This window comes from Cetorhinus maximus, chromosome 28 (assembly GCF_964194155.1).
Source record: "Cetorhinus maximus chromosome 28, sCetMax3.hap1.1, whole genome shotgun sequence".
Lineage (NCBI taxonomy): Eukaryota > Metazoa > Chordata > Chondrichthyes > Lamniformes > Cetorhinidae > Cetorhinus > Cetorhinus maximus.
The window spans coordinates 3,065,025-3,209,203 of record NC_135906.1 but is presented as its reverse complement, the minus strand read 5'-3'; the positions used below and the strand labels follow the sequence as shown (position 1 = coordinate 3,209,203).

Below are 144,179 nucleotides of genomic sequence, written 5' to 3'. Positions count from 1 at the left end.
GAGTTTAAATGTCCCAAAGTTTCTTTGGAAGCTACGGAGAGAAGGTAAGTGAGTAATAGGGGTGGGTGGGCAAGGGGGTAGGATGTGTGAGGTAAATGGGTAAGGGGATAGTGTGTCAGGTCGGTAAGGTGGAAGCTGGGTAGGTTGGCAGGTGGGTGAGGTGGGTAGTTTGGCAGGTGGGTAAGCGGGTAGCTGGGGCAAAGGCTAGTCAGGTTGAGTCGGGGGAATAGGGTACATCGGCGGAGTCGGGTGGAGCAGCTAGTCAGGTCGAGTTGGGGGTGTCGGGAGGTCAATGGGGAGTCAGGGGTCAGGGGGTAGTTGGGGGTCACGAGGCAGCCAGGTGGGGGGGGACTTTGTGAGTGATTGGTCGGTCAGCTGTGCAGTTACCCAGGAGTTAGACTAGGTTTTCATTGGTCTAACATTTCCTGGGTATCTATTCAGTTAAGTACGTGGGAACTGTTTGAAGTTGGAGACTTTTGCGGAGGGTCCCAGTGAGCAGGTGAATTGCCCATCAGATGTTCAAACTTCCCTGGCAGTTCCCGCAGAGTCAGTGCGTTGGGACTTCCGATAATGTCCCATGGCGCATCTTCCGGGGTACATCCATCTGGACTCCGACTATCCGGAGATCAGAAGCTCTCTGCTGAGGAATTCAGAGCTGGAGATCGCCTGTGAAATCAACCTAAAAACTGAAAGATGCCTCACAGTGTTGGACAAGGAGTTAAATACACCGCAGTGTTTATTAAAAGTTCATCTCATGGGGTTTGTTACTGAGCCCCCAGAGCAGGACAGGCCCAGGCTCCAGATTATACTGTGTTAGCTGAAGTCTCCTGGTGTGATAGCGAGCCACACGGAGCAGGATGGGCCCTGGCTCCATCCCGGGCCTGTGCTGAGTGAGCTGATCCCCCTGTGTGTGATACTGAGTCACACATGGAGCAGGATGGGCCCTGGCTCCATCCCGGGCCTGTGTTGAGTGAGCTGATCCCGTGCCAGAGATCACCCAATACCCTCCCCTACGTCCTGTCACCATGTGGAAATCCCCCAATTCCCAGTCCCCTGTCACCTTGGCAACAGGCCTCTCCCCTAATGCTTTTTCACCATGGGAACAGGCCCCATCCTCAGTCTCTCATCACTATTGGCCGCAGGCTCTACCCTCACTTCACTGTCACTGTGGGAAACAGGACCCACCCCCATTCCCTATCACCATGGGGAACAGGACATGGCCCCTGCTGGAAATGTGAAATAAAATGAGAAGGTGCTTGAAGCTCTCAGTGATTCAGTTTTTCTGATCAATGAATGAGTCGAACAATTTGGGTGAAGGGATATTTCAGCATATCCTTCAGATGTTCTCTAAACTTAGTCTGGGTCACGGCATAAATACAAGTGTTTGTGCAGCAACTCAGGAGCTGCAGCATGAAGCCCAGTTCCAGCACAACTTCATCAATCCAAACAGAACCATATCCCAAATCCCACATCCGGTACCACACGGAATAAACCATTAACGTCGTCCATAACAGGATGAAATTTGCCGAGATAACAAACAGTAAAATGATGGATTTCCTTCGACTCTCCATCTCTGGGTCTCTGGGACTCTCCCCACTGCTGTCAGCCCGGAGTCTCCTGCGGGCTCTGCTGCTCACTAAAATGTGTCTGACAGTGAAAACGTTGAGCAGCAAAATCAGAACAAATGGGACCGCTGGGTTTAGAATATTATGGAGGAACTCGATTGATCCCCAGACTTGAGAATACTGAATACCCCCTGTTACATCACAAAACCAGGGGACATTCAACAGCAAATATTCACCTATGAACATAAAATACCAGAAAATGTTCTTTAAACAGCTCAGCACAGTCACTGTTCCCACAACCACAGTCGCTGTTTTCTCAGTGCAATATTTACTTTTCAGCTTCTGGCCACAAATGGCCACAAATCGGTCAATGGTGAAAGTGACAGTGAACCAGACAGAACAGTCAGTGGCTGCATAAAGGAAAACAGCGTGTATGTTACACACGGGAATGGAAAACAGGAACTGGAACTGCTCCACATAAACAATTGGTATGTGTCTTAATATCAGGTCCAGGATAATGACCAGTAGATCTGCCACTGCCATGGCCACCAGGTAGCAAGTAACACATTTGGAGAGACCGCACTTTTGCTGAGACAGTATTCGAATCGCCATTAAGTTAACTGTGAAGAAGGAAAATAAAGTGGGGTAAAATACATCAGGTTGAGAACAAAGTTACTAGCTTGATTGAGAACTTATTAAGGTTTTAACATTTGTTATTGAATTCAGTCATATATTGAAACGAGGCCCAAACAATCCTCATCCACCACCACTCTCCTCTGTCTGGCTGAACTTGTTCTCTCACTGAATAACTTTTCCTTTAACTTGTCTCACTTCCTCCAACTAAAAGGTATGGCTATGGGAGCGGAGCAGAGGCAGGTCAGGAACCAGGATCAGCATAAATAGATACTTGGGCTCAGAGCACAGCCTTTCCTGCCTGAGAGCGGAGCAGAGGCAAGTCTGGAACCAGGAGAATTTCAGCTTCTGTAGAAGCTGAGTGGTAAAAGCAACTGTGACATCGCATGAAACCAGTAAGCTGATTGGCTGGTAAGAGCTTGGTGTAAGGGTTAGTGTGTTAAAAGCCAGCTTAGAATGCAGGAGTTAAAGTAGGTCTTGTAAATAACAAGAAGTAAAACTTTAAAATAAAAAATATATATACAGCAAAATAAGTAAAATAAAATAGCTAAAATAAAATAATTAAAATAAATACTTAAAACACATTCCCGTGTAATTAAGGAATGTGTAACTTTTAGTTGTAATTGTGGGTGATGCTAGCCTTTAATAAACACAGTACTGTACTATACGTGGGAAATATTCCAAATTAATTAAGAAAATAATTGTTTTAAATGAGTAATTTAGAATAAATTATGAAATAAATACCGTAGTAAATGCTTCATACAAAGTTTAAGGTATGTCAGCGCAGCTCGGCCATGTGGAATGTACATCCTGTGGGATGTGGGAAGTCGTGCAGGCACAGAGTGGACTCAATGATCATATCTGCAGGAAGCGTCACTAGTGGCAGAAAGTTGAGCTCTGATTTGCGGAGCTTGAGTGGCTGCTGGAGTCACTGCAGTACATCCACAAGGCCGAGGATTACGTGGATAGCACTTTTAGAGAGGTAGTCACACAGCAGGTTCGAAGAACACAGAGAGGGAATGGGTGACCGGCAGAGTATCTAGGAGAAGCAGGCAGGTAGTGCAGGAATCTGCTGAGGCTACCTCACTCTCTAACTGCTTTTCCATTTTGGATACTGGTGAGCGAGATGGTTCCTCGGAGGACGATATCAAGAGCCAAGTTCATGGCACCACAGGTGGCTCAGCTGCACAGGAGGGGAGGAGGAAGGGCGGGAGTGCTAAAGTAGTAGGGGATTCCATAGTTAGAGGAGCAAACAGGCATTTCTGTGGCCATAGACATGACTCCAGGATGGTACATTGCCTCTCTGGTGCCAGGGTCAAGGATGTCACAGGGCAGCTGCAGAACATGCTTTTGGGGGAGGGTGAACAGCCAGAGGTTGTGGTCCCCATTGGTACCAATGATATAGGTAGGAAAAGGGATGAGGTCCTGAAACCAGATTTTAGGGAGTTAAGAAAATAATTAAAAAGCAGGACCTCAAGAACAGTAATGACAGGATTATTCCCAGTGCCACGTACCAACGAGCACAAGAATAGGAAGATCGAGCAGTTCAACACGTGGCTGGAGAAATGGAGGAGAAGGGAGGGCTTTAGATTTCTGAGGCATTGGGTCAGGTTCTGGGGGAGGTGGGACCTGTACAAGCTGGACGATCTACACCTGAATAGGACTGAGACGAATGTCCTCGCGGGGAGCTTTGCTAGTGCTATTGGGGAGGGTTTAAACTAGATTGGTATGGGGATGGGACCCTGAGGGGAAATTCAGAGTGGAGAGGAGAAAAACTGGCAGTGGGGAGTAGGGAAGCATCAACTGATACCAAGGATATATCAGCCAGTTGTATCAAGGTTAATAGAACCCTGGAGAGTTTGTTAGAACTAGAGTAGGCAACAGCAAGTCATTAGATGGGGCCAGAATGAGGGGGAGAGGATAAAAAGCCTAAATCAGGGCTAATGTGCATGTGTGTGAAAGCACGGAGTGTGGTTAATAAGATTGGTGAACTGCAGGCACAGGTTAACAAATGGAATTATGATACTATTGTTATAACAGAGACCTGGCTCAAAGAAAGGCAGGACTGGGTTAAATATTCCTGGTACAAGGTGTTCAGGAGAGACAGGAAAGGAAGAAAATGTGGTGGTGGGGGTTAGGGTGGCAGTGGGAAGTGGCAATTCTGGTTAAAGATGGCATTACAGGATTGGAGAGAGAAGATGTTCCAGAGCGGTCAAGGACAGAATCTCTCTGGCTGGAGGTAAGGAATGAAACAGGTGCAGTAACATTGATTATATACGACACAGACCACAAACTAGTGGAAGGGATATGGGGAAACAAATTTGCAAAGAAATTATGGAGAGGTGCAAGAGTTATAGAGTAATCAGAATGGGAGACTTCAATTATCCGAATATGGACTGGGATAGGAATAGTACAAAGGGAAAAGTAGGCAAGAGTTCCTGGAATGTGTTCAAGATAATTTTCTGCATCTGTATGTTTCCAGTCCAACTAGAGGACATGTACTTTTGGACCTGGTTCTGGGGAATGAGTTGGCCCAAGTGGATCAAATATCAGTGGGAGAGCCTCTAGGGGACAGTGACCATTGTATCATAAGGTTTAGGTTAATCATGGAAAAGGACAGGGAACAATCCAGAGCGGGGATAATTAATTGTGGGAAAGCCAAGTTCGGTGGGATGAGAAGGCATCTGAGATGAGTGAGTGGGAATCAAATGTTGGCAGAAAAGACGGTGGCCGACAATGGGCCACCTTTAAAGAAAAAGTATTGCAGCAAATGTCAAGGGATATTCCCTGAAGGGGAAAGGTAGGACAAATAAATCCAGAGAACCATGGATGATGAGAGAGATAGAAGATGAAAAGGAGAAAGTGCGCACACAACAGATGTCAGGTCGAAAATACAATGTAAAATCCGCCTCAAAATAGCAGGACCGGGGGGAAATGTAAAAACCAATAAGAAAAGCAAAGAGAGAGCATGAAAAGAGGCCGGCAGCGAACAGAAAAGGAAATCCCAAGGTCTTCTACAAGCATGTAAATAATAAAAGGGTGGTAAAAGAAAGAGTAGGGTTGATTAGGGTCAAAAAAGGGACTTGCATATGGAGGCTGGAGAAAGAGTGCAGGTGTTGTCCGAGTACTCTGCATCTGTCTCTACAAAGGAAGAGGATCCTACCCAGGCCAAGGTGAGAGAGGAGGTAACTGGTACACTAGAAAAACTTACAATCAAGAGGAAGGAGGTGTTGGAAAGACTACCTTTACTTAAAATAGATAAGGTACCAGAACCGGATGAGATGCATCCAAGAGTACAGAGAGAAGTGAGTGGAAATTGCAGAGGAAATAATGATAATCTTCCAGTCTTCCTTAGACACAGGGGATGTGCCACACAACTGGAGAATTGCAAATGTTACACCCTTGTTCAAAAAGGGGTGCAAGGATAAAGCCGGCAACTACAGAGCAGTCAGAATGACCTCAGTGGTAGGGAAACTTCTGGAAACTACAGTATGGGGTAAAATCAATAGTCACTTAGACAAGTACATGATATTGAGGGAAAGCCAGCATGGATTCATTGAGGGAAAATCATGTTTAACTAACTTGCTAGAATTTTTTGAGGAAGTAACAGAGAAGGTTGATAAGGGAAACACTGTTGATGTGGTGTATATGGATTTTTAAAAAAGGCTTTTGATACAGTGCCACACAACAGACTTGTGAGAAAAATTCTAGGTCATGGAATAAAAGGGAAAGTAGGCACTTGGATAAGAAATTGGCTGAGTGACGGGAAACAGAGAGTAGTGTTAAATGGTGGTTTTTCTGATTGTGAAAGGTTTGTAGTGAAGTCTCCCAGGATCAGAGTTGGGACACTTGTCCTTCATGATATATATTAAGGACCTAGACTGTGGTGTGCAGGGCATGATTTCCAAATTTGCAGATGATACGAAGATTGGAAATGTTGTCAACTGTGATGGGGATAGTCTTGAACTTCAAAAGGACATAGACATGTTGGTGGATTGGGCAGACAAGTGGCAGATGAAGTTCAATGCAGAGAAGAGAGAAGTGGCAGGAAAAAGATGGAGAGCACCTAAAGGAGCTGCAGGAACAGAGGGACCTCGGTGTATGCGTACATAGGTCATTGAAGATGGCAGGGCATGTTGAGAAAGCAGTTAATAAAGCATATAGTATCTTGGGCTTTATTAATAGGGACATTGAGTACAGGTGATCATGCTGAACTTGCATAAGACACTAGTTAGGCCTCATCTGGAGTACTGGGTCCAATTCTGGACACCATACTTGAGGAAGGATGTAAAAGCATTGGAAAGAGTACAAAGGAGATTAATGAGAATGATTCCAGGGATGAACAACTGCAGCTATGAGGATAGACTGGAGTGGTTGGGACACTTTTCCTTGGAAGAAAGAGGGCTGAGAGGAGACTTGATAGAGGTATTCAAGATCCTGAGGGATATGGACAGGGTAAATAGTGAGAAACCTTTCCCACTCAAGAAAACATCAAGACCCAAAGGGCACAGATTCAAAATAATGGGCAAGAGGAGTAGAAGTGATGTGAGGAAAATTTTTTTCACCCAGAGGGTGGTGGAGGCAGGTTCGATCAAGGTATTCAAAAGGCAATTGGATTGCTAACGGAAAAGAGAGAATGTACAAGGTTATGGGGATAATGCAGGGGAGAGGGAAGAGGTAGAATGTTCTTTCAGAGAGCCAGTGCAGACTTGATGGGCCGAATGTCCTCCTTCTACACTGTAAAGATACTGTGATACTGTGGGTACCCGCATGGGCCCCAGTTATGCCTGTCTTTTTGTGGGATATGTGGAACGTTCCTTGTTCCAGTCCTACTCAGGCCCCCTCCCACATCACTATTTTCGATGCATTGATGACTGTATCGGTGTCGGTTTGTACTCTCATCGGTACCTGGAAAATTTATCGATTTTGCATCCAATTTCCACCCCTCTCTCACCTTCACATGGTCCATTCTGACACTTCCCTTCCCTTCCTTGACACGGCCCTCAACCATGTCCGACCCCTCTCCCACACCTCTGCCCTCACCGCTTCCTCTCCCTCCCAGAACCATGATCGTGTCCCCTTTGTCCTCACTTTTCACTCCACCAGCCTCCGCATTCAAAGGATCATCCTCCACCATTACCGCCAACTCCAACATGATGCCAACACAAAACATATCTTCCCCTCACCCACCCCCCCTACCAGCATTCCGTAGGGACCGTTCCCTCCCTACACTCTGATCCACTCCTCCATCCCCTTCCCACGGCACCTTCCCATGCAATCACAGAAGGTGCAACACCTGCCCTTTTACCTCCTCCCTCCTCACCGTCCAAGGGCCTAAACACTCCTTTCAGGTGAAACAGTGCTTCACTTGCACCTCCTTCAATTTGGTCGACTGCATTCGCTGCTGCTAACGCGGTCTCCTCTACATTGGGGACACCAAACGCAGACTGGGTGACCGCTTTGCGGAACACCTTCGGCCTGTCCACAAGCATCGGACAGAGTCAGCATGGATTTACGAAAGGGAAATCATGCTTGACAAATCTACTGGAATTTTTCGAGGATGTAACTAGCAGAGCTGATGAGGGGAAGCCAGTGGATGTGGTTTATTTGGGCTTTCAGAAGGCTTTCGACAAAGTCCCACATAAGAGATTAGCGTGAAAAATGAAAGCGCGTGGGATTGGGGGTAGTGCATTGAGATGGATCGAAAACTGGTTGGCAGAAACAAAGAGTAAGAATAAACGGGTCTTTTTCCGAATGGCAGGCAGTGACTAGTGGGATACCGCAGGGATCGGTGCTGGGACCCCAGCTATTCACTATATATATTAATGATTTAGATGAGGGAATTAAATGTAATATCTCCAAATTTGCAGATGACACAAAGCTGGGTGGGAGGGTGAGCTGTGAGGAGGATGCAGAGATGCTTCAGTGTGATTTGGACAAGCTGAGTGAGTGGGCAGATACATGGCAGATGCAGTATCATGTGGATGAATGAGAGGATATCCACTTTGGTAGCAAAAACAGGAAGGAAGATTATTACCTGAATGGTGATAAATTGACTGGAGGATGAGGAGCATGATGGACGCTGGGCTATTGGAGGACTGGTGGAGAGGAGGTTGTTCGAGTGGGAGAATCAGATCCTCTTTCCCTCCCCCTACCCGGATTTTAACCTAGCGACAGATTTAAAGATAAATCTGTTGAATGAGTTAATAAATTTTATTTATTCTGAGAGGGGAATGTGCAACGAGACCTGGGTGTTCTTGTACACCAGTCGCTGAAGGTAAGCATGCAGGTGCAGCAGGCGGTAAAGAAGGCAAATGGTATGTTGGCCTTCATAGTGAGAGGATTCGAATACAGGAGCAGGGATGTCTTGCTGCAATTATACTGGGCCTCTGTGAGACCATACCCGGAATATTGTGTGCAGTTTTGGTCTCCTTATCTGTGGAAGGATGTTCTTGCTATAGAGGGAGTGCAGTGAAAGATTACCAGATTGATTCCTGGGATGGCGGGACTGACATATGAGGAGAGATTGAGTTGATTAAGATTATATTCGCTGGGGTTCAGAAGCATGAGGGAGGATCTCATAGAAACCTATAAAATTCTAACAGGGCTAGATATGGTGGATGCAGGAAGGATGTTCCCGATGGTGGGGGAGTCCGGAACCAGGGGTCACAGTCTGAGGATACGGGGTGGACCATTTAGGACTGAGGCGAGGAGAAATTTCTTCACCCAGAGAGTGGTGAGCCTGTGAAATTTGCTACTACAGAAAGTAGTTCAGGCCAAAATATTGTATGTTTTCAAGAAGGAGTTAGATCTATCTCTTGGGGAGAAAGGGATCAAAGCATATGGGGAGAAAGCGGGAGCAGGGTTGGATGATCAGCCATGATCATAATGAATGGTGGGGCAGGCTCGAAGGGCCGAATGGCCTACTCCTGCTCCTATTTTCAATGTTTCTATGACCCAGACCTTCCTGTCGCTTGCCATTTCAACACACCATCCAGCTCTCATGCCCACATGTCTCTCCTTAGCCTGCTGCAATGTTCCAGTAAAGCTCAACGCAAACTGGAGGAAAATCACCTCATCTTCTGATTAGGCACTTTACAGCCTTCCGGACTGAACATTGAGTTCAACAACTTCAGACCATAAACTCTCTCAACCATCTCTAATCCTTTATTAATCCCACTTTCTTTATTTCAATTTTAAGATAAATTTTTCTTCTTATTTATTTTCATTTTTATTTTTATTTATTTATTTATATTTATTCATTGATTTTTAAAATCCTTTTCCCCCCACCCCTGCTCCCACAGGGCTTTCTGTCACTTGTTTCTATGTTGTGCTTTCACAGAGCGCTGACCCTTGTTCTGCTATTAACACATTCTGCCGCTATCAGCACCTCCTTTAGTCCTCACAAAAAAAGCAGCTCTGAAGAAGAGTCACACGGACTCGAAACGTTAACTCTGCTCCTTGCTCCACAGGCGCTGCCGGGTCTGCGGAGCTTTTCCAGCAGTTTTTGTTTTTATTTCAGATTTCCAGCATCTGCAGCATTTTGCTGTCATTTCATTGAAATGATTGTACCTGAAAGAACAAATGTTCTTTCAAAGGGAAGGTCTATGATATGATGGAAGGGAGGACAGATTAAATGCTAAAAGGATGATACTGAAATTGTTGATGATGTCAGTGTTGATCCAAATGCTCCTCTCCAGCCTTTCAATGTCTGGCTAAAATAATTAAAATTCCCCAAGTGCCCCCGGTAATGATGTAGATCCATGGACCGGAAACATTAGCTCTGTTTCTCGCTCCATAGATTCTTCCAGCCATGCTGACTATTTCAACAACAATAACATCTTTACACAGCACTTTCAGTGTATTAAAACATTCCAAGACTCTTAACAGGAGCATTATAAAACAAAAGGTGACACTGGAGCCACACAAGGAGTCCACAGCATTAAGCTTTGTCTGAGTGCAGCGAGTTTAAGTGTTTAGCTCCGGGAATTTGGGAAGTGAAAGAATTTTAAGGATTGATTCCTTTCTAAAATCTAGTTGAGTTTGCATATTATGTTTAACTTAAGTGTAACAGAAAATTGTAGTTTCTTTCAGTGTTAGTCATTTATTCTTTCATGGGATGTGGGCATCACTGGCTGGACCACCATTTATTGCCCTTCCCTAATTGTCCTTGAGAAGGTGGTGTTGAGCTGCCTTCTTGAACCGCTGCAGTCCATGTGGTGTAGCTTCACCCACTGTACTACAAGGAAGGGAGTTCCAGGATTTTGACCCAGCAATAGTGAAGGAACAGCAATATAGTTCCAAATCAGAATTGTGTGTAGCTTAGAGGGGAACTTGAAGATGGTGGTGTTTCTATGCATCTACTGCCCTTGTCCGTCAAGGTGTTAGTGACTGTGGGTTTGGAAGGTGCTGTCGAAGCAGCCTTGGTGAGTTTGTGCAGTGCATCCTGTAGATGGTACACACTGCGGGCACTGTGCGTTGGTGGTGGGGGGAGTGGATGTTGATGGTGGTGAATGGGGTGCCAATCAAGCCGGCTGCTTTGTCCTGGATGGTGTCCAGCTTCTTGAGTGTTGTTGGAGCTGCACTCACCTCGGGAAGTGCAGAGTATTCCATCACACGCCGCACTTGTGCTTTGTGGATGGTACAGGCTTTGGGGAATCAGGTGGTGAGTTACTCACTGCAGAATTCCGAGCCCCTGACCTGTTCTTGTAGCCACAGTATGTTTTTGGCTGGTCCTGTTCAATTTCTAGTCAATGGTCAGCCGCCCATGGGGTGGAATTTTCCATGCCCGCTGGCATTGGGCGTGATCGGTGGCATGAGCGGACAATATGGCCACGATGGCGGGAAACCAGTTCTCGATTGTCCGCTCAGCCTGCCGACAGCGGCCGTGTTTCCCGCCATCGGACATCGGGAACCTCATTGTCATACATCAGCCCATCATTTTCCGGCTAAGCCGCCGGAATCACCCTCCCCCCAACACCTCTCCCGCTGGATTGTGCGTCCAGGTCGGTGGGAAAGCACGCCGACGTGTTTCACAACAGCACAGAAACAACCTGCACTTGGCAGCTGCACTTTGAGGGGAATTCGGAGTTGAATACCTCGTATTAGGGAAACCTGTATGAAGTGACCATTCCTCTGAAATTCAGACAGTTCAGGCACAGCCACATTGATATGATTGGGGTCGGGCTCCGAGCTTATCTGCCCACTCAAGCAACGCAGAGGCATCAAAGAGCCACCAAGTTCTCCAGAGCTCCCCCCAGCACAGACTGCACATTCAGGAGCACTTTAGTGGACTGCAGAGCAGTTGGACTGCACACGTTGTACAATCTCCTCGCTAAAGCTGGCCATGGAGCAGTCACTGCTGGAGGTGTTCACAGCCTCTTGCAATGTAAACATCCCGGTTTGGACCAGCCTCCCCCATGGTTCAAGCTAACAGGGCAGCCATGCAGCGCACTAATCTCTGGCCATCCAAGTGGGGATCAGCTCTCTCCGGGAAATGTTAAGGGGCCGTCACACTTAACCAGGACAGGTTCTTAGTACACCCATGCTAACCAGGTGTCTCTCTCTTTAACCCAGCAGGATCATGGAGCCTGGTGAACTAGCTGTATGCCTGATGGCCTACAGAGAGCGAAGACGACGGAGGAGATAGTGACTGAGGCTCCTGGCTGCGCAGAGGAGGGGACCAGCAACCTCAGGAAGAAGTGGGGCTGTGGCTCCCGCACACGCAGCCCAAGAGCCAGAGCGAGCCCTGGCTGGTTGGCGCCTAGTGACACCCAGGGTCTATAGACGCCGCCTTTCATTCCTGCAGATGACCATGAACCAGTATCTCCACAGACTGTGCATGTCTAGGGAACTGGTTGGTCACATCTGCCAGCTACTGCAGGATTTGGCACCACAGGGACATGGAGGGCACCCACTGCCAGTGGCCATGAAAGTGACCACAGCGCTCAATTTCAACGCCAGTGGCTCCTTTAAGAGCTGCACAGGTGACCTCTGTGGGACATCACAAGCCTCCACCCATAAATGCATCCATGAGGTCACGGATGCCATCTTCTTGAGGGCACACAACTTTGTGCATTTTTCCCGGGACCAGGATAGTCAGGATGCAAGAGCGATTGGATTTGCCCAGACCTCGGGTTTCCCACTGGTGCAGGATGCGATCGACTGCACTCGTGGTGCTCAGATCTCCGTCACAACACACGGTGGACTATATCAACCGCAAGGGGTTCCATTCGCTGAATGTGCAGCTGGTGTGCGACCACCAGAAACACATCCTGCAGTTGTGTGCTCAGTTTCCAGGGAGTGTGCATGATGCCTACATCCTCAGTCGGTCACAGATCCCTGGAGTCTTCCAGGATCCACAGAGGCTGCAGGGATGGCTCCTCGGGGACAAGGGCTCCCCACAGAGTCCGTGTCTGATGATGCCGAGCGGCAGCCTCAGACTGCAGCAGAGCAACGGTATAATGAGGCTCATGCTGCAGCTCGCAACTTGCTGGAGGTAACCATCGGGATGCTGAAGATGAGGCTCCTGTGCCTGGACCGGTCTGGTGGAGCCCTGCAATGCAGTCCACAGAGGGTGTCACACATCGTCATCGTTTGCTGTGCCATTTACAACCTGGCGCTCCAACAGGGAGCCGAGCTGGATGAGGAGGAGCTGGAGGAGCTGCAGATCTCCTCCGATGAGGAGGACGCCGAAGGGGATGAGGCTGAGGAGGTCCTCGGAAGCAACAATGACGGGGATGAGGACCTCGCACAGGCTAGACGAGGCAGGCACGCTCGGGAGGCCCTCATAGTTGCTAGATTTGTGGAGGATGATGACGACATGCAGTGAGGAGACACCATAGTCCCTCACATCGCATTTGTGAACGTTTGACTCCCATCTGGCTTATGGCAGAATGTGAGAATGCTCCTGTCATGGAGACGCAGGGGAGGCCCTAATGGTCACTCAATTGCAGCAAGATGATGATGACCATGCACTGCGCACACTCCATAAATCTTCACACAGCCTCTGAGAATGTCTGACTCCTGTCTGGCCGAGGGCAGCTCACTTGTTCTCTGTGATCAGGGTCATATCATAGAGACGCAGCCATAAAAGTGTTAAAGTATCTGATCCTTTATCCACCTTCAGCACCAGTTGCTGTTGCTGTCCATCCTGCGGCCAGAGCGGGCATAGAGGACATCCTGGCAGGTCTCTACGGCATCCAAAATGTTCTCGAGGAACGTGTGACTGAATCTGGGGCTGCAGTCCTCTTTAGTTTCAGGGCCATGTCTTCCATACAGCAGTGGTGGTCTGGATGAACTGAGATATGCGCTTGTGGCTGGACTTTAAACATGGCGCCTGGCGAGATGCAGCGGCTGGGTGGTGGCAGGTGGGTGAATGGGAGCCCGTTCGCCATGGAAACGGCGGGTTTCCCAGGAATGCAGAAATAATGTGCCGGGTTTGGGATGATACAGTGTGAAAACCCGACATCGAGGCCCACGGGTAAAACATCATTTTACCCACCCGCTACCGCACTTAGTGCCAACCTGGGAAAATTCCACCCATGATGTTGATAGACAGGGGGGAGGGGGTGCAATGATGGTAATGCCATTGAATATCAAGGGGGGATGGTTAGATTCGCTCTTGGTGAAGATGGTGGGCATTTGTGTGCCCCTCAAGCCTGCTCTACCATTCAATAAGGTCATGACTGATCTGATTGTAACCTCAACCCCACATTCCTTCCTACCCCTGATAACCTTTCACCCCTTGTTAATCAAGAATCCAGCTAGCTCTGCCTTAAAAATATTCAGACTCTTCTTCCACCGCCTTTTGAAGAAGAGCGTTCCAAAGACTCCCTACCCTCTGACAGAAAAACATTCTCCTCATCTCTATCTTAAATGAGCGACCTCTTATTTTTAAACAGTGACTCCTAGTTCTAGATTCTCCCACATGAGGAAACACCATCTCCACATCCACCCTGACTAGACCCATCAGGGTCTTAAAGGTTTCAAGCAAATCGCCTCTTACTCTTCGAAATTCCAACCTTTCCTCATAAGACAACCCACCCATCCCCAGTATTAATCTAGTAAACCTTCTCAGAACTGCTTCTAATGCATTTACATCTTTCTTTGGATAAGGAGACCAGTACTGTACACAATGCTCCAGATGTGGTCCCTCCAATGCCCTGTACAACTGATGCATAACCTCCCTACTTTAGTGATCAATTTCCCTCACAATAAATGATAACATAGTATTAGCTTTCCTAATTACCTGCTGTACCTGCACACTAACCTTTTGTGATCCATGTGCTAGGACACCTAGATCCCTCTGAATCTCAGAGCTCTGCAATCTCTCACCATTTAGTTAATAAGCTTCCTTTTTATTCTTCCTGCCAAAATGAACAATTTCACATTTGCTCACATTCTAGCCCATTCGCCAGATCTTTTCCCACCCACATAACCGATCTATGTCTCTTTGTAGCCTCATGTCCTCTTCATAATTTACATTCTTACCTATCTTTGTGTCATCTGTAAATTTAGCAACCATTCCTTTGGTCCTTTCATCCAAGTCATTTATATAAATTGTAAAAAGTTGAGGCCCGGCACTGATCGCTGGCACACCACTCGTCATATCCTGCCAACCACAAAAAGACCCATTTATGCCTACTCTCTGCTTCCTGTTAGTCAGCCAATCTTCTATCCATGTCAAAATGTTAGCCCCTACACCGTGAGCTTTTATTTTCCACAATAACATTTGATGTGGCACTTTATCAAATGCCTTCTGGAAATCTAAGTAAAGTTCATCCACTGGCTACCCTTTCTTCACAGCATATGTGACTCCTCCAAAGTGCTCCAATAAATTGGTGAAACATGATTTCCCTTTTACAAAATCATGTTGACTCTGCCTGATTGCCTTGATTTTTTTCTAAGTGCCCTGCTGTAACATCTCTAATAATAGCTTCTAACATTTTCCCTATGACAGATGTTAACTGGCCTGTAGTTTCCTGCCTTCTGTCTCCCTCCCTTTTTGAATAAGATAAATAAATAACCTTTGTTATTTTCCAATCTAATGGAACCTTCCCCAAATCTTGGGAATTTTGGAAAATTAAAACCAATCTATCAATTATCTCACTAGCCACTTCGTTTAAGACCTTAGGCTGAAGTCCATCTGGACACGTGGACTTGTCATCCTGCATCCCAACAATTTGCTTAATATCACTTCCCTGGTGATTGTAATTTTCCCGAGTTCCTCCCTCCCTTCCATTTCCTGATTCACAGCTATTTCTGGGATGTTACTTGTTTCATCTATAGTGAAGACCGAAGCAAAATGCCTGTTTAATTAATCCACCATCCATTATTTTCCATTAGCAATTCCTCAGATGCACTTTCTATAGGACCAATGCTCACTTTGTTAACTCTTTTCTTATTTAAATCCATATTGAAGCTCTTACTATCTGTCTTTATGTTACTAGCTAGCTTACTCTCATACTCAAATTTTTCCATCCTTATTAATCTTTTTGTCATTCTTTGCTGTTCTTTATATTCTTTCCAATCTTCAAGCTGCCACCCATCTTTGCGTAATTATATGCTTTTTCTTTAAGTTTGATACTGTCTTTAACTTTATTAATTAACCACGGATGGTGGGCCCTCCCTTTGGAATTTTTCTTTCTCATTGGAATGTATATATTCTGTATATTCTGAAATATCCCTTTAAATGTCTGCCACTGAACATCTATTGACCTATCCCTTAACCTCATTTTCCAGCTCATTAACTAGCTCTGCTTTCATGGCCTAATAATTGCCTTTATTTAAGTTTAAAATATTAGTCTTGGACGTACTCATTTCTCCCTCAATATGGATGTAAAATTCAATCATATTATGATCACTGTTACCCAGGGGGTGCCTTCACTAAGAGGTTATCAATTAATCCTATCTCATTGCTCAATACCAGGTCTAGTATAGCCTGTTCTCTGGTTAGTTCCAGAATGTGCTGTTCTAAGAAACTATCCCGAGAACATTCTATGAACTCCTCATCTATGATACCTTTGCCCATTTGACTTTTCCTGTCTATGTGTAGATTAAAATCCCCCATGATTATTGCCGTACCTTTCTGACAAGCTCCCATTATCTCTTCCTTTATACTCTGTCCTACTGTGTGGGGGGCCTGCAAACCACTCCCACAAGTAACTTCTCGCGTTTATCATTCCTCTTCTCAATCCAAACTGCATCAACATCCTGGTTTCCTGAATTTAGGTCATCCCTCTCTAATGTGCTAATATCATCGTTAATTAACAGATCCACCCCTCTAGCTTTTCCTAACTTCCTGTCCTTCCTAAATGTCACACACTGTTAAATATTCAGATCCCAATCTTACATCATCCTGTAGCCATGTTTCTGTAATTGCTATCAGATCGTACTTATTTGTTTCTATTTACGCTATCAGTTCATCCGTTTTGTTTTGAATGCTACGTGCATTTAGATACAGAGACTTTAGTTTTGTCCATTTATTATTTTTGTAGTGTATAGCTGATTTACTCTCAGAGTGCACTCTTTGTCCCTTTCTGTCATGGATGGTTTATCATTTCCCACATTAATAGCTTTCCCTCTTGTCTTATCTCTACTCTTTGCTTTACCACATTTTCCCAGATTTGATGCTTTGACCCCACTATTCAGTTTAAACCGTCTCTACTTCCATAGTTATGCAGCTCGTGAGGATACCAGCCCCAGCACAGTTCAGTTGTTGACCGTCCCAATGGTACAGATCACACTTTCCCCAATACTGATGCCAGTGCCCCACAAACCGGAACCCACTTCTCACACACCAGTCTTTGTCCCACATATTCATTTCTCTCATCTTACCTGTCCTAGGCCAATTTGCATGTGATTAGGTAATAATCCAGCGTGTAATAGAGTTGATCTTTCAGACAATTTTCTTTGTGGACACAGTTAACTTTATTTATAAGACAGCAGCAACTACTTACAGATGTGTATCAAACTCCATAACTAAAGAAGAACTCTCTACTAGAGGTTCCCCATGCTGCTCACACATTGGTTTACACAGGTCATGTGATCTTACAAAACAGGATTATTCTTAAAGCTGCAGTCCTATGTTTATCCAAACTATAATTGCTACATTCCTCCCCCTTTAACATTTCTGTACATTTTGCATTTACAAGGATATTTATCTCATGAACTTAGAATACTTACACAGGTCATGAAATTACAAGTTCAGTCTTTCAGGTGGTTTTCTGATCCATAGCTTCACGACTTCAATTCTTTTGCAGGGAACACATTCTCTGGAACTGCATTAACATCAGATACCTCATTAGGCACATGCAGTTCAGTGTCTTCCACTCTAACAGAGGCATTGGTCATGTCTGTCCTTGGTTGAGCGACTTCAACAGGAACCACTGGTTCAGTAATGGTTACATGTGGAACATTTTTTTTTGGGGTATCTCTCTTTTTCTTAAATGATCCACATGTTTACTGCTGATCCGGCCTTCCACTTCCACATGGTACAATAATGGCCCAGTGACGGAGCTCACTCTACCAGCTATCCACTTCAGTCCTCGACCGAAAGTCCTTACATATACTGCTTCTCCAACAGTAAATTGTAGCTCACGATTATGCAAATCATGAGTCTCTTTTTGGATCCCTTGACTTGTCTCCACCCTCCCCTCCAAAATTGGGAAGTATCAGGCTTAATCTTGTTCGAAGACAACGCCTCATCAGTAATTCTCAGGGGTTGCTCCTGTTGTAGTGGGGGGGGGTGGGGGGGGTTGTTCTGTCGTGAAATAGGAAATGAGCAAGTCTAGTTTCCAGTGATTCACTTTAACTTTTTCATTCCCACTTTAAAAGTTTGTACTGCCCTTTCTGCCAGTCCGTTAGATGACGGATGGTCCAGTGCAGTCTTCACGTGGTTGATATCATTGATGTTGATAAATCATTGAAATTCAGCGCTCATAAACGTAGTACCATTATCTCAGACAATTACCTCTGGCAGTCCATGGTTGGCGAAGTTCTGGCGTTGGTGATTTTACCTCATAAACCATAGAACCATAGAACACTACAGCACAGAAAACAGGCCATTCGGCCCTTCTAGTTTGTGCCAAAATACTATTCCGCTAGTCCCATTGACCTGCACCTAGTCCATAACCCTCTAGACCTCTCCCATCCATGTATCTATCTAATTTATTCTTAAAACTTAAGAGTGAGCCCGCATTTACCACATCAGATGGTAGCTCGTTCCACACTCTCACCACTCTCTGAATGAAGAAGTTCCCCCTAATGTTCCCCCTCAACCTTTCCTCTTTCACCCAAAAGCCATGTCCTCTCATGTTTATTTCTCCTAATCTAAGTGGAAAGAGCCTACTCGCATTTACTCTGTCTATACCCCTCACAATTTTGTAAACTTCTATCAAATCTCCCCTCATTCTTCTACGCTCCAAGGAATAAAGTCCTAACCTGTTTAATCTCTCCCTGTAACTCAACTCCTTAAGACCCGGCAACATCCTAGTAAATCTTCTCTGCACTCTCTCAATCTTACTGATATCCTTCCTGTAGTTAGGTGACCAGAACTGCACACAATAATCCAAAGTTGGCCTCACCAATGTCTTATACAACCTCACCATCCCAACTCCTATACTCAATACTTTGATTTATGAAGGCCAGTATGCCAAAAGCTTTCTTTACAACCTTGTCTACCTGTGACGCCACTTTCAGGGAATTATGTATCTGAACTCCCAGATCCCTTTGTTCCTCCGCACTCCTCAGTGCCCTACCATTTACTGTGTATGTCCTACCTTGGTTTGACCTTCCAAAATGTAACACCTCACACTTTTCCGCATTAAATTCCATCTGCCATTTTCTGGCCCATTTTTCCAATTGGTCCAGATCTCTCTGCAAGCTTTGAAAGCCTTCCTCGCTGTCCACAACTCCTCCAATCTTAGTGTCATCAGCAAACTTGCTGATCCAATTCACCACATTATCATCCAGATCATTGATATAGACAACAAACAACAATGGTCCCAGTACAGATCCCTGAGGCACACCACTAGTCACAGACCTCCAGTCTGAGAAGCAATCATCCACTACCACTCTCTGTCTTCTCCCACACAGCCAATTTCAAATCCAGTTTACAACCTCTCCATGGATACCAAGTGTCTGAACCTTCTGAACTAACCTCCCATGTGGGACCTTGTCAAAGGACTTACTAAAGTCCATGTAGACAACATCCACAGCCTTTCCTTCATCTACTTTCTTGGTCACCTCCTCGAAAAACTCTACAAGGTTCGTTAAACACGACCTACCACGCACAAAGCCATGCTGACTATTCTTAATCAGCCCTTGGCTGTCCAAATAATTATATATCCGATTTCTCAGAACACCTTCCAATAATTTACCTACTACTGACGTCAGGCTCACTGGCCTGTAATTACCTGGTTTACTTTTGGAGCATTTTTTAAACAACGGAATAACATGAGCTACCCTCCAATCCTCCGGCACCTCACCCGTGGCTAAGGACATTTTAAATATTTCTGCCAGGGCCCCTGCAATTTCTACACTAGTCTCCCTCAAGGTCCGAGGGAATATCATGACAGGCCCGGGGGATTTATCTACCTTTATTCGCTGCAAAGCAGCAAGCATCTCCTCCTCTTTAATCTCTAAATGTTCCATGAAACTACTGCTTATTTCCCTTCCTTCCTTATACACTATGCCAGTTTCCTGAGTAAAGACTGATGCAAAAAAACTGTTTAAGATCTCCCCCATCTCGTGAGGCTCCACACATAGACGACCACTCTGATCTTCAAGGGGACCAATTGTGTCCCTTACTATCTTTTTACTCTTAATATACTTGTAGAAACCCTTAGGGTTTACCTTCATATTATCTGCCAAAGCAACCTTATGTCTTCTTTTTGCCTTCCTGATTTTCTTTTTTAGTATTTTCTAACATTTTCTATACTCTACAAGTACTCATTTGCTTCTTGTTGCCTATACCTGCTATACACCTCTCTCTTCTTCTTAACCAGATCGCCAATATACCTTGAAAACCAAGGTTCCCTATGCCTGTTAACTTTGCCTTTAATCCTGACAGGAACATGCAAACTCTGCACTCTCAAAATTTTGCCTTTGAATGCCTTCCACTTATTGAACACATCCTTGCCACAAAACAACTTATGCCAATCCACTCTTCCCAGACCCTTTCTCATTTACACAAAATTGGCCTTTCTTCAATTTAGAATCTCAACTCGAGGACCAGACCTATCCTTATCCATAATTAGCTTAAAACTAATGACATTGTGGTCACTGGACCCAAAATGTTCGCCTACACATACTTCTGTCACCTGACCTGTCTGGTTCCCTAATAGGAGATCAAGTATTGCATTCTCTCTCGTTGGTACCTCTACATATTGATTTAGAAAACTGTCCTGAACACATTTGACAAACTCCAAGCCATCCAGCCCTTTTACAGTATGGGAGTCCCAGTCAATATGTGGAAAGTTAAAATCTCCTACTATCACAACTTTCTGTTTCTTACATCGGTCTGCTATCTCTCTACAGATTTGCTCCTCTAATTCTCTCTGACTATTGGGCGGTCTATAATACAACCCTATTAGTGTGGTCACACCTTTCCCATTCCTCAGCTCCACCCATATGGCCTCTGTAGATGAGCCCTCCGGGCTGTCCTGCTTATGCACAGCTGTGATATTTTCCCTGACTAGTAATGCCACTCCTCCCCCTTTCATCCCTCCCCCTCTATCACGCCTGAAACAACGGAACCCCGGAACATTGAGCTGCCAGTCCTGCACCACCTGAAACCAAGTCTCACTAATAGCAATAATGTTGTAATCCCACGTGCCAATCCACGCCCTAAGCTCATCTGCCTTTCCGACAATACGTCTAAGTGCTTGGAATGAAAGATGATTCCGAGGCAAGGACCAACGTAATCTCTGTGCAATTGCACCCAAGGTCTACCAGGACACTCCCATGGGTGTAATGGGACTGCCACTGGTAACTCTTGCAGCTGTTGATATTGCACACAGTGTTTTACCCCCCGTCCAATATCACCGTCCATCCCCGGCCACCAAAGATAACTTTGCGCTATCGTCTTCATACGTGAGATTCCTGGATGGGCATGTGTCGCTCTACTAAGAGTGGTTCGCTTCCTTGTGAAGGAACTACCACTCGTACACCCCATAATAGAATACCATCTTGACTGCTCATCTCGTATCTTCGGTTGCAAAATGGCTTCAATTCATCAGAGACTGATTTCTGGGACCAGCCATGTAACACTTAGTCTCTCACTCGAGACAGGACTGGATCACAATTCGTCCAGTTTCTTATCTGCCTGGCACAGACTGGCGAGGAATCTCGGAAATTCATCACTAATATGAGTGCTTGAGGAATTGGGATGTGGTCATTGTTCTCTTGTAAAGGAAGGCGACTTAGGGCATCGGCATTTGCTATATGAATCCCTGGTCTATGTACAAATGTTATTCATATGCTTCCAAAATTAGGGCCCATCATTGTATATTCGTGCTGAAGCTATGGGTGATATAGCCTTTTCCTCACTAAAGACCCAAAAGTGGTTTGTGGTCTAATACGATCGTGAAATGTCGCCTGTGCACGTATTGGTGGAATTTTTTACGCCAAAAATAATGAACACACTTTCCTCTTGGAGCTGAGAATATCCTTTTTCAGCTGTGATAAGTGTCCTGGATACATAGCCTAATGGCCTCTCGGTGCTCTCATCCATTTTGTGAGACAGGACCGCTCCCAATCCATAGGGGGACCCGTCACAGGTTAGCACCAATTCCTTTGTCTGGTCATAATGCACTAACAAATTTGAAGAGTATAAGAGCTGTTTTACTTTCACAAAGGCTTCTTCTTGGGGTGACTCCCAAAACCAACCCTGTTTTTTTCCTAGCAGAGAATGTAGAGGGGCTAGAACTGTGGAATAATTTGGTAGAAATCGCCCATAATGATTTACCATCCCTGAAAATGATTTAAGTTCAGAGATGTTCTTAGGTGCAGGTGCCTCTCTTATTGCTTTACCTTTCTCCACAACAGGGTGTAACCCTTGGGCATCTACCCAAAGGCCCAAATAAATGACTTTGTTTGCCTGAAAAGTGCATTTTTCCTTCTTCAGGAACACTCCTGCTTCCATAAATCGTTCCCAAACTTCCTCCAGGTTCGCCAAGTGTTCCTTTTCTGTGAACCCAGTTATCAGTACATTGTCCAGGTAGACCATTACTTGAGGTAGGCCCTGTAGTAAGCTCTCAATTGTCCTTTGGAAAATGGCACAGGCCGAGGAGACACCGAAGGGCAGGCATGTATGTTGATACCCTTTGTGGGTATTTATGGTCACAAATTCCCGGGAGGCATCTTCCAACTCCAGTTGCTGATATGCATGACTCATGTCAAGCTTTATATACGTTGTACTTCCTGCTATAGGTCTTCAATCTTGGGAATGGGGTACCTGTCCAGTTTGGCTGCTCCGTTGATTGTTAGTTTATAGTCCCCGCAGATCCGGATGGTCTGGTTTGGTTTAAGGACAGGAACCTTGGGTGCTGCCCACTCTGAGAACTGGACCAATCTTATGATACCCAGCCACTCTAGCCGGTTGAACACAGCATCAAACTTCTCTCTCAGGGCGTATGGCACCAGTCTTGCTTTCAAGAAGCGAGGGGTTGCTTCTGGGCCCACATAAATCCTGGCCTGTAGGCCTTGGATTTTTCCCAGTTCATCCTTGAAGACAGTGTCATATTCTATTAGCAGCTCGAGTGGTCTCCCTGCTCGTAACTGGAAGATTTCGGACCAGTTTAATTTAATCTCTTTCAACCAATCACACCCTAGAAGGCTTGGTCCTTCACCTCCTACCACCATCACTGGTAGCTGTGCCGATTGGTGTCTAGAATGAACAGTTGCTCTAGTGATACCTATTACCTGGATTTCTTCATCTGCATATGTTTTCAACTTGGCAGATGTTTGTTCCAAATTTAATTGTTGATCACCTTTATTTAAATATCTGAAAGTGTGTTCTCCTATAACAGTGGGAGAAATACCTGTGTCTCCTTCCATTTTTAATTGTTTACCATTCATTTGCACTGTGACAATAATTGGCTCTGTCTTTCCAACTTTCATGTTGAATAATGAATAAATGTCAGAATTGGTTCTTTCCGGCTCTTCTACACTACAGACTTCATTGAACTTCGATTGTTGTTTGGAGGCCTGTTTAAATCTCACTTTGCAATGTTTCAATATGTGTCCACTCCTGTGACAAAAATAACACTCTACTTTCTTAAATTGCCAATCGCTAGAAGAATGATTGTTTCCATGTCGATACAAATTCGTTTTTGATTTTGTTGCTGAGCGATTTCCTCGCATTTTTTGGTTTGCAGGGGCTGTTTCCCACTTCATAGCAGAGTTCCGGCTTTTCACGCCACTTTCTGCTGACTGTTCCCGCCCAACTAGGAGGACAGCACTATTTTGTGCCCCTTGAATTGCTTGTGAATCCCTTCCGGAGATTTCCATCACCAGCGCTATTTCTAACGCTTTCTTAAAATCAAGATCCACTTCAGCCAGCAATCTTCACTGAATAGCATCCTCCTGCACGCCACATACCAAACGATCTCTGAGCATGTCATTCAGGGTTTCACCCAATTCACAATATTCCGTTAGTTGTTTTAATTTCACCATGTAGATAGCAATGGACTCTCCTGGGACTCCATTCCATCAATTAAACCGGAATCTCTGCATTGTGACTGAGGGCTTGGGTTGAAAATGTCCCTGAATGAGGTCTATTAATTGAATGAAAGTCTATGAATCCAGGGCACTGGGGGCCTTCATGCTTCAAATTAAACTGTAGGTCTTGCCTCCACAAATACTCAAGAGAATCGCTCTTCTCCTTCCCACCTCTGTGATTTTGTTGGCTTGAAAGTAGAACGCAAGTTGATCTATATATTGAGAATAATCGTTTGTGATTGGTTCAAAGGGTTGGTTCTGCCAAACTGTGGCATTTCAGATCAGAATATCTTCTTTTCTTTTTAATGAACTTAGATACCGACAATCTCTGGGCAAGTTACAGCAGCGCATCTGATGTTTCCTCATCGCCAGTTTGTTATAGAGTTGATCTTCCAGACAACTTTTCTGAGTGGACACAGTGAACTTTATTTACAAGACAGCAGCAGCAACTTACATATGTGCATCATACTCCATAACTAAAGAAGAACTCTCCCCTAGAGGTTCCCTGCGCTGCTGAGATGTTGATTTACACAAATCATGTGATCTTACAACGCAGGATCATTCTTAAAGCCACAGTCCTAAGTTTATCTAAACTATAATTACCACAGAGAGATTATTACCTTTAAGGTTCTGCTTCTTAGTCTGGTGACTAGTTCCTCATACTGACTATGCAGAGCCTCCTTCCTCATCCTGCCTTTTTCTTGGTACCCACATGGACCACGACCACTGGAACCACCACACCCACTGCAAGTTCCTCTCCAACCCTGAGCAGATGCCAGAACCCTGGCACCGGGCAGGCAACACAACCATCTGCACTCTCGCTCTTTGCTACAGAGAACAGTGTCAATCCCTCTCACTACTCTGTCCCCTACTACCACTATGTTCACTTTTGCTCCCCCAATTTGAATGGCTTCCTGTACTACGGTGCTGTGGTCTGTTTGCTCATTCACACTGCTGTCTCTGCTCTCATCCAAACAAGCTGAGTGAACCTCAAACCTGTTAAATAATTGCTGAGGCTCACACTCCTGCACTCCTGCCCTCTGGGTCCCCTTATCTTCCTCACTCGCAGTCATACCCTCCTGTCCCTGGCCACTGACCAAATCAGAAGACCCTGTCTTAAGAGGTGTGATTGCCTCCTGGTATAAAGCATCCAGGTAACTTTCCCCCTCCCTGATGTGCCGCAGTGTCTGCAGTTCAGCCTCCAGCTCAATGACTCAGAGCCAAAGCTCCTCAAGCTACAAACACTTACTGCAGACGTGTTTGACCTGGATCACAATGTTATCCAGGAGCTCCCACATGCTGCAGCCTCGACACATCACCTGCCCTGCCATCCTTAACGTGTTTTAAATAATTACTCAATTATATTAATCATTTACCTATGTCGTTTCCTTGTATATTTTATTAACTTTACCACAAATTTGTGTACCTTTTAAAGCCTGAGGGATAGAATGGAGCTTATTCACTAGGCGGATACTCACCAAATTGCTCACTCCTTTCCCTGGACTGGAGCAAGAACCAATTCCTATGGGGTGAGAAAGATAAAAAGAGGAAATAAACACCTCCTTCCCTGCTTCACTGAACTTCCCCTCTCACCAATCTCCAAGTCTCCACTCAGTTAGCTCAGCTGAACTACGTTTGCCTTGGCTGCACTAAAGAATCCTGAATCCATTGTAGACTGAACTGCGGCTTCAGTAACCAGGTTCAGGCACTTAGCTAGTTAACTACTCAGCTCCTACAGCTGAGAGTGAGTTTACCTTGTCTAAATTGCCAGAATGGAAGAACTCAGCCTGCCTGCACAGTACTTTCCAGTTACTGCTAATTACAGACTAGATTAGCTTTTAAAAACAAAATTTAAGAGTAAAAATTAACACTTTAACACCCCCGCACGTCCAACCACCAAATTCCAAGTCTTCACTCAGTTATCTCAGCTGCACTCCACTTGCCTTTGTTTGTAATTTGTTAATTAGGTAGTTAGTCAGAACTAGTTTCCTAGCCATAAGTGGCTGAATCAGCTGACTAGGATTTTAACTGGTATAAATACAGGAGGTTTAACAGACCCATGAAGTAAGTAGTACAAAGGTGAAACTTTGTCTGAATGGAGTGAGGCTGAGAGCTGAACTCTGGGAAGTGAGGGAGGAGGTGCTTTCTGGTCTTGTACAAGAATAGAGTGGTCCAAGAGAAGGAGCTGGAGACAGTGAAACCATGTCAATGTATTTGCCCACTCACTCAAGCTGTCTAAGTCCACATCCTGGGAGTGGCTGGCTGTGCAGTTTACAATATTCTAAGAATCAAGGCTTCTGGAACACTGTTGATGCTGGAGAGACAAAATTCACCACCAAGAGAGAAAGCGAAGGAAAGAAACTGATTTTATAAAGAGGTTTGGATAAACACTTGAAGGGAATGATATGCAGGAACATGGGAAATTAACAGGGAATGAAACTAAATGGAGGGGAAAAGGCATGGGGAGGTTTGAACATAGGAATGGGAATATTAAAATTGAGGAGTTACAAGACCAGGAATCAGTGGAGGTCAGTGAGCACAGGGATGATTAGTGAATGGGATTCGGTGTGAGGTAGGACATGGGAAGCAGAGTTTGGGATGAGCAGTAGTTTATATGGGGTCAGAAATCAGCTCTGGGTCGAATAGAAATCAAAGGTTGCATCAGCCTGGTTCAGCCTCAGACATTGGTCAGGGAAGTGGATGCAGTTCATGGATATGGAATGGAGTTTATAGTGGGGACTGATGACACTGACTTCAGTCTTCCCAAGAGTTTAATGAGAAAGAATAAGAAAATGAATCATGGTTTACAGAATTATCAGGGACACCAACTGCAACACAAGTGAAAGAAAATTACAAAACCAAGAATGCAGTTAGCAATGGGGTATAGAGTTAATAACTGATTATAGAGAATCACCAGCAGCAACAGCAGCAAAGAGGGCAGAGTAAATGATGGGAACAGTAATACAGTTAAACATGGTGGACAGAGTTAATAGAGAGACTTACCAGAGACACCAACAACAGCCAGGATGGGATAGTAAAAGTACTGAACGATGTAAAGTGAATATTTGATCTGAATTTTTAACGATAGATGATCATAATATGTGGAAAGAAAGTAAAAATCCCAGGAGAAACTCCTGTCCATTGTTGTAACATTCCAGTCGATTGTACTCAGATTCCAATCCATTGTTGTAACATTCCAATCCATTGTTCTCAGATTCTGATCCATCCTCTTCCCCTTCTCTGGAGCCGCTGATCCCTGTCAGTGTTGGTGGTGAGGTTCCCGCTGACATTATGGGATAACACATTGAAAGGATTCCCTTTTAACAGAAGAGGGAAACCCTCCAGTGACACAATTAGGATCCATGGAGAGTGACATTAATTACAGTCACTGAACAAACAAGTTCAGTTAATCCCTTCCAATCCAACACTTTTTATACCACAATAAAGTAGAACATTTACCCGGTCTGGATGTGATTTGTGAGGGTAACTGAGGGAAGGAATGGTGGAAATAGTGGACACACTGACCCTAACCTTCCAATCCTCCTTGGATATGGCGGTGGTGCCAGAGAACTGGAGGGTTGTAAATGTTCCATCCGGTTTAAAAAAGGAGAGGGGGATAAACCCTGTAACTACAAACCAGCCAGTCTCTCATCAGTGAAACATTGGGGGAAACTTCTAACTTCTAAAATCTGTAACAACTTAAAATGTGGTTTGGAAAACATGAGTTAATAAATGAGCAGCAGCAAAGGTATGTTCATGGGAAATCGTGTCTGACCAACTTGGAGTTCTTTGAGGAAGTAATGGAGAGGGTTGATGAGCTCAGCCTGGTTCATGTTATGTATATGGACTTTCAATTGTCACATGTTAGGAAGGTGAAACCCATAGATTAAAGGGGCAGTGACATTGTGGATATGACACTGGCTATGGGACAGAAGCAGACAGAAGTGGTCAACGGTGACAATTCAGGATGGAGGGGAGTACACAGAGATGTTCCCCACGAGTCAGTATTAGGACCACTGCTCCTTCTGATACAGTTAAATGACCTGGACATATATAAAGGATAGAATTTTGTTGTTTATAGATAACAGGAATACAGAATGTAAACAGTGAGGAGAATTGGAATAGGCTTTAGGAGGACATAGATTGGTGAAATGGAGAGAGAATTTGTGGTGTCCAATGATTCAATTGTTATGCGTTTGATTATGTCTGTCTGTTGACTGATCAGTGCTCATGGTGCTTGATTAATTAAGCCTGAGTGTGGACTCAGAGAAAAGTAAATAAAGCTGGAGAAAGTGCTGGAAGCTGGAGCAGACATTTAAAACACTGCGAATAAAATCTGTTAGACACGTAGAAAATCAACATCAATGTGAGATATAAAATATAAAACATACCTGAGAAATGAAATTTAATGCAGAGCAATGTGAATGATTCATGTCGGAGGAAGAATGAGGACAGATGATATAAATAAAATCAGGTGATTTTAAATGAGGTGCAGGGACAGTGGAGAACATGTACACAAATCCTCGAAGGCTTTTACTCTCGATGGGTGTGAATTTCCAGCCCCATCCACCACCGGGATCGTCTGCTCCCATCGAAAGTCAATGGGCTTTTGTTTGGGCCACCAAATCTCCCGCAGCAGGTCCCACCATGGCGTGGCTGGAAAATCCTGGCCTCTGTCTCTGTCTAAACCAAATATCCTGCAGGGATTTTTAACAATTTGATCAACTTCTCCTGTCACCTTCAAAGATTTGTGCATTCCAGATTGGAACAACTCACTGGATAAAAATGTTCTCTTTCTCTCCCCTCTGGTTCTTTTGACAAATATTTGAAATCTTGTAACTGAGTGTTTTTCCAGTGGAAACAGTTTCTCCTCACTCTGTCAATACTCCACATTAATTTGAACACATCCATTCAATCTCCCCTTGACTTTATCTGCTCTAAGGAGAACAATCCCAGCTTCTATGATCTCTCCATATAACTGAAATCCTCATCCCTGGTACCATTCCAGTAAATCTCTGCTGCACTCCCTCCAAGACCCTCACATCCTTTCTCATATGAAACACCCAGAATTCGACACAATTCCTTTTATCCAGTGAGTTGTTCCAATCTAGAATGCACTGTCTGAAGACATGCTGGAAACAGATTCAATAGTAAGTTTCAAAAGGGAACAGGATAAATACTGATAGGGGGGATTTGCAGGGTTATAGGGAAAGAGCAGGCAGGAGAGACAAAGCAAAATCGCTCTTTCAAAGATGGTACAGACATAATGGAGCAAATGAATTCCATTCAGGCTGTATGATTATCCGAACCTGTGATTACAGAATCCAGTGAGTCCACACCTCGTGTACAATTGACATTCAGCTGTTAACTAGTGCACCATCCAGATTCCATCACTTACTGATCAAAATACAAGGCTATGACTGTGACATACGCTACAAACTGGCTTGTTCCATGCTCACATCTGATCCAAAACTGCAGATATTTCCTTAGATCTGCAAGTGGATTTCATCGAAATGGAAATTGAAGACATCTTTCATATCGACCGGCTGAATTTCGGGAAGAATAGATGCCAGCAACTGCAACAAGAGATGTCCAACGTTCCTGTATTGCAACAGTTATGGAAGACCGTGATTGGAGGGTGGCCAGAGTCCTTCCAGGATGTTCTAGAGGCTCTAAGACTATTTTGGCCTCACAGAGATGAGCTTGGGATTCCCCAAGGGCCAGAAAGTCCTTGTTCTCTTAGACCTGACATCCTCCAGCAATTGCACCAAGTGTATATGTGGATAGATTGAACCAGGAAACAGGCTGGAGAACAGTATAGTGATCAGGTATGAATCTAGACATCGAATGATAAGAACGTAAGAAACAGGAACAGGAGTAGGCCATTCGGCCCCTCGAGCCTGCTCCACCATTCAATAAGATCATGGCTGATCTTCTTGTGTTTCGATTTCCACATTCCCATCTACTCCCGATAACCTTTGATTCCCTAGCCTAACAAGAATCTATCTACCCCTGCCTTAAAAATATTCAATGACCCCAACTCCACCACCTTCTGAGGCAGAGTCCCAAAGTCGCACAACCCTCTGAGAGAAAAATGTTCTCCTCATCTCCATCCTAAAAAGGTGACCCCTAAATTTAAAACAGTGCCCCCTAGTTCTGGACTCTCCCACAAGAGGAAACATCCTTTCCACGTCTACCTTGTCAAGGCTGTTCAGGATCTTGTATAATTCAATCAAATCACCCCCCTCACTCTTCTAAACTCCAGTGGAAACAAGCCCAGCCTGTCCAACCTTTCCTTAAAAGACAACCCACTCATTCCAGGTATCAACCTAGTAAACCTCCTGTCAACTGCCTCCAATGCATTTACATCCTTCCTTAAATCAGGAGACCAAAACTGTGCAGAGCATTCGAGGTGCAGTCTCACCAATGCCCTATATAACTGAAGCAAAACATTCTTACTTTTATATTCAGTTCACCTTGTAATAATGGATAGCATTCCATTAGCCTTCTTAATTACTTGCAGTACCTGTACACTAAGTTTTTGTGGCTCATGTACAAGAACATCTAGATCCCTCTGCACCTCAGAATTATGCAGCCATTTTCCATTTAAGTCATACTCTGCTTTTTTGTTCTTCCTGCCAAAGTGAACAACTTCACACATCCCACATTAAACTCCATTTGCCAGATCTTTGCCCACTCACTCAACCTTTCTATATCCATCAAGAACCTCCTTATGCCTTCTTCACAAAATACTTTCCTACCTATCTTTGCGTCATCTGCAAATTGAGCTACCAGCCTTCACTCCCCTCATCTAAGTCATTGATGTAAATTGTAAAAAGTTGAGGCCTCAGCACAGACCCCTGTGGGTCTCCACTTGTTCACATCCTGCCAGAGGGAATGTGAGGCGTGCCAAGTCAACATGCCCTGACATCAGAAGAATCATTATTACCTCACAAGGTACCCACACATCCAATAAACATTTGATGGTCCAGAACCTGAGTATTGCTGAAAAAAAGAGACAGTTTTTGTCAAAGCTTTTCATCTTGCACTCGTCAGGACAATTTGCAAGAATGGCAATATAAGGGAAAAAACAAATTTATACTGTGTGAGTAGAGAGTGCTGATTGGTTAGCAAGTAGACTCTGATGGTAGAGATGCTGCCATGGAGAATGCACCAGGTGATGGTGACTTACAGTTAACTGCTAAGAATTGTTTGAAATGTAAACCAGGCAGCTTGACTCTGATTGATCAAGACATTGCCCTGAGGAATGAACGAGTGAATGGCTGTCACTTATTTTGTTCAGTTAAACAGGCGCAATGTGCGTACATGTTCTTTCTGTCTGCAATGAACAGGGCCCTGTGAATAAATATATGTAGCTTCCAGTACACACAAATGGGCCACACTGTGAGGCTGCCTGACAATCTTAAAATCTTAAATTGATCATCAGCATAATTCTTAGCACACTGCTGATTGTTTAGCAAATGTTCTCCAATCGCGAATCATATCTAATGTTGCACATTATGTTTTATGGGCTGGTTGGATCCAGCCTGTACCTTGCCCATTGTGAACAGTGGATGGGACATGATGTTGATATGATCCGCCAGGTTTTGGGACATACGGCCTACATACCTAGCATCACACTGGCACTGAAACTCATATACCACATTACTCACTTGTGTGATAGGCAAAATGTCTTTTTGGCTTGATGGCAGCATCTTGTTAGTGGCCAATAGCACTCGTGTTGCTATTGCATTGTAGCAGTGTGAAACAACTAGTTTCACCTGCTGCTCAAATTTTGAGATACCTTGCCCTTCTAGAGTAGTGTGAGGTAGATTGGGCACTTTTCACAGCCAAAGGAGACAGTCTTAGGCCCGTTCTTGAGTTTGCGTGATATACAGTGCGAAATAATCTGATCAGGGTAGCCATTATCCTGCAGGATGCCTTTGATGAGCCCTATTTAAGCATCAAGCTTGCATGATGAGCAAATGGCTTGGGCCCTATTTTAAACTTCAAACAGTGCATGGCAGTTAAATGTCAATCACCATCAACTGGTGCATTCTCCATGGCAATGCCTCAACCAATCAGAGTCCACTTGACCAGCAATAAACACTCTGTTCTCATACAGTATAAATTTGTTGTTTCCCTTTCATTGCCATTCTTGCAAATTGACCTGACGAGAGCAAGACAAAAGAGTCTCTTTTTTCATCGATACATCCAATAATTAGAATTTTAACCGATCTCTTCAGCATCCATGGGGTGATTTCTTGGTTGTGATGATTTCGCCAAATATTCATCAGTTCCATGATACATCCAGCGCAGCCACTGCCAACGCATTGGGTGGAATTTTATGCCGGCAGCATTTTACAGTCACGCCAAAGCTAAGGGACTTTTGAAAGGCTCCCGGCATTTTACAGCCCCACCCAGGCCATGACAGGGCTGTAAAATTCTGCCCATTGAGTTCAATCTTCAGCCTATTTGAGGCACCGTAAGAAGTGGTTTCGGACAACGGAGCCCAATATTCTGGAAAACCATTCAAGGTGATGTGTGAAAAAGTGGGGAGTTGACATATTACCTCATCACCCACACTACCCCAGGCCCAATAACGTGGCCGAATGGATGGTCTGCACTGTAAAGTCTTTAATTATAAAATGTTGATCGAATCTTCCAGCACAGGAAGAGGCCATTCTGCCCACTGTACTTTTCAGGCTCTTTGAAAGAGGGACCCAATTCATCCCATCCCCTCACTCCTTCCCTGTAGCCCTGCACATTTTTCCTTTTTCAATAAATATCCATGTCCTATTTGAAACTGAATTATTAAGTGATATTGAATCTTCTTCCATCCCCCTTTCAGACAATCATCATAACTCCCTGTGAAAAAAAAAAATTTCTCCCCATCTTCCCCCCGGCATTTTTGACAATTGTTTTAAATGGAGTTGAAAGTTGTATTGGTGACTTCCTGATTCTGGTTGTGGACCTTGCCTGATGTTTGGGGAAGGACCGTACAGATTAACAATGACAAAAGGCCAATTACTGACCTACAGCTGGAGACTGAAAGGTCACCTTTAATGGTCAGAATCACAATGTCAGACCACAGAGCAAGATAGGATCAAACAGCACAGGAGGAAGTCATTTGGCCCATTGTGTCTGCGATGGCTCTTTACAACAATGAGCTGCAGTTCCACTACTTTAGAATGAATCAATATAAAAATATCCGTATAATTCAGGAGACTGGAGGACCCTCTCTAGCCAATAAAAAATCAAAGCAGCAAGTTTGTACAAAGTGACCTGTAAAAACCCCACTGGACAGAGCTTTGTAATATAAACTCGGTTTCTAATTGTTGGCTTGTATGCAATGCTGAAAAATTTTATTCACTTAAAGAATGTAAAACGTTAATTTTATTGGATAGTGTTATGATTCCCATAGAGACTGGTAACTTTAAAAAAAGATATGAACTTCCCAGTAAACAACACAAAGAATCACATGACAAGATTTCATATTTGAAAACCTTTGCTGTAACAAAACACCAAAATCAACCCAGACTAAACACTGCTTAATAGGAAACTAATACTCCAAACTAGAGAAAAGGTATTCTCCATTAACATCTTAACAGAGCCAAAAACACCACACCACATTTAGACATTACATGGATCTCTCAGCAAAAACGTAGTCTTGTTTTTCAAAGCCCAAATCCTTCCTGGTTTTAACAAGATATTTCTCACTGCCCAAGATTTCATTGAAGTCACGTAGCGAGGTCTCCAGGCAGAATTCACAGGAGGTCACATCCCCCTCTCCAAATTAATCTATTTTATCTTGAATTAAAGGAGGAAGTTTAAAACATAACTATCTTCTAAAGTCCACCATTTACACAAACAGACATGTATGGTAAGCACTTACCCAATTTCTCAACATGCACTTTGAGCAGTTGTGACTCCTCTCTGGGAATGTTAATCAGTAAAATATGATTATATATGTGAACAGAACTGCAGTGAATACACATTGAGCAGGGTGATGCCGCACAGACTGTTTCACCACTCCTCCAACTACCTTCCACATGATCCATCCAGCACCGGTGTCCAGTGTCAGGAGTGTGTGATATCTGCAACATGCAGTGCTGCCAAACCCCTCGGCTTCCCTGTGAACCCACAGCCTCTACCACCGAGAAGACAAAGGCTTCAAGTGTAGTGGAGAAACTACATAAACATCCTTCCCTGGAACATACACGGCATCTTGACATGTGGGGAATCGTCTTTAGTCAGTGTATAACAGTCGTGTGTGGATGACTGCCTTCAACACAGCACTCATGGTTGAAGTGCACCTGATAAACTCCATCTGATCTTTGAGTCTGATCATTGATGAACAAGAAATGCTACAAGGAGCATCTCAATCCACAACCCTTGGTGTATTACAGCCTTATCTGAAGGTCTGGAGAAGGAAACAGCCTTTCACTGCCGGACATGCATGGGCACACCCTGGCTCCTGATGGTGTCAATGAGAGCTGGATTTCAGAATGCAGTCTTCAGTGCCAATGGTAAGGACCGCGTTCACTCTGTTAACATTCTCACTGAGGGTGCAAAAACAGACCCAAGCATTGTTTGCAATAGATATGTGTGTTTACAACTTGTGTAATTGTGATGTTAGTGTGAGGTCATCCATTTTGGAATTGAAAAAATAAATTCCAAAATGTTCTAAATGGTTAGAAACCAGGAACTGGAGAGGAACAAAGTGGTTTGAGATTCCAAGGACACAAATTATTAAAAGCTGGTGGTCAGGTAAAGGTAGCAATAAAAAAACAATGAGTGGAATGTTGACCCTTACCTCAAGGAAGCTGGATTGTAAAAGGAATGAATTTCTGCTTCAGTTGTATTGAACCTTGGTCAAACCCCATCTGGATATTATATTCAGTTCTGGGCACCCAGCTCAGGAAGTGCCGGGTAGATTCACCAGAATGAAAACGGTGCTTCGAGGGTTAAATTATGAGGAGAGGTTGTATAAGCCTGGCTTGTATTCCATTGAGTTTAGAAGATTGAGCAATGATCAGATTGAGGTGTTTAGAATGTTAAAAGGATTGAAGAGGTCGATACAGAGAAACTATTTCCTCTGTTGGGGGAATGAAGAATGAGGGAACATATTGAGCTCAGTCATTTAGGAGGGAAATCAAGAAATAACTTTTCACACAAAGAAACCGGGAATTTACCCCCAAAAGGCTGTGGATGCTGGAACAACTGCAGATAACAAGACTGAGATTGAGGGATTTTTGGTGAGGAATGATTTCAAGGGATCTGGAGCTAAGGTGGGTAAATGGTGGTGAGGGATCAATCATCTGTGATCTAACTGAATGGTGGGAGGGAAAACCACCTCCTCTTGTTCCAATGTTCCTAATCTTTATCAGTCCCTCCTCAGACAGGGGAAGCATTGCAGCAGAACGATGGTTAAACTTTGGTTTTCTATTAGTCAGGATTCATCAATTGACGTTAAATGTGTCTCGATCACCCTTATCTCCTGAGGTTTTGTGGATAAGCACAGACATTAAAAACAAAATGAGGAAAAAGTTCAGATTTTCAAGCGGAAAAGGCTTCGGACACCGATTTCCTTTACTTTCAATTTAGTATACGGTATTCACTGCTCCCGATGTGGTCTCCTCTACATTGGGGAGTTCAAATGCAGACTGGGTGACTGCTTTGCGGACACCTCCGTTCAGTCCACAAGTATCACCCTGAGCTTCCTGTTGCTGGTCATTTCAATTCTCCACCTTGCTCTCACTCTGACCTTTCTGTCCTTGACCTGCTACAGTTTTCCAATGAAGCTCAACACAAGCTCGAGGAACAGCACGTCATCTTTCGACTGGACACTCGACAGCCTTCTGGACTCAGCACTGAGGCTAACACTTTTAGATCAGACCCTCTGTCTTCATTTTGTTTTTTTTGCTGGTTTGATTGGGTCTCGTTTTTTTCTTTATTCCTTCATGTTACATTCAGACGGTTGCTATGCAGCCATTCACACCTCATCTGGACACATCTTCTGTTTCTTTCCTTTCCCAATTACCACTGCCTTTGGCTTTTGTTCCATGAAACCTTTTATCCTTTAATCTCTCCTGCCCTACTCCCTATTACACACCTTCCCTCCTGTTCTTCCACACCTCTCCCCGACCACTTGCTCAAAACCTATGACATTTCGAAACTTCCTGGGATTTATTACAAGTTGTTGTTGTTGTTGTAGCAGTGTGAGAGTCTCCATTTCCCATCACTCCATTTATCAGTCTGCACGCCAAGCTCCCTGGGTCAGTGTGGGCAGTGCCCACCAGTCATCCTCATGGATCAATGAACAAAACCACGTGAGATGATTGGATTAATGGTGCCTTCAACATGAGAACTTGTGGAGCTGAATTCAGTCAGGTGACACCAGAGCAACTCAGAGTGATTCCTATTGGTCCAAATAAAACCGGCCCTCCTGGTAATAAACCCATGAGTTCTGTCATTGGTGGAGCTTGTAGAGGTTGGGGCTGGTTAATTGGTTCAACGTTGCTGCTTCTGGTCTCATTGGTGTCAGGTGAGTGCAGCTTGTGTGTATAAAAGTGCTGCTCGGTGGCTGAAGGGGTGGTTGAGTTGTTTGGTATCATGGGGGATTTTGTAGTGAGGGCTTTGTTCCCAGTGCTGGTGCTAGTTGGAGCTGTTTGTGGCTCTGATACTTGGCAACAGTTTCTAGGCCAGAGTCAAAGCCACCCCTGTGCCTCAGACAGTCTCTCCTCCTGGGCCTCCCTTTGGTTCCCATTTCCGTGTGTCTGAGGGTGGAAGTTTGTCTCCTCTGCAGACTGTGATGGTGCAGTGTGGAGAGGACAAGCTGCTGCTCTGGGTCCAGCTGGATTTATTTGGAACCTGGCACCTGATCAAAGCTGCTGACCTGACCCCAGGGACAGCAGGTTGTTGGCCAACCAGGATCTACTCTCAGAACCACACTGTCCTCTTTGACTATGGATTCCATGAGTGTGGCAGCAGGTTGCAGGTAATGGGAATCCTCAGCTCTTGCTCTAAGTTTGGGCTGTTGGTTATTCCCCACTCTTCATTCCAACACTGGGTGAGATGTCAATGATATTGAGGAGATAGCTGTCTCCTGCTTTATAAAACTACAAATTAGCTTTCTAGTCTGTATTGTACTTTGATTTAACTGGTCCTTGAGTCTTTCCAACCTATGACATCAGCCCCATTGGTTTTGAACCTTCTCTTTGGATCCTCCAAGCTTTTCCTTTTGTTGTTTTGAGGATTTTCATCTCTATTCCCCTCACTCAGATCAATTCAACTGGAGACTTCAGTTTCAGTCCAGTTTAATCCAATTTGATTGTCTCTTAAATGAAGAAAATGGAATAAGAATTAAGTCCTCTTTGACTAAAGAGTAACTCCACACTTCCCAGTTTCCCTGCCATTGGAATAAATGGGGCCCTGGCTTCAAACTGTTCTATTTCCATGCACCATGTTATTGTCCACTTGTGGCTACTTTTACTGTTAACTGAAGCTGTCCTTTTGTTGAGAGACTTCCTGATTAATGGACCCTGATCTTGTGCGCATGATCTCTCTCCTTCGATAAGGGCTGAGGTTACAAAGCAACAAATAACCATATGAGGCCATACGGCCCCTTGAGCCTGTTCCCCAATCTCCCCACAACAAATTCTTTGATGCCCCAAAGTAAATCCATCTGTCTAAAATATACTCAATAACTGAGCATTCACAGCTCTCTGGGGCAGTGAAGTCACAAAATGCATGACCTACAGGATGTTCTGGCAGTGTTACATGTGGGACTGAGCACACTACTGCCGACAGTGATTTAAGGCCCATGATCCAGAACCAGGGTCGGTTTGCTGCTGAACACAAATGTGGGTAGACCAAGCTGTACCTGTGAAAATAATTCTAGTTAATGAAGACTTAGTTAAGCTACAGGAGACAATGGAGACTTCTTCAAAACACAGCATTCTTTGAACACCCTCAAACTGGGATAGAATTCCTAAGATTCTTTCCTTGATGAATGAAGAAATTCCATGGTACGTTAATCCTAAATGACTGGCGCCTGACCTGAACTGACAGCCCCTAATAGTAAACTCTCCAGTGATGGGGTAGCAGTCTCTTCACACTGACCCTGTCAATCCCCCTCAGAATTGTTTTCAGGGGATGGGATGACTTCATTGTTAACCCCTGTGTAGAACATTCTCATTTCAGATCAGTTCTTCATTCCTTCACCTGATTCTTTCAGATGATTGGAGATTTCCTCATCTACACCACCCACAAGGACTCCACCCCGAGATACAGCTTCATTGACCACAATGGGTAAGGAGCTCTCTGCTTTCTCCAGCTGGTCCCATCTCAATGGCTTCACTTGATTCACTTCCTGTCCCTTTTTAATCTTTCTTCAGTTGCCTCCTGGACAGCAAAGCTGAGGACTCCTTTTCAACCTTTGTGTTGCCAAGAGACGAGCGGGAGCTGTACAAGCTCCGGTTTGACCTGGATGCGTTCCGTTTCCTTGGAGATGACCGTTCCTTGGTAAGAGGAAGCTGATCATTGGGGTCTCCATGTTGGGAGGGAGTCACTGAATCATGACTTGTGTTGAATGTGTCCCTCAGATTTTCATCACCTGTCACCTGAAAGTTGCTCCATTGGATCAGAGGGATTCCAGGAACAAAGCTTGTACTTTCCAGAAGGTGCAGAATGTGTAAGTTCCCTCTCTCCCCATCAGGGACGTTGTGTGGGGATGTGATGCACAACCTGGTTGATGGGCTCTTTCTCTTGTTTAGCTGGACCCCATTTGGAGGAATCAAGCATTGACATTTGTGCCTGTTGCCATGTGGGTAACTGTGGTGCCACAAGGGAGTTGTGGTTTGGTCCCAGAGGAAGGAGAGATCTTGAACCTGAAGCTGGTGGGACATTGATCCTCTAGATGTTGGACGTCCCCCTTTCCCCTCTCTAACTGGAATGTTTGATGTTGCAGAGAGTGAAGCTGAATTGAAGTGGGAGGGTGAGGCCTCACCTGGAGCCCTGCTCATTCTGGATACTGATGTGACCAAGCTGGCAACAGAGTCCCTGAATGAGGCTGAGCGAAGGATGCAGGAGAGGTCTCCAGGTGGTGAGTTGGCCGACTGCTGGTTTCCATTTCCCCCTCAGTGTTTCCTTCACTAACCATTGGTTTCTCATTGCTTTGTAGGTGTGGAGTCTGAGGTGGTCCTGATCGTGGCCCTGACTGTGACAGCTGTCTCCCTGATCTCTGCTTCATTCTGGAGGTTATTAGCTATGAGGAGAGGTTGGAGAAACTCGGATTGTTCTCACTAGAGCGACGGAGATTGAGGGGCGACTTGATAGAAGTTTACAAAATTATGAATGGCATGGACAGAGTAGATAGTCAGAAGCTTTTTCCCAGGGTGGAAGAGTCAATTACTTGGGGACATAGATTTAAGGTGAGAGGAGAAAACTATAGAGATGTGCGGGGCAAGTTTTTTTACACAGGGTAGTGAGCGTCTGGAAGTCGCTGCCAGAGGAGGTGGTGGAAGCAGGTACGATAGTGGTGTTTAAGAGGCAGCTTGACAACTACATGAATAGGATGGGAATAGAGGAATATGGACCCCGGAAGTGCAAAATGTTTTAGTTGACGGGCAATATGATCGACGCAGGCTTGGAGGGCCGAAGGGCCTGTTCCTGTACTGTACTTTTCTTTGTTCATTGCTGGCCTTGCTCCTGTACAGGAAACACAAGCAAACTCAGGTCAAACAGTGATCAAATGATCAATAAAGCTGAGACTCCTTCTACCTTGTGTCAGGGAGCTGAATGGTCTATGCATTCTACTTGTTAGTTAAATATCTCCATGGACATAATGACTGGTGTTAGTCTATCCAAGCACAGAACTAGGCCTCCTGAATGATGGGTTTACTGAAGGTTGAGAGAGGCAGGAATTGCTCATTTTTTTTCTGGGTGCTTCAGACCCCAGGCTTGGTATCTATAGCCACCCAGTGTTGGGGAGGGGGTGTGAGCAGGTCTGGCATGTGGGGGAGGGGATGTGAGCAGATCTGGGACCTCCTTGTGGACCTGTTCCTGAGCCTGGCTGGTGTGGGTGTTTACTCAGGCTGCCTCACTCTCATCCATGGTGATGTTCACCACCTGGAGAGGGGGCTCACTGTATTGGAGTGTTTGAGGTTTGCTGTCATCAGTGGTGCCAGAAGGACCGAGTGGATGATCCATCTCAGCCTCCTCCTGAGGTCTCCAGCATCAGATGCCAGTCTTCAGCCGAGTTGGTTCACTCCTCATGATTAAAGAAATGGCTGAAGGCCCTGGATCTGCATCTGCACTGGCCCTTACAATATTCCAGCAATAGTACTGAAGGCTTGTGCTCCAGAACTTGCCGTTCCCCTGTTCAAGCTGTTCCAGTGCGGCTACAACACTGGCATCACCCAGCAAAGTGGAAAATTGCCCATATGTGACCTGTCCACACAAAAAGCAGGACAAATCCAACCCAGCCAATTCCTGCCCCATCAGTCGACTCTCGATCATCAGCAAAGTGATGGAAGGGGTTGTCACAAGTGCTGCTTGATAGCACTGTCGCTGCTCACTAACACTCAGTTTGGGTTCTGCCAGGGCCACTCTGCTCCTGACCTCATCACAGCCTTGGTCCTCAGGGCAGTGTCCAAACCCCAAACATCTTCAGCTGCTTCATCAAAGACCTTCCCTTCATCATAAGGTCAAAAATGGGGATGTTCACTGATGATTGCACAATATTCAGCTTCATTCAGGACTCCTCAGATACTGAAGCAGCCCATGTCCAAATGCAGCAAAACCTGGACAATATCCAGGCTTGGGCTGACAAGTGGCAAGTAACATTCGTGCCACATGAGTACCAGGCAATGAACACTTCCCACCAGAGAGAATCTAACCACCTCCCTTTGAAATTCAATGGCATTACCACCACTGAATTCCCCACTATCAACATCCTGTGGGTTACCATTGACCTGAAACTGAACTGGGCGAGCCACATAAATACTGTGGCTAAAAGGGCAGGTCAGAAGGCATGAAACCCGCAGTGAGTATTTCCCCTCCTGATTCCATTAAGCCTGTCCACCATCTACAAGTCAGGAGTGTGATGGAATAATCTCCCCTTGACTAGACAAGTACAGCTCCAACAACACTCGAGAAGCTTGACACCATCCAGGGCAAAGCAGCCCACTTGACTGGCACCCCATGCTCAATCATTCGCTCCCTCCATCACCAATACACAGTGCACAAGATGCTCTGCAGAAACTCACCAAGGCTCCTAGAACAGCACCTTCAAAATCCACAAGCACTACCATCTAGAAGGACAAGGGCAGCAGATAAATAGGATCACAACCAACTGGATGTTCCCTGCTAAGCCACTCACCATCTGACTTGGAAATATATCGCCGTTCCTTCACTGTTGCTGGGTCCAAATCCTGGAACTCCCTCCCTAACAGCAGTGTGGGTGTACCTACACCACAGGGACAGCAGTGGTTCAAGAGGGTAGCTCACCACCACCTTCAAAAGGGCAATGAGGGACGGGCCATAAACGCTGGCTGAGCCAGTGATGCCCAAACCTCATGAATGAAGAAAGTATTTTGTATCTGCTTTCATGGTAGACGACACGAACAACATCCCAATAATAGTGGAAGGTCAAGGGGCTACAGGGAGCAGGGATCTTAAAACAACCACTATCACGAAAGAAAGAGTAATGGGAATACTAATGGGACTTAAAGCTAACAATTCCCCTGGACCTGATGGCCTGCATTCTAGGGTCCTATAAGAAGTGGCTGCAGAGAGAGTTTATGCATGGGCTGTCATCTTACAAAATTCCACAGGTTCTGGAGATGTAATGAAGTCAGGAGCTGAGAGTCCCTGGCGAAATCCATACTGGGCATCAATGAGCAGGTTATTGCTCAGCAAGTGCTGCTTGATAGCACTGTTGATGACTCCTTCCATTGCTTTACTGATGATCGAGAGTAGACTGATGGGGCGGTAATTGGCTGGGTTGGATTGCCCTGCTTTTTGCGTACAGGACATACACGGGCAATTTTCCACATAGCCGGGTAGATGCCAGTGTTGAGCTGTACTGGAACAGCTTGGCTAGGGGTATGGCAAGTTCAGGAGCACAAGTCTTCAGTACTATTGCTGAAATATTGTCAGGGCCCATAGCCTTTGCAGTATCCAGGGTCTTCATCTGTTTCATGATATCACGTGGAGTGAATCGAATTGGCTGGAGATGGGCATCTGTGATGCTGGGGACTTCCGGAGGAGGCTGAGGTGGATCATCCACTCAGCACTTGTGGCTGAAAGTTGTTGCAAATGCTTCAGCCTTATCTTTTTCACTGATGTGCTGGGCTCCCCCATCATTGAGGATGGGGATATTTATGGAGCTGCCTCCTCCAGTGAGTTGTTTAATTGTCCACCACCATTCACAACTAGATGTGGCAGGACTGCAGAGCTTAGATCTCATCCGTTGGTTGTGGGATTGCTTAGCTCTGTCTATCACTTGTTGCTGATGCTGGTTGGTACGCAAATAGTCCTGTGTTATAGCTTTACCAAGTTGACACCTCATTTTTAGGTATACCTGGTGTTGCTCCTGGCATGCCCTCCTGCACTCTTCATTGAACCAGGGTCAATCGCCTGGCTTGGTGATGATGGTAGAGTGGGGGATATGCAGGGCCATGAGGTTACAGGTTGTGTTCGAGTACAATTCTGCAGCTTCTGATGGCGCTCAGCGCCTTATGGAAGCCCAGTCTTGATTTGTTAGATCTGTTTGAAATCTATCCCATTTAGCACAGTGGTAGCGCCCCACAACACGATGGAGGGTATCCTAAATGTGAAGGCAGGACTTGGTCTCCACAATGATTTGTGCAATGGTCACTCCTACCGATACTATCATGGACAGATGCATCTGCGACAGGCAGATGGGTGAGGATGAGGTCAAGTATTTTTTTTTCCCCTTATAGGTTCCCTCACCACCTGCCGTAGATCCAGTCTAGCAGCTATGGCATTTAGGATTCAGCCAGAGGTGGTGCTAATGAGCCACTCTTGGTGATGGACATTAAGGTCCCCCACCCAGAGTACATTCTGTGCCCTTGCCACCCTCGGTGCTCCCTCCATTTGGTGTTCGGTATGGAGCAGCACTGATTCTTCAGCCGAGGGAGGAGGGAACGTGGTAATCAGAAGGAGGTTTCCTTCATGTTTGACCTGATACCATGAGACTTCATGGGGTCAAGAGTCGACACTCCCTCCCGACTGTATACCACAGTGCCGCAACTTCTGCTGGGATGATGATGATGGTGGTGTCCGGGACCTAATCTGTAAGGTATGATTCCATTGCTTCACTAGCCCCCAGATGTTAGTTAGGAGGACTTTGCAGTGTTGACAAGGCTGAGTTTGCCGTTGTCATTTCCGGTGCCTAGGGGAATGCTGGGTGGTCCTTCCGGTTTCATTCCTTTGTTTGGAGCTTTGTTGTGGTTTGATACAACTGAGTCGCATGGAAGAGTCAACCACATTGTGCTCTGGAGTCACATGTTGGCCAGACCAGGTAAGGATAGCAGATCAGACGGGTTTTGACAACAATTGACAATGGCACCATGGTCATCGTTAGACTTTTAATTCCACATTTTTCATTGAATTCGAATTCCACCACCAACCATGGCAGGATTCAAACCCTGGTCCCCAGTGCATTACCCTGGGTCTCTGGGTTACTCGTCCAGTGACAATTCCACTACACCATCGCCTCCCCTCAACACTGAAACCCATTGTTAAGGAAGCAGGAGCAGAAAATTGAGAAAATCAGAATACAAACGGCAGATTAGTTTTGTGAAAAGGAAATTGTGTTGGACAAGTTCATGTGAGTTGTTTGAGGATGTAACAAGCAGGGTGGATAAAGGGGAACCAGTAGATGTAGTGTATTTGGATTTCCAAAAGATATTTGATAAGATGCCATATAAAAGGTTATTATCCAAGGCAAAAGTTCCTGATGTTGGGAGTAATATATTTGCATGGATAGAGGTTTGGGTAACTAAAGGAAAGAGAGTCAGGAGAATTAGCTCATTTTCAAATTGGCTAACAGTCACTAGAGGAGTGTCCCAGGGACCCGTGCTGGAATCTCAACTACTTACAATCCATATGAGCGACTTGGATGAAGGGACCGAGTGTATTATTGACAAATTTGCATCCAATACAAGGATAGGTGGGAAAGCAAATTGCCAGGACACACAGATCAGGATTTTCCAGCACCATCTGTCACCAGGATCTTCCGGTCCCGCCAAATGTTAATGGAACTTTGGCTGACCTGCCCCATCCCCTGTGATGGGCACTGCCACATGGGGCTGGAAAATCCCGGCAAAGGGATATCGATGGGTTAAGGGAGTCGGCCAATATTTCAGAGATGGATAAAAATGTGGGAAAACGTGAGGTTACCCACTTTGGCAGGAAGAACAGAAGAGCAGAATATTATTGAAATGCAGAGAGACTGCAGAATGCTGCAGTACAGAGGGAACTGGGTGTCCCTCATACATGAAACTCCAAAAGTTAGCATGCAAGTCCAGCCAGGAATTAGGAAGGCAAGTTGAATGCTGGGCTTCATTACAAGGGGGACAGAGTGTAAAAGTGGATTTCTTACCAGGAGGGCCGATTTCAATCCTATTAACATTCTAAACACCTCAATCTGATCATTGCTCAATCTTCTAAACTCAATGGAATACAAGCCAGGCTTATACAACCTCTCCTCATAATTTAACCCTCGAAGCACCGTTTTTATTCTGGTGAATCTACCCGGCACTTCCTGTGCTGGGTGCCCAGAACTGAATATAATATCCAGATGGGGTTTGACCAAGGTTCAATACAACTGAAGCAGAAATTCATTCCTTTTACAATCCAGCTTCCTTGAGGTAAGTGTCAACATTCCACTCATCGTTTTTTTATTGCTACCTTTACCTGACCACCAGCTTTTAATGATTTGTGTCCTTGGAATCTCAAACCACTTTGTTGAGAGTCCCGATGTCACCGCGCGCCATCGCGATATTTAGCTGGGCGGGCGCGCGATGAAGTGTGACGTTCGCCTGCCATTAATTAAAGGGCTTGTTAAGGCCCTTAACTCGGCAATCGACGCTGATTTTGAGGTGCCCGTGTGATCTTCGGCTCGGTGCACGGGCACAACGGGCAGGCGGGTAAGTGAATTTTTAATGAAACTCATCCACGGGCGGGATATGTGGGCTCAGTGGGGTTGTCAGTGTTTTATGTGAAACATTTATTGCAGCAAGTTTTTTAAACTTGCCTGTGTGACCTGTAGCAGCTCAGAACGAATTCCAGCAGCTTTCTCTGTACTTTGATGCTTCAGCTCAGCACTCTCCAGTCAGGAACCTTTATCGGGCCTGCAGCTTTCCAGAGGCCTCCATTCAGCCTGGGTATGGGTTCTGACATCTCCACTGGAGGCAGCTCCTCTGAGGAGGAAGGGAGGGATAGAATAAGGAGGAGGCCAGGAGTGGACAATCAGCCTCCAGGGGAGCCACCTTTGGGAGGCCAGGCACAGGCACAAGGGGCGCAGGGCTAAGAGGGAGTCCAAGGTGGAAGGGGCCGCAGAAGACGCCACTATCCCACTGCCAGGATATACAGGCAGCGAAGCAGCTACCTCAATATGACTGAGGTGCAGTGCTGAAGGAGGCTCCGACTGTCAAAGGAAACAGTCAACAGCATCTGTCAGATGCTTGGCCCTGTGATCTCCCCTAACTGTGTGGGTGGACACCCCATGCCAGCGGTGCTGAAGGTCAAAGTTGCCCTCCAATTCTATGCCTCAGGCTCCTTCCAGGGCTCAGTGGGTGATCTTTGTGGTGTCTCCCAATCAGCTGTCCACACTTATGTCAAGCAGGTTACACTCTGTTATGCTCTGTTCAGATGGGCATTGACCTCCAGTCACTTCCGCTGTGACCAGGCAAGTCAGACACAGCTAACCAGAGGCTTCGCGGCCATTGCTGGCTTCCCCCGCGTCCAGGGTGCTATAGACTGTACACATGTGGCCATCAAGGCGCCAGCAGGTGAGCCCGGTGCCTTTGTCAACAGGAAGGGCTTCCACTCCATGAACGTGCAGATACTGTATGATCACAGGATGCTGATTCTGAAAGTCTGTGCAAGGTGCCCAGGCAGCTCCCACGACGCCTACACCCTCAGACACTCCCAGGTGCTGGGGCTCTTCAGTGCTCTGACTCGGCTGGATGGATGGCTGCTGGGTGACAAGGGCTATCCCCTCAGAAGGTGACTCATGACGCCTCTCTGCTAGCCAAGAACAGAAGCTGAGCAGCGCTACAATAGGAGCCACGCCTCCACAAGGGCTGTGGCGGAGAGAGCCATCGGTCTTCTCAAGATGCGCTTCCGATGCCTGGACCGCTCAGGGGCCACACTCCAGTACCCCCCCAGATCGTGTCTTGGTGATAGTGGTTGCATGCTGCACTCTCCCCAATCTTGCACTGGAAAGGGGGGATGCAGTGGACGATGAAGACCTTGATGCAGTGTATGAGGCTGCACACGATGAATCCAGCAGTGCCTCAGAGGATGAGGAAGCAAAGGGCAATGATGAGGGGCAGCACGCCAACCCGCTACTACACCAAGGAGGCAGGGACACCCGGGAGACTTTAATCCAACGAACCTTCAGCTAGCTCCGCACAAATGGATCTGCAGGACCAGAATTGCCTGGCGCATCCATAAGCGGCACTTAGGTGCTACATCTTCCACCTCATCAGCTGCAACGAAGGGCTTCCTACATAAACATCAATGTCCACTCAAATACTCATGATATGTCTGTGAAACATACAAATACAGCACAAAGAAGCCTCCCTCAGCCATGGTAACACATGTGGACTTTATTTCCATCCATCAGATGGTGCCACAAAAATCAAAACAAAATGTTGCTCCAACATTGAAAAATAGAAATTCCCTAATCTCGGGCCAACACAAAAGCACCAGTGACAAAACCGTGGTGGGCCTAACGTGCCTTATGCTTGCGTTTGTGGGTGCTACGTCTTGGTGCTGCCCCATCGCTCGGAGTGGCTTGTGAGACAGCCTGCTGACTCTGCTGTCCTGTTGGCCTCGATGACCTTGGCGGACGTCATCTGGCCCGTGGAGCCTGTGCTGGCACAGCCTGGGAGGGAGTGGCCAGTTCCACAGCTGGCACCTCCCCAGTTGTCGCAGCCTCAATGGATGCAACGGTCACTGGCAGAGGGGCAGAGCTGCTGCCCTCATCCGGAGCGCCCTGAGAGGAGCACGCACAGACAACAGGCAGCTGCTGTGCTGATGTGAGGTCACTTTGGACCTCCCTGCTCCCTGCAGGTGGATGGGCACCGCGCTGGGACAGTTGGTGCCCAGAACAACTTCCACATTGCCAATGACCACCTGTGGCCAGTAGCGCTGTGAGGACTTGCAGGTCTGAGCGTAACCCCATCAGAAGCTGATCAATTTGTTTGAAGCCCCTCTCGATGAGCGTCGACAATCTCTCCATGGAGGAAGCCTGACGCTCTGACATGAGGTTCATGCCATCACTGACACTCTGCCTGGATTCCTCCACCACAGAGACCAAGTGAAGCACACACTCATGCAACACTCCCAGATTCTCCCGCGCACCCGGCCGCTTGTCCTGCAGCTGCTGCATGGCGGACATCTCCAGAGGCACATCATCACTGCCGGACTCAGCATGCGCCTAGTCCCCTGCAGTCCTCTGGCTGCTGGCACCATCGGCTCTCTCTGTCTGTGCCATCTCCTCCAGCGATTGTGAAGTGCCCTCTCCTCTGTGCTACGGGACACTAGCTGATGTTACATTCCACACTGATGTGGTAGTCGCTGCGCTGATGCCTGCCTCACTGAAATGGTGTGACGCTCGTGACAATTGATACCCCTCAGGTGTGGAAGGGGGCATCTGGACATCCTCATTGCGGCCATGCTCTGATGATGCTGAAATTAACAAGGACAGTGGGTCAGTTAGCGTTCAGTCAGCAACACAATTCATCCCTTTCCCCCCAGGCTCATAATGTGCTCAACCTTCAAGTACCAAAGGAGAGGAACATTGGTGGGGTGGTGAATAGTCAGGAGGAGGCCCAAACATTACAGGTGCATACAGACAGGCTGGTCAGATGGCCTAAGGAATGCCACATAGAATGTTATGTGGATAAGTGTGAGGTTATGCACTTGGGCAGGACAAACAAGGTACGGGAAAACAGGAGAAATGGTAGGACCGTGGAAAGTAAGGATGATTACAGGGACCTTGCTGGGCAGACCCGTTAAGGTAGCAGAACAGGAACATGGTGCAGGGAGAACCCATCTTCTCATCAACCACTAAGCCTGACGTAGGCATGGTCACTATCTGCTTGACCACCCAGCTCACGCCAAATGCCCAATGCAGTAACGACACAAAGACATGGAGGGAGGCAGGTTGGCCTCAAAGGCTAAGGCTACCTGCTGGGTTAAATGGCCAAGGTCAACATGGTCCTCACCCTTCCAAAGCGCAACAAATCATTGAAGCGCTTGTGACACTGGATCCATGTTCACTGCACAACATCCCTGGAAGTGACCACCTCCGCCACCTCCTGCCAGGCCCACTTCATCACATGGGGGGGCCCTCCTCCTCCCATCCTGGGGAAACAGGACCTCTCGCCGGGCTGCCACCTCCTCAACAAGGGCAGCAAGGCAGTCATCAGAGAAGCGAGGGGCACATTGGCCCCCTGCTGGCCTAGCCTGCAGCCTGCCCTGCTCCTGGCCCACACCCTGCAGCCTGCCCTGCTCCTGGCCCACACCCTGCAGCCTGCCCTGCTCCTGGCCCACACCCTGCAGCCTGCCCTGCTCCTGGCCCACACCCTGCAGCCTGCCCTGCTCCTGGCCCACACCCTGCAGCCTGCCCTGCTCCTGCCCCACACCCTGCAGCCTGCCCTGCTCCTGGCCCACACCCTGCAGCCTGCCCTCCTCCTCTGGCCTTCCCTCTACCACAGCCTGCTGTGCAGACCCCCTGCAGTACAACCTGGAGCTGGCCATGGTGATCAGCCTAAAGGAGGCTGCCTGGCCTTATTTTATACAGACTGCCGGTTCCCCATTGGAACCAGCGGTCTGGACACGCCCGCAGCAATTTTAAAAGTCCCGCTCTCCACGAGAGTGTGAAATGCGCTGGGTGGGCCTTAATTGGACCCCCTGCGAAAAATGGCAGTGCTGCCCACAATTGCTTCAGCTCCACCCACCCGCCGAACGGAAAATTCAGCCCATGTTTTCCAAGCCACATTTTAAGTTGTTGCAGATTTTAGAAGTTAGAAGTTTCCCCCAATGTTTCACTGATGTGAGACTGGCTGGTTTGTAGTTACAGGGTTTATCCCCCTCTACTTTTTTAAACCGGGTGGAACATTAACAACCCTCCAGTTCTCTGGCATCACCCCCATATCCAAGGAGGTTTGAAAGGTTATGGTCAGTGTGCCCACTATTTCCACCATTCCTTCAATCACTCCATTATTGTTGGCTGCCTGGCCATCAAGCTCTGGAATTCCCTCCCTACACATCTCCACCTCTCAATCTCACCTTGCTCCCCGAAAGCCACTCCATAAAACTTACCACTTTGACCAAGCTTTTAGTCATTTGACCTAATATCTCCTTATGTGCCTCAGTGTCATATTTTGTTTTATATTGCCCCTGTGAAGTGTCTTGAGGGGGAAAGGAAGAAGTGGAGGATCATGATCAACATTTACTTTATTAATTTTAGTGTCATTGTTTTTGCCATTTAATCTCTCCTGCCTTCACCACAATATAAAATTTCTTGTTTGTTCTTTCAGGTAGAATCATTGCAATAGATCCCTGGACACAGTGCTTCTGAAAATCTCAATTTCCTGAAACAATCTGAAAGCTTTGTTCCGACCCTGAAGAATAATTTTCCTATTTATTCCCCTTCCTCACAGCTAACTCAGTGACGATTGTGACCCTGTCTAAGGGAAAATGTGGTCTCTCTAAATGTGTGAATTACTACCTGGTGGCCATGGCAGCAGCAGATCTACTGGTAATTATCATCGACCTGATATTGAGACACATTCCAATTGTTTATTGGGAACAGTTTCTTTTCCTGAAGTTGATGCCGATATGTAATATCCATGGCATCCTGCTTCATGCAGCCACTGACTGTTCTGTCTGGTTCACCGTCACTTTCACCTTTGATCGCTTTGTGGCCATTTGTGGCCAGAAGCTGAAAAGTAAATATTGCACCAGTAAAATGGCAGCTCTGGTTCTGGGAACAGTGACTGTTCTGAGCTGTTTAAAGAATATTATCTGGTATTTTATATACACAGTTCGGTATTTGCTGTTCAACTCCCCCTTCTTTTGTTTCGTACCAGAGTCTGTTCGGTTTTCTACAGTCTGGGTATCAATTGAGTTCCTGCATCAGATTATAACCCCGTTTATCCCATTTGTTGTGATTTTGCTGCTCAATGTTTTCACTGTCAGACACATTTTAGTGAGCAGCAGAGCCCGCAGGAGACTCCGGGCTGACAGCAGTGGGGAGAGTCCCAGAGACCCAGAGGTGGAGAGTCGAAGGAAATCCATCATTTTACTGTTTGTTATCTCGGCCAATTTCATCCTGTTATGGACAACGTTAATGGTTTATTCTGTATGGTACCGGATGTGGTTGTTACGGTATAGGTCTGTACAGTTTCATGTAGTTGTAGAGGAGTTAGGTTTCATGCTGCAGCTCCTGAGTTGCTGCACAAACACTTGTATTTATGCCGTGACCCAGACTAAGTTCAGACAGCAGTTGAAGAATGTGCTGAAATATCCGTTAAATCTAATTGTTCAATTAATTCAATGATGAAAAGAACTGAATCACCGGGATTAAAATTGTACAGTTGAAGGCTCATTGAGCTGAAATGTTTCACAGTATCACAATATCTTTAGAGTGCAGAAGGAGGACATTCGGTCCATCGATCCTGTACTGGCTATCTGAAAGAGCTTTCCACCTAGTTCCACTCCCCTGCCTTATCCCCGTCACCTTGCACATTCTCTCCTACATTGGGCAGAGTTTAATGGGGCCATCGAGAGTGGGAATGTGGTGGGCGGAGTGACTTAATCTGGCAGGAACCGAAATCTCATCTTCCCGATGGCAGAAGGTGGTGACATTGTGGATTTGTCACTGGACTTGTCATCCCTGAGACCCAGGGTAATGATCTGGGAACCCAGGTTCAAATCCCACCATGGCAGATGGTGAAATTTGAATTCAATAAAAATCTGGAATTAAAAGTTTGATGATGACAACAAAACCATTGTCGAGTATTGTAAAAACCCATCTGGTTCACTAATGTCCTTCAGGGAAGAAAATCTGCTGTCCTTACCTGGTCGCCCTACATGTGACTCCAGACCCACAGCAAAGTGGCGGACTCTTAATGCCCTCTGAACAAGGGCAATTAGGGATGGGCAATACATGCTGGCCCAGCCTGCAACGCCCACATACCATGAATGAATGAAAAAAAAGATTTTAATGGGTTGAGTTGGCGACGTTTCAGTGGTGGGTCGGCATTCACAGTGTCCGATGACGGGAACTTCTTTTCCCTACATGAGCATCCCATGAATACTCATTAAATTACAACTTTTCCACATTAAGTCCGACCATCAAGATTAAGTCAGCGGTGAACGGGAAACTTGTGCCACCTGATTTAGGACTGGTTAAAGGTGGCATGTACCAGGTGAGCTGGTCCATTTGGTCAAGCGGTGAGTGGTTCTCTTTGCTGAACTCTGAGGCAAAGAGTAGGGGAAGAGGAGAATGTTCACGGACATGGACTGTCAGTAGCAGCAAGAGCGGAGAGGGGGGTATTGCAGGTTGGGTCGGGGTATCAATGGGAGCAACAGAGAGACACTGGGGGGTTGGGCAGTGTGGGTAGGGGTGAAGAATTGGGAGGAGAGCAAATGTCTGGCATACTGGGTTGAGTCCATCCTGTCAGATGTCATTGTGTCCTGGGTGGCAGTTATACCCCACAGGGAAGATCCACACTCAGAGAGGGCAGTTGAAGCTTGATGGAGGGCAGGTGCAGCTTGAGGGAGGGCAGGTTAATGGTGTCTGAGGGTGAGTCGAGGGCTTCGCATTGCACAATGTGGCATTGCAGGGAGGAGAGGAATTGCCAGGTGAAGACATGAGGAGCTGCTCTCTGACTCAGGTGAGGATGATGGTGAGGATTCTGAGGAAGAGGCCAGGAATGTTGCAGCACCTTTCCAAGATGTGAGGGCCATGGAGGGATGTGCCAGGAATGTCAGAGACTCGTCTTGTGCAGGAATGAGGCACCGAACTGAGCCACACACCATCACCTGTAAACCATTGCCACCTCAGAATGGTCACCCATCTCTGCCAGCTTCAACCCTCCCTCCACCCGGAGCAACTCCCACTGTTCCCGGACAGCCTGGAGGAGAACCTGCAGGGAGGCATCACTAAACCATGGAGCCACTCTTTGTCTCACCTCAGACATATGACTGAGCAGGGGTGGGAGTGAGGGGGTCCCAGGAGGTGATTGGACTTTGGGGGAGGTGAAGCAGGGGGACCCAGGAGGTGATTGGACTGTGGGGGAGGGGAGTAAAGGGGACCCAGGAGGTGATTGGACTGTCGGGGAGGGGAATGAGGGGGTCCCAGGAGCTGACTGGGCTGTGGGGGAGGGGAGTGAGGGTGTCCCCTGAGGTAATTGGATTGTGGGGGAGGGGATTGAGGGGGTTCCCAAGGGGATTAAATGAAACTACGAGGGTTTGAATGGTGCGGGTTGGGTGGAGAGTGTGACAGCCCCAAACGGGGGGTGAATTCTTCGCTTGAAAGAATAAAATTCCTTTTCTGAAATTTGTGCCCCCAGTTGAGCTGCTCCCGGCTGTGGAGCGGGCATGTTTGTCCCGGGGTCTTTTATAACCTGCCCCATTCTGCAAATTAATCACCTGACAGTGTTCGGGCATTTCCTGCCCACCCCCACCACCCGATCACACCTGCCCCACGTGCCCACCCTGTGATCACACCTGCCCCACGTGCCCACCGCATGATCACACCTGCCCCACGTGCCCACCGTGTGATCACACCTGCCCCACATGCCCACCGTGTGATCACACCTGCCCCACGTGCCCACCGTGTGATCACACCTGCCCCACGTGCCCACCGTGTGATCACACCTGCCCCACGTGCCCACCGCTGGCTCTTTACGTTTTAATTGGTCTGGTGTCCACACCGGCTCTCGACACGCAAACGGAATTGGCCTCACTCCCACTCCCACCAACGGGACCCAGGCTTCGCCTATTAAATTCCGCCCAGTGTGTCTGACCGTCCGAGATGTGGAAAAGGTTTCCGTTTAGGACAAATGCAGCAAATCAAATATCCATCCCACCCCGAGAGAGGGAAAAACCAGAGAAAAGGACAGAAGGAGATCGAGACTCAGTTAAATAGAGAAAATGGAAATATTTCCCACCCTTAATGTCTCTCTATTCCAGTCCAATCTTCAGCGCTGGGGAAATAATTTCAGAGTAAATCAGGCAGCTCGAGAGTTGAACCCAAGTGGTGACACAAAGGAAAGGAGAAAAATCCGGAATGAGCTCGGGACCTTTCGATTTTCAGTCTAACCCCCTCCCAACTGAGCTCTGTAAGGGGCTATTCAACCAAGGTGTTTGGAAGTGGGTGAAGGGGCGGAGAGACGGTGGGAGTGAGAGGGACAGTGAGTCGGCCGTGGTCAATAGAAGGTCAGGAATGAAGGTCAGAGGAACAGAACAGGCTGGAAAGACAGAAAAAGTGAGGAGCCGAGGCTGTGAGAAAGAGAGAGTAAAGGACAGGCTTGTTCAGTTGGTTGGGGTGTGGGGTTTATAATAACCGGGATCTGTGTTTGATCCTCTCCCAGCTCAGAGGGAATTGGACCAACATTCTGTCTGTACAATTATAGAATGATGCAAGGAAGCAGGAGGCCATTTGACATCTCACAGGCAATCTCCAACTTGGAATTCCTCAGCAGAGAGTTGAAGAAATGTTTGATCAAAATGAAATTCAACAACAGGATCAGACAGTCTCCCCTTGTTACCTCACAATAGCACCTCGCTGTTAAAGACTGAACTTTATTTCAGTTCATCTGTACTTGATGTATAATGCGGATCAGTGGGATTTCTGACCCATCCCTCCCTTCACAATCCAGTAGAATTGAGAAAGCAACTGGGGAATGTTATACACATGTTGTGTTCTATCGGTTTTTATAAACACTTGAATGTATTTCATGCCATGCCCAACACTGTGGGGTTTCCACTGGTGTGTGAATGAAACTCAGTCAAGCATTGATAATGGCCACAGCTGTCCAAACAATTGACTGCTCTCTGGGAAGTAAGAGGGCAGGTGGTTAAATTTTTCTCAAGGGTAGTTTTTCTTTTATGTGTGTAAACCAATGTTTTCTTTTATCAGCCAGAGCCATTTAAATCACAGTAGAAAAGATGACAGCGTAGGCTGACAGGACATTTTGTAACACGTTTCACTGGATTATGGTACTTTCTCCACTGGAAAAACACCATGATGCATGTGAACAAATTCACAAGGCTGGTCAATGTTAGGCTCAACTTACCTTTAAAAGACAGATCCTTATGATGAATCACTGCATCCAAAATACATCGAAATTACAATGCAGCATCTAATAGGGATATTTAAAAGTGTGAAAAGACTTTATACTTCCCTTTCAGAATGTTCCAGACTCCTCAGCAGGCCCTCCAATTTCTTCACGAACTCTCAAACCTGATGTGTTTTTAATGTGTTTCCAAAACCCCCGCCCACCCATGAATGGAAATGGTGTGTGGGCGGAAATCCGATTTCACCCCCATTTTAAATGGGGAAACTGACCTCAGCCGGGGAGAGGGGGGGCGGTATTTTTCACACTCGACGTTCCTGACCCACAAAAAAACCTGAGGAAAATGACATGGGCTCGGGAATGCAGAGGAAAATCGGATTTCCTCAGAAAATAAGCAGTGTGGCCATTCACACACTGAAACATGTCTCCGAACCCAGAGAGAAATTCAGCCCAGATAGAGAAATAGAGAGAGAGAGAGAGAGATGGAGGTAAAGAGGGACAGAGACAGAAAGAGAGAGAGAGAGACATGGAGGGAAATGAGAGAAAGAGACAGATTGAGAGGGAGAGAGACACCAATGGAGGCAAAGAGGGATAGAGAGAGAGGTTGTCAGGGACAAAGAGAGATTTAGTGCTCTGTAGACAGATTCAAAGTAAAAGACAGAGAGAGACAAAGATTTTGAGAAAGGAAGTGTGACAGTGGGTGTGAGACAGAGAGAGACAAAGAGAGAGAAAGACAGAAACAGACAGAAACAGATCGAGGGATCAAAAGAGAGACAGAGAGATGTGTGTCAGTAAATTGTTGAATTAATGATGTTGCCTTCTTCCTTCCCTTCCCAAATTCCGACTGACTGTCTGTTCTCTATAAATATCCGGAGTCTCCGGATGTGCCTTTCACTCCCCTGACTGTTACTGAACCGGTTTAAGAGGTGATGCATTCTTCCCCCCTTTTCCGGGACAGTGATCGTGTCCCAGGCAGTCGGATGGGAACGGAAGGTGAAGTGAAGAAAGAAAATGGAAGTAAAGCTGATGATTAAATAAAAACAAAATCCCGCAGCTGCTGGAAAACTTGTATAAAAACAGAAAATGCTAGAAAACAAAACTCTCGATGGTTTCTTGTGGTGTGGACGTACATTGTATTCGTCTCCTTGGCGCTGCTTTTTCTTCTTCTTTCTCTGTGTGGGCCGTCTCAATGCCTTGGAGGCTGAGGAAGAGCGTTCCTGTGGTGAGAAGGTGGTTTACTGGTTCGCCCACATCTGCTTTTCATTGTCTATGGTGAGAGGATGCTCCCAGGGTCCAGCATCTCTTGTGGGTGTGACGTGCTGGCTGGAAGCTGCAGTGTGTGCGCCGTGGGTTTTGTGTGGAAGAATAAAATACATCAACAGGTCAACTAAGGGTTAAACAGTTAGCACCATAGTGGAACACTACAGCACAGTTCCCTCTCTCGTTAGCACCATAGTGGAACACTACAGCACAGTTCCCTCTCTCGTGAGCACCATAGTGCAACACTATAGCACAGTTCCCTCTCTCGTCAGCACCATAGTGGAATACTACAGCACAGTTCCCTCTTTTGTTCTAGCAGGTACACCTGCAGCTGCCAGCTAATTGAGCAGGAGGGGAGAAAGGGGAGTGCCATGGGCAGGCTTCCTGGAGTCCTTGAGACGGGGCTGGGATGTCTGCCCCCAACACAAGGAGACAGGATCAAGCAATGGTCATCTGTTCTCTAGAGTGTGCACCCACTAGCACTCAAGATAAGGTCAAGCATGGTTATCTATTCTCTGTCTCACTTTTTATTACTAATTGAGCTTCCCCCAATATCCTGTATAGTCATAAATTAGAATAGACTAATTGTGTGACAATGATTCTCAATGTAATTGATCATTGAAAGTTAGACAGTCTTATCACCTTCAAGCTCTTTGATATGTACAACTTCTACTATAAATATGTGTGTGCTCTGATGCTTCCTCAGAGTGCCAGCTAGCTACCTTGTATGCTACTGGGCTCTCCGTGATATCACGATTAATAAAGGCTTCCGAGACAAACCTCCTGGGTCTGAGTGTTCACTCCGATTTCCGCGACAGTTTGTGTTGACCAGTTGAACCATCATCGGATTTGGAGGTAGAGACTTCTCAGACTGCTGGTCACTCACTTGTACCACATCTACTGGAGGTGCCATGGTAATCTCGTGGGCGGTAGGTTGGTCTGACCACTTTTCTGGGACCCACGATGATAGTGGACAAATCGGCTCCAACAAAGAGGGAAGAGAGATGGAAGGTGAAGTCCGAGTCTGAATACTCTTCAGTGTTTGAACGCTCAGAACCGTGCGGTTCTGGCTGGCCAATGACAGCTGTGGTCTTGACACCCTCTGCCCTCTGGACGAGATCCAGGACCTCGCAGATATCCCTGCTCAGGAGAGAGAAAGGCTGGTTACAGGTGACAGACATCAGCTCAAAGATCTGTTTGCTGCCATACCTCAGTGGTTTCAGGATCATGCTGATAACCGGGAGTCGGACTCCTCCTGCCCCGGAGAGTGGAGTGTCCGTCGTTCGAAACCAGAGGTCTTTGAGCCGCGGTTCCTTGTCTGACAGGACAGGCACTGAATCAAATTCAAAATTTGTCAGTTGTCCATTTACCAGAAGGTCAGCTTCCAAAATGAAGAACCACAACCTTTGACCTCACCCAAGAAGCATGGCTGTGGCTCTTCTGGGATTTCGGACACGGCCTCATGGATGACCTTTGGCCTCTCTGTGGGGGGCTGGGATTTTGAGCTGCAGAATTTACCAAAGTGTCCATGTCTGTTCCAGGGGGAGCTTTGGACCCGACTGGCAGGACACTGATCTCTCCTGTGAGGGGTTCACACCGCAGCGCTGGCAAGGACACTCTGCTGGGCAGCTCAGGAATAGCTTTCCTTTTTTTTTGGAAAAATATATTTCATTCATAAAATATCTGGAAGAACATTACAAAACATTTCTAAATCGCCCTCACAAAAAGTACAATTAAATTCAACTTTTACACATGGATCACAAGCTGCTGCAATACGATCAATGAATATTACAACCATTTCAATCTGGTCATTACAGACAATTAGACAATGGGATTGCAGTTATCAACATACATCATGTTGCTCTCTGAGATGCATCAATACAATTATAATACAATGAGTATTCAATGCAGACAATAATTGTGAGCTGGACAGCCCAAGGGGTCTATACATTTCCCAGCCCCAAAGAGCGTCTTTCACCGAGTTGATGATCCTCCAGCTGCAGTTGATGTTTGTCTCGGTGTGTGTCTCTGGGAACAGCCCGTAGAGCACAGAGTCCTGTGTCACAGAACTGCTCAGCATGAACCTTGACAGAAACCACTGCATCTCTCTCCAGACCTTCTTTGCAAAGGCACAATCTACAAGGAGGTGAACAACGGTCTCGTCCCCACCACAGCCACCTCGATGGGAATGTACTGCAACAGCGAGAGTGCCTCACGCCTGACGACCAGGTTCCTACCCGCAATGGAGAGGGATCATCGCTCCCACATGGCCAGTTTTCTTTTCACCAGAGACACTCGCTCCTTCCAGTTTCTAACGCCTGGAACAGCTTGAACAGGGGAACGGCAAGTTCTGGAGCACAAGCCTTCAGTACTATTGCTGGAATATTGTAAGGGCCAGTGCCTTCAGCCATTTCTCGATATCATCTGGAGTGAATCAAATTGGCTGAAGATTGGCATCTGATGCTGGAGACCTCAGGAGGAGGCTGAGATGGATCATCCACTCGGTCCTTCTGGCACCACTGATGACAGCAAACCTCAAACACTCCAATACAGTGAGCCCCCTCTCCAGGGGGTGAACATCACCATGGAAGAGAGTGAGGCAGCCTGAGTAAACACCCACACCAGCCAGGCTCAGGAACAGGTCCACAAGGAGGCCCCAGATCTGCTCACATCCCCTCCCCCACATGCCAGGCCTGCTCACACCCCCTCCCCCACACTGGGTGGCTATAGATACCAAGCCTGGGGTCTGAAGCACCCAGAAAAAAAATGAGCAATTCCTGCTTCTCTCAACCTTCAGTAAACCCATCATTCAGGAGGCCTAGTTCTGTGCTTGGATAGACTAACACCAGTCATTAGGTCCATGGAGATATTTAACTAACAAGGAGAATGCATAGACCATTCAGCTCCCTGACACAAGGTAGAAGGAGTCTCTGCTTTATTGATCATTTGATCACTGTTTGACCTGAGTTTGCCTGTGTTTCCTGTACAGGAGCAAGGCCAGCAATGAACAAAGAAAAGTACAGTACAGGAACAGGCCCTTCGGCCCTCCAAGCCTGCGTCGATCATATTGCCCGTCAACTAAAACATTTTGCACTTCCGGGGTCCGTATCCCTCTATTCCCATCTTATTCGTGTATTTGCCAAGCTGCCTCTTAAACACCACTATCGTACCTGCTTCCACCACCTCCTCTGGCAGCGAATTCCAGACGCTCACTACCCTGTGTAAAAAAACTTGCCCCGCACATCTCTATAGTTTTCTCCTCTCACCTTAAATCTATGTCCCCAATAATTGACTCTTCCACCCTGGGAAAAAGCTTCTGACTATCTACTCTGTCCATGCCACTCATAATTTTGTAAACTTCCACCAAGTCGCCCAGCAATCTCTGTCGCTCCAGTGAGCTTCAGGGGCATGTGGTTGGTCATTGAAACAGAGGCCTCAATGTGAATGAGCTCACCCAGGTAGTAGACAGTCGAAGTGCGCTCTGTAAGCCAGTCACCTGAAGTACAAGAGGACAAGGGTTCGAGACAGTGGCTGTAACTCCCAGTGAGTGACTACAGGAAATCACTCCCCATCCACCCATCACATACCATTCATTAGGCGCAGAGAGAATGACAGATGCCCTTCTCCAGACTTGGTGGAGCTGAATGGGATCCAGGTGGGCTTGTTGGGGTTACTGCTCACATTGCCCTTCCTGGAAAGGCAGGGGAATCATTTTAGGACAACTTCAGAGAACACCAGCAGCTGTAGATCTTATTGACAAAGCGAGTAAAGATTCTCACCTAAAATAACGACACTCAATGGGAACGACAGCTCCATTCGTTCTCACAATGACAGATCCATGATACTCTGGGGTGTGGTTCAGGTGGGTGGTGTAGATGAGGAAATCTCCAATCATCTGAAAGAATCAGGTTAAAGAATGAAGAACTGATCTGAAATGAGAATGTTCTACACAGGGGTTAACAATGAAGTCATCCCATCCCCTGAAAACAATTCTGAGGGGGATTGACAGGGTCAGTGTGAAGAGACTGCTACCCCATCACTGGAGAGTTTACTATTAGGGGCTGTCAGTTCAGGTCAGGCGCCAGTCATTTAGGATTAACGTACCAGGGAATTTCTTCATTCAGCAAGGAAAGAATCTTGGGAATTCTATCCCAGTTTGAGGGTGTTCAGAGAATGCTGTGTTTTGAAGAAGTCTCCATTGTCTCCTGTAGCTTAACTAAGTCTTCATTAACTAGAATTATTTTCACAGGTACAGCTTGGTCTACCCACATTTGTGTTCAGCAGCAAACCGACCCTGGGTCTGGGTCATGGGCCTTAAATTACTGTCGGCAGTAGTGTGCTCAGTCCCACATGTAACACTGCCAGAACATCCTGTAGGTCAAGCGTTTTGTGACTTCACTCCCCCAGAGAGCTGTGAATGCTCAGTTATTGAGTATATTTTAGACAGATGGATTTACTTTGGGGCATCAAAGAATATGTTGTGGGGAGATTGGGGAACAGGCTCGAGGGGCCGTATTGCCTCATCTGGTTATTTGTTGCTTTGTAACCTCAGCCCTTATCGAAGGAGAGAGATCATGAGCACAAGATCAAGGCCCATTAATCGGGAAGTCTCTCAACAAAAAGGCAGCTTCAGTTAACAGTTAAAGGAGCCACAAGTGGACAATAACATGGAGCATGGAAATAGAACAGTTTGAAGCCAGGGCCCCATTTATTCCAATGGCAGGGAAACTGGGAAGTGTGGAGTTACTCTTTAGTCAAAGTGGACTTAATTCTTATTCCATTTTCTTCATTTAAGAGACAATCAAATTGGATTAAACTGGACTGAAACTGAAGTCTCCAGGTGGATTGATCTGAATGAGGGGAATAGAGATGAAAATCCTCAAAACAACAAAAGGAAAAGCTTGGAGGATCCAAAGAGAAGGTTCAAGACCAATGGGGTTGATGTCATAGGTTGGAGAGACTCAGGAACCAGTTAAAGCAAAGTGCAATACAGACTAGAAAGCTAATTTGTAGTTTTATAAAGCAGGAGACAGCTATCTCCTCAATATCATTGACATCTCACCCAGTGTTGGAATGAAGAGTGGGGAATAACCTACAGCCCAAGCTTAGAGCAAGAGCTGAGGATTCCCATTACCTGCAACCTGCTGCCACACTCATGGAATCCATAGTCAAAGAGGACAGTGTGGTTCTGAGAGTAGATCCTGGTTGGCCAACAACCTGCTGTCCCCGGGGTCAGGTTAGCAGCTTTGATCAGGTGCCTGGTTCCAAATAAATCCAGCTGGACCCTGAGCAGCAGCTTGTCCTCTCCACACTGCACCATCACAGTCTGCAGTGGAGACACACTTCCACCCTCAGACACACGGAAATGGGAACCAAAGGGAGGCCCAGGAGGAGAGACTGTCTGAGGCACAGGGGTGGCTTTGACTCTGGCCTAGAAACTGTTGCCAAGTATCAGAGCCACAAACAGCTCCAACTAGCACCAGCACTGGGAACAAAGCCGTCACTACAAAATCCCCCATGATACCAAACAACTCAACCATCCCTTCAGCCACCTAGCAGCACCTTTTATACACACAAGCTGCACTCACCTGACACCAATGAGACCAGAAGCAGCAACGTTGAACCAATTAACCAGCCCCAATCTCCACAATCTCCACCAATGACAGAACTCATGGGTTTATTACCAGGAGGGCCGATTTTATCTGGACCAATGGGAATCACTCTGAGTTGCTCTGTTGTCACCTGACTGAATTCAGCTCCACAAGTTCTCATGTTGAAGGCACCATTAATCCAATCATCTCACGTGGTTTTGTTCATTGATCCATGAGGATGACTGGTGGGCACTGCCCACACTGACCCAGGGAGCTTGGCGTGCAGACTGATAAATGGAGTGATGGGAAATGGAGACTCTCACACTGCTACAACAACAACAACAACTTGTAATAAGTCCCAGGAAGTTTCGAAATGTCATAGGTTTTGAGCAAGTGGTCGGGGAGAGGTGTGGAAGAACAGAAGGGAAGGTGTGTGATAGGGAGGAGGGCAGGAGAGATTAAAGGATAAAAGGTTTCATGGAACAAAAGCCAAAGGCAGTGGTAATTGGGAAAGGAAAGAAACAGAAGATGTGTCCAGATGTGGTGTGAATGGCTGCATAGCAACCGTCTGAATGTAACATGAAGGAATAAAGAAAGAAACGAGATCCAAACAAAGCAGCAAAAAAAAACAAAATGAAGACAGAGGGTCTGATCTAAAAGTGTTAGCCTCAGTGCTGAGTCCAGAAGGCTGTCGAGTGTCCAGTCGAAAGATGACGTGCTGTTCCTCGAGCTTGTGTTGAGCTTCATTGGAAAACTGTAGCAGGTCTAGGACAGAAAGGTCAGAGTGAGAGCAAGGTGGAGAATTGAAATGACCAGCAACAGGAAGCTCAGGGTGATATTTGTGGACTGAACGGAGGTGTCCGCAAAGCGGTCACCCAGTCTGCATTTGAACTCCCCAATGTAAAGGAGACCACATCGGGAGCAGATAATACTGTATACTAAATTGAAAGTAAAGGAAATCGGTGTCCGCAGCATTTTCCACTTGAAAATCTGAACTTTTTCCTCATTTTGTTTTTAATGTCTGTGCTTATCCACAAAACCTCAGGAGATAAGGGTGATCAAGAAACATTTCATGTCAATTGATGAGTCCTGACTAATAAAAAAACAAAGTTAAACCATCGTTCTGCTGCAATGCTTCCCCTGTCTGAGGAGGGACTGATAAAGATTAGGAACATTGGAACATGAGGAGGTGGTTTTCCCTCCCACAATTCAGTTAGATCACAACTGATTGGTCCCTCACTGCCATTTACCCACCTTAGCTCCAGATCTCTTGAAATCATTCCTCACCAAAAATCTCTCCATCTCAGTCTTGTTATCTGCAGTTGTTCCAGCATCCACAGCCTTTTGGGGGTAAATTCCCGGTTTCTTTGTGTGAAAAGTTATTTCTTGATTTCCCTCCTAAATGACTGAGCTCAATATGTTCCCTCATTCTTCATTCCCCCAACAGAGGAAATAGTTTCTCTATATCGACCTCTTCAATCCTTTTAACATTCTAAACACCTCAATCTGATCATTGCTCAATCTTCTAAACTCAATGGAATACAAGCCAGGCTTATACAACCTCTCCTCATAATTTAACCCTCGAAGCACCGTTTTCATTCTGGTGAATCTACCCGGCACTTCCCGAGCTGGGTGCCCAGAACTGAATATAATATCCAGATGGGGTTTGACCAAGGTTCAATACAACTGAAGCAGAAATTCATTCCTTTTACAATCCAGCTTCCTTGAGGTAAGGGTCAACATTCCACTCATCGTTTTTTTATTGCTACCTTTACCTGACCACCAGCTTTTAATGATTTGTGTCTTTGGAATCTCAAACCACTTTGTTCCTCTCCAGTTCCTGGTTTCTAACCATTTACAACATTTTGAAATTTATTTTTTCAATTCCAAAATGGATGACCTCACTCTCACCTACATCAAACTCCATCTGCCAAGGTTTTGCTCTCTTACTTCATCTTTCAATGTCTCTTTACTACTCCCCGCTTCAATCTGCACTAATTCCTATTCTCCTAATTCAGTGTCATGTACAAGCTGAACACACAACTCTATCCTGATCCAACTCACTATAAAAATGGTGAATGTTGAGCCACACTGCAGATTCCTGTGAAACACCCCTTGTCACATCCCATCAATGTGAGACCAGACAGTGTATCCCCACTCTCTGTTTCCTACCTCACAACCAATTTCCAACCCACATCTAAAGCTTCCCTCCAATTCCATCTGCTCTTATTATTGCCAATAATCTTTTGTGCGGCACCTTAATATGTTCGTTCTGGAATTCCATATCTCTAACACCCATATACACCAGCACTTTTCCAGCACTTTCTGTTTTTATTTCAGATTTCCAGCCTCAGCTGTATTTTTGCTTTTCTCCATCTAAACCCCTCTGTCTACCTTATTACAGACCTCCTCAGGATGTTCACACTGGTGGCACAATGGTTGCTGGAATGGGCGACTGCTGCGCCCCAGCAGCCAGCTCCTCCTAACCCACCTGAAGGACAACCTAGGGCTGTGGAGGTTCGTGAGGAAGGGGAAGGTTCTGAGAGCACCTCAGACCCTCATCTTCTCCTAACTCCCAGCCCCTCCACCAGAGCACTCATGTGCGGTACTTGTCCCAGTGACAATGGCTGCCCCTGCGGAAATGCAGAGGCCGCAGTCTGAATGGGTCCCCAATGGGTAACGGGTCCGTGTTCGATGTAACAGGCCACCACGCTCCTCGATGCTGTACAGCACGAGAGATGAGCAGCCTCCTCCACCTCCTCTGAGGCAACTTGTCCTCAATCACTTCATTAACATCACCCTTACACAAGCTGTAAACACACATATCTATTGCAAAGAATGTTTGGGTCTGTTTTTGCACCCTCAGTGAGAATGTTAACAGAGTGAACGCGGTCTTTACCAGTGGCACTGAAGACTTCATTCTGAAATCCAGCTCTCATTGACACCATCAGGAGCCAGGGTGTGCCCATGCATGTCCAGCAGTGGAAGGCTGTTTCCTTCTCCAGACCTTCAGATAAGGCTGTAATACACCAAGGGTTGTGGATTGAGATGCTCCTTGCAGCTTTTCTTGTTCATCAATGATCAGACTCAAAGATCAGATGAGTTTATCAGGTGCACTTCAACCATGAGTGCTGTGTTGAAGGCAGTCATCCACACGCGACTGTTACACACTGACTAAAGACGATTCCCCACATGTCAAGATGCCGTGTATGTTCCAGGGAAGGATGTTTGTGTGCTTTCTCCACTACACTTGAAGCCTTTGTCTTCTCGGTGGTAGAGGCTGTGGGTTTACAGGGAAGCTGAGGGGTTTGGCGGCACTGCATGTTGCAGATGTCACACACTCCTGACACTGGACACTGGTGCTGGATGGATCATGTGGAAGGTAGTTGGAGGAGCGGTGAAACAGTCTGTGCGACATCACCCTGCTCAATGTATAGTCACTGCAGTTCTGTTCACATATACAATCATATTTTACTGATGAACATTACCAGAGAGGAGTCACATCTGCTCAAAGTGCACGTTGAGAAATTGGGTAAGTGCTTACCATGATTGTGTATTTTTGTGAATGGTGGACTTTATGAGATGTTAATGTTTTAACCTGCCTGTACAAAGCAAATCTGTCTGTATCATAAGAGACGCTTCCAACTGAAACAATCCCATCAAATTAACAGGGAATCAAGTACATGTTTAAGTTTTAAACCTGGACACATTCCCTCTGTAGGAGCTCGTTGGGTTATTTTTAATGGTGAAACACAGCAGATTATTTGATTATCGAGTGTGGATTGGAGCAGCATTTTCAATAAGAGGCCGAATTCTTCATGCTGCCCCTTCCTGGTTATGTCAGCTGGTGGACTTTCTGCTGCCAGACACTGCCCTCTGCCTCCAGCTTAATGGGCTCCCTGATCTCACTCAGAAACAGGCAGATGTTGTGATTTCTATCACTACAAAACAGAATTGGCAGTGGAGCTGTATCCGTTTTCCTGAAAACAATGCAGCTGTTTCTGCAGGTTGCACTGTACATGGACAACTGGCTAATAGGAACCATTTTAGAAAATAAACTAGATTAAACTAAACCAAGTAATTTGTATGGTATTCATACAGTTAATTGATAAACATTTTAAATTGCAAAATGCATTTCAGAAAGAGCTGTAACAGCTCAGATTAATATTAAAATAGTGCCTGTTGCGATGTGCAAAGCTTGTTTAGTTTGCTGACATTTTATAATTAAAGACTTTACAGTGCAGACCATCAATTCCGCCATGCTATTGGGCCTGGGGTAGTGTGGGTGATGAGGTAATATGGTCAACTCCCCACTTTTCACACATCACCTTGAACGGTTTTCCAGAATATTGGGCTCCATTGTCTGAAACAACTTCTTACGGTGCCTCAAATAGGCTGAAGATTGAACTCAATGGGCAGAAAATTTCGGCCCCGTCACAGCTATATAAGTGCCCATCCAGGTACTTTTTAAAGGATGTGAGGCAACCCGCCTCCACCATCCTCCCAGGCAGCAAATTCCAGACCGTCACCACCCTCTGGGTAAAAAAGTTTTTCCTCACATCGCCCCTAAACCTCCTCACCCTCACGACTGACCCTTCAGCTATGGGGAACAGCTGCTCCCTATCCACCCTGTTCATGCCCCTCATAATCTTGTACACCTCGATCAGGTCACCCCTCAGTCTTCTCTGCTCCAATGAAAACAACCCAAGTCTATCCAACCTCTCTTCATAACTTAAATGTTTCATCCCAGGCAACATCCTGGTGAATCTCCTCTGTACCCCATCCAGTGCAATCACATCCTTCCTATAATGTGGCGATCAGAACTGCACACAGCACTCCAGCTGTGGCCTCACCAAGGTTCTATACAACTCCAACATGACCTCCCTACTTTTGTAATCTATGTCTCGATTGATAAAGGCAAGTGTCCCATATGCTTTTTTCACCACCCCACTAACATGCCCCTCCGCCTTCAGAGATCAATGGATACACACACCAAGGTCCCTTTGTTCCTCACAACTTCCTAGTGCCATCCCGTTCATTGAATAGTTCCTTGTCAAATTACTCCTTCCAAAGTGTATCACCTCACACTTTTCAGGGTTAAATTCCAACTGCCACTTATCTGCCCATTTGACCATCCTGTCTATATCTTCCTGTAGCCCAAGACACTCGACCTCACTGTTAAGCATGCAGCCGATCTTGCCACCATTTGCCACTTCTGTCTGCTTTCTGTCCCATAGCCAGTGTCATATCCACAATGTCACTGCCCCTTTAATCTATGGGTTTCACTTTCCTAACATGTGACAATTGAAAGTCCATATACATAACATGAACCAGGCTGAGCTCATCAACCCTCTCCATTACTTCCTCAAAGAACTCCAAGTTGGTCACACACGATTTCCCATGAACATAGCTGTGCTGCTGCTCATTTATTAATTCATGGGGCAGAATTTTCTGGGTGATGAGCGGGGGGGTCGGGCCCCACACATCAGGGTTTAAAATTGCTCTCGGTGACGCCGGGGGAGAGTCCCGATGTCACCGCGCGCCATCGCGATATTTAGCTGGGCGGGTGCGCGATGAAGTGTGACATTCGCCTGCCATTAATTAAAGGGCTTGTTAAGGCCCTTAACTCGGCAATCGACGCCGATTTTGAGGTGCCCATGTGATCTTCGGCTCTGTGCACGGGCACAACGGGCAGGCGGGTAAGTGACTTTTTAATGAAACTCATCCACGGGCGGGATATGTGGGCTCAGTGTGTTTGTCAGTGTTTTATGTGAAACATTTATTGCAGCAAGTTTTTTAAACTTGCCTGTGTGATCTGTAGCAGCTCAGAACGAATTCCAGCAGCTTTCTCTGTACTTTGACGCTTCAGCTCAGCACTCTTCAGTCAGGAACCTTTATCGGGCCTGCAGCTTTCCAGAGGCCTCCATTCAGCCTGGGTATGGGTTCTGACATCTCCACTGGAGGCAGCTACTCTGAGGAGGAGGGGAGGGATAGAATAAGGAGGAGGCCAGGAGTGGACAATCAGCCTCCAGCGGAGCCACCTTTGGCAGACCAGGCACAGGCACAAGGGGTGCAGAGCCAAGAGGTAGACCAGGTGGAAGGTACCACAGAAGACGCCACTATCCTGTTGCCAGGATATACAGGCAGCGAAGCAGCTACCTCAATATGACTGAGGTACAGTGCTGAAGGAGGGTCTGACTGTCAAAGGAAACAGTCAACAGCATCTGTCAGATGCTTGGCCCTGAGATCTCCCCTAACTGTGTGGGTGGACACCCAATGCCAGCGGTTCTGAAGGTCACAGTTGACCTCCACTTTTATGCCTCTGGTTCCTTCCAGGGCTCAGTGGGTGATCTTTGTGGTGTCTCCCAATCAGCTGTCCACACTTATGTCAAGCAGGTTACAGACGCTCTGTTCAGATGGGCATTGACCTTCATCCACTTCCGCTGTGACCAGGCAAGTCATACACCGCGAGCTAGAAGCTTCGCGGCCATTGCTGGCTTCCCCCGCGTCCAGGGTGCTATAGACTGTACACATGTGGCCTTCAAGGCGCCAGCAGGTGAGCCCAGTACCTTTGTCAACAGGAAGGGCTTCCACTCCATGAACGTGCAGATAGTGTGTGATCACAGGATGCTGATTCTGAAAGTCTGTGCAAGGTACCCAGGCAGCTCCCATGACGCCTACACCCTCAGACACTCCCAGGTGCCGGGGCTCTTCAGTGCTCCGACTCGGCTGGATGGATGGCTGCTGGGTGACAAGGGCTATCCCCTCAGAAGGTGACTCATGCTGCCTCTCCGCGATCCAAGAACAGAAGCTGAGCAGCGCTACAATAGGAGCCACGCCTCCTCAAGGGCTGTGGCGGAGAGAGCCATCGGTCTTCTCAAGATGCGCTTCCGATGCCTGGACCGCTCAGGGGCCACACTCCAGTACCCCCCAGATCGTGTCTTGGTGATAGTGGTTGCATGCTGCACTCTCCCCAATCTTGCACTGGAAAGGGGGGATGCAGTGGACGATGAAGACCTTGATGCAGTGGATGAGGCTGCACACGATGAATCCAGCAGTGCCTCAGAGGATGAGGAAGCAAAGGGCAATGATGAGGGGCAGCACGCCAACCCGCTACTACACCAAGGAGGCAGGGACACCCGGGAGACTTTAATCCAAAGAACCTTCAGCTAGCTCCACACACAAATGGATCTGCAGGACCAGAATTGCCTGGCGCATCCATAAGCGGCACTTAGGTACTACATCTTCCACCTCATCAGCTGCAACGAAGGGCTTCCTACATAAACATCAATGTCCACTCAAATACTCATGATATGTCTGTGAAACATACAAATACAGCACAAAGGAGCCTCCCTCAGCCATGGAAACACATGTGGACTTTATTTCCATCCATCAGATGGTGCCACAAAAATCAAAACAAAATGTTGCTCCAACTTTGAAAAATAGAAATTCCCTAATCTCGGGCCAACACAAAAGCACCAGTGACAAACCCGACGTGGGCCTAACGTGCCTTATGCTTGCGTTTATGGGTGCTACGTCTTGGTGCTGCCCCATCGCTCGGAGTGGCTTGTGAGACAGCCTGCTGACTCTGCTGTCCTGTTGGCCTCGATGACCTTGGCGGACGTCCTCTGGCCCGTGGAGCCTGTGCTGGCACAGCCTGGGAGGGAGTGGCCAGTTCCACAGCTGGCACCTCCCCAGTTGTCGCAGCCTCAACAGATGCAACGGTCACTGGCAGAGGGGCAGAGCTGCTGCCCTCATCCGGAGCGCCCTGAGAGGAGCCCACACAGACAACAGGCAGCTGCTGTGCTGATGTGAGGTCACTTTGGACCTCCCTGCTCACTGCAGGTGGATGGGTACCGCGCTGGGACAGTTGGTGCCCAGAACATCTTCCACATTGCCAATGACCACCTGTGGCCAGTAGCGCTGTGAGGACTTGCAGGTCCGAGCGTAACCCCATCAGAAGCTGATCAATTTGTTGGAATCCCCTCTCCATGAGAGTCGACAATCTCTCCATGGAGGAAGCCTGACGCTCTGACATGAGGTTCATGCCATCACTGACACTCTGCCTGGATTCCTCCACCATAGAGACCAAGTGAAGCACACTCTCATGCAACACTCCCAGATGTTCCCGCGCACCCGGCCGCTTGTCCTGCAGCTGCTGCATGGCGGACATCTCCAGAGGCACATCATCACTGCCGGACTCAGCATGTGCCTAGTCCCCTGCAGTCCTCTGGCTGCTGACACCATCGGCTCTCTCTGTCTGTGCCATCTCCTCCAGCGATTGTGATGTGCCCTCTCCACTGTGCTATGGGACACTAGCCGATGTTACATTCCCCACTGATGTGGTCGTCACTGCGCTGATGCCTGCCTCACTGAAATGGTGTGACGCACGTGACAATCGATACCCCTCAGGTGTGGAAGGGGGCATCTGGACGTCCTCATTGCGGCCATGCTCTGATGATGCTGAAATTAACAAGGACAGTGGGTCAGTTAGCGTTCAGTCAGCAACACAATTCATTCCTTTCCCCCCAGGCTCATAATGTGCTCAACCTTCAAGTACCAAAGGAGAGGAACATTTGTGGGGTGGTAAATAGTCAGGAGGAGGCCCAAACAATACAGGCGCACACAGACAGGCTGGTCAGATGGCCTAAGGAATGCCACATAGAATGTTATGTGGATAAGTGTGAGGTTGTGCACTTGGGCAGGACAAACAAGGTACGGGAATACAGGAGAAATGGTAGGACCGTGGAAAGTAAGGATGATTACAGGGTCCTTGCTGGGCAGACCCGTTAAGGTAGCAGAACAGGAACATGGTGCAGGGAGAACCCATCTTCTCATCAACCACTAAGCCTGATGTAGGCATGGTCACTATCTGCTTGACCACCCAGCTCACGCCAAATGCCCAATGCAGTAACAACACTAAGACATGGAGGGAGGGGGGTGGCCCTCAAAGGCTAAGGCTACCTGCTGGGTTAAATGGCCAAGGTCAACATGGTCCTCACCCTTCCAAAGCGCAACAAATCATTGAAGCGCTTGTGACACTGGATCCATGTTCACTGCACAACATCCCTGGAAGTGACCACCTCCGCCACCTCCTGCCAGGCCCACTTCATCACGTGGGGGGGCCCTCCTCCTCCCATCCTGGGGAAACAGGACCTCTCGCCGGGCTGCCACCTCCTCAACAAGGGCAGCAAGGCAGTCATCAGAGAAGCGAGGGGCACATTGGCCCCTTGCTGGCCTACCCTGCAGCCTGCCCTGCTCCTGGCCCACACCCTGCAGCCTGCCCTGCTCCTGGCCCACACCCTGCAGCCTGCCCTGCTCCTGGCCCACACCCTGCAGCCTGCCCTGCTCCTGGCCCACACCCTGCAGCCTGCCCTGCTCCTGGCCCACACCCTGCAGCCTGCCCTGCTCCTGGCCCACACCCTGCAGCCTGCCCTGCTCCTGGCCCACACCCTGCAGCCTGCCCTGCTCCTGGCCCACACCCTGCAGCCTGCCCTGCTCCTGGCCCACACCCTGCAGCCTGCCCTGCTCCTGGGCCACACCCTGCAGCCTACCCTGGTCCTGCCCCACACCCTGCAGCCTGCCCTGCTCCTGCCCCACACCCTGCAGCCTGCCCTCCTCCTCTGGCCTTCCCTCTACCACAGCCTGCTGTGCAGACCCCCTGCAGTACAACCTGGAGCTGGCCATGGTGATCAGCTTAAAGGAGGCTGCCTGGCCTTATTTTATACAGACTGCCGGTTCCCCATTGGAACCAGCGGTCTGGACACGCCCGCAGCAATTTTAAAAGTCCCGCTCTCCACGAGACTGTGAAATGCGCTGGATGGGCCTTAATTGGCCCCCCTGCGAAAAGTGGCAGCGCTGCCCACAATTGCTTCAGCTCCACCCACCCGCCGAATGGAAAATTCAGCCCATGTTTTCCAAGCCACATTTTAAGTTGTTGCAGATTTTAGAAGTTAGAAGTTTCCCCCAATGTTTCACTGATGTGAGACTGGCTGGTTTGTAGTTACAGGGTTTATCCCCCTCCTTTTTTAAACCGGGTGTAACATTAACAACCCTCCAGTCCTCTGGCACCATCCCCATATCCAAGGAGGATTGAAAGGTCATGGTCAGTGTGCCCACTATTTGCACCATTCTTTCCCTCAGTGACCCTCTCACATCCCATCCAGACCAGGTAAATGTTTTACTTTATTGTGGTACAAAAAGTGTTGGATTGGAAGGGGTTAACTGAACTTGTTTGTTCAGTGACTGTAATTAATGTCACTCTCCATGGATCCTAATTGTGTCACTGGAGGGTTTCCCTCTTCTGTTTATAAGGGAATCCGTTCAATGTGTTATCCCATAATGTCAGCGGGAACATCACCACCGGCACTGACAGGGATCAGCGGCTCCAGAGAGAGGGAGAGGATGGATCGGAATCTGAGAACAATGGATTGGAATGTTACAACAATGGATCGGAATCTGAGAACAATGGATTGGAATGTTACAATAATGGATTGGAATCTGAGAACAATGGATTGGAATGTTACAACAATGGATCAGAATCTGAGAACAATGGATCGGAGTTTAACCGATGGGCTTGGCTGGCTTTCTAATAATTCTGATTGGATGACATTATCATGGCGAGTTTATGGGCTACTTCTGGTTATTCAAGCAGGTTACTACCCCATCCTCGCTATTGTTGGTGTCCCTGGTAAGTCTCTGTTTCCAGCTATTAATTCGATAAACCGTGTTTAGCTGCCTTAAAGGGATGTTGGGGAGAGGGATTGGGGTGGGATGTTAAGCACAAGGTCCATGGTCCCACCATCTGTAGCTTGGATATGATTCCAGACAGCAGGATGAGGGGCAGCTGGGAGTTCAGAAGGGGTCAAGGCAGAAACATAACATCACCCTAAATGCTCACGCTGACACTGGATGCTACAGGCTCTGTCACAGCTGGTCCCAAGATAAGGAGAACCATCGCCTCACTCAGGCTGAGAGGAGGAATGTTCGCCTGCCCCATCGGTTTTCTCTCTCTCCCTTTGATTATGGAATCACCACTTCAATCACTCCATTATTGTTGGCTGCCTGGCCATCAAGCTCTGGAATTCCCTCCCTACTCCTCTCCACCTCTCAATCTCACCTTGCTCTCCGGAAGTCACTACATATAAGTTACCACTTTGACCAAGCTTTTAGTCATTTGACCTAATATCTCCTTATGTGCCTCAGTGTCATATTTTGTTTTATATTGCCCCTGTGAAGTGTCTTGAGGGGGAAAGGAGGAAGTGGAGGATCATTATCAACATTTAGTTTATTAATTTTAGTTTCATTGCTTTTGCCATTTAATCTCTCCTACCTTCACCACATCATAAAATTGCTTGTTTGTTCTTTCAGGTAGAATCATTGCAATAGATCCCTGGACACAGTGCTTTTGAAAATCTCAATTTCCTGAATCAATCTGATAGCTTTGTTCCAACCCTGAAGAATAATTTTCTTATTTATTCCCCTTCCTCACAGCTAACTCAGTGACGATTGCGATCCTGTCTAAGGGAAAATGTGGTCTCTCTAAATGTGTGACATGCTACCTGGTGGCCATGGCAGCAGCAGATCTACTGGTAATTGTCATTGACCTGATATTGAGACACATTCCAATTGGTTATTGGGAACAGTTTCTTTTCCTGAAGTTGATGCCGATATGTAATATCCATGGCATCCTGCTTTATGCAGCCGCTGACTGTTCTGTCTGGTTCACCGTCACTTTCACCTTTGATCGCTTCGTGGCCATTTGTGGCCAGAAGCTGAAAAGTAAATATTGCACCAGTAAAATGGCAGCTAGGGTTCTGGGAACAATGACTGTTCTGAGCTGTTTAAAGAATATTATCTGGTATTTTATATACACAGTTCGGTATTTGCTCTTCAACTCCCCCTTCTTTTGTTTCGTACCAGAGTCCGTTCGGTTTTCTACAGTCTGGGTATCAATTGAGTTCCTGCATCAGATTATAACCCCGTTTATCCCATTTGTTGTGATTTTGCTGCTCAATGTTTTCACTGTCAGACACATTTTAGTGAGCAGCAGAGCTTGCAGGAGACTCCGGGCTGACAGCAGTGGGGAGAGTCCCAGAGACCCAGAGATGGAGAGTCGAAGGAAATCCATCATTTTGCTGTTTGTTATCTCGGCCAATTTCATCCTGTTATGGACAACGTTAATGGTTTATTCTGTATGGTACCGGATGTGGTTGTTACGGTATAGGTCTGTACATATTCATTTAGTTGTACAGGAGTTAGACTTCATGCTGCAGCTTCTGAGTTGCTGCACAAACACTTGTATTTATGCCGTGACCCAGACTAAGTTCAGAGAGCAGTTGAAGAATGTGCTGAAATATCCGTTAAATCTAATTGTTCAATTAATTCAATGATGAAATGAACTGAATCACCGGGATTAAAATTGTACAGTTGAAGGCTCATTGAGCTGAAATGTTTCACAGTATCACAATATCTTTACAGTGCAGAAGGAGGACATTCGGTCCATCGATCCTGTACTGGCTATCTGAAAGAGCTTTCCACCTAGTCCCACTCCCCTGCCTTATCCCCGTCACCTTGCACATTCTCTCTTACATTGGGCAGAATTTAATGGGGCCATCGAGAGTGGGAATGTGGTGGGCGGAGTGACTTAATCAGGCAGGAACCGAAATCTCATCTTCCCGATGGCAGAAGGTGGTGACATCGTGGATTTGTCACTGGACTCGCACCCCTGAGACCCAGGGTAATGCTCTGGGAACCCAGGTTCAAATCCCACCATGGCTGATGGTGAAATTTGAATTCAATAAAAATCTGGAATTAAAAGTCTGATGATGACACCAAAACCATTGTCGATTATTGTAAAAACCCATCTGGTTCACTAATGTCCTTCAGGGAAGAAAATCTGCTGTCCTTACCTGGTCGGCCTACATGTGACTCCAGACCCACAGCAACGTGGCTGACTCTTAATGCCCTCTGAACAAGGGCAATTAGGGATGGGCAATAAGTGCTGGCCCAGCCAGCGATGCTCACATCCCATGAATGAAGGAAAAAAAAGAGTTTAATGGGTTGAGTTGGCGACGTTTCAGTGGTGGGTCGGCATTCACAGTGTCCGATGACGGGAACCTATTATCCCTACATGAGCATCCCGCTAATACTCATTAAATTCCAACTTTTCCACATTAAGTCCGACCATCAAGATTAAGTCAGAGGTGAACGGGAAACTTGTGCCACCTGATTTAGGGCTGGTTAAAGGTGGCATGTACCAGGTGAGCTGGTCCATTTGGTCAAGTGGTGAGTGGTTCTCTTTTCTGAACTCTGAGGCAAAGAGGAGGGGAACAGGAGAATGTTCACGGACATGGACTGTCAGTAGCAGCAAGAGCGGAGAGGGGGGCATTGCAGGTGGGGTCGGGGTATCAATGGGTGCAACAGAAAGACACTGGGGGGTTGGGAAGTGTGGGTAGGGGAGAAAAATTGGGAGGGGAGCAAATGTCTGGTATACTGGGTTGAGTCCATCCTGTCAGATGTCATTGTGTCCTGGGTGGCAGTTGTACCCCACAGGGAAGATCCACACTCAGAGAGGGCAGTTGAAGCTTGATGGAGGGCAGGTGCAGCTTGAGGGAGGGCAGGTTAATGGTGTCTGAGGGTGAGTCGAGGGCTGCGCATTGCATAATGTGTCATTGCAGGGAGGAGAGGAATTGTCAGGTGAAGACATGAGGAGCTGCTCTCTGACTCAGGTGAGGATGATGGAGAGGATTCTGAGGAAGAGGCCAGGAATGTTGCAGCACCTTTCCAAGATGTGAGGGCCATGGAGGGATGTGCCAGGAATGTCAGAGACTCGTCTTGTGCAGGAATGAGGCACCGAACTGAGCCACTCCCCATCACCTGGAAACCATTGCCACCTCAGAATGGTCACACATCTCTGCCAGCCTCAACCCTCCCTCCACCCGGAGCAACTCCCGCCGTTCCCGGACGGCCTGGAGGAGAACCTGCAGGGAGGCATCACTAAACCATGGAGCCACTCTTTGTCTCACCTCAGACATATGACTGAGCAGGGGTGGGAGTGAGAGGGTCCCAGGAGGTGATTGGACTGTGGGGGAGGGGAATGAGGGGGACCCAGGAGGTGATTGGACTGTGGGGGAGGGGAACGAGGGGGACCCAGGAGGTGATTGGACTGTGGGGGAGGGGAACGAGGGGGACCCAGGAGGTGATTGGACTGTGGGGGAGGGGAATGAGGGGGACCCAGGAGGTGATTGGACTGTGGGGGAGGGGAACGAGGGGGACCCAGGAGGTGATTGGACTGTGGGGGAGGGGAACGAGGGGGACCCAGGAGGTGATTGGACTGTGGGGGAGGGGAACGAGGGGGACCCAGGAGGTGATTGGACTGTCGGGGAGGGGAATGAGGGGGTCCCAGGAGCTGACTGGGCTGTGGGGGAGGGGAGTGAGGGGGTCCCAGGAGCTGACTGGGCTGTGGGGGAGGGGAGTTAGGGGGTCCCAGGAGCTGACTGGGCTGTGGGGGAGGGGAGTGAGGGGGTCCCAGGAGCTGACTGGGCTGTGGGGGAGGGGAGTTAGGGGGTCCCAGGAGCTGACTGGGCTGTGGGGGAGGGGAGTGAGGGGGTCCCAATAGCTGACTGGGCTGTGGGGGAGGGGAGTGAGGGGGTCCCAGGAGCTGACTGGGCTGTGGGGGAGGGGAGTTAGGGGGTCCCAGGAGCTGACTGGGCTGTTGGGGAGGGGAGTGAGAGGTTCCCCTAAGGTAATTGGATTGTGGGGGAGGGGAGTGAGGGGGGATCCAGGAGCTGACTGGGCTGTGGGGGAGGGAAGTGAGGGGGTTTCCAAGGGGATTAAATAAAACTATGAGGGTTTGAATGGTGGCGGGGGAGGGGGGGGGGGGTGGGGAGAGTGTGACAGCCCCAAATGGGGGGTGAATTCTTCGCTTGAAAGAATAAAATTCCTTTTCTGAAATTTGTGCCCCCAGTTGAGCTGCTCCCGGCTGTGGAGCGGGCATGTTTGTCCCGGGATCTTTACATTTTAATTGGTCTGGTGTCCACACCGGCTCTCGACACGCAAACGGAATTGGCCTCACTCCCACTCCCACCAACGGGACCCAGGCTTCGCCTATTAAATTCCGCCCAGTGTGTCTGACCGTCCGAGATGTGGAAAAGTTTTCCGTTTAGGACAAATGCAGCAAATCAAATATTCATCCCACCCCGAGAGTGGGAAAAACCAGAGAAAAGGACAGAAGGAGTTAGAGACTCAGTTAAATAGAGAAAATGGAAATATTTCCCACCCTTAATGTCTCTCTATTCCAGTCCAATCTTCAGCGCTGGGGAAATAATTTCAGAGTAAATCAGGCAGCTCGAGAATCGAACCCAAATGGTGACACAAAGGAAAGGAGAACAGTCCGGAATGAGCTCGGGACCTTTCGATTTTCAGTCTAACCCCCTCCCAACTGAGCTCTGTAAGGGGCTATTCAACCAAGGGGTTTGGAAGTGGGTGAAGGGGCGGAGAGACGGTGGGAGTGAGAGGGACAGTGAGTTGGCCGTGGTCAATAGAAGGTCAGGAATGAAGGTCAGAGGAACAGAACAGGCTGGAAACATAGAAAAAGTGAGGAGCCGAGGCTGTGAGAAAGAGAGAGTAAAGGACAGGCTTGTTCAGTTGGTTGGGGTGTGGGGTTTATAATAACCGGGATCTGGGTTTGATCCTCTCCCAGCTCAGGGGGAATTGGACCAACATTCTGTCCGCACAATTATAGAATGTTGCAAGGAAGCAGGAGGCCATTTGACATCTCGCAGGCAATCTCCAACTTGGAATTCCTCAGCAGAGAGTTGAAGAAATGTTTGATCAAAATGAAATTCAACAACAGGATCAGACAGTCTCCCCTTGTTACCTCCCAATAGCACCTCGCTGTTAAAGACTGAACTTTATTTCAGTTCATCTGTACTTGATGTACAAAGCGGATCAGTAGGATTTCTGACCCATCCCTCCCTTAACAATCCATTAGTGTTGAGAAAGCAATTGGGGAATGTTATACACATGTTGTGTTCTATCGGTTTTTATAAACACTTGAATGTATTTCATGCCATGCCCAACACTGTGGGGTTTCCCCTGGTGTGTGAATGAAACTCAGTCAAGCATTGATAATGGCCACAGCCGTCCAAAGAATTGACTGTTCTCTGGGAAGTAAGGGGGCAGGTGGTTAAATATTTCTCAAGGGTAGTTTTTCTTTCAATGTTTGAAACCAATGTTTTCTTTTATCAGCCAGAGCCATTTAAATCACAGTAGAAAAGATGACAGCGTAGGCTGACAGGACATTTTGTAACACGTTTCACTGGATTATGGTACTTTCTCCATTGGAAAAACACCATGATGCACGTGAACAAATTCACAAGGCTGGTCAATGTTAGGCTCAACTCACCTTTAAAAGACAGATCCTTATGATGAATCACTGCATCCAAAACACATCGAAATTACAATACAGCATCTAATAGGGATATTTAAAAGTGTGAAAAGACTTTATACTTCCCTTTCAGAATGTTCCAGACTCCTCAGCAGGCTTTCCATTTTCTTCACGAACTCTCAAGCCTGATGTGTTTTTAATGTGTTTCCAAAACCCCCGAACCCTCTGAATGGAAATGGTGTGTGGGCGGAAATCCGATTTCACCCCCATTTTAAATGGGGAAACTGACCTCAGCCGGGGAGCGGGGGGGCGGTATTTTTCACACTCGGCGTTCCTGACCCACAAAAAAACCTGAGGAAAATGACATGGGTTCGGGAATGCAGAGGAAAATCGGATTTCCTTTGAAAATAAGCGGTGTGGCCATTCACACACTGAAACATGTCTCCGAACCCAGAGAGAAATTCAGCCCAGATAGAGAAATAGAGAGAGAGAGAGAGAGATGGAGGTAAAGAGGGACAGAGACAGAAAGAGAGAGAGAGACATGGAGGGAAATGAGGGATAGAGACAGATTTAGAGGGAGAGAGACAGACATGGAGGTAAAGAGGGATAGAGAGAGAGGTTGTCAGGGACAGAGAAAGATTTAGTGCTCTGTAGACACTCAAAGTAAAAGACAGAGAGAGACAAAGGTTTTGAGAAAGGAAGTGTGACAGTGGGTGTGAGACAGAGAGAGACAAAGAGAGAGAAAAACAGAAACAGACAGAAACAGATCGAGGAAGCAAAAGGGAGACAGAGAGATGTGTGTCAGTAAATTGTTGAATTAATGATGTTGCCTTCTTCCTTCCCTTCCCAAATTCCGACTGACTGTCTGTTCTCTATAAATATCCGGAGTCTCCGGATGTGCCTTTCACTCCCCTGACTGTTACTGAACCGGTTTAAGAGGTGATGCACTCTTCCCCCCTTTTCCGGGACAGTGATCGTGTCCCAGGCAGTCGGGTGGGAACGGAAGGTGAAGTGAAGAAAGAAAATGGAAGTAAAGCTGATGATTAAATAAAAACAAAATCCCGCAGCTGCTGGAAAACTGGTATAAAAACAGAAAATGCTAGAAAACAAAACTCTCGATGGTTTCTTGAGGTGTGGACGTACATTGTATTCGTCTCCTTCGCACTGCTTTTTCTTCTTCTTTCTCTGTGTGGGCCGTCTCAATGCCTTGGAGGCTGAGGAAGAGCGTTCCTGTGGTGAGAAGGTGGTTTACTGGTTCGCCCACATCTGCTTTTTGTTGTCTATGGTGAGAGGCTGCTCCCAGGGTCCAGCATCTCTTGTGGGTGTGACGTGCTGGCTGAAAGCTGCAGTGTGTGCGCCGTGGGGTTTGTGTGGAAGAATAAAATACATCTACAGGTCAACTAAGGGTTAAACAGTTAGCACCATAGTGGAACACTACAGCACAGTTCCCTCTCTCGTGAGCACCATAGTGGAATACTACAGCACAGTTCCCTCTCTCGTTAGCACCATAGTGGAATACTACAGCACAGAAGTGTGAAATCTTATGGAGATTAAACAGAAATTCCATAGTCCTTACCACCCCCAGGAGTCCAGGGAGGGTGGAAAGGATGAACTTTTTAAAAAATAAATCAATCAAGAGACAGGGAACAGCCCAAAATTCTAATGCGCCGTGGGCTACCCCAAGCAGGACCGCCAGGTTCACCCCATTTGAAATGATAACAGGTAAGGGCCATGCGGTTACCTGAAGATATTATAGTAGGAGGTGTAGGGCCACAGAAAGGAAAAATACAGGACAATGAAAGGGAAGTAAATGAAGGCATTACACACAGTTAAAGATACATGGCAATTGACCAAGCGGTAACCCAGAGAACGGGAGCCGATGTTAATTTCTCCACAGACCTACGATCCTGGTCGTGGGCCTATCAGTACTGGCAACAAGGTCGGGGATCATCACGGCTCATCCCGCACCGTAGGAGGAACTTTGGTACAGCACGGACAGTGCCGAATGCGACACGCAACGGGGAATGATAAATTAACAGTAGGAGAACAAGTGCTTTCAAAATGTAGTAAGGGTTTGCTTCAGATCCAGCATGGGAGGTCCGCCACTACCCAGCCACCTCCCACCTCTACTTTCACAGTCTGAGTAGAGATAATTGAAGCCCCTCAAACCACACTGACTGACCCATCTTGTCCGACTATGCATCCAGGACCGGTGAATGGTTTGGTACTGGTTAATCAGAAGTTTTGTATGATAATGTACACCATGAGCTGGTACCCATAGTCTAGAATGTATCCGGTGTCGTCTTCCCCAATGGTACTCAACCCATACCCAAGCACTCTATACGGCTCTGATGCGCCAGTTGCTGACTGAAGCAGTTCAGTTCAATGGCGAGGTGCGATCAGGCTTGGGAGGGAACCGCGTTAAGTGCAGCCTGATAAATGATGCCACTATGATATTCAAATTAGGGACATCATTGGTTAATCCAAAGTCTGGCTACCGTGCTCGAAAGTCATGCGGGGACTATCAATAAATTAACTGAAATAGGGAAAAATATTTCAGACGAAGCAAGCAGAAATGCTGTATGCAACGCCTATGGATCTTGGGCACTGGAACAAGCCCGAGAAAATTTAAGACAGACTAAAGAAGGGGTAGTCCCTTTATGGGTAACTAATGAGCATTTATTGAATCTCTCACGACACAAGAATCATGACTTGACCGGTTGCCAGCTCAGGGGTTTAACACCTGTATGTAGAATGAATGTTGAATGTATAGTGAATAGTAATATGCTAATAGGCATTGTATTAGTAATACCTGTCATACCTATGTCAATGACATAACCCAGGCAAGACGCCCACAGTGACTGCTGGTACGGGACCCCAGCCATGGGGCCCATTTGTACACCTACAAATGGACTTTATACAAATGCCTAAATGTATGGAATATAATTATGTTTTACTTCTAGTATGTTTGTTCTCGCGATGGGTGGAGGCGTATCTCACTCGAGGAAATGATGCTGTTGTTGTTGTAAAATTGTTGTTCATTTTACTGCTAAAGTGATAAAGGAACTGTCGAAGGCCTTACAATGCAACCATTACCTTTCCTGCCCATACCACTCCCAGTCTACTGGGGCGGTGGAAAGACAAAATGGTATTCTGAAAAACAAACTAAATTATGTGAAGAAACAGGTTTGAAATGGCCTGAAGCTCTACCCTTGGCGCTCATGGCTATGCACTCTCACCCTAACCATACCACCTCCCTCTCTCCTTATGAAGTTGTAATGGGATGTCCTATGCGCCTCCCAGTGACCCCACCCTTGTCTGCTAGGGAAATGGACATCCACGCTATGGATGAGGGATTGATTACATACTGTATAGTGCTCACTAATTCTCTCAAGAGCTTGCACATACAGGTAGTAGAAGCTCAGAAAAAGCCCACCATTGAAGACTGCCATCAATACCAGCCCGGGGACCTAGTCCTAGTAAAGACCTTCAGGAGAAAGAGCTGTTTGGAACCTCGATGGGAAGGGCCTTTCCAAGTCCTGCTCACCACCCATATGGCTGTAAACGTTGAAGGACGCCCTTGTGGATCCACGCATCGCACGTCAAGCAGACGCTGACCTCGGACGGAAGTGCTTGTGCAAGAACTTTAACTGAGCCGTCAGAATGCTGACTCTGATTTGGATCCTGACCTGCGTGGTCCTTGCGGGGAATGGAATACCAATTCTGCAGTTCAACGAATGCAGGCCGTAGCCTCGCAAGTTAAGCAGATTAAATGTTGGATTTGTACTCATTTTTCTCTATGCAAAACAGCAGCTGAATTGCATGAGAGGGTGGAAAGGACCCTACCTTGTGCTGCTAACAACTCGAACGGCCCTGAAGATTAAAGGGAAGGAAGACTGGGTCCACGCCACTCACTGTAAAAGACATTGTCCGGCAACAATATAGCAGCTGTTACCAAGTGATCTAACTTGTATTATGTATTGAAACGGAAGTTTTGAGTAATTTTTATAAAAAAGATTCTTGGTGGTCTGTAATACTAGGTTGGTTCTCCGGTTGGGGAAGTTGGTTGCTATACGTTTTAATTGGGTTGGTCGTAGCATGTGTTATAGGGTGTTGTGCATGTATTGCTTTGCGGATTTGCTGTTCTCAGATTATTAACAGTGTCTCTACTGGATTAGGAGGAGCTCCAGTTGTCCCTCAATTGATGCGCACTGGCCCCAGTGAAACCCACTGGTGGAGAGAAAAGGTTTACCCTGCCAGGGATCGGCCTTTCCCTTATGGTTATGAGCCCCCTTATGATGAAGAAGATACTATTCCTCTTTGGTATTAATCTGAAAGATTAACAAGGAGGGATTGTGGAAGAACAAAATACATCTACAGGTCAACTAAGGGTTAAACAGTTAGCACCATAGTGGAACACTACAGCACAGTTCCCTCTCTCGTTAGCACCATAGTGGAACACTACAGCACAGTTCCCTCTCTCGTTAGCACCATAGTGGAATACTACAGCACAGTTCCCTCTCTCGTTAGCACCATAGTGGAATACTACAGCACAGTTCCCTCTTTTGTTCTAGCAGGCACACCTGTAGCTGCCAGCTAAATGAGCAGGAGGGGAGAAAGGGGAGTGTCATGGGCAGGCTTCCTGGAGTCCTTGAGACGGGGCTGGGATGTCTGCCCCCAACACAAGGAGACGGGATCAAGTAATGGTCATCTGTTCTCTAGAGTGTACACCCCCTAGCACTAAAGATAAGGTCAAGCATGGTTATCTATTCTCTGTCTCACTTTTTATTACTACGTGAGCTTCCCCCAATATCCGGTATAGTCATAAACTTAGAATAGACTAATTGTGTGACAATGATTCTCAATGTAATTGATCATTGAAAGTTAGACAGTCTTATCACCTTCAAGCTCTTTGATATGTACAACTTCTACTATAAATATGTGTGTGCTCTGATGCTTCCTCAGAGTGCCAGCTAGCTACCTTGTATGCTACTGGGCTCTCCGTGATATCACGATTAATAAAGGCTACCGAGACAAACCTCCTGGGTCTGAGTGTTCACTCCGATTTCCACGACAGTTTGTGTTGACCTGTTGAACCATCATCGGATTTGGAGGTAGAGGCTTCTCAGACTGCTGGTCACTCTCTTGTACCACATCTACTGGAGGTGCCATGGTAATCTCGTGGGCGGTAGGTTGGTCTGACCACTTTTCTTGGACCCACGATGATAGTGGACAAACCGGCTCCAACAAAGAGAGAAGAGAGATGGAAGGTGAAGTCCGAGTCTGAATACTCTTCAGTGTTTGAACGCCCAGGACCGTGCGGTTCTGGCTGGCCAATGACAGCTGTGGTCTTGACACCCTCTGCCCTCTGGACGAGATCCAGGACCTCGCAGATATCCCTGCTCAGGAGAGAGAAAGGCTGGTTACAGGTGACAGACATCAGCTCAAAGATCTGTTTGCTGCCATACCTCAGTGGTTCCAGGATCATGCTGATAACCGGGAGTCGGACTCCTCCTGCCCCGGAGAGTGGAGTGTCCGTCGTTCGAAACCAGAGGTCTTTGAGCCGCGGTTCCTTGTCTGACAGGACAGGTACTGAATCAAATGCAAAATTTGTCAGTTGTCCATTTACCAGAAGGTCAGCTTCCAAAATGAAGAACCACAACCTTTGACCTCACCCAAGAAGCATGGCTGTGGCTCTTCTGGGATTTCGGACACGGCCTCATGGATGACCTTTGGCCTCTCTGTGGGGGGCTGGGATTTTGAGCTGCAGAATTTACCAAAGTGTCCGTGTCTGTTCCAGGGGGAGCTTTGGACCCGACTGGCAGGGCACTGATCTCTCCTGTGAGGGGTTCACACCGCAGCGCTGGCAAGGACACTCTGCTGGGCAGCTCAGGAATTGCTTTCCTTTTTTTTGGAAAAATATATTTCATTCATAAAATATCTGGAAGAACATCACAAAACATTTCTAAATCGCCCTCACAAAAAGTACAATCAAATTCAACTTTTACACATGGATCACGAGTTGCTTCAATACGATCAATGAATATTACAACCATTTCAATCTGGTCATTACAGACAATCAGACAATGGGATTGGAGTTATCAACATCCAAATTTTTTTGACAGTCTGCTCGGGGAACCATCCCACAGGATCCACCCTCTCCTTTTCCCTCAGGGCCTCTAGGACGTTACGTGCCGACCACTGCCTGATGGATTTGTGGTCAAAGGTGTTTCTCTGCATAAATTTTTCCACCAGGGACAGGTGGTACGGCACGGTCCAACTACTTGGAGCGTTCCGCGGCAGCGTGGCCAGACCCATCCTTCGCAACACCGGGGACAGGTAGAACCTCAGCACGTAGTGACACTTGGTGTTTGCGTACTGAGGGTCTACGCACAGCTTAATGCAGCCACACATAAAGGTTACCATCAGTATGAGGGCGATGTTGGGCACGTTTTTTCCCACTTTATCTAGAGGCTTGTACATCGCGTCCCTGCGGACACGATCCATTTACAACCTCCAGATAAAGTGAAAGATGGTTCGGGTGATCGCCATCGCGCAGCAGTCTGGAATGGGCCAGACCTGCGCCACGTACAGCAACAGCGAGAGTGCCTCACACCTGATGACCAGGTTCATACCCGCAATGGATAGGGAGCGTCGCTCCCACATACCCAGTTTTCTTTGCACCATAGACACTCGCTCCTTCCAGTTTCTAACGCATGCCCCGGTCCCTCCGAACCATATCCCCAGCACCTTCAGGCCGTCAGCCCTGACGGTGAAGGGGACAATGGATCGGTCAGCCCAGTTCCCAAAGAACATGGCCTCACTCTTCCCATGATTTTCCTTGGCTCCTGAGGCCAGTTCGAACTGGTCGCAGACGTAGATCAGTCTGCGCACCGAGCAGAAGATGGCGACATCGTCCATGTACAGGGAGGCTTTGACCTGAGTGCCTACACTGCCTGGGATGATCACTCCTCTTATGCCCGGATCCTTCCTGATGGACTCGGCAAAGGGTTCTATGCAACACACAAAAAGGACAGGGGAGAGAGGGTAGCCTTGCCTGACTCCAGATTTAATAGGAAAGCTATCTGATTCCCACCCATTGTTTAGGACTGCGCTACTGATGTTAGTGTAAAGCAGTTGGATCGAATTGCGAATTCCGTCCCCAAAGCCCATTTTGGAGAGCACATCCACCATGTAGGTGTGCGATATTCTGTCAAAGGCCTTCTCCTGATCCAAGCTGATGAGGCAGGTATCCACACCCCTGTCCTGTACATAGGCAATCGTATCCCTGAGCAGCGCCAGGCTGTCAGAGATCTTCCTGCCTGGCACAGTGCAGGTCTGGTCAGGGTGGATCACCAATTCCAGAGCGGATTTGACCCGATTGGCGATGACCTTGGACAGAATCTTATAGTCCACATTCAACAGTGAAATGGGTCGCCAATTTCTAATTTCCTCCTTTTCCCCCTTGTGCTTGAAGATGAGGGTGATGATGCCTTTCCTCATGGATTCTCACATACTGCCAGCTAGGAGCATACTCTCGTACACTTCAGGCAGGTATGGGCCGATTAAGTGCCACAGAGCCGAATACAACTCCGCCGGCAAGCCGTCGCTTCCGGGAGTTTTACTCTTCTCGAATGACTCAAGGGCCTTAGTCAGTTCATCAGGAGTTAGCGGTTTGTCCAGGCTCTCCCGTGTACTGTCGTCTAAGACCTCCGTGATAGAGGACAGGAAGGACTGGGAGGCCGTGCTGTCTGTGGGTTTCACGTCATACAATCCGGCATAAAAGGATTTGCTGATCTTCAAAATGTCGGACTGCGATGACTTTACTGAGCCGTCTTCTTCCTTCAGGCTGCTGATCACAGAGCGCTCTCTGTGTACCTTTTGGAAGAAGAAACGTGAGCACGTCTCATCCTGCTCCACGGAGCGGACTCTGGAATGGAAGATGATCTTGGAGGCCTCCGAGGGAAAGTGCGAGGCTTGCTGGCTCTTCACCTCTTGGAGTTTCTCCTTGACATCGACCCCCATCGACTGCAGCCGGAGCAGATTCTGCATGTTTTTCTGGAGTTGAGACATTTCCCTCTGTTCCTTTCTAGCTTTCTGGGTGCCTTTGAGGATGAAAAACCTCTTGATGTTTCCCTTGATCGCTTCCCACCAGTGTGTCAGGGACTCAAAGAGGGGTTTCACGGTTCTCCAACCTTTGTAATCCCTCTTGAGCTCCTCAATGTTCTCTGGGGTCAGCAGTTGCACGTTTAGCTTCCATGCCCCCCTGCCCACCCTCTGGTCTTCCTCTAAGTGGCACTCAGCCAGTAGGAGGCAGTGGTCAGAGAAGAACACCGGCTTGACATTGGTGGATCTGACTGCGAACGCTCGGGACACAAACAGGAAGTCTATCCTGGAACGGATGGACCTGTCTGGCCGCAACCAGGTGTATCTATGCTGTGCTCCGTCTACAGGGTTGCTGAAGACGTCGTGCAGCTTGGCATCCTTTACTGTTTCCATCAGGGATCTGGACGTAGCGTCCAATGTGCTGTCGGCCCTGCCGGATCGTCCAGCCGCATCGATGATGCAGTTGAAGTTGCCGCCCAGAATGATCGGCCTGGAGGTCACCAGCAGCAGTGGGAGCTGCTGAAAAACCTCCAGCCGCTCGACCCCTTGTGCCGGGCCATACACGTTAATTAACCAGAGTGGAGCGTTCTTGTACATTACGTCTGCTACGAGGAGGCGCCCGCCCACCACCTCCTTAACCTCGGAGACGGGAAGTTGCCTCCCTGCAGCAGAATACCCAGGCCGGAGGAACAAGAGTCGTTTCCTCCCGACCAGATCGATGGCCCATGGGACCACTATCGTGGCCATTGCCTGTAGGAGCTGAGGTGCGGTATCGCACACTCCCGCAGAAACAACAGGTCAGCTTTGACCTTGGCAAGGTAGTCCAAGGTCGCAACACATCGTGTAGTAGATTTAATGCTACGCACATTTATGGATACAATCTTTACACCCATTTTAAAGCATTTAGTCTCTTACCAAACCTGTTGCCTCTGAGAGTCCCAGACCTTTGGTCTGCTCCTGCATACCCATGGTGTTCACAAATTGCCTCACTTTGGATGGGCTGAGGAAACCTCCTGTCCTGAACATTCCCATTGGAGATGTTCTGCTCAGGTGGCATCTGAGGTTCTTGCAAGGGACGAGATTTGAATTGTTCTCAGTTGGAGAAGTCTCTCCGATCCTCTCCCCCTCTGGGGCGTCGCTGCTCCCGGCTTCTCAGAGCTGGGGTGCGCTGAGCGCTTCATTGCTCCCAGATTGCTGGGGCTGGGGTGCGCTGGCCTCTTCAGGTTGTGGGAAAAGTTGGGGTGCCCTGGTCTCCTCATTGTCTCCAATGTTCTGGAGCTCGGGTGTCTCATCCTCCAACTCCCTAGAGCTTTTCCGCTTCTTCTGTAGGTGTCGCCCTGGCACATCTTCGTCCGAAGAGCAGCTGCCCTTTTCATCCGTGTCGGATGGGAGACGCCTCTTGCCACTTGTCTGGGAAGTGGCTTGGTCCCTTCTTAGCCCCTTCTTCCTTTTGGCTCTCTTCACCAGCTGCCACTCCCCCTGCTGCTTTTCCACTGCTTCCTCCTCCTCCATTGATTTGCTTTCCTGAGGAGTGGGAGGTTCAGGGGGTAGTGCTGTTGATTGGCTGTCTGCTGCCTCAATCCTTTCCTACACCTTGTCTCTGTCTGTGTCCTCCTTTGTCCCGTTGTTCTCACTGGAGGCCTTTGTGGTTGGAGTGTTGCAAGTGTCCTTGGTAGTAGTGACACGAAGCATTTCTTCTGCCTCCCCATCGTTGGCTTTGGCTGCCTGTGCATAAGTGAGGCAGCATTTGGGGCAGGTCCTGTAGAGGTGACCTGCCTCGCCACACAGGTTGCAGCACTTAGTCTGTTTGCAGTCCTTTGCCTGGTGCCCTTCCTGTTTGCAGTTCTTGCAGAGGGCGGCACTGCAGTTGGCCGCCACATGACCAGACTTGCCGCATGAGCGACAAAGTTTGGGCTGCCCAGCGTAGACAAGGTAGCCACGGCTTCCCCCGATAGCAAAGCTGGAAGGAGGGTGGAAGGTGGCTCCCTTACCGTCGGTCTTGAGCTTGACCTTAACCTGGCGTTTGCTGGTCCAAATCCTAAAGGTGTCTCTAACCTCGGTGCAGCTCCCAACCTTATCGAGGTACCTGGCGAGGAAGTTGAGCACGTCGGCGACAGGGACATAGGGGTTGTAGAGATGCACCGTCACCACCCAGTCCCGTTGCAACGGCAGAGCAAAGAGCGGCTCCACCGTCAGGATCTTCATCTCCGGCTGGTCTCTCTTCTCCTCAAACGCCTTCAGGAACTAGACGCAGGCAGCAACATTCCTGAAGGTCACGTCAAAATATCCAGTGCTGGGGAAGTCCTGCAGGGAGTAGATCTCCGCAGCTTCAAATCTATACGACTCCAAAAGGATTTGCTTAAAGAAGAAGGCCCGATCCATGGGTGCACCTCCTTCGCTGTCTGTCACCGCCACCCTAACGCTGTTACCTACCCCCTGGTTTGGGGCGTGACTGGTTGTAGCCATCACCTCTTTAAGTTCCCAATGTTCGGCACTGAATCCCCTTCAAAGGAGAACAAACAGCCACAGAAGAGCCTCCAACATCAAAGAGCAAAAAGGCCAGAGCCTTTGCTGAAACCACCCTGTAAAAGAAATGATACCCACAAAAACAACCCTTACACACATGCAGAAGCAACCGTGATCATGGTCTCTCCCCTACCAGGTAAGTATGCGATTGCTTTCCCTGATTTGGATTGTCCCGGTGCCTTTGTGACTTTGATAAGCTGGACTGAGGGTTGTTTCTGCCCCATGTTGTATTCTCTCCCCTTAGGGTTGTCCTGTGTTTCTCGTGTGGCTCAGACAGTCTAACTATCCAGATTGCCTTGTCCAGGGTTAGATCATCTTTAGTTTGTTGGAGGTCAGAGTGAATCGTCTGCAACACCCACCACGTTTCTGTCTCTGATGAGTTCAGACTCCCAATCTCCATATTCACACCCGTCTGCTATCCTGTCGAGATCATTGATGGAATAATCGACAGGCTCCGCAGGCTGTCCCACTCTCTTGTTGAATTTAGCTCTCTACAATTTTTTTTGGATTGCAAGTGGAAATAAACATCAAATGATTTTAAAACCTCATCAAATTTGGCAAATGACTCATTAATATTCTGTCTTAAGATGATGTCATCTACAATTGGGCCTGTAGACTAAAGAAGTGTGTTACTTGCTCTTCCTCTGACTTTTTATTTAAACCAGAAGCGATGCTGCAGCTTAAAAAAGATTTCTCCAAATACCCTAATTCTGTGACTGGCCTGGGCCTTGTGTTAGTCCAAGTGGAGTTGGAAGTGTTGAATTGTGATCCATGTTAAAGATGTTTAAATTGTGGGTACAGCTTTAAGAGCTTACAGGCTTCCAAGATGGCATCACCGTTCACTGTCATACAAAGGGTTTCCCACGCTTGCTGGGTTTGGTGGGCTATGCAACATGGTGGCAGCGTGCTTCTCAAAGAAAAATTTGTAACAATGGCTGCTTGGGTCAGCTGTTTGCGGACTTATTTTGTTCAGCGATTTACTGTTACGAGTCGTGAGGTGTTCAAATTCAATGCAGGCTTGCTGCTTTCCGAATCGGACAGTCGCCGCGTTCCCGAGAGGCTGAGTAATTTAATTTGCGCGGGCAAAACCGGTGGGCGGAAATCAGCGGGCACACGGGGGAGTCAGAGCAGCGCCCGCCAAAAATTAAAGGGCCAATTGACCCCGATTTTACGTTATCCGTGCAATTTTTCACTCGTCGCACGGGCGAAACCAGTGGGCGGAAATCACATTTTTATCATTTCCTCATCCACGGGCAGGATAAAAGGCCCCTGGAGCAGCAGCACTTTCTCTGTCATTGCCAGTCCTTTGCTGTGTGAGTCCAGAGTTGCCCCAGAGTTTCTTGGCATCTCGTTTGATTGTCAAGCCCACATTTCAGCATCGCAGGTCCTCATCTTCCCTGGAAGGTCCCCCTGAGTATTGCAGCACAGTTGCTCCTTCATTTTAAAGCCACTGCTCCTCTGCATCCCATCTAATGGGGACAGTGTATTCCACCGGTGGAACCACCCCTGAAGGGGAAGAGAGGGGCAGGAGGGAGCGGAGGCCAGGTGGGCATGGGCTCAGTTGGTGTAGGGCCAGCAGGGAGGCCAAGGCAGGAGGGCATGACGAAGACATCACTGCCCAGTGGCTAGAGTCTTCAGGCAGCGACCCAGTTGCCTCCTGGCAGCCTTCAGGGAGCTGCCTCTTCCGTTTTCGAATAGTCCACCCCGTCCCCATTGGACCTGGTGCCTGACGAGTTCCCGACCCCGCACACAGAAAAAGCATCCGGCGATCCCGTTTTACACTGCGAGGGCCTTAATTGGCCACCAAGCGTAAGAGTGGGTTTTATATCCAGGAGCTGGTTTTACATCCGCTTCGGCTATGCTGACTTCAGGCGCATCCTGAGAGTAAAATTCAGGTCTTAGTCTTTCCGCGTTTTAGTTAAGTTGAGGGTTTTTGATCCTGAGCTGCCACCTTGTTGGGATGGTGTTGGTCACACAATCTGTCTGTTCAAGAAATCTTCATAATCTTCTGAATATTAACAGCAAGTCTTTATTAACTACTTGTAATGATGTACATATATGCAGTAAAGGGTACAGGCAAGGAGCTAACTCCATGTCCAGGTCTTAATACATCTCTTTTCAACACCACACTGACCCTAGGTCTGGGTCATGTGCCTTCCTACATCATTGTGTGGGTGGTACTGGGCTCAGTCCCACTTTAACCCTGTATGTGCCAAACCCTTCTACTACAGGAAGGAGTGATTAAACAACAGAATGGATGATGGTGTGAAGGGATTACCCATTTCAAACAGAGATGAGGGGGAATTTCTTCTCTCAGAGGATTGTGAATCTTTGGAATTCTCTACCCCAGAGAGCAGTGGAGACTGGCTCATTGAATATACTCGAGGCTGAGTTAGACTGAATCTCAAATGACAAGAGCATTAAGGGTTGTTGGGAACAGGATAGTAAGTGGAGTTGAGACCAGGATCTGATGAGTTATGATCAAATTGAATGACAGAGAAGCCTCGAGGGACTGGGTGCTCCTATTTCTTCTGTTAAATTGAGCAGCAAGATGACAAGTAACACCTGAAAAACACAACTACCAGGAGTGGGGTTCGAACCCACGCAGACACATGTCCATTGGATCTTAAGTCCAACGCCTTAACCACTCGGCCATCCTGGTATATGGGGAACATTGAATCAAATGAAATTGAATGTGATTAGGATGCCATCTGACTTTGTACAATTTCTCATTCTGACTGCTCGTCCTTCCGAAGCTAATGAATTGGAACAGACTGTGAACTGGAAAACAATCTATAAACACTGCAGTGTATTTAACTCCTTATCCAACACTGTGAGACAGCTTTCAGTGTTTATAAAGAGTATAATTTATTGAGTGGTCTCTTGGATCAAACAGGGTAACAGAAGGGGGTTTGTGTACAGAGGATTTGGGGGTGAGCTCTGATTCCGAACCCTTTCTGGATTGTAAGGAATAAAGAATGAATGAGAGCGAGAGATGCAATGTGGGAGAAGGGATGATGGAAGAATTTGTCCATGAACCTGATTAAAAGTTGCTCAAGCATAAGATAATATTAAGATATCATGAGCGGAACATTAACATAATCTGAGCTCCAAGATCTGGTTGGGTCCCATTCCCCTGAAGTGAGGAACAAGCCGGTGGGGAAATTCCCCCGGAATTCTATTCCCTGTAAGAAGATTAGCTCACGGTGAGGTGGAAATAACTCCATTGGGACTGTGTCAGATTGAAGAACCATTGTTCACTCCCTGGTTTTGAGCGTTTTAATTTGGTTTCATCTCCATTTAAATTAGAGAGAATCCAAGGAGAGACTTTCCACTCCTGACCCCGTGTCTCTCAGACTAATGGGAGTGAAACCACATCTGACACCGAGCCTGAACAGGGAGGCCTGCTCTCCCCGTGTTTAAAGGGAATGAATCTGATCTTAACCTTGTCTTAATGTAACGTTGACTGTCTGGAAATGTCTGGTTGAGAATGTTTTCCTCTTATATTAATGGAGCGGATGAGCAGAAATGAGAGGCTGTTCAACCGAGAGGTTTGGAAGTGGGTGAAGGGGCGGAGAAACGGTGGGAGTGAGAGGGACAGTGAGTCGGCTGTGGTCAATAGAACGTCAGGAATGAAGGTCAGAGGAACAGAACAGGCTGGAAAGACAGAAAAAGTGAGGAGCAGAGGCTGTGAGAAAGAGTGAGTAAAGGACAGGCTTGTTCAGTTGGTTGGGGTGTGGTGTTTATAATAGTCGGGATCTGGGTTTGATCCTCTCCCAGCTCAAAGCGAATTGGACCAACATTCTGTCTGTACAATTATAGAATGATGCAAGGAAGCAGGAGGCCATTTGGCCCATCGTGTCTGTGCTGCCTTTTTGGTGAAACTCTACAATCAGTCCTAATTCCTGCTTTTACCCTAAAACCCCGGACATTTTTCTATTCCAGTGTTGATCCAAATCTCTTTTGAAAGTTACTATTGAATCTGCTTCCAGAAGCTGATCAGACAGAACATTCCAGATCACAGGAACTCACTGTGTAAAAAATGTTTCCTCATGTCACCTCTGCTTCTGTTGTCAATCACCTTAAATTTGTGTCCTCTGGTTATCAACCCGTCTGCCGTCAGAAACAGTTTCTCCCTATTGACCCGATCAAAACAGTTCAGGATTTTGAACGCCTCTGTCAAATTGCCTCTTCTCTGCTCCAAGGAGAACAACCCCAGCTTCTCCAGTCTCCCCACAAAACTGAAGTCCCTCACCCCTGGTATCATTCCAGTAAATCTCTTCTGTTCATTTCCTCCCTCTCGTCAATAATTGGGATGAAATGTTTTAGAGGAAAAGCACAAATGAAATAAAGAGTGAGAGAGAATTAAATGTTGATGAAAATGGGCATCAATGTTTGGAAAGAGCGAACGATTGAAGTTGAATTATTGATCAGTGAGGGGAATATATCACACTTTGAGGTTTCAGTGGGTGGATTTACTGATCAAGCTAGGAATTGAGGGGAAGCTGGTTCATGGTCTGTGGAACAAACTCCTCTCCGTGGGGCAGAGCCAACAGCTGTCTCTATCCAATAACAGGCAGGGAAGAGCCAGTGCCTCAGGATTGGCTCGGTCAGTCTGGAGGGTATTAGAGTTTGAATCTTCGGGTTGTGGATTCTTTCTGTAAGTTGGTTGCTTGTTCTGTTCCGTTTTTAGCTTGTTTTCACAGGCGATCTCCAGATCTCACAGAATCACAGCGCAGAAGAGGCCCTTTGGCCCATCGAGTCTGCACCGACACGTGAAAAACACCTGACCTACCTACCTAATCCCATTTATCAGCACATGTTATGACATGCCAAGTGTTCGTCCATGTACTTTTTAAAGTATGTGAGGCAACCCGCCTCCAACACCCTCCCAGGCAGTGCATTGCAGACTGTCACCACCCTCTGGGTAATACAATTTTTCCTCACATCCCCCCTAAACCTCCTGCCCCTCACCTTGAACTTATGCCCCCTTGTGACTGACATTTCAAAAAGGGGAACAGCTGCTCCCTATCCACCCTGTCCATGCCCCTCATAATCTTATACACCTCGATCAGGTCGCCCCTCAGTCTTCTCTGCTCCAACGAAAACAATACTTGTCTATCCAACCTCTCTTCATAGCTTAACTGTTTCATTCCAGGCACCATCCTGGTGAATCTCCTCAGTACCTCCTCCACTGCAATCACATCCTTCCTATAATGTGGCGATCAGAACTGCACACAGTACTCCAGCTGTGGCCTCACCAAGGTTCTATACAACTCCAACATGACCTCCCTACTTTTGTAATCTATGCCTCGATTGATAAAGGCAAGTGTCCCATATGCCTTGTTCACTACCCCACTAACATGTCCCTCTGCCTTCAGAGATCTATGGACACACATGCCAAGGCCCCTTTGTTCCTCAGAACTTTCTAGTGTCAGGCCATTCACTGAAAACTTCCTTGTCAAATTACTCCTTCCAAAGTGTATCACCTCACACTTTTCAGAGTTTAATTCCATCTGCTACTTATCTGCCCATTTGACCATCCCGCCTATATCTCCCTGTAGCCCAAGACACTCAACCTCACTGTTAACCAACGGCCAATCTTTGTCATCCACAAACTTACTAATTCTACCCCCCCCCCCCGACATAGTCATCTATATCGTTTATATAAATGACAAATAATAGGGTGAGCACAGATCCCTGTGGTATGCCACTGGATACTGGCTTCCAGTCACTGAAGCATTCTCTTGTCATCACCCTCTGCCTCCTACAAATAAGCCAATGTTGAATCCACCTTATCAAATTACCCTGTATCCCATGTGAATTTGCCTTCTTTATAAGCCTCCCATGTGGGACCTTGTCAAAGGCTTTGCTGAAATCCACATAAACTACATCAACGGCACTACCCTCATCTACACACCTGGTCACCTCCTCAAAAAATTCAATCAAATTTGTTAGACATGACCTTCCTCTGACAAAGCCATGCTGACTATCCCTGATCAAACCTTGCCTCACCAAGTGGAGATAGATTCTCTCCTTCAGAACTTTCTCCAATAGCTTGACGTGAGACTCACTGGCATGTAGTTCCCTGGCTTATCTCTACAACCCTTCTTAAATAGCGGAACTACATTAGCTGTTCTCCAGTCCTCTGGCACCATCCCCATGGCCAGAGAGGAATTAAAAATTTGGGTCAGAGACCATACAATCTCCTTCCTTGCCTCCCTCAGCAGTCTGAGACACAAATCATCTGGACCTGGAGATTTGTCCACTTTTAAGCCTACCAACACCTCCAATACCTTGTCACTCCCATATCAATTGGCTTAAGAACCTCGCAGTCTCTCTCCCCGAGTTCAATACCTTCATCCTCATTCTCTTGGGTGAAGACGGATGTGAAGTATTCATTCAACACTCTAGCAATGTCCTCTGGCTCCACCCATAGAATGCGCTCTTGGTCACTTATGGGCCCTACTCATTCCCAGGTTATCCTCTTCCCATTGATATGCTTATAGAATATCTTGGGATTTTCTCCGGATAGTCGGAGTCCGGATGTACCCCAGAAGATGCACCATGGGACATTATCGGAAGTGCCAACGCACTGACTCCACGGGAACTGCCAGGGAAGTTTGAACATCTGATGGGCAATTCACCTGCTCCCTAGGACCCTCCGCAAAAGTCTCCAACTTCAGACAGTTCCCGTGTACTTACCTGAATAGATACCCAGGAAATGTTAGACCGATGAAAACCTAGTCTAACTCCTGGGTAACTGCACAGCTGACTGACCAATCACTCACAATATCCTCCCACCTGACTGCCTCGTGACCCCCAACTACCCCCTGACCCCTGACTCCCCATTGACCTCCCGACACCCCCAACTCGACCTGACTAGCTGCTCCACCCGACTCCCCCAGCGCACCCCATTCCCCCGACTCAACCTGACTAGCCTTTGCCACCAGGACAGAGTTTGATGTTGGGAATGTTCCGGCAATAATAGTTTCCAGAAATAAATTCTCTTTCCTGTCAATTCTGATTTTCACACTCGGTTTTAATTTCATACACTTTTATATTGGAACAATCTTTCAGAAATGTGCTGTGTCCATTTTTTGTGTAACAGCTCTGTCACCCAGTGTGAGAAATAAAACACAAACCGTCCAGTGTGGGGTTCAAACCCACACCCAGCTCCGTCTGTGTGTCCGATCAGTTCAGTTAGATCGAGCGCAGTGTAATAACACCAAGGTTACAGGGCTTTCACACAAGATAGAGAGGGAGTTAAAAAGGGAGCTGGGGTGGCCATTTCTGTTAGAGAAGCAATTCCATCTGTGAGAAGGATTGAAAGATTAGATGGATCATCAACTGAGGCCAGATTGATTGATTTTAGGATCAAAAAAGAGGCAGTCACGCTGCTGGGAATGTACTATAGACCCCCAAACAGTCAGAGGAAGGTAAGAGAGAAAATATGGAGGCAAATCTCTGAGCAGTGCAAAAACAGTAGGGCAGTAATTGTAGGGGTTTTTTAACTACCCCAATATTAACTGGGATAGTTTCAGTGTGAGAGCAATGGAGGGAACAGAATTCTCTTGAAGCATTCAGGAGAACTTTTTTGGCCAGTATGTAGCAAGTCCAAGAAGAGAGGGCACAGTTCTGGACTTAGCTTTAAAAATTGAATCAGGTGGAAGGAGTCACAGTGGGGAGCATTTTTGTAGTAGTGATAATAGTTCAGTTAATTTTAACATCATTGTGGAAAAGGACAGTGATAGAACAGGAGTTAAACTTCTAAATTGGGGCACGGCCAATTTTATAAGCTGAGGAGTGATTTAGCAAAAGTGGATGGAAACAGCTACTTGAAGGTAAATCAGTGTCAGGGCAGTGAGAGGCAACCAACGAGGAGATTCAAGGGGTTCAGAGTAAACATGTTCCCACAAAGAAATGGGTGGGAGAGACAAATCTAGAGCCCTCTGGATATCAAGGAGCTTTCAAGGAAAGATAAGGCAGAAAAGGAAAGCTTATGTCAGACACTGAGAACTGAATATTACAGAAAGCTGAGAGAAGTAGGGAAAGCGGACGGGTGAAATCAAAAAGGAAGTTAGGAAAGTAAAGAGAGGGCATGAAAGAATATTGGCAAGCAAAATCAACACAAAGATGATTGATCAATACATTTAGAGTAAGAGGATAATGAAGGAAAGAGTGGAGCTCATAAAACACCGAAAAGGTAACCTGTGTGTGGAGGCGGAGGATGTAGGTATGGGTCTGAATGAATACTTTGCATCTGTCTTAACAAAAGAGGGGGAGGAGGCAGACATTGTAGTTCAGGAGGAGGAGTGTGAAGTATTGGATGTGATAAACGTAGGGAGAGAGGAAGTATCAAGGGGATTAGCATCGCCAGAAGTGGATAAATCACCAGGGCTGGATGAAATGTACCCCAGGAGGTGTCCGCTCCAGTCAACAAAGATCTGACTACACTAATCCCATTTTCCAGCGCTTGGCACATAGTCTTGGAGGCTATGGCAACACAAGTGAATATCTAAATACTTCTTAAATGTTACGAGAGTTTCTGACTCAACCATCCTTTCAGGCAGTGAGTTCTAGACTCCCACCACTCTCTGGGTGAAAAAATGTTTCCTCAACACCCCTCTCAGCCTTCTACCTCTTCCCTTAAATCGATGTCCCCTGCTTATTGACCCATCTACTAATGGAAAACGTGCCCTCCTATCCACCCTATCTATGCTCCTCATAATCTTATACACCTCTATCAGGTCCCCTCTCAACCTTCATTGCTCCAAGGAAAACAACCCCAGCCTATCCAATCTTTCCTCATGGCTCAGACCCTCCAGCCCAGGCAGCATCCTGGTAAATCTCCTCTGCAACATCTCCAGCGCATTCACATCCTTCCTATAATGTGGTGACCAGAACTGCACACAGTACTCCAGTTGTGGCCTAACCAGCGTTTTATACAGTTCCAGCATAACCTCCCTGCTCTTGTATTCTATGCTTCGGCTAATAAAGGCAAGTGTCCCACATGCCTTCTTAATCACCTTATCTAGCTGCCCTGCTACCTTCAGGGATCTTTGGATATGCTGACCAAGGTCCCTCTGATATTCAGTGCTTTTCAGGGTCCTACCATTCATAGTGTATTCCCTTGCCTTGTTAGCCATCCCCAAGTGCATTACCTCACACTTTTCCGGGTTGAATTCCATTTGCCACTGCTCTGCCCACCTGACCAGTCCATTGATATCCTCCTGCAGTTTACGGCTATCCTCCTCACTATTTACCACTCTACCAATTTTCCTCTTATCTGCAAACTTCTTAATCATACCCCCTACATTTAAATATAAATCATTTATGTACACCACAAACAGCAAGGGCCCCAGCACCGAGCTCTGCGGAACCCCACTAGAAATAGACTTCCAGTCACAGAAACATCCCTCTACCATCACACTCTGCTTCCTGCCTCTCAGCCAATTTTGGATCCAACATGCCACTTTGCCTTGGATCCCATGGGCTCTTACTTTCATGCCCAGTCTGCCATGAGGGACTTTATCAAAAGCCTTACTAAAGTCAAACGCATTACCCTCATCAACACTCCTGGTTACCTCCTCAAATAATACGATCAAACTTTTCAAACACGATCTTCCCTTAACAAACCCATGCTGACTGTCCCCGATTAATCCTTGTCTCTCCAAGGCCAGATATATTCTGTCCCTCAGAATTCTTTCTAGTAACTTCCCCACAACTGCGGTTAGACTGACTGGCCTGTAATTTCCTGGTCTATCCCTTCCTCCCTTTTTTAATAATGGGACAACGTTAGCAGTCCTCCAGTCCTCTGGCACCGCACCTGTGGCCAGAGAGGATTTGAAAATTGCCAGGGCCCCTGATATCTCTTTCCTTGGCTTCCACAACAGCCTGGGATACATCTCATCCGGGCCTGTGGATTTATCCATTTCTAAGGCCGCTAGACCTGCAAGTGCCCCCTCTCTCTCTATGTTAATTTCCTCTAATATTTCACAGTCCTCCATCCTGATATCTGTATCTGCGTCGTCCTTTTCCATTGTGAAGACCGACGTAAAGGATTCATTGAGGACTGCACCCATGTCTTCCGGGTCCACACACAGATTACCTCTATTATCCCGAATTGGCCCTACTCTTTCCCTAGTTATTCTCTTACTCTACATATATTTAAATAACCCCTTTGGGTTTTCCTTTATTCTACACACCAATGCTTTCTCATGCACTCTCTTAGCTTTCCTAATTTCCTTTTTAAGTTCCCCTCTACACTTTTTACACCCCTGTAAGGACTCAGCTGTATTGAGCCCTCGGTATCTGCCATAAACTTCTCTCGTTTTCTTCATCCTAACTTTTATGCACCTTGACATCCAGGGTTCTCCAGGATTGGTTGCCCCCACCCATTGTCTTTACGGGAACATATTTGCCCTGTGCTCTCACTATTTCCTCCTGGAAGACCCTCCACTGCTCTGGCACAGTTTTATCTGCAAGTAGCTGCTCCCAGTCCACTTGTGCCAAATCGCATCGCAACTTAGTAAAAAAGCCTTTCCCCAGTTTAGAACTTTTATTCCTGGCCCAACCTTATCCTTTTCCATAACTATCCGAAATCTAACTGAGTTATGGTCACTATCTCCAAAATGCTCCCCTACTGATATGCCTTCCACCTGCCCGGGCTCATTTCAGAATATTAGGTCCAGAACTGCCCCCTCCCTTGCTGGGCTTTCTACGCACTGTCTAAAAAAGTTCTCCTGGATGCAACTTCAGAATTTTGCTCCCTCCCTACCTTGCACAATAAAACTATCCAAGTTCATATTTGGGTAGTTAAAATCCCCTACCATTACTGCCCTATTATTCTTACACTTCTCTGAAATTTGATGACATATTTGATCCTCTATCTCTCCCTGACTGTTTGGGGGCCTATAGTACACAGGTCATATCTGACTAATTAGATTGAAGTTTTTGAGGAAGTAACAAGTAGGATTGATGAGGGTGGTATAGTTGATGTGATACACATTGATTAAAACAAGGCTTTCGACAAGGTTCCACATGGCAGACTGCTTAAAAAAATAAAAGCCCATAGGATCCAGGGGAACATAGGAAGCTGGATACAAAATTGGCTCAGTGGCAGGAAACAAAGGATGGATGTTTTTGCGACTGGAAGGCTTTTTCCAGTCAGGTTCCACAGGGCTCAGAACTGGGCCCCCTGCTTTTTGTGGTCTATATTAATGATTTGGGCATAAATGTAGAATGATCAAGAAGTTTACAGACAGCAGAAAAATTGGTTGATAGCGAGGAGAGTTGCTGTGGACTGGAGGAAGATATCAATAGACTGGTCAAGTGGGCAGAAAAGTGGCAAATGGAATTCAGCCCAGAGAAGTGTGAGGTGATGCATTTGGGGAGGTCAAACAAGGCAAAGGATTACACAATAAATGGGGGGGGACCGAGAGGTGTAGAGGAAGTGAGGGGTATTAGAGTGAATGTCCACAGATCCCAGAAGGTAGCAGGACAGGTTGAGAAGGTGGTTAAGAAGGCAGATGGAATCCTTTCATTTCTTAGCCGAGGTGTAGAATATAAGAACAGGGAGGTTATGCTGGAACTATATAAAACATAAGTTAGGCCACGACTTGAGTACTGTGTGCTGTTCTGGTCACCTCGTTACAGAAAGGATGTAATTGCATTCGAGAGGGAACAGAGGAGATTTACCAGGATGTTGCCAGGGCTGGAAAATTGCAAATATGAGGAAAGATTGGAGAGGCTGGGGTTGTTCCCCTTGGAACAGAGGAGGCTGAGGGGAGATTTGATTGAGATGTACAAAATTGTGAAGGGCCTGGATAGACTGGATGGGAAGGGCCTATTTCCTTTAGCAGAGAGCTCATTGATGAGGGGATATAGATTTTAAGTGATTGATAGAAAGATTAGAGGGGAGATGAGGAAAACCTTTTCTCACCCAGAGGATTGTGTGGGTCTGGAACTCACTGCCTGAAAGGGGAGTAGAGGCCGGAACCCTCAACTCATTGAAAAGGTGTCTGGATATGCACCTCAACTGCCGGAACCTGCAGGGCTACGGACCAAGTGCTGGAAAGTGGGATTAGGCTGGGGGGGTTCGTTCTTCAGCTGGGGCAGACACGATGGGCTGAGTGGCCTCTTTCTGCGCTGTAAACATTCTACGATTCTACATTACATTCAGACGGTTGCTATGCAGCCATTCACACCTCATCTGGACACATCTTTTGTTTCTTTATTTTACCCATTACCACTGCCTCTGGCTTTTGTACCATGAAACCTTTTATCCTTTAATCTCTCCTGCCATCCACCCTATCACACACCTTCCCTTTTGTTCATCGACATCTTTCCCCACCAGACCAACTCCTATTGGTCCAAATAAAATCGGCCTTCCTGGTAATAAATCCATGAGTTCTGTCATTGGTGGAGATTGTGGAGATTGGGGCTGGTTAATTGGTTCAATGTTGCTGCTTATGGTCTCATTGGTGTCAGTGAGTGCAGCTTGTGTGTATAAAAGGTGCTGCTCGGTGGCTGAAGGGATGGTTGAGTTGTTTGGTATCATGGGGGATTTTGTAGTGAGGGCTTTGTTCCCAGTGCTGGTGCTAGTTGGAGCTCTTTGTGGCTCTGATACTTGGCAACAGTTTCTAGGCCAGAGGTTTCTATGGAGCAGAGTCAAAGCCACCCCTGTGCCTCAGACATTCTCTCCTCCTGGGCCTCCCTTTGGTTCCCATTTCCGTGTGTCTGAGGGTGGGAGTGTGTCTCCACTGCAGACTGTGATGGTGCAGTGTGGAGAGGACAAGCTGCTGCTCAGGGTCCAGCTGGATTTATTTGGAACCAGGCACCTGATCAAAGCTGCTGACCTGACCCTGGTGGACAGCAGGCTGTTGGCCAACCAGTATATACTCTCAGAACCACACTGTCCTCTTTGACTATGGACTCCATGAGTGTGGCAGCAGGTTGCAGGTAATGGGAATCCTCAGCTCTTGCTCTAAGCTTGGGCTGTAGGTTGTTCCCCACTCTTCATTCCAACACTGAGTGAGATGTCAATGATATTGAGGAGATATATCTCCTGCTTTATAAAACTACAAATTAGCTTTCTATCTTGTATTGTATTTTGCATTAACTGGTTCCTGAGTCTCTCCAACCTATGACATCAGCCCCATTGGTCTTGAACCTTCTCTTTGGATCCTCCAAGCTTTTCCTTTTGTTGTTTAGAGGATTTTCATCTCTATTCCCCTCATTCAGATCAATCCAACTGGAGGTTTCAGTCCAGTTTAATCCAACCAGGTTGTGCCTTAAATGAAGAAAATGGAATGAGAATGGAGATGTATTGGACTAAAGAGGAACTCCACACTTCCCACTTTTCCTGTCATTGGAATAACTGGTGCTCTGGCTTCAAACTCTTCTATTTCCATGCTCCATGTTACTGTCCACTTGTGGCTCCTTTTTACTGTTAACTGAAGCTGTCCTTTTGTTGAGTCACTTCCCTATTAATGGATCCTGGTCTTGTTCTGATGATCGCCCTCTTTGGATAAAGGGCTGAGGTTGCATTGCAGCCCATAATGAGGCCATTCGGCCCCTCGAGCCTGTTCCCCAATCATTAAGATCCTGACCGAACTTCTACACAACCGCCATGTTCCTGTCCTCTTAACAAGCTCTTTGATTCCTGTCATCAAAATATGATAAATATCCTAATATTGTGCTTTATTGTATTATTGGGGTTTGGATAATTTGTGTGGGGCTGAATTGGACAGTTGGTCTGGAGGCTTTGAGTCATCAAAAAGAATCGAGCTTTGAAATGCTAAATCCATAAACATGGCTGAAGTTTTAGAATGAGATGTGATGAAAATTTGCTTTTTCATATAACTTCGGATAGCTTGAATTTCCAAGCGATGGTGGGATGTTACACCCAGCTTTCAGAAACTAAGCTGAAGTGTTAATTTTTTCAAAAGGTTACTGATAAATTAGTACTCAAGTTTTATATTATGAAAAGTGAAGTTGCAACAAGATATGGGAACAATGCAATTTACCTGTCAAGGGGATGAGGCTGAGTCAGTGGTGAAGACATCCTAAGATCTTTCACAAATGTGAGAAGCCTCCAGCCTCTGCATCAAGTTCCTGTCTAAAGGAACCAAGGATGTGTTAACTCGTGTTGAATTCTCCTGTCCAGGTGGTGTTGCTTTGCCTGGGTCCATTCAAATTTTTTTTACTGTTGCCTTAATAAAGGTGTCACTGGGAGCCAGATTAATCAGAAGATTTTGGGAGTTCTTATAGTAATTTATAGACCTATGTATGTGCTTAATCTCTTTTTTAGTTCATGTTTACATTTTTATCTAAACCTCCTGAATTTGTGGCAGTCTTTGCTGTTCCTGAATTCCGGACACTGATCTCAAAATAAAATACTAATTGCAAAACAGTTGAGCGCATGATCAAGTTTCCCTCGTGGATTTGATCCACCTGACTAGCATCATCTGCCACATCATAACATTCCCTTAATGACACAAAATAAATCCATCTGTCTCAAACATACTCCGTGACTGAGCATTCACAGCTCTCTGGGATAGAATCCCAAAGATTCACCACCTGCTGAATGAAGTAATTCCCTGTCACATTAATCTTAAGTGACCCCCTGACCTGAGAAGCCTACACCTAATAATCAACTCTCCTCCGGCTGGGAGGAAGCAGCCTCTTCACACTGACCTTGTCAATCCCCCTCAGAATTGTTTTCAGGGGATGGGATGACTTCATTGTTAACCCCTGTGGAGAACATTCTCATTTCAGATCAGTTCTTCATTCCTTCACCTGATTCTTTCAGATGATTGGAGATTTCCTCATCTACACCACCCACCTGAACCACACCCCAGAGTATCATGGATCTGTCATTGTGAGAACGAATGGAGCTGTCGTTCCCATTGAGTGTCGTTATTTGAGGTGAGAATCTTTACCCTCTTTGTCAATAAGATCTACAGCTGCTGGTGGTCTCTGAAGATGTCCTAAAATGACTCCCCTGCCTTTCCAGGAAGGGCAATGTGAGCAGTGACCCCATCAAGCCCACCTGGATCCCATTCAGCTCCACCAAGTCTGGAGAAGGGCATCTGTCATTCTCTCTGCGCCTAATGAATGGTATGTGATGGGTGGATGGGGAGTGATTTCCTGTAGTCACTCACTGGGAGTTACAGCCACTGTCTTGAACCCTTGTCCTCTTGTACTTCAGGTGACTGGCTTACAGAGCGCACTTCGACTATCTACTACCTGGGTGAGCTCATTCACATTGAGGCCTCTGTTTCAATGATCAACCACATGTCCCTGAAGCTCTACATTGACCGCTGTGTAGCTACATTGAGCCCAGACAAGGACTCCACCCCGAGATACAGCTTCATTGACCACAATGGGTAAGGAGCTCTCTGCTTTCTCCAGCTGGTCCCATCTCAATGGCTTCACTTGATTCACTTCCTGTCCCTTTTTAATCTTTCTTCAGTTGCCTCCTGGACAGCAAAGCTGAGGACTCCTTTTCAACCTTTGTGTTGCCAAGAGACGAGCAGGAGCTGGACAAGCTCCGGTTTGACCTGGATGCGTTCCGTTTCCTTGGAGATGACCGTTCCTTGGTAAGAGGAAGCTGATCATTGGGGTCTCCATGTTGGGAGGGAGTCACTGAATCATGACGTGTGTTGAATGTGTCCCTCAGATTTTCATCACCTGTCACCTGAAAGTTGCTCCATTGGATCAGAGGGATTCCAGGAACAAAGCTTGTACTTTCCAGAAGGTGCAGAATGTGTCAGTTCCCCCTCTCTCCATCAGGGACGTTGTGTGGGGATGTGATGCACAACCTGGTTGATGGGCTCTTTCTCTTGTTTAGCTGGACCCCATTGGAGGAATCGAGCATTGACATCTGTGCCTGTTGACATGTGGGTAACTGTGGTGCCACAAGGGAGTTGTTGTTTGGTCCCAGAGGAAGGAGAGATCTTGTACCTGAAGGTGGTAGGACATTGATCCTCTAGATGTTGGACGTCCCCCTTTCCCCTCTCTAACTGGAATGTTTGATGTTGCAGAGAGTGAAGCTGGATTGAAGTGGGAGGGTGAGGCCTCACTTGGAGCCCTGCTCATTCTGGATACTGATGTGACCAACCTGGCAACAGAGTCCCTGAATGAGGCTGAGCGAAGGATGCAGGAGAGGTCTCCAGGTGGTGAGTTGGCCAACTGCTGGTTTCCATTTTCCCCTCAGTGTTTCCTTCACTAACCATTGGTTTCTCATTGCTTTGTAGGTGTGCAGTCTGAGGTGGTCCTGATCGTGGCCCTGACTGTGACAGCTGTCTCTCTGATCTCTGCTTCATTGCCGGCCTTGTTCCTGTACAGGAGACACAAGCAAACTCTGGTCAACCAGTGATCAATAAAGCAGTGATTCCTTCTCCCTTGTGTCTGGGACCTGATTTCTCTGCATCCTCAACATGTTAGTTAAATGTCTCTGTGGAACTAATGGCTGGGGCTAGTCTATCCAAGCACAGAACTCGGCCTGATGATGATGGGTTTACTGAAGATAGAGAGAAGCAGTAACTAAATTTTTTTGTGCTTCAGACCCCAGGCTTGGTATCTATAGCCACCCAGTGTGGGGGAGGGGGTGTGAGCAGTTCTGGGTCCTCCTTGTGGACCTGCTCCTGAGCCTGGCTGCCTCATTCTCTTCCATGGTGATGTTCACCCCCTGGAGAGGGGGCTCACTGTATTGGAGTGTTTGAGGTTTGCTGTAATCAGTGGGTATGTATGGTCTGGTCTACACCGATCAAATAAACATCCTGTTTGCAATCATTTGTCTTTCATCTCTAACACCTGGTGAAATTGTACAATTGACTGGTCAACCAGTTAACAAAGGCCTGTCTATTGTGGGGAATAGTTAATCTGCAGCTCAAACAGAAGGTGATCTGAGAGACAGCATGGCTTTAAGTGGATGGGACTAAACTCTCAATTTTCATCGGAGCTCACTAATGAGGATGTTGTCCACTTGGACTTCCAGAAGGGATTCCAACTTTCACAGACATGGAGGGAAAATGAAGTGTTTGGGGATCCGGAGAACATCATCTGACTGTCAGGAATTGACATGTGGTGGTTGCCAGGGATCTGATCTGGTGCCTGAACTTCATTTATAATTTGTAGGGATATCCAAGCTTGCAGGTGGTAATTTTCATGCAGACAGGAGCAAAAGGGATTGAATGAGTGACTAAATGATTGTTCATGTTCTGTGATGGAGAGTGAGGTCATCCACCTTGAACAAAAACTAGAAAAATCATGCTGTTATCTGAAGGAACAAATTTGAGTCCAATACCTCATTTGTAAATGGTTAATTGGGGCTAATGGGATGTTGGCCTCTCTCAGATGTGATGCTTCAGTTTTCCAAACTCTGGGCACCCACACATCTGGATTTCTGAGGTTTGGACATCGAACAGCAAAGGAGCCATTGTGTTCTTAGTCTCGCTGCTGATTGGCCAGAATAAAGTTTGGGGGGAGGAGCAGTTTAACTCCTAGATAGAAGGTTGAGTCTGATCTAAGGTGTTTAAACTGTTGGGAGGATTTGGTAGGGTGGGTTTGGGGAATAATTTCCTCTCTGTAGGGAATTGAGAACAACAAACCTGAACTGACATTGAAGCAGGGCCATTGAGAGTGAAATTGAAGGGGAGGGGGAGAGTACCTGAGGAGAGGAAAGTATTAATATTAGCTCATGTCAGACCAGGAAGAGAAATTGTGTGCTCAACAGTTTAGTGGGAGTAAGGTTGAGGGTACATGAGATGAGGGGTCGGGAGCAAGATGAAGTTGGAGAGTGCCTGAGGGGAGATGGAGAAAGACATCAGTCCAGGCTAGGATAGGGAAGAGCCCGAGAGGAAGTTTGTCCTGATGGGTGAGGGGAAGGAAGGGAGGTGGCAGAAGCAGCTGATCTGAACCTTTGTCACAAAGTCCATGAACTGTTTGTTCTTGTTGGTGATGGGAAAGGGTTTTCAAAGATGGTTTGGAGTGGAGAAGATGGAGGGTTCCTAACATTGTAGCATGACCCTGGAATAGTGATGAGTTTTGGCATAGGACAGCGGGACACTGCTTCATGGGGTCCAGCCAGCTCTGGTGGTTATCACTAAACCAATTGTTCTCCCTGGGTATTCAAGACTGAATCACTTTGACTTAAGCAGAGATGATGGTTGGAGCAGGGAGAATGGTCTCCTGTGAGAGACCAATGGATTCATTGGGGACTGGGGGATCCAAGATGAAGTTGCATTATTAATTTTTCCAAGGATGATGATATTGCTGGCAAGGCCAGCATTAATTACCCCTCAGAAGGTGATGGTGAGCTGCTGCACTCCATGGGTATTCAGCTGCACACACTGCTGCAAGGGAGGCAGTTCCAGGATTTTGACCCTGTGACAATGAAGGAACGGTAGTTATAGTTCCACAACAAGATGGTGTGGTTTGGAGGGGAACTTGCAGGTGGTGTTCAAATGTAGCTGCTGCCCTTCTAGATGGTAGAGGCTGTGGGTTTGGAAGTTGCTGTCTAAGGAGCCTTGAGTTAGCGCAGTGCATGTTGTAGATGGTACACAGTTACCATTGTGCATTGGTGGTGCCCCAAGATGGCCGAGCAAGCTACTCAGTGGCAGCAAGTAAATGAAACTGGATGTATCCAGCATCCACCTAGGCACTGGAAGCAACAACGACAAATCCTGTCCTCCTTACAAACGTATGGTGCTTTGAGCCAAAATTGGGAGAGCTGTCCCACAGACACTCCGAGCAGTAGCCTGACATCGTCATACGTATGAATCATCGCCGTCCCTGGGGATGTCCTGTTCCACTGGCAGGGCAGGCCCACCAGAGGTGGCAGCCCAGTGGTGTACAGGAGGGAGGGAGTTGCTCTGGGAGTTCTCAACATTGACTCTGGACCCCAGGAAGTCTCATGGCATCAGGTCAAACATGGACAAGGAACACTTCTGCTGACTACCACCTACTGCCCCCACCTCAGCTGATGAATCAACACTCCTCCTCCATGATAAACACCACATGGAAGAAGCACTGAGGGCAAGAAGGGTACAAATGTACTCTGGGTGGGGGACTTAAATGTTCATCACAGCTGCTGAGTCCTCAAGGACATAACTGCAAGACTGGGTCAGCAGCAGGTGGTGAGGGAGAAACCTACCTGACCTTGACTTCACCAATCTACCTGTTGCAGATGCCTCTGTCCATGACAGTATTGGTATGACAAAAACTGGGCATCTATGAGGCACTGTGGGCCATCAGCAGCAGCACAATTGTGTTCAGCCACAATCAGTAACCTTGCGGCCCAGCATATCCCCCACTCTACCGTTACCATCAAGCTGGGGTACCAACCCTGGTTCAATAAATAGTGCAGGAGGGCATGCCAGGAGCAGCACGAGGCAAACCTAAAAATGAGGGGTCAACCTGATTAAACAATAACACAGGATGACTTGAATGCAAAACAGTGGAAGCAGCAGCAATAGACAGAGCTACAAGCAATGGATCAGATCTAAGCCCTGCCACATCCAGTTGTGGATGGTGGTGGACAACTAAACAATTCACTGGAGAAGGGGACTCCTCAAATATCCCTATGCACAATGATGGGGGAGCCCAGCACATCAGTGCAAAAAGACAAGGCTGAAGTATTAGCATCAATCTTCAGCCAGAAGTGCCAAGTGGGTGATCCATCTCAGCCTCCTCCTGAGGTCTCCAGCACCACAGATGCCAGTCTTCAGCCAATTTGATTCACTCCACATAGAACCATAGAAAAGTTACAGCACAGAAGGAGGCCATTTGGCCCATCTTGTCCAGGGTGCCCTTTCGAGTCCCACCTTCCTGCACCTGGCCCATAGCCCTGCAGCTTACAGCACTTAAGGTGCAGATCCAGGTCCTTTTTAAAAGAGTTTAGAATTTCTGCCTCTACCACCAACTTGGGCAGTGAATTCCAGACACCCACTACCCTCTGCGTAAAAAAGTTCTTCCTCATGACCCCCTACACCTTCTGCCACCTATCCCCTGGTTCAAGAATTCTCCACCAAGGAAAACAATTTTACCCTGTCCACTCTATCTATTCCCCTCATCATTTTGTACACCTCAATCAAGTCACCTCTCAGCCTTCTTTGTTCTAGGGAAAATAACCCAACCTATCCAATCTCTCCTCGTAGCTACACTTTTCTAAACCTGGCAACCTTCTTGTAAACCTCCTCTGCACTCTCCCCAGGGCTATTACGTCCATCCTGTAATGTGGTGATCAGAGCTGCACACAATACTCCAGTTGCGGCCTCACCAGTGTTTTATACAATTCCAACATTATATCCTCACTTTTATATCCTATACCTCTGCCAATATAGGAGAACCTTCCATATGCCTTCTTTACAACCTTGTCTACATGATATCAAGAAATGGCTGAAGGCCCTGGATCTGCATCTGCACTGGCCCTTACAATATTCCAGCAATAGTACTGAAGGCTTGTGCTCCAGAACTTGCCGTTCCCCTGTTCAAGCTGTTACAGTGCGGCTACAACACTGGCATCACCCAGCAAAGTGGAAAATTGCCCAGATGTGACCTGTCCACACAAAAAGCAGGACAAATCCAACCCGGCCAATTCCCGCCCCATCAGTCAACTCTCAATCATCAGCAAAGTGATGGAAGGGGTCGTCGCAAGTGCTGCTTGATAGCACTGTCACTGCTCACTAACACTCAGTTTGGGTTTTGCCAGGGCCACTCAGCTCCTGACCTCATTACAGCCTTGGTCCTCAGGGCAGTGTCCAAACCCCAACCATCTTCAGCTGCTTCATCAAAGACCTTCCCTTCATAAGGTCAAAAATGGGGATGTTCACTGATGATTGCACAATATTCAGCTTCATTCAGGACTCCTCAGATACTGAAGCAGCCCATGTCCAAATGCAGCAAAAACTGGACTATATCCAGGCTTGGGCTGACAAGTTGCAGGTAACATTCGTGCCACATGAGTACCAAGCAATGAACATTTCCAACAAGAGAGAATTTCCCTTTGACGTACAATGGCATTACCATCGCTGAATTCCCCACTATCAACATCCTGTGGGTTACCATTGACCAGAAACTGAACTGGAAGAGCCACATAAATACTGTGGCTAAAAGGGCAGATCAGAGGCTAGGAATCCTGCATTGAGTATTTCACCTCCTGATTCCCTTAAGCCTGTCCACCATCTACAAGGCACAAGTCAGGAGTGTGATGGAATAATTGCCCCTTGTCTAGACAAGTACAGCTCCAACAACACTCGAGAAGCTCGACACCACCCAGGGCAAATCAGCCCACTTGACTGGCACCCCATTCACAATCATTCACTCGCTGCATCACCAATGCACAGTGCACAAGATGCTCTGCAGAAACTCACCAAGGCTCCTATAACAGCACCTTGCAAATCCACGACCACTACCATCTAGAAGGACAAGGGCAGCAGATAAATAGGAACACAACCACCTGGAAGATCCTCTCCACGCCACTCACCATCTGACTTGGAAATATATCGCTGTTCCTTCACTGTCGCTGGGTCCAATTCCTGGACCTCCCTCCCTAACAGCAGTGTGGGTGTAACTACACCACAGGGACTGCAGTGGTTCAAGAAGGCAGCTCACCACCACCTTCACAAGGGCAATGAGGGACGGGCCATAAACGCTGGCTGAGCCAGTGATGCCCAAACCTCATGAATGAACAAAAATTATTTTGAATCTGTTTTCATGGTATACGACACGAACAACATCCCAATAATAGTGGAAGGTCAAGGGGCTACAGGGAGCAGGGGTCTTAAAACAACCACTATCACGAGAGAAAGAGTAATGGGAATACTAATGGGACTTAAAGCTGACAAGTCCCCTGGACCTGATGGCCTGCATTCTAGGGTCCTATAAGAAGTGGCTGCAGAGAGAGTTTATGCATGGGCTGTCATCTTACAAAATTCCACAGGTTCTGGAGATGTAATGAAGTCAGGAGCTGAGAGTCCCTGGCGAAATCCATACTGGGCATCAATGAGCAGGTTATTGCTCAGCAAGTGCTGCTTGATAGCACTGTTGATGACTCCTTCCATTGCTTTACTGATGATCGAGAGTGGACTGATGGGGCGGTAATTGGCTGGGTTGGATTGCCCTGCTTTTTGCGTACAGGACATACACGGGCAATTTTCCACATAGCCGGGTAGATGCCAGTGTTGAGCTGTACTGGAACAGCTTGGCTAGGGGCATGGCAAGTTCAGGAGCACAAGTCTTCAGTACTATTGCTGAAATATTGTCAGGGCCCATAGCCTTTGCAGTATCCAGGGTCTTCATCTGTTTCATGATATCACGTGGAGTGAATCGAATTGGCTGGAGACGGGCATCTGTGATGCTGGGGACTTCCGGAGGAGGCTGAGGTGGATCATCCACTCAGCACTTGTGGCTGAAAGTTGTTGCAAATGCTTCAGCCTTATCTTTTTCACTGATGTGCTGGGCTCCCCCATCATTGAGGATGGGGATATTTATGGAGCTGCCTCCTCCAGTGAGTTGTTTAATTGTCCACCACCATTCACAACTAGATGTGGCAGGACTGCAGAGCTTAGATCTCATCCGTTGGTTGTGGGATTGCTTAGCTCTGTCTATCACTTGTTGCTGATGCTGGTTGGTACGCAAGTAGTCCTGTGTTATAGCTTTACCAAGTTGACACCTCATTTTTAGGTATACCTGGTGCTGCTCCTGGCATGCCCTCCTGCGCTCTTCATTGAACCAGGGTCAATCGCCTGGCTTGGTGATGATGGTAGAGTGGGGGATATGCAGGGCCATGAGGTTACAGGTTGTGTTCGAGTACAATTCTGCAGCTTCTGATGGCGCTCAGCGCCTTATGGAAGCCCAGTCTTGATTTGTTAGATCTGTTTGAAATCTATCCCATTTAGCACAGTGGTAGCGCCCCACAACACGATGGAGGGTATCCTTAATGTGAAGGCAGGACTTGGTCTCCACAATGATTGTGCAATGGTCACTCCTACCGATACTGTCATGGACAGATGCATCTGCGACAGGCAGGTGGGTGAGGATGAAGTCAATCATTTTTTTTCCCTCACCACCTGCCCCAGACCCAGTCTAGAAGCTATGTCAATTAGGACTCAGCCAGCTCAGTCAGTAGTTGTGCAACCGAGCCACTCTTAGTGATGGACATTGAAGTCCCCACCCAGAGTACATTCTGCGCCCTTGTCACCCTTAGTACTTCCGTCAATTGGTGTTGGAGGAGGAGGAGCGCTAATTCTTCAGCTGAGGGAGGACGGTACGTGGTAATCAGAAGGAGGTTTCCTTCTTGTTTGACCTGATACCATGAGACTTCATGGGGTCCAGAGTCGACACTCCCTCCCGACAGTATAGCACTGTGCGGCCACCTTTGCTGGGATGATGACGGTGGTTTCTGGGACCTGATCTGTGAGGTATGATTCCATTGCTTCACTAGTCTGTGAGACAGCTTTTGGCACTAGCCCCCAGATGATAGTTAGGAGGACTTTGCAGTGTTGACAAGGCTGAGTTTGCCGTTGTCTTTTCCGGTGCCATGGAGAATGCTGGGTGGTCAGCAGAATTAGTTCATTTTCAAGTTGGCTAATGGTCACTAGAGGAGTGTCCCAGGGACCCGTGCTGGAATCTCAACTACTTACAATCCATATGAGCAACTTGGATGAAGGGACCGAGATTATTGACAAATTTGCATCCAATACAAGGATAGGTGGGAAAGCAAATTGCCAGGGCACAGGATTTTCCAGCACCACCTGTCACCAGGATCTTCCGGTCCCGCCAAAAGTTAATGGAACTTTGGCTGACCTGCCCCATCCCCTGTGATGGGCACTGCCACATGGGGCCGGAAAATCACGGCAAAGGGATATCGATGGGTTAAGGGAGTCAGCCAATATTTCAGAGATGGATAAAAATGTGGGAAAACGTGAGGTTATCCACTTTGGCAGGAAGAACAGAATAGCAGAATATTATTGAAATGCAGAGAGACTGCAGAATGCTGCAGTACAGAGGGAACTGGGTGTCCCTCATACATGAAACTCCAAAAGTTAGCATGCAAGTCCAGGCAGGAATTAGGAAGGCAAGTTGAATGCTGGGCTTCATTACAAGGGGGACAGAGTGTAAAAGTAGGGACGTCTTGTTACAATTGTACAGGGCTTTGGTGAGACCACTCCGACTGCACCGCGGACAGATTTAGGCACCTTACTCAATGACAAATACACTTACATTGGAGCCAATTCAGAGAAGGTTCACCAGGTTGACCCCTGGGGTGAAGGGGATTGTTTATAAGAAAAGTTTGGGCAGATTGAGGGTATAAACATTGAAGTTTTGAAGAATGTGAGCTGACCGCATTGAAACATATAAGATACTGAGGAAGATTGACAGGGTAAATATTGAGCAGTTGTTTCCCCTGGCTGGGAAATCTTGAAACATGGGGGCACTGACTCAGGATAAGGGGCCCATCATTTACAACTGAAATATGGAGACATTTCTTCACTGAGAGTTGTGAATCTGTGGAATTCTCTACCCCAGAGGGGGAGTGGATGCTCCATCATTGAATATAGTTAACGCTGAGAAAGAACAGATTTTGGATCTCAGGGAATCGGGGGATATGTGGAGTGAGAGCAGCAAAGAGCTCCCAGAATGAGAGCTGCTGAAACATAGGATTGAACCAGGGAGCTTCAGATCCTCAATCTAACACTGTCCCAACTGAGCTATTTCAGCCACCATTTTGCTGTGTTTTTGTGCCATTCTTTTAGAAGAAAATATAACCCCACCTGCTGGAATTCTCCCTCCTGCTCATTCCTCATTTCGTGGCACTGCAACCTGACCAGGGCGTTTCATCTCTCCTCTCTTACACCCAATCACACACCTTCCCTTTTCTTCATTTTATCACCCTCCCCTCGCCTAAAGCCCATCACATTTCAAACTTTTCCCACTCCTCATCAAAACTTATCTGCCTGAAACTGCAACTCTCTTTCTCTCTACACACCCGCTGTCACACCCGCTGAGCATTTCCAACATCTCTCTTCATTAAAAACAATTCTCTCTTACTCCATATCAGAAACACAATGGACATTATGCAAAATAAGTTCCCTCTCACATTCCCTCTCAACTTGTTTGCTTTAAAACTTTGCATTTTTATTCTTCTGAAATTGTCTCAAATTAAACACACAAACTCCTGACATGGACCCATGCATCCATTTAGCACGGATGGACGATCAGTTCACAGACATTTCACTATTAATCTGCTGCTGTTAATTGTTGCCATGGGCCTTTAAATTAGGCAGAGGGTGATGACATCATACAGACACACTTGGCCACCATATCAGAAAGCTCCCAGAGTGTAATCTCCGATCTAGCGCTTTGAAAGGTTGGAATTATTGATGTAAACTTGGAAATGTTTGACTTCACAGGCTGGGATTGCCTCAATCTCTCCCTACACTAGTCTTCCTCCCGAGCTGTTTGTGTTTGAGCTATCCCACTCGATTTGGGGCAGGATAGTGGGGGAAATCCAGGCCCAGGACAAAGAGACAAAACCTGAAAATCAGAGCCAGGTCATTGAGGAGAGAAGTTAGGAAACACTTCATCACACAAAGGGTGGGAGAAGGGTAGAACTCGATCCCACTATACAATCACAGAGACAAGCTCAATTAATCATTTAAAACCTGAGATTGAAGGAGCTTTGGTGGACCAGGGAACTCAGGGAGATGGGGACAAGGCAGGTAAATAGTGTTAGGATTCACATCAGCCATAATCTCATTGAATAGTGAAACTCATGTTGCTACGTTTCAATGTTTTTCCTGTAGCTTTGATGTGGATCATTTCGAAATAATGGACTCTTCTGATGTCATACAGTCCTCGTGTTATGATGTCATGAAGATAAATAAATTACAGCAGAGCCTTGGTAGCGGAGAGAGTTTTGTTTGAGACGGCAGCAAGCCCTTTGCTTAAGGATTTTTAATTGAAATACAGGACAGGGCATTGGTGAGACCACATCTCGAATACTGTGTGCAGTTTTGGTCTCCTTATTTAAGGAAGAATTAAGTATGTTGGAGGTGTTTCAGAGGAGGTTTACTAGATTGATACCTGGAATGAGCAGATTGTCTTATGAGGATAGGTTGGACAGGCTGAGCTTGTTTCCACTGGAGTTTAGAGGAGTGAGGGGTGACCTGATTGAAGTCTATAAGATCCTGAATGGTCTTGACAAGATGGAATTAGAAAGCATGTTTCCTCTAGTGGGTGAGTCAGAACTAGCGGCAACTGTTTTAAAATGAGGGGTCACCCTTATCAGACAGAGATGAGAGTTGTGCGACTTTGGAACTCTGCGTCAGAAAGTGGTGGAAGTGGGGTCATTGAATATTTTTAAGAAAGATTCTTGTCAGGCAACAGAATCAAAGGTTATCAGCGGTAGGTGGGAACGTAGAAGTCGAAACACAAACAGATCAGCCCTACTGTTATTGAACGGCAGAGCAGACTCGAGGGGCCGAATGGCCTACATCTGCTCCTATTTCGTATGTTCATAAGTCAGCAATGGAAAAGAAAGCTAGACAGCATATGAACATCAGGAATAGTGTTGTAAATGATGATGATGAACAATGTCTACACTACCGGCTCAGTATGGTGCACCAAATATCCTATCCTGCCTCATTGGACGAACAATGGAAGAAGTCAGGGAAATTGTACACCACAGAGACAAAGAAACTTTTATACATCCCGAGGCGTCCCACTCAAACCAGACCCAAGTCCTGTCTCCAGTTCCGGTTGCTAAGAAACAACAGAAAGATTCAGCTGCTGGAGACGGTAACAGAGAAAAGGCACCAGTTACCAGATCGGTGGAACTTGGACCGAACACCAAGGTTGGCACAAAAAACAAACCCAACTGGCGGCTGTGAAGAAGAAGGTGAGAGGGAGGTGAAGGGTGAACTGAGGAGGCAAGGGTCACAGTGTCAGGAGGAGGTGGTCACTCAGTGGGATCGGAGGTCAAGATCCAGTGTATAGACCGTCCACTCTCTTTCACTCCTCAAACTCTTCCACTAGGTATTAGTTCCGGAGCAGCATTCACAGAAACCTTGAGAACAAGCCACTTGTCATCGTGACTAGGATTTGCCATTTGATCATTGTCCAGACTGCCATTGACACTCACTCCTTAAGAAATGCACACTTAACCCGTTCACACTCTCTCTGCAGCTGCTGCCCAATCTCCAGATTTTTCTCCAGTCTTGGAAGATATTGCTGTCTCTCACCTATGCTGTCACCCCTCCCACTGATCCTTATTTGAAACCCTCTAATCTCCCGCCCTGTCTCTCACAGCACCGGGACCCCATTCATCAAAGTCACAGAGAACAGCTAGTGTGACAGCAACAATTACTGACATCAGAACCTGGATGTGTGAGAACTTTCTCCAAACCGTCCTCGGTTAAATTAAAGACAGCCTGTTTGGTTCCTGCCAGGACTCGTGTTTCTGGTTTTCACCCATCAGCCTCTCTGACTGCCGGGCCTGACTGCTTGGAATTATGCACCTACCTGAAGCAGAGCTCTGTTTCCTGTTGTGTATCCACAGTTACTTTTAATAATGAAATGTGTCCATCTGCAGGAACGACTGGATCAGGTAAGTGAGGAAAACCAAAGGCTGAAGACAGCGATCACCAGAACGACTGAAGAACTGAACCAGATCAGGACGAAGCTTCAGGAAGAAGTTTTGGGAACCTGAAAATTCAATTTTAGCCTCGTTTAAAAGTTGCCTCATTAACTTTGTCTCCAGATTGTTTCGAAATTCTAAATTGTATATTCACCAAGACTCGGGAACTCCAACCAAGTCACAGCCCGAGCTCCCTCCGTTTGATTTCACTGAGTAGTGAGGTTTATGGTGTGTCATTGGTGAAAGAATTTGTTTTGTAATTTCAAATCTCTCACTCTCATAAGATTGTTCTGGAGAAAATGTTCCAGCGAATACATTTCAAGACAAGAAGCACAAAGAAATTCTGGGGTTAGCTATTTCGTGACTTTTAGTTTAAATGATTTTTACACAGCAACAAGAACTGGAACTGCCCAGCTCTTTCCAATCTGAACTACATGCAAAGAAGGAGGTGTCTCAGAAGGTGGGCGATTTGCAGGGGGGCGTCGCTGACTTGAAAGAAAAGGTATAAATCCCACCCAAAGTGCAACAATGTCCAGTGATTTCCACTGGCCTTATATTGTGTGCTTCTTAACCTCGTAGTAGTTTCATTTGAGGGATCATCATCCCAAATGGCTGCTGTAAGCAGGGAGCTTGTATTAATATTACACTCTGCCCCTATTCCTTTTATTCAGGAGTCTTGTCCATCTTTTCAGGTGTCCTCAGTCTTTGCATCTTGGAGTGTATGTGGTACAATGGAGTATGTTAGACTCAGTCCCATAAAGGGTTAACTGTAATAGTCTGTGATGTCAGAGAAGGAAGTGACTTTCTCATGTGATGTGAGATTCTGGGACAATCTGAAGTGAAAGGAAAGCAAGTATGGTCAGAAGCTTGTAAGAATGTTCTCCTTAATCTGTGAATATGTGAAAATAAATGTTAGCGTCTTTATAGCTAGCAGTCTTCAGAATTCACTGAAACTGCTCCAGCCCAACAGCACAATCATATAGTGCACAGTTTGTCTTTGATGATGTGGAACTGGAGCATGTTCTTTGTAACAAGCTGAACATTCCCTGTAATGTCGGACTGGCTGGTTAATGTACACTGTGCAGCTGAACATTCCCAGTAATGTCGGACTGGCTGGTTAATGTACACTGTGCAGCTGAACAGTCCCTGTAATGTCAGACTGGCTGGTTAATGGACACTGTGCAGCTGAACAGTCCCTGTAATGTCAGACTGGCTGGTTAATGTACACTGTGCAGCTGAACAGTCCCTGTAATGTCAGACTGGCTGGTTAATGTATACTGTGCAGCTGAACATTCCCTGTAATGTCAGACTGGCTGGTTAATGTACACTGTGCAGCTGAACATTCCCTGTAATGTCGGACTGGCTGGTTAATGTACACTGTGCAGCTCAACATTCCCAGTAATGTCGGACTGGCTGGTTAATGTACACTGTGCAGCTGAACATTCCCTGTAATGTCGGACTGGCTGGTTAATGTACACTGTGCAGCTGAACAGTCCCTGTAATGTCGGACTGGCTGGTTAATGTACACTGTGCAGCTGAACATTCCCTGTAATGTCAGACTGGCTGGTTAATGTACACTGTGCAGCTGAACAGTCCCTGTAATGTCGGACTGGCTGGTTAATGTACACTGTGCAGCTGAACATTCCCTGTAATGTCGGACTGGCTGGTTAATGTACACTGTGCAGCTGAACATTCCCTGTAATGTCAGACTGGCTGGTTAATTTACACTGTGCAGCTGAACATTCCCTGTAATGTCAGACTGGCTGGTTAATGTACACTGTGCAGCTGAACATTTCCTGTAATGTCGGACTGGCTGGTTAATGTACACTGTGCAGCTGAACAGTCCCTGTAATGTCAGACTGGCTGGTTAATGGACACTGTGCAGCTGAACATTCCCTGTAATGTCGGACTGGCTGGTTAATCTACACTGGGCAGCTGAACAGTCCCTGTAATGTCAGACTGGCTGGTTAATGGACACTGTGCAGCTGAACATTCCCTGTAATGTCGGACTGGCTGGTTAATCTACACTGTGCAGCTGAACAGTCCCTGTAATGTCGGACTGACTATTTTTTGGAAAAATATACTTTATTCATAAAATATCTGGAACAACATTTCAAACCACTTCAAAATCACCATCACAAAGGTACAATCAGATTCAGCTTTTACAACATGTATCACCAGGTGCATAAGTACAAACAATGAATATTACAATCATTTGCAGACATTCATTTGAGCTGTACAGCCCGAGGGGATTTAAATATTTCCCAGTCCCTCGGTGCCCTGGCAGAAAGGTCTTAGACAGTGACCCTTCCCCATTGCGCCTTTGCGGCAGCTGCCCCAAGCTTTAGTGCGTCCCTCAGCACGTAGTCCTGGACTTTGGAATGTGCCAGTCTGCAACACTCGGTCGGGGACAACTCTTTGCGCTGGAAGACCAACAAGTTTCGGGCAGACCAAAGAGCGTCTTTCACCAAGTTGATGATCCTCCAGCTGCAGTTGATGTTTGTCTCGGTGTGTGTCCCTGGGAACAGCCCATAGAGCACAGAGTCCTGTGTCACAGAACTGCTCAGGACGAACCTCGACAGCAACCACTGCATCTCTCTCCAGACCTTCTTTGCAAAGGCACAATCTACAAGGAGGTGAACAACGGTCTCTTCCCCACCACAGCCACCTCGAGGGCAACGTGCAGAGTGGGTGAGACTCCTGGCGTGTAGGAAGGATCTGACGGGGAGGGCCTTTCTCACCACCAGCCAAGTCACGTCTTGGTGCTTGTTGGAAAGTTCTGGCGTTGAGGCATTCTGCCAAATAACAGTCTGCTCGGGAAACCATCCCACAGGGTCCACCCTCTCCTTTTCCCGCAGGGCCTCTAAGACGTTACGTGCCGACCACTGCCTGATGGACTTGTGGTCATAGGTGTTTCTCTGCATAAATTTTTCCACGAGGGACAGGTGGTACGGCACGGTCCAACTACTTGGAGCGTTCCGCGGCAGCGTGGCCAGACCCATCCTTCGCAACACCGGGGACAGGTAGAACCTCAGCACGTAGTGACACTTGGTGTTTGCGTACTGACGGTCTACGCACCGCTTGATGCAGCCACACACAAAGTTGGCCATCAGTATGAGGGCGATGTTGGGCACGTTTTTTCCCCCTTTATCTAGAGGCTTGTACATCGCGTCCTTGCAGACACGATCCATTTTCGACCTCCAGATAAAGTTAAAGGTGGCTCGGGTGATCGCCATCGTGCAGGTGTCTGGAATGGGCCAGACCTGTGCCACGTACAGCAACAGCGAGAGTGCCTCACACCTGATGACCAGGTCCTTACCCGCAATGGAGAGGGAGCGTCGCTCCCACATGCCCAGTTTTCATTTCACCATAGACACTCACACCTTCCAGTTTCTAACGCATGCCCCGGTCCCTCCGAACCATATCCCCAGCACCTTCAAGCTGTCAGCCCTGACGGTGTAGGGGACAAAGGATCGGTCAGCCCAGTTCCCAAAGAACATGGCCACGCTCTTCCCACGATTTACCTTGGCTTCCGAGGCCAGTTCGAACTGGTCGCAGATGTGGATCAGTCTGCGCACCGACAGCGGATCCGAGCAGAAGACGGCGACATCGTCCATGTACAGGGAGGCTTTTACCTGAGTGCCTCCACTGCCTGGGATCGTCACTCCTCTTATGCCCGGATCCTTCCTGATGGACTCGGCAAAGGGTTCTATGCAACACACAAACAGGACAGGGGAGAGAGGGCAGCCCTGCCTGACTCCAGATTTAATCGGAAAACGATCTGTTTCCCACCCATTGATTGAGACTGCGCTACTGATGTTAGTGTAGAGCAGTTGGATCCAATTTCAAATTCCCTCCCCAAACTACAGTTTGGAGAGCACATCCACCATGTAGGTGTGCGATATTCTGTCAAAGGCCTTCTCCTGATCCAAGACCTCCGTGATAGAGGACAGGAAGGACTGGGAGGCCGTGCTGTCTGTGGGCTTCACGTCATACAATCTGGCATAAAAGGATTTGCTGATCCTCAAAATGTCGGACTGCGATGACTTTACTGAGCCGTCTTCTTCCTTCAGGCTGCTGATCACAGAGCTCTCTCTGTGTACCTTTTGGAAGAAGAAACGTGAGCACGTCTCATCCTGCTCCACGGAGCGGACTCTGGAACGGAAGATGATCTTGGAGGCCTCCAAGGCAAAGAGCGAGGCTTGCTGGCTCTTCACCTCTTGGAGTTCCTCCTTGACATCGACCCCCATCGACTGCAGCCGGAGCAGATTCTGCATCTTTTTCTGGAGTCGAGACATTTCCCTCTGTTCCTTTCTAGCTTTCTGGGTGCCTTTGAGGATGAAAAACCTCTTGATGTTTCCCTTGATCACTTCCCACCAGTGTGTCAGGGACTCAAAGAGGGGTTTCACGGTTCTCCAACCTTTGAAAACCCTCTTGAGCTCCTCAATGTTCTCTGGGGTCAGCAGTTGCACGTTTAGCTTCCATGCCCCCCTGCCCACCCTCTGGTCTTCCTTTAAGTGACAGTCAGCCAGTAGGAGGCAGTGGTCAGAGAAGAACACTGGCTTGACATCGGTGGATCTGACTGCGAGTGCTCGGGACACAAACAGCAAATATATCCTGGAACGGATGGACCCGTCTGGCCGCGACCAGGTGTATCTACGCTGCGCTCCGTCTGCAGGGTTGCTGAAGACGTTGTGCAGCTTGGCATCCTTAACTGTTTCCATCAGGGATCTGGACGTAGCGTCCAATCTGCTGTCGGCCCTGCTGGATCGTCCAGCCGCATCGATGATGCAGTTGAAGTCACCGCCCAGAATGACCGGCCTGGAGGTCGCCAGCAGCAGTGGGAGCTGCTGAAAAACCTCCAGCCGCTCGGCCTTTTGTGCCGGGGTGTACACGTTAATTAACCGGAGTGGAGCATTCTTGTACATGACGTCTGCTACGAGGAGGCGCCCGCCCACCACCTCCTTAACCTCGGAGACGGTGAAGTTGCCTCCCCGCAGCAGAATACCCAAGCTGGAGGAACGAGAGTCGTTTCCTCCCGACCAGCTGCTACTTCCCCCTGCTGATTTTCCACTGCTTCCTCCTCCTCCATTGATTCGCTCTCCTGAGGAGTGGGAGGTTCAGGGGGTAGTGCTGTTGATCGGCTGTCTGTTGCCTCAATCTTTTCCTCCACCTTGTCTCTCTCTGTGTCCTCCTTTGTCCCGTTGTTCTCACTGGGGGCCATGGTGGTTGGAGTGTTGCAAGTGTCCTTGGTAGTGGTGACATGAAGCATTTCCCTGCTTCCCCCTCGTTGGCTTTGGCTGCCCGTGCATAAGTGAGACAGCGTTTGGGGCAGGTCCTGTAGAGGTGACCTGCCTCGCCACACAGGTTGCAGCATTTAGTCTGTTTGCAGTCCTTTGTCTGGTGCCCTTCCTGTTTGCAGTTCTTGCAGAGGGAGGCGCTGCAGTTGGCCGCCACATGACCAGACTTGCCACATGAGCAACAAAGTTTGGGTTGCCCAGCGTAGACAAGGTAACCACGGTTTCCCCCGATAGCAAATCTGGAAGGAGGGTGGAAGGTGGCTCCCTGACCATCGGTCTTGAGCGTGACCTTAAACTGGCGTTTGCCTGTCCAGATCCCCAAATCGTCTCTAACCTCGGTGCAGCTCCCAACCTTGTCGAAGTACCTGGTGAGGAAGGTGAGCACGTCGATGACAGGGACGTGGGGGTTGTAGAGATGCACCGTCACGAATCGGTCCCGTTGCAACGGCAGAGAAAAGAGCGGCTCCACCGTCAGGATCTTCATCTCCGGCTGGTCTCTCTTCTCCTCAAACACCTTCAGGAACTTGACGCAGGCAGCAACATTCCTGAAGCTTACGTCAAAATATCCAGCGCTGGGGAAGTGCTGCAGGGAGTAGATCTCCGCAGCTTCAAATCCACACGCCTTCAACAGGATCCTCCTGGCGAAGAAGGCCCGATCCATAGGTGCTCCTCCTTCGCTGTCCTTCACCGTGACTCAGACGGTGTTTGATACCCCATGGTATGGGGTTCGATTGGTTATAGCATTTGCTTCACGACCTTGCCCTGGCAGAACCACGATCATGGTCTCTCCCCTGCCAGGTAAGTAAGGGTTATGTTGGGCACGTTTTTCCCCCCTCATCTAGAGGCTTGTACATCGCGTCCCTGTGAACATGATCCATTTTGTAGTGCATTTCCACAGCACATCACTTCAGATTCAGGCTAGTGGTGAAAATCTGAAGAGTTTCATGCATTGCTAATTACAGAGACGCCTAATAGGTCACAATGTTCTGTAACTGCTCCCAGACATGCTACACCACAACGTAGCAATTTAAAGCCTTTTATTCTGCACTGGTAAACTGAAAGGAAGCAGAAATATCCAGATGCCAACTATGGCACATGGCCAATAAGACGTAAAGCTCCATCAAGCACTCACTTTGATTAGACAAGTACAAGAGGGCAAGAGAACAGGCTGCACTCCATTAGCTGCACTGTTCACTTCTGAACATTTAATTCAGTGTCTTAATTAGTTTCATTCATATTCAGGTATCACAGTTTAAGCAACTCCCTCTGTGCACTACAGAAAACTCCAGATTAAGCGTTCTGTTACCCTACATGGTGTAAGAAATCTAAAGCCTCTCTCTGCAATCCTACCCCCAAAAAAATGATCTGTACACGCAACACGCCTACCTTCAACTTTCATCCCCTTCCTGTTTTAGATAAAATTCAAAACAACCTGACCACGTGTTAAATCCTGCCAGGATTGGGTGCTGAGTGATTACTCTCCCCATTGGGTAACCATGTGATCCTGCTGGCTTCTGCAGCCAATGCTCGTTTAACCAAAGTGGACCCGGCCAAGGGGGCCACGTGCGCGAGAGACTGAGCGAAGGGGGAGTGTGGACCTGCCATGGTGCATTCCACAAAGCAGCGGGGAGTGACGTCACAGGACAGCAAGGCACTTCCTTAAACTCGGAGTCAGGAAACGACCAATTTCAATCGGGGTGCGTGCAACAGTCACAATAATAATCCAAGCATTGGCACAGAGCAGGTCTAGAGGCATTCATTAAAGTTAATGACTTAAACATTTTACTCAATAGATTGTAAAAGAGGTAATCGAGGATTTTTTCTTCAGTCATGGATGGGCAGCTGAGAGCTGCTGCTTACAATCCCTGCGCGGTGTGGGAACTTCAGGACATGATTCTTGGGGGGGCCACGGGTGGAGGAGGAGTTCCAGCTGCTTGAGCTCGAGCCCAGGTTTTCCAAGCTTGAGGGGCTGCAGTCACTGCGGAACATGAGGGAGGATGAGAATTCCCAGGATCATACGTTCCAGGAGGTGATCACGACACAGGCAGTGAGAGATCAGGACTGGAGACGGGCGGCCATCAGGAAGAGGCAGGAAGTGGAGACTTCGGGGTGTGCGCCGCTCTCAAACTGGGACTTGGGATTGGAGACTGCTGGGAGTGACGATACCTTAAAGAGTTGCAGTCAGATCATGGCACCAGAGGGCAAGGGACAGCAAAGTGTAGAAATGCAGTTGTCATAGGAGATTCTATAGTTAGGGGGACAGACCAGGTTTCGTCATCATGAGTTCCACATGCTGTGCCGTCTCCCTGGTGCCAGGGAAAAGTACATCACAGAGAGGAGACAGAACACTCTGCAAAGGGAAGGGAGGGAGTCACAAGTTGTGGCACATATCAGTGTCACCAAGTAGAGGGGGCAGATATTGAGGTTCTATGGTCAGATTTTCAGAAGCTAGGGAAGATGTTGGAAAGTATGACCCTGAGGGTACCATCACAGAATTAATCTCTGGATTGCTCCCAGTGCCAGGCGCTGGTGACAGTAGAGATAGGAAGATAGGGAGGATCAGTACGTGGCTTGAAGCATGGTGCAGGAGGGACGGCTTGGGACATTGGGACCGGTACTGGGGCAGGAGGAACCTAGTCAAAAAGGGACAGGTGCACCTCAACAGGACTGGGACCATTGCCCTGATGGGAAGTTCACTCGTGTGGTTGGAGAGGATTTAAACTAAATTGGCAGGTGGATGGGCACCAGCGTATAGAAACAGAAAAGATGAATAAGGTGCATAAATGGAGTGTTGGACTGTACCAGAGAATGGGGTATTTCCCTATTAGGAGAGCACGATGAAGCAGGAATACAAAGACAGGTTTGCGATGCATGTATGTAAATGCACAAAGTTGAGATATTTTGGTGAATAAGGTTGGTGAGCTACAAGCACAAACAGCCGTGTAGGAATATGATGTAGTGGCAACAAGAGAAACATGGCTCAAAAATGCTGAGGACTGGGCACTCAATATACATGGATATAAAATGCTCAGGAAAGACAGGGAAGGAAAACAAGGGAGGTGGAGTGGCAGTACTGATTATGGAAGACATTGTAGAATTAGAAAGAAAGGATATCCTTCACAGGGCAAGGGCAGAACCGATTTGATTCAAGTTGAGAAGCAACAAGGGTACAGATCACGCTACTGGGGCTATTCTGAAGGCGCCCAAAAAGAGAGAGAGATAGAGGATAAATCTGCAGGGAAATCACAGAGATATACATGAACTATCGTGTAGTGATACTAGGGAGCTTCAATTACCCAAATATCAACTGGGATAATGCTGGAGTAAAGGGTAAAGAGGGGAAGGAATTTCTGACATGTGAACAGGAGAACTTCCTTGGCCAGTATGTTCTTGGCCTGACCAGGATGGTTGCAGGGGAGGCGATGGCGCAGTGGTATAGTCGTCGGACTAACAATCCGGAGACCCAGGTCAGTGCTCTGGGGACCCAGGTTCGAATCCCGCCACAGCATATGGGATTCAATAAAAATGTCTAACGATGACCATCAAACCCATCTGATTCACTAATCATCGCCCTCCCTTAGCTTAGTTGAACACCACTTGGAGGAAGCACTGAGGGCGGCATGGGCCAGAATGTACTCTGGGTGGGGGAATTCAATTTCCATTACCAAGTGTGGCTGACCAAGCCTTAAAGGACATGGGTGCTAGACTGCGTCTTCTGCAGGTGGTGAAGGAACCAACAAGAGGGAAAAACATACTTGATCTCATCCTCACCAACCTGCCTGCCGCAGATGCATCTGTCCATGACAGTGTCGGTAGGAGTGACTACTGCACAGTCGACGTCCCATCTCCATCATGTTGTGTGGCACTGTCACTGTGCTAAATGGGATAGGTTTCGAACAGATCTAGCTGGGCATCCATGAGAGGCTGTGGGCTATCAGCAGCAACAGAATTGTACTTCAACCACAATCCATAACCTCATTGCTTGACATATCCCCCACTCTACCATTGCCATCAAGAACATCATTCAATGAAGAGTGCAGGAGGGCATGCCAGGAGCAGCAACAGGCAGACCTAAAAATGAGGTGTTGACCTGGTGAAGCTATAACACAGGACTACCTGCATGCCAAGCAGCAAGTGATAGCTAAATGATCCCATAACCAACAGATCTAAGCTCTGCAGGCCTGCCACAACCAGAATGATGGGGGACAATTAAACAACTCACTGGAGGCAGCAGCTCCACAAATATCCCATCCTCAATGATGGGGGAGCTCAGTCACACCAGTGCAAAAGATAAGCTTGTGGCCGTCAGCCAGAACTGCCGAGTGGATGGTCCATCTCGGCCTCCTCCAGAGGTCCCCAGCATCACAGATGCCAGTCTTCAGCCAATTTGAATCACTCCATATGATATCAAGAAATGGCTGAAGGCACTGGATACTGCAAAGACAATGGGCCCTGACAATATTTCAGCAATAGTACTGAAGACGTGTGCTCCAGAACTTGCCGCACCCCTAGCCAAGCTTTTCCAGTACAGCTACAACACCGGCATCTAACCGGCTATGTGGAAAATTGCCCAGGTATGGCCTGTACACAAAAAGCAGGACAAAGCCAACCCGGCCAATTATCGCCCCATCAGTCTACTCTCCATCATCAGTAAAGTAATGAAAGGGGTCATCAAAAGTGCAATCAAGCGGCACTTGTTTAACAATAACCTGCTCACTGACACCACTCAGCTCCTGACCTCATTACAGCCTTGGTTCAAACATGGACAAAAGAGCTGAACTCCCGAGGTAAGGTGAGAGTGACTGCCCTTGACATCAAGGCCACATTTGACCGAGTGTGGCATCAAGGAGCACTAGCAAAACTCGAGTCAGTGGGAATCAGGGGAAAACTCTCCACTGGTTGGAGTCATACCTAGCATAAAGGAAGATGGTTGAGGTTGTTGGAGGTCAATCATCTCAGCTCCAGGACATCACTGCAGGAGTTCCTCAGGGTAGTGTCCTCAGCCCAACCATGTTCAGCTACTTTATCAATGATCTTCCTTCCATCATAAGATCAGAAGTGGGGATATTCGCTGAAGATTGCACAATGTTCAGCACCATTCGTGACTCCTCAGATACTGAAGCACTCCATGTCCAAATGCAGCAAGACCTGAACAATATCCAGGCTTGGGTTGACAAGTGGCAAGTAACATTTGTGCCACACAAGTGCCAGGAAATGACCATCTCCAACGAGAGAGAGTCTAACCATCGCCCCTTGATGTTCAATGGCATTACCATCACTGAATCCCCCAATTTCAACATCCTGGGGGGGGTTACCATTGACCAGAAACTGAACTGTTCTAGCCATATAAATACTGTGGCTACAAGAGCAGGTTAGAGGCTAGGAATCCTGCAGTGAGTAACTCACCTCATGACTCCTCAAAGCCTGTTCACCATCCACAGGGCACAAGTCAGGAGTGTGATGGAATACTCCCCACTTGCCTGGATGAGTGCAAGCTGCAAAACACTCGAGAAGCTTGACACCATCCAGGACAAAGCATCCTGCTTGATTGGCACCATATCCACAAACATTCACTCCGTCCACCACGACACACAGTAGCGCCACTGCGTACCATCTACAAGATACACTGCAGGAATTCACCAAGGCTCCTTAGACAGTACCTTCCAAGCTCACAATCACTGCCGTCTAGAAGGACAAGGGCAGCAGATAGATGGGAACACCATCACCTGGAAGTTCCCCTCCAAGTCACTCACTATCCTGACTTGGAAATATATCGCCGTTCCTTCACTGTCGCTGGGACAAAATCCTGGAACTCCCTCCCTAACAGCACTGTGGGTGTACCTACACCACATGGACTGCAGCAGTTCAAGAAGGCAGCTCACTACCACCTTCTCAAGGGCCACTAGGGATAGGCAATAAATGCTGGCCCAGCTAGCGAAGCCCACATCCCGTGAATTAATTTTTTTTTAAAAATCTGGTGCTGGGAAACGAGGCAGGCCAAGTGGACTAAATGTCTCTGGGGGAACACTTGAGCAAGAGTGATCATCATATCGTAAGATTTAGACTAGTAATGCAAAAGACCAAGAAGCAATGTAAGGTAGAACATCTAAATTGAAAGAGGCTATTTTCAATGGGATCAGAAGGGATTCAGCCAAGGCAAAATGGAACCAAAGAAAGACAGAAAGAACTGTAACAGAACGATGGGTGATCTTTCAGCAAGAGATGCTTCAGGCACAGACTTTGTACATTCCAACAGGAGGGAAAGGCACAGGAACCAAAACCCAGGCTCCTTGGAAGACAAGAGATATAGAGAAAACGAAGAAACAAAAAAGGAAGGAGGGTGTATGATGCATGTCAAGTGAATTCTTCAAGCAAGAAACAGATCAAATACAATAGGTTAAGGGGAAGTGAAGAGGAAAATATGACTGACAAAGAGAGAGTATGAGAACAGAATGGCAGTCAACGTAAAAGGGAACCCAAAAATCTTCCAGTAGCACATAAATAGTCACCGGGTAGGAGATGGAGTGGGTCCGAAAGGCACTAAGGGTGATGTATGCTCAGAGGCACAGGGTAAGGCTAGAATACTTAATGAGTACTTTGCATTAGTGTTTATGAAAGAAGAGGAAGCTGACAAAATATTGGTAGAGGTAACGAATGGGGTGAAAATTGAGAGACAGGAGGTATCGCATAGGCTGACTACATTTTGAGTCGATAAGTCATCTGATCTGGACGGCTTGCACCCCAGGTTGCTAAAGGAAGTGGAGGTGGAGATAGAGAAAGGGCTTGCCATAATTTTCCAATCATCCCTTAATATGGGTGAGGTGCCAGAGAATTGGAGTGTGGCAAATGTGACACCCTTAGTGGAGAAAGGCAAGGTCAGTCCTGACAACTGCAGGCCAGTCAATTCAACATCAGTTATGAGGAGGGTTTTAGTGACTGAAGGCACTTGGAGATGTTTGGGTTAATTAAGTTCCAGCACAGATTTGCAAAAGGCAGATTGTGCTCGACAAACTAACGGAATTCTTTGAAGTAACAGAGATGGTTGATGAAGGGAATGCAATGGTTTGTCAGCTATATGGGTTTTAAGAAAACCTTTGACAAAAGTACCAGATAAAAGACTGGTTAACAAAATTGTGATGCATGGAATAAGAGGGTCAGTGTCTAATTGGATAAAAAGTGTCTTAAGGTCAGAAAAACCTGATCCTTATTAGCTGATAGTGCAAGGACTAGGGGGCACAGGTTTAAGGTTTTGGCTAAGATATGCGGGGAAACGAGAGGAAGAGCTTTTGTACACAGTGAGTGGTCATGACCTAGAAAACTCTGCTCACAAGTGTGGTTAAAACAGGGACAATGAACTATTTCAAAAAGGAAATTGGACGAGCATTTGAAGGAAAAAAACTTGCAGGGTTTGGGGAATAGAGCGGGGGAATGGGACTGAGTGCTCCACGGACAGTCAGCATAGACTAGATGGGCCAGATTAACTCCTCCTGTGCCATAAATTGACTCTATGGCTCTTGTAAATAACTGGGAGTTATCAATTCAGTCTTGTAATCCTACCCTGCTGCGGGCTTGAAAGGATAAATTTGTTAGGAAGAAAACAGAAGTCAATTGCCCCGTACATCCATTCTGTGGTGCACCGCATTACAGTAATTTTACATCTAATCTCATTTAGGAGTTCAGATTTCTAACATAGCTTGCAATCACTTCCAGGCATTCATTATTCATTATTTCCTCCTACTAAACATTGGCAAGACTGAAGCCATTGTTTCTGGTCCATGCTCCAAACTCCATCCCTCACCCTGGCAACAGTCTCAGAATAAGCCAGTCTTGTTCACAGCTTTGGTGTCACATGCAGTGAACTTCCAGCCTCTCATTCCTGCATCACTAAGACCACCTATCTCCACCTCTGCAACATTGCCCGACTTCACCCCCAACTCAGCTCATCTGCTTTGGAAAGCCTCATTGATGCCTTCACTAACTCTAGAATTGACTATCCCAACCCACTCCTGGCTGCTCTCCCACGTTCCGCCCACCGTAAACTTGAGGTCATCTAAAATTCTGCTGCCTGCCTCTCAACTCACGCCAAGTCCCGTTTCCCTATCACCCCTGTCCTCGCTGACCTGAACCTTGACTGTAAAATTCTCACCCTTCGTGGTCTCGTCCCTCTCTACCTCTGCAATGTCTTCCAACCCCACAGCCCTCAGATATCTGTCTTCATCTAATTCCCTTGTGCGTTCCTGATTTTAATGCTCTGCCGTTGGTGGCCAGACCTTCAGTTGCCTCAGCTCCAAGTTCTGGAATTCCCTCTTTACACTTCGCTGCTTCTGAACTTGGCTTTCCTCCTTTAAAATGCTATTTGAAAAATACCTCCAAGCTTTTGTGAGTGAGCAAGGATTGCTCAGTTTACTCCAAGTGTTTCTCTCTCAATTCTCTCGAATGCAACGCCTGGCTTTGTAGGAATCAGCTGGTTACCTGTATTAAGTACTCAAACTGGTAGATGCAGAGTCCCAGCTCTGCCATACTGGGTTTGAAGAGCTCCCGCAATCGATATTCTTGCATCAAACGCACAAACACACAAAAGGCTTCTTCCTCGGGCATCTATAAAAGGAAAGAGAAATTTGCTGCAGGCGAGGCACCGGGAAAACGTGCAAACAATTTCATTTCTGCACAGGCTCAAATTAAACCATAAGGCTATTGGCTAAAGAGCAGCGATTATTGAGGAAGATTTCATTGTCAAAGAAGCAAATACAGAAGGTGTAAAAGAAGCTTCCAGCTCTTTACACAATCCCTTGGAAGAGCTGTGGGAAATAGTTATGGCGAGAATAAAATGTGGGTTTTAAATTCTTCCCCTGAGGCTATTCTGTTACTCTATTTGAAATGGGATTACTAGGTCTACAAGATTGCTATAACATTTAACAGAATAAACACCTGGAGCACTCACAGATTTTTAAAGGATCCACATAAAACTGGTTGTTACATCCTGACAATGTCAATGAATAAATATTCGACTACTCTTTGACAGCATTTCAGTTTTATGATGGTGTAGTTCAGGCAGCATCTTTCACAGGATGCCTGCTGTGAATAATAATGCCCTAAAATTAGGCTGACTACCTGGCAAGTTTCTGATTGTTTGTTTAATCTCAATGGGCTAGATGGATTACACACTCTACACACTGCTTTCATACAGGAGCATCAGTCAAGGCCTGTTCACTGGGTTAATACTGCACAAAGCAAGTTCCATCCTGTGTGCAGAACACCTGGTTATGTGAATCACAGAGCAGAAAAGACCCTTCGGCCCATCGAGTCTGCACCAACACATGAGAAACACCTGACCTTTCTACCTAATCGCATTTACCAGCACTTGGCCCATAGCCATGAATGTTATGACATGCCAAGTGCTCATCCAGGTACTTTTTAAAGGATGTGAGGCAACCCACCTCCACCACCCTCCCAGGCAGTGCATTCCAGACCGTCACCACCCTCTGGGTAAAAAATTTTTCCTCACATCCCCCCAAACCTCCTGCCCCTCACCTTGAACTTATGTCCCCTCGTAACTGACCCTTCAACTAAGGGGAACAGCTGCTCCCTATCCACCCTGTCCATGCCTCTCATAATCTTATACACCTCGATCAGGTCACCCCTCAGTCTTCTCTGTTCCAACGAAAACAACCCAAGTCTATCCAACCTCTCTTCATAACTTAAATGTTTCATCCCAGGCAACATCCTGGTGAATCACCTCTGTACCCCCTCCAGTGAAATCACATCCTTCCTATAATGTGGCGACCAGAACTGCACACAGCACTCCAGCTGTGGCCTCACCAAGGTTCTATACAACTCCAACATGACCTCCTTACTTTTGTAATCTATGCCTCAATTGATAAAGGCAGGTGTCCCCTATACCTTTTTCACCACCCCACTAACATGCCCCTCTGCCTTCAGAGATCTATGGACACACACGGCAAGGTCCCTTTGTTCCTCAGAACTTCCTAGTGTCATGCCGTTCATTGAATACTTCCTTGTCAAATTACTCCTTCCAAAGTGTATCACCTCACACTTTTCAGGGTTAAATTCCATCTGCCACTTACCTGCCCATTTGACCATCCCATCTGTATCTTCCTGTAGCCCAAGACACTCAACCTCACCGTTAACCACCCGGCCAATCTTTGTGTTATCCGCAAACCTACTAATCCTACCTCCCACATAGTCATCTATGTCATTTATATAAATGACAAATAATAGGGTGAGCACAGATCCCTGTGGTACGCCACTGGACACTGGCTTCCAGTCACTAAAGCATCCTTCTCTCATCACACTCTGTCTCCTGCAACTAAGCCAATTTTGAATCCACCTTATCAAATTACCCTGTATCCCATGCACATTTGCCTTCTTTATAAGTCTCCCATGTGGGACCTTGTCAAAGGCTTTGCTGAAATCCATATGGATCAAATATCTGAAATAAAAGATTGCTCTAACAAAGCTGATCCTTGAAACACCAGGGAAAGGGTCGAGACCTTACACTAAGATACTTAGACACAAGCGCCATACCATTACAATGTTCAGCAGGAATTGCTGACCCTGGTACATCACTGGAGAAATTATTCACACTAACCTGCATGAGGAGCAGCCCCACAATGAATGCACTTCCTTGGCAATATCCAACTTCACGGTCAACTAGAGAGTATGCCTGTAACAAAGCAACTGAATGCAGTCTCAAACCTGGGAGAAAATTCAGATACTTACACCACATGGTGACTCAGCAGCACAGTGATGGTTAATAGACAGTTATATTGCTGCTTAACAATAATGGGAATATTGGAAGCTCTGTCTGTCAAACTAACAAGGGCCTATAGAACCAACCTATCCAAGGTCTTGTTCAATTATTTGCACTACCTGGTATACATGAACGAGATTGCACTATAATGGATCTTAAGAGTACAGCTTAGTAAATGTTAAGTTTTCACCTTGCAGGTTATGACGATGCAAAACCCTCCATGGGTTATTCCTTGACAATTGTCAATGTGACTATTATCCGTGTGCTAATAATAAAGTGATAATGAGTCAGACATACCTCCATTGCCCATAGCCCATTGTCGCAGTATGTAACATGTCAGTCAGGCTGCTCAGTCACACGTGACAGAATCTAGGGAAAAGGCCATCCCTTGGTACACTGAGTTCCTTGGGTACATTAACCATTGTATATTTTCTGGAATACCGTCAACCCGTGAGGGTGCACAGGTAAGAGTTACACACACCAGCTTTTAAGCTTAAATTTACTGCTTTTGATTCAAATTCATTGAATTCGACTTCTTTCAGTGCTAACTTCTCTATTTGGTGTTGTCGATGTAATTCAAATCGAGTATAAAAGTACACGGGGAAGTAAAAGTGAAATGAATTATGGCTTGAACGGCTCAAGTTCAAGAATTGGTGAACAGCTGCTTTCTCTGCTGCAAATTAAATGACTCTAGTCTTGTTTGTCTAGTGTTTACTCTAAGGGTGAAATTTGTTTAATTTGAAATGACATTGCAGCCCTCAATGAGATCCCAACATCGAATTCACTTCCCCGTATCCATCATTCCATTTCCCAGCACTGAGTCGATAATTTAAAGATGTGCTGTATTATTCCAATCCCAAGCCACTTGAAGAAGTACGAGGCTAGACACTAATACTTTTCTTGATAATAGGTTTATTTACAGAATGCAGCATTCCATCCGTCTGCTTCCTATCTACTGTAGGCCTGAGGACAGCAGCCACTAATTGTTGCAATTTTGTATTTTTGCATTTTATTTCTGCTTTGCTCTTGATTTTAAGTCTAGGTTGAATATTTAAAGTTATTTTGTATTGAATCTTACTTTGGAGACATTGATCTAAACCTAGCTGTGATTATTATTGATTAGTTAATCAAAGCACAAATCAGTAGGGACGTGTTTTCCCAAGACCTTGTTTTCCATGTTGGGCCATCCACAGCTCTTGTTTGGTTTACGACTCTGTTATTTTAGTAATCTAATGGGGAAAAAGTTATTTTTTTATTCATCAGAAGTCCCTTTACTTACTGTATTCGATGATCCTTGAACTACAACCAGGACAATGATTAGGCTTACATGGGGCGGTCAACTATGGTGTGGAATCAGGAGATGAAGTTTGATTGATGGACATGCAGCCTGACTGATGGCAGTTCAAAGGATGTGTAAACAACTTGAATAGGCAAATTTGTTGAGAGCCTGCAGTGCCTGTGAGGAGAATTGATAAGGACATGTGTTTACCAGGCCTGTTTTGAGAAGATCTGAACAAGGTCGCGAAAGACTGGAGTGGAGCAAGAAATCTGGCTTAAAAGGGACGCTGCTTCCAGGATTCAGTGCTGCAGCCAGAGTGGGATAGTCAACCACTGGAGGCTGCTGGGGGAATGGCCAGGAACAGAGTGACTGACTGCAGTACCCATCCACTGTGAGGTTATTTGGAGACTTTGAGATGTATGAACCAAAGGGAATTTTACCGAATTAGGTTCCTGTCGTGGGACAGACTAATTTGCAGTTATCCATTCTGGGGAGTTGTTGTAAGCAGACCAGTTTGAGGTTAACATTTGTAAAATAATAAATATATATAATATATAAATAATATATATGCTTGTAATATAGTATTATTAGAGTTGCCTTTCTTCCTTTTAATATATAAAGTGCTTTCTCCTTTCAATAAAGTTATCTTTATTTTTACTTTTTTTTTAAATCAATTATAATTGTTATATCACTATCATTATCTTAATTTTCATTATTCAATAATCATTCACTATTCAATAAAATTGTTGTTTTAACACGTTACTTGGCATTGTCACTCATTCCTGTTATGTCTGGAGTACAGCTCCGAACCCAAGTGAGACTCCGTAGGGATACTTTCATCCCCCTTACACAACCAACCAAGTGTCCCAGCAGTCTCTCTTTATAAGTGTTCTAAGTACTTAATTAAACAATGCCCTTCATCAGTGCATCTTAATATAATTAGAAATTCATTTACATGCCGTGGCATAGCACATAACCCTTTGTAGCCCACGGTGTAAGCATGAGTCCCCATATGATAAGTTACCATTTTAGAGCAGCCTTTAGGGAGCTATCTAACAGAAAAGTAGATGTTCCTTGCACACAGAGGCAAGACAACATTGAGGGGGTGTCAGTGATGGCCTCTTCAGTGTTGGGAAATGTAGTTCACTTTCCAGTATCCGTTATTTCAGGTTGGGATCGAATTGAGGAATGCAAAGTCTTGTGACTTTTTTTAAAAAGTAGGATATCCTGAGAAATTGCAGACCTGTCTGAATTAGGACTGATGTGGTTCTAATCGGATCTATGTCTTAACTTCATTTATCCACCTTTGTTCCAAACATGAACCTTACCTGACAAAAATCTATCAATCTCAGTTCTGAAAAGCCACAGTGGCCTCAACAGCTTTTTGGGGGAGAATGTTCCAGATTTCCACCATTGTGTGTGAACAAGGCCTTCCTGATATCACCCCTGAATGCAAAATGCTGCAGATGCTGGAAATCTGAATTATGAACAGAAAATGCTCAGCAGGTCCGGCAGCATCTGTGGAGAGAGAAATCAAGTTAATATTTCAGGTTGATGGCCTTTCTGAGCCAGTTCTTGTGAAAGGTCATCAATCTAAAATGTTACCTGTTTCTCCCTCCACAGATGCTACCTGACCTGCTGAGTATTTCCAGCACTGTTTTATATCACTCCTAGTGGCCCAACTCTAATCTTAAAGTTGTGGGCCCTTGTTCCAGAGTCCCCCACCAGAGGAAATAATCCTCCACAGTTCCCAGTTTCTCGCCTTTAGTAAATAATCCGATTTAACTTTTTCAGGTCCAAAGTGGGTGACCTCGCACCCACCCCACACTGAACTCCATCTGCCACAGATTTTCCCCACTTCCTTAATCAATCAATGTCCCTTCACAACTTCTGCTCCCATTTACTCTATTACTGTTTCACCACGGGAGAGATTCTCTTGGTGAATTTATAGAGCAAATCTAAACCACACATCCTTTTTGGCCAAAATGTTGTAATTGGGGAAGTTACAAAGGTCACAAAGTGAAGCTTCACTCAACATCCAGGCCAAGCAGCTGCTGTACCTGGAAACAGGCTCCAGGGTGTGCATGCCTGCTCGTTGTGAGGTGTACTTTTAGAAATTCAATCAATCCAACATGAATAATTTACAAGACACTGGACTCCCCAACAAAATGTTTCCATAACCCAGCAACTTGCCTTCAAAAGCTTGCATCTATATAGTAAACCCAGGAGAGATCGGAGAACCAGAGGGGTTTAGGGAGGGAATTCCAGAGCTTAGGGCCAAGACAACTGAAGACACAGACAACAGTTGTGAGATGGAGGAAGTGGAGGATGGACAAGAGCCTGAATTGAAGGAGTGCACAGCTCTCAAAGGGTTGTTGGGGCTGGAGGAGGATATGGAGATAGGGAGGAGCGAGGCCATTAAGGGGTTGGAACATAAGATGAGAATTTTAAATTTGGGGTGCTGCTGGACCCATGAGACGATTTAAGTCGGTGACCACTGGGGTGATGGATGAATGAGACTTGATGTGAATTCAGATATGGGCAGAGCTTTAGATGAGCTTAAGTTTACAGGGGGCTAAAACTGAGAGGCCAGCCAGAGGAGAATAGGAATAATCAAGGTTGGAGTAAACAAGTCTTCAGCAAAGGGATGAGGAAATCATAACTGGGTTGGAGTTAAGTCTCATCTCTCACCTTCATGACATTGAACAGCACCTCTTGTCCGAGACTGTCTTGTCCTTTAAAGAATTCATGCTCTGGGTACGTGCGAGCAATGTCTCTCCGGATCAACTTCTCACAGGGAGAGGTCATCTTTAGCAACTCTGAATACTGATTTTTCACCGGCATGTCAGTCGCATTGCATAGTAACTGCCAGACAATCCCCCAGAAATGGTGCGGAATTCCTTTCCGAATAAGCTCCTGAAAAGAAGAGACATTTCTTTCATTTCTTCCCCCTCTTATCCAATTTCCCTTCTACCACCTGAAAAGGCACTGGGCTAATGTTTCCTGTGCAGCGAAACCCTGCAGCCCTTTGCCCAAGTAACTACTCTACACAGAAGCCCAAACACCGAGCAAATCAACCACATTGAGCAACTCCAGCAGAGGTTACTGGACAGCTTTAAGGAGAAGACCTGGCCATTTTCCCCTCCTTAGCTTAGAGCCACTGAGGACAGCTACAGCATCAGTATCCAGAGAAAGGGTTATTGCTATTGGCTTCAGTATGCCAACCCAGAACCCTTCCATTCTGTAATTACCCATTAAGACAAAAAGAAAGGCCTACAGAGAATGACATATTGTTTATCAGATATGAACACAATGTTCAAATCACAACCAACCATGCAGTCAGCAAAATCCTTCAGAGCTGCCCACGGGGTGGGAGAATAGCATGTGCTCATTAACCCCTCCAGCTTTTCCCTCCCGCATAGTGCTCAGCACCTTACTAACCTGGCAAGATCACCTCTACACTTTCTAGATTTGACCTTCAACCAGAAATAAAATGAAGTGACGTTTTGAACTGAAGCTCATTAAGTCTTTCTATTATCGGCGTGGTGGGGGAACTTTGGAGCATGAGCATCCGCAGGCAACAGTCAGGTTAGTAACTTGCTCAAGAATCTTTCACTGCAGTCCTGAGTACCCCAATGACAACATCATCTTTCCCTTGTGCATGATACTCGAGCTCTGGTTGGCACTTTCTTACAGCAGGGGCCACCGAAGATTGATAACTCCAGAGTTGGTAAGAATTGAAACTGTATCCCTCACTGTTACACAGTCTGATGGTTCTCAAACTCACTGTAACACTTTACTCCAAACCCTTCCCATCCCGACTCACCCCACCACCCTCTTGGGTGCATTAGGAATAAGAGTTATTTCATCTCAAGTCTATCCCCTCTCCCACACACCATAATACTGTTGTTAGGGCAAGGGAGAGTGGGGAAATTAAACTCCTTTATTTTTCTCGCCCTATGTCCTAAGCAGAGGTGTTTTAATTTTTGAAATAGGCTTTGGCGTGTTTCCCCAGACTTCTGTTTGTGAAGTTAATTTAAAAGTGACTCGCAGCAAACTCTCTTTAGGGTTAAATCAGAAGTATTGTTTATTCATGCATTCAAACACAGGGGAGATTGTCGCAACTGCATACACAGGAGATAGGAAAGAAAAGAGTTTTACAATTAGGAATAACTTAAAACAAAAAAAACAAAGATGTGGATATTAATTCACATGAATGTCAAGAGTCCAGAATGTCAGAGTCCACTGAGGGTTCCTTCACCTTAGGAGTTAAAGTTCAGGTGGGTTTAGCTAGCTGAAAGCAGGAGTTGCAGAATTCCTTTAAAGTTGGTGCTGACGCAGCAAGTTGGGGTTGGTATCCAGAGACTTGGTCCACTCTACAGGCAATGGCAGGAATCTTCCAGAGAACAAGGTTTTGACTTGAGACAGGCTTTGTTGTCAGCCTGGAGTCCTGCTTTGATGTTGACAGGTTGGATGTTAATAGCAGACTGCCCTTGGAGTTCAGGAATGTAACATTAAAACTTTCCAAAGGCTAAAGAAGTTTAGGTCATGTGATGTTGCCCATTGATGAGACATTTTCAGGGTAACAATCAGTTTCTATGCCTCTGGTCAAAATCTATCATTCACCTTAGGAGATAGATGGTGGTTATTAGCACCTCCACACATATAGCAAGTTTCGATGGCTCTCTCTTGTTATAAGTCCAGGCTGGGCAGACAGAACATATGCTGCTGCCTTATTTCATTGACTCTAATGGGTTCACACAATGATAGGTGAGAGATTCCATGAGGATGAGGGTTGAGCTTTGTCCTCTAATTGCTGCTGGAAGCTTCCAGAACTGTAGCCACCGTACAAATCATGTGACCTGCAGCAGCCATGTTTTTGCTCCAGCAAAGTCCATTATTAAATGTGCAGAAAGTACAATTTGATTCAGTTTAGGATCTCTTTCATGTCTTATGGACATGACACTGTCTTTATCAAAGATCTCTGTATGGTCATTCAGTGACTAACTCTGTTAGGGTAGGGTGGATGTGTGATGTGTGTCAGTGTTGGGGCAGGTGACTAAGAGCTGTGAGCCGACTGTAAGTATGTTTTAGCAAACAGATCTCTGCACAAGGTGCTAAAGCTTTAGGTCATGTACTCATCAGGACAAACACAAGGATGTCAAATTTCAAATGATCACGAGGAGAAAAGGATGCTGATTGGTTGGTAAATTGAGAAAATTTAAACAACAGGTTAAGGAAGCCATTTTATACTGTTACTATGCCACAGCTATGTATTTTCCATGAACAGAATACTGCCGTCAGTCCAAAAAGACATTCTGCCTGCCACACAATTGAGCAACATCATGTCAGAATTTCAGTGCTGGTGCAACACAAGCCTTCCATCCCAGCGATTAGCTGATCGAATCACACAGCACCTTCCTTCAGTTGTTCATAGTAGCCAGTGCACAGGCTGTAATGTCGAGCTCGCAATATGGCTCATTTACACTTGCGAGAAGCAACATATATTTCATAAGCAGGGACCCATTGTCTGCAAACAAAGCAAATATGTTCAAGCCTTGTGCCATTTTTCAATTACCCAGGAGCTTTGGGAGCCTATAGTTCCCTGTTACTTTCTCCACAGCAATGCCTTGGCCAATCAGAGTTGACTTACCAACCAATCAGCACCCTCTTCTCCTGTAGTTTACAATGTTGTGATCATTTGAAATTTGGCATTCTTGTGTTTGTCCTGATGAGTGCAGGGTGAAAAGCTTCTGCTCTCGTTTCAGCAATATTCAAGCTCTGCACTACAAAGCAACTGCTAGCTACTGTTGTACACGCAGAAGACTATAGTGTGGTAATGCTGACAGACCCTGGAATTTCAGCCTCATGCGAGAACGTTAAAAGGATCACCTTCGCTGAATGTCATCCCAAGTGGTTAACAAATTCAGAATTTTTCTGAGGAATACACAAATGAAAGGTTAAAGTAAACTATTGTGTTTTGGACAACAGCTGTAGGATTCCTGGATATCTGATTTTGAAAGGGATTTTCTCTCCCTCTCTCGCTATATCCCCAAAGCCAGCAATCCACCCTTCATATTCGCCACCCCCCACCCAGCCCCGATGCCACTCGAGCCAGTCTCCAGGAGGCAAGTGACAGCAGGTAGTTTCCATTCTCAGTGCGTAAAGCCAGGTGCTGCTTCCTGTAATACCACAGGATATAAAATACAGACAAACACCCGGATACAAACAGCTGCATCTCTGAGCAAAAAACTCACTACAAAAAAAAACATTTAGAGCTAGATTCCCACCCATGCAATTGCTGGACTTCCAATTCCCAATCTGCACATTAACAGCAAATGGGTTATTCAAGGAGCAGTGGGGCTGAGTAGGGATGAAAATGGAGATCAACTGGTGGATGCAGAATGCATGGTTGAGGTGTTTTCCAAGAAAGAGGACTTTGCCAAAGCTAGTTTAACTAAGACGGGTCTTGTGGTGCAGTGGGTAGTGTCCCTACCTTTGGGCCTGAAGCTCCAGGTTCGAGTCTCACTCCAGACTTGATGGCCACAGAAGGCATGTTCATAACATAGCCAGATTATCAGCTTGTAAATCCTTCCAATACACCTGATGGCAGGCTGTAAGAGTGGGAGTGTTTCCTGGTCAGCCATACTGCAGGAGGCAACAGTAAACCACTGCAGTTATTTGCCAAGCACAGTCATGGACCAATCCAATGGGAGTCCATTGTCATCAACACCCTCTTAGAGCATGGTACCTGAAAGAGTAGGAGATTGCCAGGATATTGGGTGAGATGAAACAAAGGGGAAGCATCAAAATGGCTGGCAGCACTCACTGAATAAGTCACCTCACCCAAACAGGATGCATCATAGGTTCCAGAGGAAGACCAGGGTAGAAATTGCAGACGCGCTGGCCAAAATTTTTGAATCTTCCTTAGAATGTGGTGCCAGAGGGCAGCAGGACTTGTTCAAAAAGGTGGAGGAGGAGAAACCTGACAATTACAGGTCAGTCACTTTAATATCAGTGGCTGGGGAAGCTTTTTAGAAACAATAATCCAGGAGAAAATTAACAGCCATTTGGATAAGCATGGATTAATAAAGAGGAGCCAGGACAGATTTATTAAGGATAAATTATGTTTGACTAGCTTGATTAAAGTTTTTAATGAGGTAACAGAGTGGATGATGAGATTCTAGCTCACGGTTTCAATATGAACTTCCAAAAGGCAATTTATCAAATGCCACAAATTAGGCTCGTTAGCAAATTAAATCCATGGGATAAAAGCGACAGCAGCAGCAGCACGGACACAAAATTAGCTGTGGGATAGAAAACAGTTGTAGTGAATCAGACTGGAGGGTAAGTGTATAATGTTCAGTATGAAGGCCGCTGCTGTTTCTAATATACCTCAGTGACTTGTACTTGGAGGTACAAGGCCTAATTTCAAAATTTGTAGTTGACATAAAACCTGGAAGTGTAGTGAACAGCAAGAAAGACAATAATAAACTTCAAGATGACACAGACAGGCTGATGGAATAGGCAAACCCATGGCGGATGAAAGTCAATATAGAAAAGTGAGGAGTGGTAAGTCTTGGTGGGAAGAATGAGGAGAAACATTCAATCCTAAATGAAGTCTAAAAGGCGGCACACCTGGCCAGGGTGAGTGTGTTTGTGGACAAATCTTTGAGGGCAGCAGGACAGGTTAACTAGGCAATTACTAAGGCACGTGGGATCCCGAGTTTTAGAAATAGAAGCATACAGTACAAATGCCAGGAAGTTACCACCTAGGTAACCACAAGGACAGCAAGTAGATGGGAATACCACCTCCTGGAAGTTCCCCTCCAAGCCACACATTATCCTTACTTGGAAATATATCGCTGTTCCTTCACTGTCGCTGGGTCAAAATCCTGGAACTCCCTCCCTAACAGCACTGTGGGTGTACCTACACCACAGGGACTGCAGCGGTTCAAGAAGGCAGCTCATCACCACCTTCTCAAGGGCAATTAGGGATGGGCAATAAATGCTGGCCCAGCCAATGACACCCACATCCCATAAAAAAAGTTATGCTAAACCTTCAACACAAGTTCACCAGTCCAATTCTGAACACCACACTTTGGGAAGGCTTTGGAGAGGGTATAGAGGAGATGAACTAGATTGGATCCAGGGATAAGGGATTACAATTACATGGTTAGGCTGGAGAAGCTGCGTTTTTTAAAATTTATTCTTTAATGGGATGTGGGTGTCACTGGCAAGGCCGGCATTTGTTACCCATCCCCGATTGCCCTTGAACTGAATGGCTTGCTAGGCCATTTAGAAGGCATTTAAGAGTCAAGTCTGGAGTCACATGTATGGCAGACCAGGTAAGGACAGGTTTCCTTCCCTAAGGGGCATTAGTGAATAAGACGGTTCCAGTTTCATGGTCTTCAATACTGAGACTAGCTTTATATTCCAGATTTTATTAATTGAATTTAAATTCCACTGGTGGTGGGATTCGAAACCCCACCCCAGAGGATTAGCTTTAGCCTCTGGATTAGTAGTCCAATGGCATTACCTCTACACCACCATCTCCTCTTAACCTGGAGCTGTTCTCCTTAGAGCAGAGAAAGGCAAGAGGAGATTTGATAGAACTGGTCAAAATCATAAAGGCCTTAGATTGTTTATCTTGATTTGCTGTCACTCCAATGGCCGATGGGAATAATCAGGGACACGGATTTGAGGTGAATGGCAAAAGACCGGGACCAACATAAGGACATATATTTTTACACAAGTGGCTAGGGTTTCGAATGCTCTGCCTGACAGCGGTGGACAAAGCAGCCTTCAAAAGAGGATTGGGTAAACGCTTGGAGAAAAAAGGGGTGTGGAGGAGTGGCACAAACTGCATTGGTCCTTCAAACAGCCAGGGCAGGTTTGATGGGCCGAAGGTCTCCTGTTCTGTTATACTCTATGAACAGTCTTTCAACTCTATAACCATTTAATGCAATGATATGGAATATAATGAAGTTTGTAATTTCTTCAAATTTCCCAAGTTGATCAATTGAAACCAGATTGGAAGGGAGGGGGCTGAGCAGGAGTTAAGTCCCACTGCAAAGTAACGGGGACTTTATGGTTTATGGGGTCTGATAGGCTGAAGGGAAAAAATGAACGTTGGAAAGCCATGATAAGAAACTGAAAACATCTGGAATGTAAAGCAAGCCAGTTAGCTTCTGGAGGAGGATGAGGTAACATTTTGATGGGCTCCACCAAACTTTAAACTACTTCTCCCTTCTTTTAGCTGCCTGATACATTGGCCCAGCATTTTCTGCTCTCATAAAACTGCCAGGCCCTTGACCTGATTGATACCAGCAAGATCTGGAGGCTGATTATCAGCTTTACCATTTTGGAAACGGTAAAATTACATGGTGTCGAGTGTCCAGTCGAAAGATGACGTGCTGTTCCTCGAGCTTGTGTTGAGCTTCATTGGAAAACTGTAGCAGGTCAAGGACAGAAAGGTCAGAGTGAGAGCAAGGTGGAGAATTGAAATGACCAGCAACAGGAAGCTCAGGGTGATACTTGTGGACTGAACGGAGGTGTCCGCAAAGCGGTCACCCAGTCTGCATTTGAACTCCCCAATGTAAAGGAGACCACATCGGGAGCAGATAATATTGTATACTTAATTGAAAGTAAAGGAAATCAGTGTCCGCAGCCTTTTCCACTTGAAAATCTGAACTTTTTCCTCATTTTGTTTTTAATGTCTGTGCTTATCCACAAAACCTCAGGAGATAAGGGTGATCGAGAAACATTTCATGTCAATTGATGAGTCCTGACTAATAAAAAAACAAAGTTAAACCATCGTTCTGCTGCAATGCTTCCCCTGTCTGAGGAGGGACTGATAAAGATTAGGAACATTGGAACATGAGGAGGTGGTTTTCCCTCCCACAATTCAGTTAGATCACAGCTGATTGGTCCCTCACTGCCATTTACCCACCTTAGCTCCAGATCCCTTGAAATCATTCCTCACCAAAAATCTCTCCATCTCAGTCTTGTTATCTGCAGTTGTTCCAGCATCCACAGCCTTTTGGGGGTAAATTCCCGGTTTCTTTGTGTGAAAAGTTATTTCTTGATTTCCCTCCTAAATGACTGAGCTCAATGTGTTCCCTCATTCTTCATTCCCCCAACAGAGGAAATAGTTTCTCTATATCGACCTCTTCAATCCTTTTAACATTCTAAACACCTCAATCTGATCATTGCTCAATCTTCTAAACTCAATGGAATACAAGCCAGGCTTATACAACCTCTCCTCATAATTTAACCATCGAAGCACCGTTTTCATTCTGGTGAATCTACCCGGCACTTCCTGAGCTGGGTGCCCAGAACTGAATATAATATCCAGATAGGGTTTGACCAAGGTTCAATACAACTGAAGCAGAAATTCATTCCTTTTACAATCCAGCTTCCTTGAGGTAAGGGTCAACATTCCACTCATCATTTTTTTATTGCTACCTTTACCTGACCACCAGCTTTTAATGATTTGTGTCTTTGGACTCTCAAACCACTTTGTTCCTCTCCAGTTCCTGGTTTCTAACCATTTAGAACATTTTGAAATTTATTTTTTCAATTCCAAATTGGATGACCTCACTCTCACCCGCATCAAACTCCATCTGCCAAGGTTTTGTTCTCTTACTTCATCTTTCAATGTCTCTTTACCACTCCCCGCCTCCATCTGCACTAATTCCTATTCTCCTAATTCAGTGTCATTTACAAGCTGAACACACAACTCTATCCTGATCCAACTCACTATAAAAATGGTGAATGTTGAGCCACAGTGCAGATTCCTGTGAAACACCCCTTGT

The 144,179-nt window shown here is 46.8% G+C and overlaps 2 protein-coding genes and 1 non-coding gene across 3 annotated transcripts; 1 reads left to right on the top strand and 2 right to left on the bottom strand.

Moving 5' to 3' along the window:
- Positions 1–39,614: 39,614 nt before the first annotated feature.
- LOC144668738 (EVI5-like protein) lies at positions 39,615–136,238 on the bottom strand. The gene is made up of 4 exons (XM_078531068.1): positions 136,054–136,238; positions 131,922–131,996; positions 129,785–129,910; positions 39,615–39,632 (listed from the first exon to the last, which is right to left on the bottom strand). The coding sequence occupies exons 1-4, from the start codon at positions 136,204–136,206 to the stop codon at positions 39,615–39,617; spliced, it is 372 nt and encodes a 123-aa protein (XP_078387194.1). The 5' UTR covers positions 136,207–136,238.
- trnal-uaa (transfer RNA leucine (anticodon UAA)) lies at positions 90,946–91,028 on the bottom strand. The gene has a single exon. It is a non-coding gene; the product is annotated as a tRNA-Leu (tRNA).
- Positions 95,773–104,750, top strand: LOC144668730 (zona pellucida sperm-binding protein 3-like). Its single transcript, XM_078531060.1, has 7 exons — positions 95,773–95,805; positions 103,182–103,297; positions 103,386–103,489; positions 103,581–103,758; positions 103,845–103,971; positions 104,052–104,181; positions 104,629–104,750. Exons 1-7 carry the CDS (start codon positions 95,773–95,775, stop codon positions 104,748–104,750), a joined length of 810 nt encoding a protein of 269 aa, XP_078387186.1.
- Positions 136,239–144,179: the final 7,941 nt, after the last annotated feature.

What these genes read in the sequence shown, in the direction of transcription:
- LOC144668730 (XM_078531060.1), top strand. Translation starts at nt 95,773, where the DNA reads ATGTACTATAGACCCCCAAACAGTCAGAGGAAG. An exon ending in CTCTCTGCGCCTAATGAATG is followed by an intron (nt 103,490 to 103,580) that starts GTATGTGATGGG and finishes CTTGTACTTCAG; the next exon opens with GTGACTGGCTTACAGAGCGC. An exon ending in TTGGAGATGACCGTTCCTTG is followed by an intron (nt 103,972 to 104,051) that starts GTAAGAGGAAGC and finishes TGTGTCCCTCAG; the next exon opens with ATTTTCATCACCTGTCACCT.
- LOC144668738 (XM_078531068.1), bottom strand. Translation starts at nt 136,206, where the DNA reads ATGCCGGTGAAAAATCAGTATTCAGAGTTGCTAAAGATGACCTCTCCC. An exon ending in TGCTGTTCAATGTCATGAAG is followed by an intron (nt 131,997 to 136,053) that starts GTGAGAGATGAG and finishes GCTTTGTTACAG; the next exon opens with GCATACTCTCTAGTTGACCG. An exon ending in TGGGGCTGCTCCTCATGCAG is followed by an intron (nt 129,911 to 131,921) that starts GTTAGTGTGAAT and finishes TTCCTTTTATAG; the next exon opens with ATGCCCGAGGAAGAAGCCTT.